Here is a 144,179-nt window from a genome sequence, read left to right as displayed (position 1 = left end):
AGGTTGAATACCAGGAGCCCTCCCCGTAACCGTTTGGGACTCGCCTTTAATCGAGAAACATGCTAACGGGCACGATTGGGTTACCCACGTCCGTATTGATGAGAATCCCGTAAATAAAGGGGACACGATCTCTGCTTTGACAAGACGTGCCAAGGAAACCGCCTCGCAAAACACGCTGAGGTGGAGAAGTGAAAACGATTCGAATAAAGGCTTGGCCGTAGTGTGATGTCACGCTGCGGAATACGTCAGCAGATTAGATTTGTGTTAATATTATTCTCTCTATGGCAATACGTGGAAGCTTATTTTGCAGAGTCGGACACTACTCTTGGTGTTTACAAACTTTTATGAAGAATTTGGAGGAAGAACCCGCCTTGCAATGCCGAAGACAATCTGCGCGTCGGACTCGTCGTCATTGAAGCCTGGTTCAGGGGCTACTGAGGGAGTCCTGGATTAGGGGGTGTTCGAGTAGCCTGACTATACCTTCAGCCGAACTCCAGGATTATGAAGATACAAGATTGAAGACTCCGTCACGTGTCCGGATGGGACTTTCCTTGGCGTGGAAGGCAAGCTTGGCGATGCGGATATTCAAGATCTCCTACCATTGTAACCGACTTTGTGTAACCCTAACCCTCTCTAGTGTCTATATAAACCAGAGGGTTTTAGTCCGTAGGACAACTTCATCATACAACAATCATACCTTAGGCTAGCTTTTAGGGTTTAGCCTCCTTGATCTCGTGGTAGATCTACTCTTGTACTACCCATATCATCAATATTAATCAACCAGGACGTAGGGTTTTACCTCCATCAAGAGGGGCCAAACCTGGGTAAATCATTGTGTCCCTTGTCTCCTGTTACCATCCGGCCTAGACGCACAGTTCGGGACCCCCTACCCGAGATCCGCTGGTTTTGACACCGACACTAGCATTATCCTCTGCGCAGCCCGTGACTCCAAGGTGCAGGACTCTCCTCCGGACCCCGAACCATCCGTGCCCCTGCCGATCGAATCTGACTGGGCGCCGATCATGGAATTCACCGCTGCGGATATCTTTCAGCACTCGCCCTTCGGCGACATTCTGAATTCACTAAGGTCTCTCTCTCTCTGTCATGAGAGCCCTGGCCGGATCATGGCCAACAGGACTGGGACGCGGACAACGAAGATATTCGACACCCAGCCACCACCCACTTTGTAGCCAATGTCGATGATTTAACCGACATGCTCGACTTCGACTCCGAAGACATCGATGGTATGGACGACGATGTAGGAGACGAACATGAACCAGCACCTATAGGGCACTGGAAAGCCACCTCGTCGTATGACATATACATGGTGGATACACCCAATGAAGGCAACGGTGACGAGATAGCGGAGGATGACCCCTCCAAGAAGCAACCCAAGCGCTGACGTCAGCGGCGCCGCTCTAAGTCCTGCCAAAGCAAAAGTGGTGATACCGGCACGGGAGATAATAACACTCCGGATAGTACCGAAGACAACGAAAAACCCCTCCAGCAAGAGTTAGATCAGGAGGATGAAGGAGCCAGCTCTCCTGAGAGAGCGGCTGGCGGAGAGGAGGAGGATGACAATTACATGCCCCCTCCGAAGACCAGGCAAGCCTCGGCGACGATGAATTCGCCGTACCAGAGGATCCCGTCGAGCAAGAGCGCTTCAAGCGCAGGCTTATGGCCACGGCAAATAGCCTGAAGAAAAAGCAGTAGCAGCTTCAAGCTGATCAAGATCTCCTAGCTGACAAATGGACTGAAGTCCTCGCAGCCGAGGAATATAAACTCGAGCGTCCCTCCAAGAGTTACCCAAGGCGTAGGTTACTACCCCGACTAGAGGAAGAAGCGTATGATACGGCTGACCGGCCACCTTGTGGCCGCGATAGAGAGGCATTCCTGCCGAAAGCTCGGCCTCCACCCCAACGCCATCCAAATAAAAAGGCATGAGGAGATACGCCAGACCTGCGAGACATATTGGAGGATAAAGCAAAGCACTCAAGATCGATCAACGGATCACGAGGGCGCACCACTCTATGAGACGGTAAATGTCGCGCCGGATACAGTAAAAGCAAATCCGGCTGGGCCGAACACAACGAGCAGGACCCATACGAGCTACGTCGCGATATAGCCCAATACAGAGGCGCCGCACACCCCTTATGCTTCAAACACGTAGTAATGGAACATCAATTCCCAGAAGGTTTCCAACCTGTAATCATTGAATCATACGACGGCACAACAGATCCCACTGTATGGATTGAGGACTTCCTCCTCCACATCCACATGGCCCACGGTGATGACTTACATGCCATCAAGTACCTCCCACTAAAACTCAAAGGACCAGCACAGCATTGGCTTAATTGCTTGCTAGCGGACTCCATTAGTTGTTGGGAAGATCTGGAAGCCGCATTCCTCGACAACTTTCAGGGCACTTATGTGCGACCACCAGACGCCGATGACATGAGCCACATAATTCAGCAGCCAGAAGAGTCGGCCAGGCAGTTTTGGACTCGGTTCCTTACAAAGAAAAACCAAATCGTCGACTGTCCAGATGCGGAGGCCTTAGCGGCTTTCAAGCACAACATCTGAGACGAGTGGCTAGCCCGGCACCTTGGTCAGGAAAAGCCGAAATCTATGGCAGCCCTCATGACGCTCATGACCCGCTTTTGTGCGGGAGAAGACAGCTGGTTGGCTCACAGTAACAACATATCAAAGAACCATGGTACCTCAGATACCAAGGACGGCAACAGCAGGTCATGTCACAACAAGCATAAGCGCCGCATTAACGGATAAAGTACTGAGGATACGGTAGTCAATGCCGGATTCAAAGGCTCTAAACCCGGTCAGCGGAAAAAGCCATTCAAACAAAGTACGTCGGGTCCGTCCAGCTTGGACCGTATACTCGATCGCTCATGTCAAATACACGGCACCCCAGACAAGCCAGCCAATCACACCAACAGGGATTATTGGGTGTTCAAGAAGGCCAGCAAGTTAATCGCCGAAAACAAGGACAAGGGGCCGCATAGCGATGACGAGGAAGAACCCCGACAGCTGCACACCAGAGGACAGAAGAGTTTCCCCCGCAAGTGCGGACGGTGAACATGATATACGCAACCCACATCCCCAAGAGGGAGCGGAAGCGTGCGCTCAGGGACGTATATGCGCTAGAGCCAGTCGCCCCGAAGTTCAACCCTTGGTCCTCCTGACCAATCACCTTCGATCGCAGGGACCACCCTACTAGTATGCGTCATGGCGGATTCGCCGCACTGGTCCTAGACCCAATCATCGACGGATTTCACCTCACTCGAGTCCTCATGGACGGCGGCAGCAGCCTGAACTTGCTTTATCAGGACACAGTGCGCAAAATGGGTATAGACCCCTCAAGGACCAAACCCACAAAGACGACCTTTAAAGGCGTCATTCCAGGTGTAGAGGCCCACTACACAGGCTCAATTACACTGGAAGTGGTCTTCGGATCCCCGGATAACTTCCGAAGCGAAGAGTTAATCTTTGATATAGTCCCGTTCCGCAGTGGTTATCACGCGCTGCTCGGACGAACCGCATTTGCTAGATTCAATGCGGTACCACATTATGCATACCTCAAGCTCAAGATGCCTGGACCTCGCGGAGTTATTACAGTCAATGGAAACACAGAGCGCTCTCTTCGAACAGAGGAGCATACCGCAGCCCTCTCAGCAAAAGCGCAAAGTAGCCTCTCAAGGTAATCTACCAGTTTGGCGTTTCAAAGCCCAAACACCTTCAAGCATGCTCGGGGCAATCAGCAAACAGACCGCCTGGCACGATCTGAGCTCGTGTAGCAATACGGCGGCCACCCCAATCCCACCCCAACGGCGTTGTTCGTGCCACGCGTACATAATTACGCATTAAAAATACCATGGGCACAGATGGCGAGGGGGAGGCACAACTACGGCACGCCCCAAAAGGCGACCTAAACCGCATCAGGGGCTTCCTGTTTGGTTATTTTTCTTTTTCTTGCAGGACTTCAATCTCTGGAAACACTGTCTGGCAGCTCTATTGCTGAACACATGATACAGCAACCAAGGAGGCCGACAACTATGGAATTCCCAGGTGGATTACAGATTTCATATAATTCCTCAGCTCGCCCTTGGAAGGGACATAGTCCTACTCTTTTGCTCATTACACTACCTGTATCACTCTGCTTCAATGCAATTTTTTAATATACAATTCATGGCATTACGACTACTATCGCATTTTTGTTATACATATCTATGTGTTCATTAATGACGCCTAGCGACCGTACACTCTGGTACGGCCAATGCACCAGGGGCTTACATACCCACAATATGGTGTGACAGTCCGAACACTTTCACAAGTGCGGCACCCCGAACTTATAGCATTATATGCATCAGCTCCGAATCATGTCTTTGGTCAAATATTGGGTCTGCCCGGCTCCTATGTTTTGGTACCTTACGTTCCACTCTATCGGCTAAGGTAGCGCTAGGAGAACTACTACGATTGTGCCCTGGTTCTACCGGGCAGGGCACCTCAGTAGAGAAAGCTAAAACTGACTGTCATGATAAGGCGAGAGACTGGTCGCTGTTCGGCGAGGTTTTTCGAGTCCCTAAAGACTTATGCCGCTTAGGGTGAAGGGCCGGCTCCGTCCGGCCTTCAGGCGTGTATCGTGCCCCGAATTCAGCCTTCCGATTACCAGGGGCTTCGCCTAAATTTAAAATTATAGAATTCTATGTCTAAGTGAGAGTGATAAAGCATTATTAGTCTGGTTGCCTTGTTCGTTGTGCTGAGCACCTCCCTCGAAGGACCCAAACATGGGAACAAGAGTGCTCAGGTTTATCCCGAACACCCCAGCACTCGTGGTATGGGGGCAGAAGCCGAGGACTAGCCATCTCTCAGATTGGATAAACAGCCAAACAGAAGGTAATATTTTAAATTCACACAAGCGTTGCATAGCGCATATGAAACAAGTTTTCATTACACAGGATAAAAAACGAGCAAGTCTCACTCAAATATTACATTTTGTGAAGACTCATCCGCGATAAGATGGGTGCCCGGCAAAACACCCTCGTAGTACATCTCGGGGTGGCGGTGCTCCTTGCCCTCCGGCAGCCCCTCCTTGATAAGCTTCACGGCGTCTAGCTTGACCCTCTGCGTTTTCACACGGGCGAAGGCCTGGCGTGCATCTTCAATGCAGACGGATCGCTTGATGACCTCCAACCGTGGGCAGGCATCCACAAGCCGCCTCACCAGGCCGAAGAAGCTGTTCGGAAGGGCATAGCCAGGCCACAACCAGACTATGAAGCCCTTCATGGCCTGATCGGCCGCCTTATGTAGATCGGCCATCTGCTTCAGCTGGTCGCTCATTGGCACCGGATGTTCGGCCTCAGCATACTGAGACCAGAAAAGCTTCTCCATCGAGCTTCCGTCCTCGGCCTAGTAGAATAGTGCGGCATCGGACACACTGCCGGGCAAATCTACGAATGCTCCTGAAGAGCTCCGGATTCGGGTAAGTAATCGGTAATTCATCATTGCATGCTTGCTTTGCATATAGAAAGCCTTACCGCCGCTATCTTCTTCCTCGCGTCGATCTCCTGAAGGGCCTTCTAGGCCTCGGCCTTGGCACTCTTCGCTCTCTCACGGGCCGCGGCAAGCTCAAACTCTCTCGTCTTCAAGTCACGAGAGCTTGGAGCTCTTGCTGCACCTCGCCCACCCGAGCCTCATGCCTCTCTCGCTCGGTGCGGTCCTGGCTGCCTTTTCTTTGGCCTGGGACAGTGCTTGCTTCAGGGTCGCCACCTCGGTCGTGGCCCCTAGCAAATATACAATGATCCTGTCATTTAGCAATCGCGTCCTTTCTCTCATCTATAGACGGGGTATCACTTACCCTTGTTCTCCTCGAGCTGCCTCTTAGCAAGGCCGAGCTCCTTCTGGGACCCCTCGAGGGCCTCCTTCAGTACGGCGACCTCCGCAGTTAGTGCGGCAGACGCCAGTAGCGAAGCCTGCAGATGCATATTGACATACTTATATTAGACTCCTGCGATATTATTTGATCTTTGATCCTCTATTCGGCTTTTCTTTGTGAACACCGAACAAAGCATCAGGGGCTACTGTCTATGCGGTAACACTTCTACTACATTTTAAAACACTTAGCTCGAAGCCTGTTACAAGGCTAGTACAGGCTTCAGTCAATCCGCTCTTGGCAGACTGAACCTTCTGGATCACCACACTCATGATAGTGCGGTGCTCCTCCTTGATGGAAGCACTGCGAAGCGCGTCCAACATAGTGTCCAGAGTCTCTGGGTGGACAGAGGTCACCGGCACAGGCGTCTCACCCACCTTAGAAAGGGACCGCCTGCCCGAGCTCGGATCCATTGGAGGGTCCGGCGCGGTGTTCGACTCAGGGCCGAACTCGGAGCTCTCGGGGACCCCGTCCCCTCGGCTCCCAGAGTCCGGAAGGTCGCCTTGAGGCGCCTCCGGGACTGTCCCCCCTTGATCCGGTGCCTCTTGAGACAGCACCTCGGCGTCATCGGCCGGATGAGGGGACGTGGTGGTCGGGACTGGATCGCTATCCATGTCTGACGAGCCTAGGGAGCCGTCCGAGGATACCCTCCAGGCATCTTCATGAGTCGTGTTGAAGAGCCTGTTTAGAGTTCGGTGTTGCGCCGGATTGAACTCCCACAAGGTAAACTCCTGTTGTTGGCACGGGAGTATCCGGCGAACGAGCATGAGCTGGACTATGTTGACAAGCTTGAGCATCTTATCCACCATGTTCTGAATACATGACTGGAGTCTGGTCAGCTCTTTTGAATTACCCCAGGACAGGCCCTTCCCTTTCCAGGAGGTGAGCCGCATGGGGATGCCAGATCGGAACTCGGGGGCCGCTACCCATGCGGGGTCTCGCGGCTCGATGATATAGAACCACCCCGATTGCCACCCCTTTATGGTGTCCACAAAGGTGCCCTCGAGCCATGTGATGTTGGGCATCTTGCCCACCATGGCGCCTCCGCACTCCGCCTGGCGGCCGCTCACTACCTTTGGCTTGACATTGAAGGTCTTCAGCCATAAGCTGAAGTGGGGCTAGATGTGGAGGAAGGCCTCGCACACGACGATGAACGCCGAGATGTTGAGGATGAAGTTCGGGGCCAGATCGTGGAAATTCAGGCCATAATAAAACATGAGTCCTCGGACGAAGGGATGGAGAGGGAATCCCAGTCCGCGGAGGAAATGGGTGAGGAATACCACCCTCTCATGGGGCTCTGGGGTGGGGATGAGTTGTCCCTCATCTGGGAGCCGGTGCGCGATATTGTCGTGCAGGTATCCGGCTCTCCTCAATTTCTTGACGTCTCCCTCCGTGATGGAGGAGACCATCCACTTGCCTCAAGCTCTTGACATGGTTGGAGAAGGTTGAGACAGAAGTGAGGACTTGGGCGCTAGAGCTCGAGTGTGCGGGAGCGGATGAGCAGAGGAGGAAGAAGGCGTGGATAGAAAGGGGAATCCTTATCCCTTTATATGGGCCGACAAAATTAAACGTTCCCACTTGCCTAGTAAAACTCGCTTATCCCCCAAGCGCCGCAATTGATGGCGCGGTTGGGTTACCCACGCCCGTATTGATGAGGATCCCATGATAAGGGGACACGATCTCTGCTTTGACAAGACGTCTCGAAAAACTGCCTCGCAATATGTGCGGGGCTCGTTAAAAGAAACGGTTCGAATAGTCACCGAGCCATGACATGACGTCATGCTGTCAAAACAAGCCAGCAAATTAGATCTGCGAAAAAACATTATTCTCTCTACGGTGAAATGTGGGACTTATTTTGCAGGGTCGGACACTATCCTCGTATTCAACTTCTTTTGTAATGTATTCGGAGAGGGAACCCTCCTTGCAATGCCGAAGACAACTGTGCGCCGGACTCGTCGTCATCAAAGCCTGGTTCAGGGGCTACTGAGGGAGACCTGGATTAGGGGGTCTCCGGACAGCCGGACTATCTCCATTAGCCGGACTGTTAGACTATGAAGATACAAGATTGAAGGCTTCGTCTCGTGTCCGGATGGGACTCTACTTGGCGTGGAAGGCAAGCTAGGCAATACGTATATGGATATCTCCTCCTTTGTAACCGACCTTGTGTAACCCTAACCTCTCCGGTTTCTATATAAACCGGAGGGCTTTAGTCCGTAGGACAACAATCACAACATACAATCATACCGTAGGCTAGCTTCTAGGGTTTAGCCTCTCTGATCTCATGGTAGATCTACTCTTGTAACACCCATATCATCAATATCAATCAAGCAGGATGTAGGGTTTTACCTCCATCAAGAGGGCCCGAACCTAGGTAAAACTTCGTGTCCCTTGCCTCCTGTTACCATCCGGCCTAGATGCACAGTTCGGGACCCCCTACCCGAGATCCGCCGGTTTTGACACCAACAAGGGGTGTGGCCATCAAACCTGTATTAATTACATATAGCTGCACCGGACTCGTCTAACCGCGTCCGTGGTCTTAACGACTTGTCAAATGCTTTAGTTGGTGAGGCCGTTTAGTGTGCGGCTGCCAAGGCAGCCGTGCTGTCTTCAGCGCGCAAGGAGAGCTCAATATTTCCATTTACTGTAATGATGCCGCGTGGACCGGGCATCTTAAGCATGAGGGAAGCGTAATGCGGTATTGTGTTAAAGCGAGCGAAAGCTTCGCGTTCGAGTAGTGCTTGATAGCCACTTTGGAACGGAGCGATGTGGAAGGTTAAATTTTCGCTACAGAAGTTATCGGGGAAGCCGAATATAACCTCTAGTAGCAGGGAGCCCTTGGAATGAGCCCCTGGGCCTGGCGTTACTACTTTAAAGGTAGTATTGCTGCGGCAAATTTTTGTTGGGTCTATCCCCATTTTGCGGACTGTGTCCTGATATATCAGGTTTAAACTGCTGCCGCCGTCCATCAGGACTCGTGTGAAGTGGTATCCGTCAATTATTGGATCTAATACCAAGGCAGCCCATCCTGCACGCCGGATAGTTGCCGAGTAATCCCGATGGTCGAAGGTGATCGGTTGAGACGACCAGTGGCAGAATTCCGCGGTGATAGGCCCTGGGGCATATTTCTCTAGGAGTGCCGCTTTGTTTCTCCCCTTTATCACGTGTAACATGTTTACTGTTTTGACTTCTGGTGGGAATTTCTTCTGTTCCCCAGTGCTTTGCTTGTGAGGTTCGTCCTCGTCTTTGCTTGGTGTATCCCGCCCCTTGTGTTCGGCGTTGAGCTTGCCGGACTGCTTGAAGACCCAACATTCTCTGTGGGTATGATTTGCAGGTTTACCGGTGGTGCTATGGATTTGACATATTTGGTCCAAAATTTTGTTTAGGCTGGACAGTTCGTCTCTGTTGCCTTTGGAGGGCGGCTTTTGCTGACCTAGTCGAGAGCTTCTAAATCCGGTGTTTACCGCCATGCTCTTCTGGCTGTCTTCTTTATTCCCGCGCTTATTTTTGCTACATCGTGATTTCCCATTTCCATCCCTGGCTTCGGATGTACTTGGGTCGCTGGTGCTGCATCAGGCTAACCAGCTGTCATCGCCCGCGCAAAAGCAGGTCATGAGGCTTGTTCATGCTGCCATTGTTCTTAGCTTTTCTTGGCCGAGGTGTCTGGAAAGCCACTTGTCTCGAACACTGTGCTTGAAAGCTGCTAAGGCTTCGGTGTCTGGACAGTCGACTATTTGGTTCTTTTTAGTAAGAAACCTGTTCCAAAGCTTTCGGGTGACTCTCCGGGCTGTTGAGTTATATGACTCAAATCTTCTGCATGCGGTGCTCGGACATAAGTCCCTTGAAATTTTGCCCAAAAGGCGCCTTCGAGCTCTTCCCATCTTCCGATGGACTTTTCGGGGAGGCTTTTAAGCCAGTCCCGAGCTGGCCCTTTGAGCTTGAGGGGTAAGTACTTGATGGTGTGGAGATCATCTCCTCGAGCCATATGGATATGGAGGATATAGTCCTCAATCCAGACCCCAGGGTCTGTTGTTCCGTCGTACGCCTCTATGTTTACGGGTTTGAATCCCCCTGGAAATTCATGGTCCAGCACCTCGTCGGTGAAACATAAGGGGGTGTGCGGCACCCCTGTATTTGGGTGTACCATGGTGTTCGGATGTTTCTTGTGTTGCATTGCATGCTGGAGCGCGCTTGCGTGGTCCGTAGATGGATCTAGCTGCGCCGTCCTTTTGATGCGAGCCCTCGCGTGGATCGCGTACTGGCTTATGTGTGGCGTCGGTTGCCGCTTTATGTTGGCCACGAGGTCGTCTATCCGACTGGATGGCTGTTTTATTTTTTAATTGCGGGGGATCTAAGGCCTCCTCATCGACTTCACCTAGCAACTTTCGCTTTGGGTAGCTCTTGGCGTGGCGATTACCGCCGTACTTCACTGCATTGTTGAGTACTTCACTCCATATGACTCTAAGTGTGTCTTCTGCAGCCTTGAGCCTTTGCTTCTGCTTTTTCAGGCTCCTTGTCGTGGCGACAAGCCTTTCATGGGCATTCTGTTGCTCCTGGCGCCTGTCCGGTGTGATCTCGTCCGGACTGTTATCTTCCACGGGGTTGGGTTGGTCGGTTTGATTCTCCATGCTGTCGTGGTTAGGCGATGGTTCATCCTGCTCTAAAGCTGGGTCTATGTGATCATTGTTTCTACCGAGGCGGGATTTGGAGCGGCGCTTACGCCGCCGCTTTGACTGCTTCTCGAGGGAACAACACTTTGTTGCGTCCTTCCGTTCCTCATCGTCATTTTCTTTGGGTGTGTCCACCATGTATACGTCACACTGCTTAAGAACTCGGCCGAGTTGCCATTTAAATGCCCATTTAATCGCTACTCAGTGCCTAACTGAGGCGAGTAGCACATACTCATTTTATTAAATGGTCAAGCCGATTAACTGGCATTTAATCGGTTGTCAGACGATTAACTGGTTGTCAAACCGATTAATCGGTGATGGGTCGGGTAACTGAAGCGGCATCCATAAAAAAGGGGGTAACCGAAGCGGCAATCCAGGCCATTATGAGTTGTGAGAACTATTTGAGTATTTGTGGTCAGTGAACCTTATTACCTATTATGCTATTTGTGTTGAACCTTGTAGTGAATTATTCCATGTTCACATGTGTGGCTGCTATTCATCTTGTTATGTGTGGCTGCATATTGCCAAGTTGTGTGGTTGTCATTTTAATTTATCTTGTCATGTCTCATGTGTGGCTTATTGTTGTCACATGTATCGCTATCTTTTAATCATTTATCTTGACAATAACAAGTTTAGAGCATATATAAATGCATATCTATCATCAATTTTGTAGGTTTGTTGCCTTCCAGTTTGGATGCATCATGATCAAACCATCCAAGTAACAATTCTACCTCTTGTCCATGCTTTTTATAGGCCTACGAGCTACGACATTATATTTTAGTATAAATGTATAATACGTAGCTATGAGCATTGGATTATGTGGTGTACAATACGTGAAAAACTTGTTACATGTTGCCAATATATTCCCATGTGCAGCCGATTAATGATCGACCGATTAATTCAGTTAAATGACCGATTAACCGATTAATCGCTAATCAGTAGTCGACCGAGCAGTTACCAGTTACCGAGTTCCTGAACAATGATACGTCATGTGATAAAGTGGGTGTCCAGTACCCTGTGGGTAGTGGTTCCTGTTCGTCTCCTGCATCGTCATCCATACCGTCGATGTCTTCGGAGTCGAAGTCGAGCATGTCGGTTAAACCGTCGACAGTGGCTACGAAGTGGGTGGTGGGTGGGCGGCGAATTTCTTTGTCATCTGCATCCCAATCCTGCCGGACATAGTTCGGCCAGGACTCTCCTGACAAGGAGAGATGCCTTAATGAGTTCGGTATGTCGCTGAAGGGCGAGTGCTGAAAGATATCTGCGGAGGTAAACTCCATGATCGGCGCCCCATCGGATTCGATAGGCACGGGCGCAGGCGGTTCGGAGTCCGTGGCCGGAGAAGGATCCGGCAGTTTGGCAACACGGCTCTCATGAAGGGTAAGGTTGATATTCGGCTCGATCGCCCCGCTGAAGATTGGCGGGGTCTATCCACCCGCCCATGGATGGCGCAACTGGTTCCGAATTGAGGGTCGGAGCGGTTGCCGGTGCGATCTCCAGAACACTGTCCGATGGTAGAGCTAAATCGTACTCATCCTGACCGTGTGGTGCACAAGGCAGGGGCTCGAATCCGTTGAAGATCAAGTCTTCGCGGATATCGGCCATGTAGTTTAAGCTTCCAAACCTGACCTGATGACCAAGGGCGTAACTCAGTGGTCAAGCGAGTTGGCCCGCAGTGCGAAGCCGCTGAATACAAAGATCTGTCTGGGGAGAAAGTCTCACCCTGGACTGCATCGCTACCGATGATCAAAGGAGCCATCAAGCCTAACGGCGACGACATAGAGGAACTCTCAATGAAAGCACCAATGTCGGTGTCAAAACCGGCGGATCTCGGGTAGGGGGTCCCGAACTGTGCGTCTAAGGCGGATGGTAATAGGAGGCAGGGGACACAATGTTTTACCCAGGTTCGGGCCCTCTTGATGGAGGTAAAACCCTACGTCCTGCTTGATTTATTCTTGATGATATGAGTAGTACAAGAGTTGATCTACCACGAGATCGAAGAGGCTAAACACTAAAAGCTAGCCTATGGTATGATTGTATGTTGTCCTACAGACTAAAACCCTCCGGTTTATATAGACACTGGAGAGGGCTAGGGTTGCACAAGGTCGGTTACAAAGGAGGAGATATACATATCCGTATTGCCTAGCTTGCCTTCCACGCCAAGTAGAGTCCCATCCGGACACGGGACGAAGTCTTCAATCTTGTATCTTCATAGTCCAACAGTTCGGCTAAAGTATATAGTCCGGCTGTCCAGAGACCCCCTAATCCAGGACTCCCTCAAAGGGGAACACGATCTCTATTTTGACAAGACGTGTCAAGAAACCGCCTCACGTTATTGTGGGGCTGGTTAAGGAAAAACGGTTCGAATAATTACCGAGCCATGGCGTGATGTCATGCTACCGAAACATGTCAGCAGATTAGATTTGTGGAAATATTATTCTCTCTACGGTGGTATGTGGAACTTATTTTTCAGGGTCAGACACTATCCTTATATTCAGACTCTTCTGTGGTGTATTCTGAGGAGGAACCCGCCTTGCAATGCCGAAGACAACACTGCGCGCCGGACCCATCGTCATTGAAGCCTGGTTCAGGGGCTACTAAGGGAGTCCTAGATTAGGGGTGTCTCCGGACAGCCGGACTATATCCTTTGGCCGGACTATTGGACTATGAAGATACAAGATTGAAGACTTTGTCCCGTGTCCGGATGGGACTCTACTTGGCGTGGAAGGCAAGCTAGGCAATACGAATATGTATATCTCCTTCTTTGTAACCGACCTTGTGTAACCCAAGCCCCCTCCGGTGTCCATATAAACCAGAGGGGTTTAGTACGTAGGACAACGCACAATCATACCATAGGCTAGATTCTAGGGTTTAGCCTCTCCGATCTCTTGGTAGATCAACTCTTGTACTACTCATATCATCAAGAATAGATCAAGCAGGACGTAGGGTTTTACCTCCATCAAGAGGGCCCAAATCGGGGTAAAACATCGTGTCCCCTGCCTCCTGTTACCATCCGCCTTAGACGCATAGTTCGGGACCCCGTACCCGAGATCCGCCGGTTTTGACACCGACAGGCCTCTTCTGTTCTCAAGCTCCAATAGCATGTAGAAGAGAAACCCTTATAAGGAGGTCCAACTCCTTTTCCACTTCTGGGGTGGGACTAAACTTCCCACTACACCTAGTGCCATATAACCCACATGGGCCCTTAGAGATTTTTCAGAAATTGCTATATGGGCCTAGAGCCCATCTCAAATTTCAGCAATCCCCCACCAGATCTCGAGGGCCCATTGTGTCCTCTATTCCAATTACTGTTTCGATGTACCCATGTTTCAGTGAAGACCTGTTAAGGTTGAGCTTCACCTAGAGCAAGCAGTTACACTCCTTCACAACTGAACAATGGACTATGCCTTGAATTGTCAGTTTGGCGTAAAGAAGTTTCACCACATGTCTTACTAGTACTAGGTTGCCGAAGGCTGGCCCCTCGGGTGGAGCATATAAGTCACACTCCTAGCCCATTCATGAGCTTACTAGAGATCACCCCAATCTCATAGACTGTGACCAGCAGTCGCGCTCATATAGGTGTGTTCCTCCAAAGATCACTCTGTAGGATAGCATCTTGCTTATAAAAGCTTCAAAACACATTAAGACAGTAGTCATCCTACCATACAGTGTCAAGAGTATTGCATCTCCAATGGAGTGGGTTAGTATAGTTACTCTCCTCAGTTCACCACTGGCTTGTTTTCCCAGGTCCTAATTCATGGGATCTCCGATCACATAGGTTGGGTTACTACCATGGCAACTCATGTGGGTCTCATACCCATCTCCCTCGATGCATTATCTATCTCACTACACGTGATAGCCCTTTCGTAAAGGGATCTGCCAGATTCTTAGCGTATGGACATACTCCAACGCTATCACTCCAGAGTTTCTTAATTTTCTGACAGCCTTTAATCTCATTCTTATGTGTTTGTTGGACTTCATGTTGTCCTTTGAACTTTTCACCTTGGTGATGACAGTCTGATTATCGCAGTTCATAAGGATAGCTGGAACCGGTTTATCAACCAATGGCAAGTCCATCAAAAGATCTCGAAGCCATCCTGCTTCGACACCAGATGTGTCTAATGCTGTTAATTCTGCTTCCATTGTCAATCTCGTTAAGATCGTTTGCTTGCAAGACTTCTAGGAAACAGCACCACCTCCAAGAGTAAATATATACCCAGTTGTGGCCTTCATCTCATCAACATCAGAGATCCAATTTGCATCACTATACCCTTCAAGTACCGACGGGTATCCGGTATAGTGAAGTCCATAGTTCATAGTACCTTTCAGATAGCGCATAACTCTTTAAATAGCATGCCAATGTACATCACTCGGTTTGGAAACAAACCGGCTCAGTTTGCTCACAGCAAACACGATGTCAGGCCTCGTTGCGCTCGCTAGGTACATCACTGAACCAATGATTTGAGAGTATCTCAATTGATCTATAGCCGTGCCTTTGGACTTTCGAATCAACACGCTAGGATAATATGGTGTTTGAGATGGTGTGCAGTCCGAATATCCAAAATAACTCAACACCTTCTCAACATAGTGGGATTCCAAAAGTGTAATCCCACCCTCATTATCTCTCAGTAGCTTGATGTTCAATATAACATCAGCCACACCAAGGTCTTTCATCTCAAAGTTCTGAGACAGAAATGACTTGACCTCCTTAATGACTTTGAGGTTGGTTCCGAATATCAGTATGTCATCAACATACAAGCACAGTATAACTCCTTCGCCCCCACCATGGCGATAGTATACACATTTTTCAGCCTCATTAACAATGAAACCAACAGATGTTAGAGTTGTATTAAACTTATCATGCCACTGCTTAGGTGCTTGCTTCAAGTCATATAAAGATTTCAGCAACCTACACAACTTTCTTTCCTGACCATCTATCACAAAGCCATCTGGTTGTTGCATATAGATTTCCTCATTTAGCTCTCCATTCACAAAAGCCGTCTTAACATCCATCTGGTGGACGAGAAGACCATGCGAGGCCGCCAACGAGAGTAATACTCTAATGCTGGTCAGTCTAGCCATAGGTGAATAAGTATCGAAGAAATCTTCCTCTTCTTTATGGTCATAACCCTTGGCCACAAGCCTAGCCTTGTACTTTTCAATCGTACCATCAGGCCTAAGGTTCTTTTTGAACACCCACTTACATCCCAATGGTTTGCAACAGTAGGGACGCTCAGTGATCTCCCATGTCCCGTTAGCCATGATGGAATCCATCTCGCTACGAACTGCATCCTTCCAGTAGTCAGCTTCTAGAGAGGCATACGCATCTGAAATAGAAGTAGGAGTATCATCCGCGAGGTACACGAAGAAATCAACACCAAAGGTCTTTGCAGTCCTTTTTCTCTTTCCACTACCAAGGGTTTCCTCGTCATCCTCCTCGGGATTTTCATCATGTGTTTGTTCATAATATTCCATAGGGATGGCAGGTTCAGGAGTCTCCTTGGATTTCTGTCTAGAAGTGATTTGCATATCTCTCATAGGAAAAATATCCTCGAAGAATGTAGCATCCTTAGACTCCATAATTGTACCAACCTTCTGATCAGGTACCTCAGATTTCACTACTAGAAATCTATAGCCAACGTTGTTCTTAGCGTAGCCCAAATTAACGCAGTCCACAGTCTTTGGTCCAAGCTTATGCTTTTTGGGGATCGGCACATTGACTTTCGCCAAACAGCCCCAAGTACGCAAGTACGAGAGTGTTGTCCTTCTCTTTGCCCATTTCTCATAGGGAGTGATCTCATTATCCTTTGTCGGAACTTTATTCAGGACATGACATGTCGTCAATATAGCCTCCCCCCACCATGCCTTGGATAAACCCGATGTATCTAACATGGCGTTAACCAAATCAGTTAGAGTACGGTTTTTCCGCTCGGCAACCCCGTTTGACTGGGGTGAATAGGGAGGCGTCCTCTCATGAATAATGCCATGTTCCGGACAGAAGGAATCAAACTCACTCGAGAAGTACTCTCCACCACGATCTGACCGGACTCGTTTAATTTTCTTTTCAAGTTGATTCTCAACTTCTGCCTTATATATTTTAAAGTAGTGTAGAGCCTCATCTTTAGTATTTAACAGATACACATAGCAATATCTAGTGGAATCATCTATCAATGTCATGAAGTATTTCTTTCCACCTTTAGTCAACACACCATTCATCTCACAAAGATCAGAATGTATGAGTTCTAATGGTGCCAAGTGTCTCCCCTCCGTGGCCTTGTGAGGCTTGCGAGGTTGCTTAGCTTGCACACATGAAATGCACTTAGAACCTTTGGCTAAGGTAAAACTCGGGATTAAATCCAACTTGGCTAGCCGCGTCATAACACAGAAACTAATGTGACAAAGACGTGAATGCCAAACTTCAGATTCATTAACATTCGAATGAACATGGTTCATGACTTTATTACAAAAATCTGCGAGGGAAAGGCGGAACATCCCTCCGCTCTCATAACCTTTTCCAACAAAGAGTCCATATTTCGTAACAACTAATTTATTAGACTCGAAAACCAACTTAAACCCTTCTCTACATAGAAGGGAGCCACAAACGAGGTTCTTCTTGATGGTGGGGACATGCTGCACTTTCATCAGCTGCACGATCCTTCCCGAAGTAAACTTTAGATCGACCATGCCAACACGATGAATAGAAGCACTCGCGCCATTCCCCATCAATACGGACCCGTGGCATGTGACCTGGTAAGAAGTGAACAAGGAAATGTCAGCACACACATGTACACCTGCACCTGTGTCCACCCACCAATCGGTGGGCTGAAACACTGAAAAAACAGTAAATAAATTACCATACCCAGGTGCACCATTCTCATTGTTGTCCACAATCATGTTGACGGACTTGGAGTCCTGTCCTGACTTCTTGTACTTGTTTGGGCACTTGTTGGCCCAATGTTCAACCGAACCACAAGTAAAGCAGCCCTCATCCTTCTTGTTCATCTTGAAGGTCTTCTTACCCTTCTTCTTAAAGTCGGTATTGTGTTGGACACCGTTGTTTCCCTTGGGCTTGTGGGATTCGAAGTTCTTATGGTTCACCATGTTGGTGACAGAAGTCCCTTCGGCCCCTTTTCCGTGCGAGTCCTTTGCCCTTGAATTCTGCTCAACACTTAGATGGCCAATGACATCCTCCACAGATAATTCACGCCTATGATGTTTCAGAGTGGTGGCAAAGTTCCTCCAGGAGTTAGGGAGCTTAGCGATTATGCACCCCGCGACAAACTTGCCCGGTAACTCACACTTAAGAAGTTCAAGCTCCTTAAAAATGCATATTATCTCATGAGCCTTGTCGGTGTCAAAACAGGCGGATCTCGGGTAGGGGATCCCGAACTGTGCGTCTAGGCCGGAAGGTAACAGGAGGCAAGGGACACGAAGTTTTACCCAGGTTCGGGCCCTCTCGATGGAGGTAAAACCCTATGTCCTGCTTGATTAATATTGATGATATGGGTAGTACAAGAGTAGATCTACCACGAGATCGGAGAGGCTAAACCCTAGAAGCTAGCCTATGGTATGATTGTTGTTGTCTATGTTGTCCTATGGACTAAAACCCTCCGGTTTATATAGACACCAGAGAGGGTTAGGGTTACACAAAGTCGGTTACAATGGTAGGAGATCTATAAATCCGTATCGCCAAGCTTGCCTTCCACGCCAAGGAAAGTCCTTTCCGGACATGGGACGAAGTCTTCAATCTTGTATGTTCATAGTCCAGGAGTCCGGCTGAAGGTATAGTCCGGCTATCCGGACACCCCCTAATCCAGGACTCCCTCAGTAGCCCCTGAACCAGGCTTCAATGACGACGAGTCCGGCGCGCAGTTTGTCTTCGGCATTGCAAGGCGGGTTCCTCCTCCAAGTACTTCATAGAAGATTTTGAACACAAAGATAGTGTCCAGCTCTGCAAAATAAGTTTCCACATATTGCCATTGAAAGAATAATATTTACAAAAATCTAATCTGCTGACGTATTCCGTAGTGCGACACACCACGGCCAAGCCTTTATCCGAGTCGTTTCATTATCCCACCTCAGCACGTCATGCAAGGCGGTTTCCTTGGCACGTCTTGTCAAAGCAGAGATCGTGTCCCCTTATTCCGGTATTCTCATCAATACGGGCGTGGGTAACCCAACTGCGCCATTGATTACGGCGCTTGGAGATAAGCGAGTTTTACCAGGCTGGTGGGGACATGTAGTTGCGTCCACCCATATAAGGGGATAAGGATCCACCTTTCCACCTACGCCTTCTTCCTCCTTTGCCTATCCATTCTTGCGCACTCGAGCTCCAGCGCCCAAATCCACACTCCCACCTCAACCTTCTCCAGCCATGTCCGGAGCAGGAGGCAAGTGGATGGGCTCCTCCGTCACGGAGGGACACATCAAAAAGCTGAGGAAGGCCGGATACCTGTGTAATGACATTGCGTATCGGCTTCCCGAAAAGGGGCAGCTCATCCCCACCCCTAGGCCCCATGAGAGGGTGGTGTTCCTCCCCCATTTCCTTCGCGGACTGGGCTTCCCTCTTCACCCATTTGTCCGGGGGCTCATGTTCTACTACGGCCTAGATTTCCATGATCTGGCCCCGAACTTCGTCCTCAACATCTCGGCGTTTATCGTCGTGTGCGAGGCTTTCCTCCGCATCCGCCCCCATTTCGGCCTATGGCTCAAGACTTTCAATGTCAAGCCGAAGGTAGTGCGCGGAAACAAGGCGGAGTGCGAAGGCGCCATGGTTGGCAAGATGGCCAACGTCTTATGGCTCGAGGGATCCTTTGTGGAGACCCTGAAGGGGTGGCAATCGGGGTGGTTTTACATCACCGAGCCGCGCGACCCTGAATGGGTCGCACCCCCGGAGTTTCGATACGGACCCCCTACGTGGCTCACCTCCTGGAATGAGACGGGCCTGTCGTGGGGTAAGAAAGGAGAGCTGACTGGACTCCAAACATGCATCCAAACCCTGGTGGACAAGAAGCTCAAACTTGTCAATGTAATCCAGGTTATGCTCACCCGCCTGATCCTCTCGTGTCAACAACGGGCTTTCACCCTGTGGGAGTTCGACCCGGCGCGGCACCAAACTCTGAGCAGGCTCTTCGACACGATGTACGAAGATGCCTGGAAGGTGCTTTTCAAGGGCGCCGAGGCCCCCGCATCCGCTACTGAGGATCGTGGATTCAGTACGCAGCGTCACGCTCATGCGGTAAGTTGTTTTTTCCTTTTACAGGGTATCAGTTTTTCATAGTTTGACTCCATGTGGGACCTAAGCTCCCTTACCTTTGACAGGATTGGCAGGTGACGTCCGGACAGATCAACTGTCCGACTCCTTTGCCCGAAGGCCCAGCGGACGCTCGCTTGGCGAAGCTGCTGGTTCCGGCACCCTATGTGGTGTCGAAGAAGAAGGCTGCGAAAAAGGCCACGGGGACTCGAAAGAGTGTCCGGCGCCAGGAGGTGTCGGATCCATCATCCGGCGGTTCGGAGGCGCATTCCTCTCGTGAAGACGAGGAGGAAGAAGAAGAGACCTCTTCCCCTCCAGCGGGAGGAGAGCAGAAAAGGAAGGCCGCCCTCTCTGGGGAGGCCGGAGGGTCCAAGAAGGGGAAACCCTTCCTCCGGACTACTCCACCAACGCCGACGGCGGCGGAGAGGAGTGGCAGCCCAGGGCCAAGCCCCTGGCAAAATCGTAAGTATCCGGATACCGGAGTAATTCATAGTATTCGTTTATTGCACATCTTTCCCTTACGCCGAATATGTTTATGCAGCCCACCCAAAGACCGGCTCGATGCGTCGTCGAGCGGCTCACTGGATTCATTGGATGTGAACTCGCTTCCGACGGCTTCCTCCCCCCGCCCTACGGACGACACCGAAGTGTTGTCCCAACAGGTCCCAAGCCGGGAGGAGGTGGTCCTGGAGGCGCCGCAAGGCGACCTCCCGGACTCCAGGAGTAAAGGGGATGAAACCCCCCAGGGCTCCAAGTCCGGCTCTAGGTCGGACACCGCTCTGGAACCTTCAAAGGTTCATGAGTCCAGCGGGGGACCTCCTTCCAAGAGGAGCAAGCCCACCGCGCCGGTGACCCCCGTCCAACCGGAGGCGCCGGACAATATGTTGGAGGCGCTCCAAGGCGCCTCCATCGACGAGGAGCACCGCACTATTATGAGTGCGGTGGTCCAGAAGGTTAAGTCCGCCAAGAGCGGACTGACTGAAGCTTGTACTAGCCTTTTAACAGGCTTTGAGGTAAGTAAAGAATGTGTAAATAATATTACCGCATAGACAGTAGCCCCTGATGCTCTGTTTGGCGTTCGGGAAGAAAAGCCGAATAGAGGATCAAATAAATTCGCAGGAGTCTAACAAAAAGGAGTCAATATGCGTATGCAGGCTTCTCTGCTTGCGTCCGCCGCACTAACTACGGAAGTGGACACGCTAAAGCAGAACCTCGAGCGGTCCGAGCAAGAGCTCGGGCGTGCCAAGAAGCAGCTCGAGGACAATGAATGTAAGAGATAGCTTGTTTAAATATATATAAAAAGGTGCAATTGCAAAAAATGACAGGACTATCGTGGCTATTGTAGGGGCCACGTTTGAGGTGGCGGCCCTTAAGCAGGCGCAGGCCGAAGCCGAGAAGAGGGTGGCCACGGAGCGCACCGAGCGGGAGAAGTATGAGGCCGAGGTTGGCAAGGTACAGCAAGATCTCCAGGCTCTCATGAAAAAGCATGAGAGTTTGGAGCTTGACTCAAAGACGCGAGCGTCCGAGCTCGCGGCGGCTATTGAAAATGCCAAGTCTGCCAAGGCCGAATCCCAAAAGACCCTCCAGGAGTTGGATGAGGTGAAGAAGATAGCAGCGGGTAAGGCTTTATTTATGCAAAGCAAACACATAAACATGAGTTACTTGTTACTTACCCAAATCCGGAGCTCTCCAGGAGCGTTCCCAGATCTTCCTCGGAGTGTATCCGATGCCGCTGCATTCTATCGATACGAGGAGTTCAGCTCGACGGAGAAGGTGTTTTGGTCTCAGTATGCTGAGGCCGGACACCCCGTACCATTGAGCGACCAGCTGAAGCAGCTGGTCGAGCTCCACAAGGCAGCCGAACAGGCCATGAAGGGCCTCTTAGTTTGGCTGTGGCCTGGAGAGGCTCCGCCTGGGAGCTATTTCGGGCTGGTGCGGCGGCTGGTGGAGGCCTGTCCAAGGCTCGAAGTCATCAAGCGCTCCGTCTGCATTGAAGGTGCCCATAGGGCTCTTGCCCGTGCTAAGGTGCACTGGGGCAAGCTGGATGCCGAGAAGCTTGTGAAGGACGGGCCACCGTCGGGGAAAGAGCATCGCAAGCCCGAGAATTACTATAAGGATGTTCTGAAGGGTGCCTGCCTTGTGGCGGATGAATGTTCTAGGGATGTAATTTTTGAGTAAAACTTGTTCATTTTGTCCTGTGCGCTGGAAACTTGTTCATATGCGCTAAGCAATGCTGTTTGTAATTTAAAATATTACCTTCTGTGCGGCTGTTTATCAATTCTGAGAGATGGCAAGTCGTCGGCTTCTGCCCCCGTGCCGCTAGTGCTGGGGTGTTCGGGGATAAACCTGAGCGCTCTTTTTCCCATGTTTGCGTCCTTCGAGGGAGGCGCTCAGCCCAACGAACAAGGCAATTGGACTATAATGCGTGAACACTCTCACTTAGCCATAGAATTCTATAATTTTAAATTTCGGCGAAGCCCCTGGTATTCGGAAGACCGAGTTTGGGGCGCTATCCACGCCTTGGCCGGACAGAGCCGGCTCCTCGCCCTAAGCGGCATAAGTCTTTAGGGACTCGAAAGACCTCTCGAACAGCGACCAGCTCTCACCTCATCATGACAGTCAGTTTTAGCTTTCTCCACTGAGGTGCTCAGCCCAGCTCAACTGGGGCACAATCGCAGTGGTTCTCCTAGTGCTACCTTAGCCGATATAGCGGAATGTAAGGCACCAAAACATAGGAGCCAGGCAAACCCAACTATTGACCCAAGACATGATTCGGAGCCGATGCATATAATGCTATAAGTTCGGGGTGCCGCACTTGTTAAAGTGTTCGGACTTCTCACACCATATTGAGGGGTACTAAAGCCCCTAGCGTATTTTGGCCGTACCAACGTGTACGGGTGCAACATGTCGTTAAGGAACATATATATATATATATAATAAAAAATACAGGTAATGCAAAAATAGACAAAAGCTATGCATTGTTTATTAAAAAGGGCTACGGTCAAAGCAGAACGATACAAATAATGCGATAAGTTGAAGGTTGGACTATTTAACATGTCCGTTCCAGGGGCAAGCTGTGGAATAGTATGCGGAACAGGTATACTGCTCGTGATAGAGACCACCTGGGAGTTCCATGATGCGGCGTGGCTTGTCTGCTTCCCTGGTTCTTGCATCGTTTGTGCGGCAATTGAACTGCCGAACAGGCCTTCCGAAGGATGGAGTCCTGAAAGTAAGAGAAAATTAAAAAATCGGCAGCCCCTGGTATGGTTTAAGCCGCGTTTCGGGCGTGCCGCGATGGTGCCCCTCCCCCTGTACACATGGTATCTCTAGAGCGTAGTTATGTACGCGAAGTACTGGCGTCGCCTTTTTGCAAGGGTTGGGTTTGGGGCCGCATTGCTACACCTGCTCGGATCATGCCAGGCGGTCTTGTTGTAGGTTACTCCGGGCACGCTTGACGCTGTCCGGTCGTTTAATGGCCGGACTGGAGAACTGCCTGGAGAGGCTGCTTTGTACTTCCGTTGTAAGGGCCGTCGTGTGCTCCTCCGTTCGGAGGGAGCATTCGGTGTTTCCATTGATCGTAATTACTCCTAGAGGGCCTGGCATCTTGAGCTTAAGGTATGCGTAGTGCGGTACCGCATTGAACTTGGTGAATGCGGTTCGCCCGAGCAGTGCGTGATAACCACTGTGGAATGGGACTATGTCGAAGATTAACTCCTCGCTTCGGAAATTATCTGGAGATCCGAAGACCACTTCAAGTGTGACTGAGCCTGTACAGTTGGCCTCTACACCTGGTATTACGCCTTTAAAGGTCGTTTTGGTGGGCTTAATCCTCGAGGGATCTATGCCCATTTCCCGCACTGTATCCTGGTAAAGCAGGTTCAGGCTGCTGCCGCCGTCCATAAGGACTCTAGTGAGATGAAATCCGTCAATAATTGGGTCTAGAACCAATGCGGCAAATCCGCCATGACGGATGCTAGTGGGATGGTCTCTTCGATCAAAGGTGATCGGGCAGGAGGACCATGGTTTGAACTTTGGGGCGACTGGCTCTACTGCGTATACGTCCCTTAGCGCACGCTTCCGTTCCCTTTTGGGGACATGGATTGCGTATATCATGTTCACCGTCCGCACTTGTGGGGGAAAACCCTTCTGTCCACTATTGTTCGGCGGCCGGGGCTCCTCGTCGTCATCGCTATGCGGCCCCTTGTCTTCATTTTCGGCATCTAACTTGCCTGCCTGCTTGAACACCCAACAATCCCTGTTGGTGTGATTGGCCGGTTTTTCGGGGGTGCCATGTACCTGGAACAAGCGGTCGAGTATTCGGTCAAAACTGGACGGGCCCCTAGGATTCCTTTTAAATGGATTTTTCCGTTGACCGGATTTAGAGCCTCTGAATCCAGCATTAACTGCCGTATCCTCAGCATTGTCGCCGTTAATGCGGTGCTTCTGCTTGTTGCGACGCGACCTGCCACTACTGTCCCTGGTGTCCGAATTACCAGGGTTCTTGGTCATGTTGTTGCTACGAGCAAGCCAGCTGTCTTCCTCCCGTGCAAAAGCGGGTCATGAGTGTCGTGAGTGCTGCCATAGATTTCGGCTTTTCCTGTCCAAGGTGCCGGGCCAGCCACTCATCACGGATATTGTGCTTGAAGGCTGCTAGGGCCTCCGCGTCCGGACAGTCGACTATTTGATTTTTCTTTGTTAGGAACCATGTCCAGAATTGCCTGGCCGATTCCTCTGGCTGCTGAATTACGTGACTTAGGTCATCGGCGTCTGGGGGTCGCACATAAGTGCCCTGGAAATTATCAAGGAATGCGGCTTCCAGGTCCTCCCAACAACTGATTGATCATGTTGGCAAGTTGTTAAGCCAATGCCGAGCTGGTCCTTTAAGCTTGAGTGGGAGGTATTTGATGGCGTGGAAATCATCGCCGCGGGCCATGTGGATATGAAGGAGATAATACTCGATCCATACCGCAGGATCTGTTGTGCCATCATATGATTCGATGTTTACGGGTTTGAAACCCTCAGGGATTTTATGATCCATTATTTCTTCTGTGAAGCATAGTGGGTGTGCGGCGCCTCTGTACTTGGCTATATCACGACGTAGCTCCAATGAGCTTTGTCTGCTGTGTTCGGCCCTGCCGAATTTGTGGCTGGCGTGACGGTTATCATCTCGAGCCATGGGGCGCCCACGCGATCCGTAGATCGATCTTGTTTGCCTTGCCTTGTCCTCCAACATATCTCGCAAGTCCGGCGCATATTCCCGTGCCTTGGTACGGGGTGCGGCTTGAGTGGAGGGCCGAGAGGCCTCTCACGGCCACGAGGTGGCCGGTCGGCCGCATCAAGTGCTTTCTCCTCTAATCGGGGTAGCAACCTGCGCTTTGGGTAGCTCTTGGAGGGGCGTTTGAGTTTATGCTCTTCAGCCGCAAGGACTTCAGTCCATCTGTCCACTAGCAAATCTTGATCAGCTCTAAGTTGTTGTTGTTTTTTCTTGAGGCTTCTTGCCGTGGCAATAAGCCTGCGTTGAAAACGCTCTTGCTCGATGGGATCCTCTGGCACGACGAATTCATCGTCGTCGAGGCTTGCCTCGTCTTCGGAGGGAGGCATATAATTATCATCCTCGACCTCTATGTCAGCCGCTTTCTCATGAGGGCTGGTTTCTCCATCCTCCTGTGCTAAATCTTGCTGGAGGGGGTTTTCTTTGGCGCTTTCCGGAGTATTATTATCTCCCGTGCTGGAATCGCCGCATTTGTTTTGGCGGGATTTTGAGCGGCGCCGCTGACGCCGGCGCTTAGGCTGTTTCTTGGAGGGGTCATCCTCCGTTGTTCCATCGCCATCTCCTTCTTCTGGGGTGTCCACCATATATATGTCATATGACGAGGCGGCTTTCTAGGGCCTAGTAGGCGCTGGTTCTTCATTATCTCCTTCATTGGCGTCCATACCGTCGATGTCTTCGGAGTCGAAGTTGAGCATGTCGGTTAAATCATCAACAGTGGCTACAAAGTGGGTGGCGGGAGGTCTTTGAATTTCTTCATCGTCCGTACCCCAACCTTGCTGACCGTAGTCTGGCCAGGGCTCTCCTAATAAAGAGAGAGACTCCAGTGTCTTCAAAATATCACCGAAAGGCAAGTGCTGAAAGATGTCCGCGGTAGTAAACTCCATGATCGGCGCCCAATCGGATTCGATCGGCAGGGGCGCGGAGGGTTCGGAGTCCAGAGAGGAGTCCGGCTCCTTGGAGTCATGAGTCTCGCGGAGTGCGGGGCTGGTGTTCGGCTCAATCACCGTTGGGATCGCAGCCCCCGAGGCGGTGTCCAACCGCCCATCCTCGATTGGCACAGTTGGCTCAGAATTAGGGGTCGAAGCCGATGCGGGTGCGGCCTCCAGGGTACTGTTCGGCGGCAGAGCTAGATCATGCTCGTCGGGTCAGCGCGGCGCGCTCGGCAGTGGCTCGAATCCGTCGAAGATCAAGTCCCCGCGAATGTCAGCCGTGTAGTTTAAACTTCCAAATCTGACCTGACGGCCAGGGGCGTAGCTTTCGATCTGCTCCAGATGGCCAAGTGAATTGGCCCGTAGTGCGAAGCCGTCGAGGACGAAGATCTGTCGAGGGAGAAAGGTCTCACCCTGGACTGCATCACTATTGACGATCGTAGGAGCCATCGAGCCTAACGGCGACGACACAGAGGAACTCTCGATGAAAGCACCAATGTCGGTGTCAAAACCGGCGGATCTCGGGTAGGGGGTCCCAAACTGTGCGTCTAGGCCGGATGGTAACAGGAGGCAAGGGACATGAAGTTTTACCCAGGTTCGGGCCCTCTCGATGGAGGTAAAACCCTACGTCCTGCTTGATTAATATTGATGATATGGGTAGTACAAGACTAGATCTACCACGAGATCGGAGAGGCTAAACCCTAGAAGCTAGCCTATGGTATGATTCTTGTTGTCTATGTTGTCGTACGGACTAAAACCCTCTGGTTTATATAGACACTGGAGAGGGTTAGGGTTACACAAAGTCGGTTACAATGGTAGGAGATCTGTATATCCGTATTGCCAAGCTTGCCTTCCACACCAAGGAAAGTCCTTTCCGGACACGGGACGAAGTCTTCAATCTTGTATCTTCATAGTCCAGGAGTCCGGCTGAAGGTATAGTCCGGCTATCCGGACACCCCCTAATCCAGGACTCCCTCAAGCCTGCTGTTGGAAATATGCCCTAGAGGCAATAATAAAATGGTTATTATTATATTTCGTTGTTCATGATAATTGTCTATTGTTCATGCTATAATTGTGTTATCCGGAAATCGTAATACATGTGTGAATATATAGACCACAACATGTCCCTAGTAAGCCTCTAGTTGACTAGCTCGTTGATCAACAGATAGTCATGGTTTCCTGACTATGGACATTAGATGTCATTGATAACGGGATCACATCATTATAAGAATGATGTGATGGACAAGACCCAATCTTAAGCATAGCACAAGATCGTGTAGTTCGTCTGCTAGAGCTTTTCAAATGTCAAGTATCTTTTCCTTAGACCATGAGATTGTGCAACTCCCGGATACTGTAGGAATACCTTGGGTGTGCCAAACGTCACAATGTAACTAGGTGACTATAAAGGTGCACTACGGGTATCTCCGAAAGTGTCTGTTGGGTTGACATGAATCGAGGCTAGGATTTGTCACTCCGCATGACGGAGAGGTATCTCTGGGCCTACTCGGTAAAACATCATCGTAATGAGCTCAATGTGACTAAGGGTTGGTCACGGGATGATGTGTTATGGAACGAGTAAAGTGACTTGCCGGTAACGAGATTGAACGAGGTATTGGAATACCGACGATCGAATCTCGGGCAAGTAACGTACCGATTGACAAAGGGATTTGAATACGGGATTGATTGAATCCTCGACATCGTGGTTCATCCGATGAGATCATCATGGAATATGTGGGAGCCAACATGGGTATCCAGATCCCACTGTTGGCAATTGGCCAGAGAGTTGTCTCGGTCATGTCTGCATGGTTCCCGAACCCGTAGGGTCTACACACTTAAGGTTCGGTGACGCTAGGGTTGTAGAGATATTAGTATGCGGTAACCCGAAAGTTATTCGGAGTCCCGGATGAGATCCTAGACGTCACGAGGAGTTCCGGAATGATCCGGGGGTAAAGATTTCTATATAGGAAGTCCAGTTTCGGCCACCGGGAAAGTTTTGGGGTCATCGGTATTGTATCGGGACCACCGGAAGGATCCCGGGGGTCCACCGGGTGGGGCCACGTATCCCGGAGGGCCCCATGGGCTTAAGTGGGAAGGGAACCAGCCCCTGGTGGGCTGGTGCGCCCCCCATGGGCCTCCCCTTGCGCCTAGGGTTAGAAACCCTAGGGGTGGGGGCGCCTCCACCTGGCTTAGGGGCCAAGCCACCCCCTTGGCCGCCCCCCCCCCATCTAGATGGGATCTAGAGGGGCCGGCGCCCCCCCCCCTGGCCCCTATATATAGTGGAGGGGAGGGAGGGCAGCCGCACCCAAGTCCCTGGCGCCTCCCTCTCCCCTCGTGACACCTCTCCCTCTCGTTGGTGCTTGGCGAAGCCCTGCCGAGATCCCGCTGCTTCCACCACCACGTCGTCGTGCTGCTGGATCTCCATCAACCTCTCATCTCCCCTTGCTGGATCAAGAAGGAGGGGACGTCTCTCCCAACCGTACGTGTGTTGAACGCGGAGGTGTCGTCCGTTCGGTGCTCGGTCATCGGTGATTTGGATCACGACGAGTATGACTCCATCAACCTCATTCTCTTGAACGCTTCCGCTCGCGATCTACAAGGGTATGTAGATGCAATCCCCTCTCCCTCGTTGCTAGATGACTCCATAGATTGATCTTGGTGATGCGTAGAAAATTTTAAAATTCTGCTACGTTCCCCAATAGTGGCATCATGAGCTAGGTCTATGCATAGTTTCTATGCACGAGTAGAACACAAGTTGTTGTGGGTGCTGATTTTGTCAATTTACTTGCCGTTACTAGTCTTATCTTGATTCGGCGGCATCGTGGGATGAAGCGGCCCAGACCGACCTTACACGTACGCTTACGTGAGACTGGTTCCATCGACTGACATGCACTAGATCCATAAGGTGGCTAGCGGTGTCTGTCTCTCCCACTTTAGTCGGATCGGATTCGATGAAAAGGGTCCTTATGAAGGGTAAATAGAAATTGTCATATCACGTTGTGGTTTTGGCGTAGGTAAGAAACGTTCTTGCTAGAAACCTATAGCAGCCACGTAAAAACTTGCAACAACAATTAGAGGACGTCTAACTTGTTTTTGCAGCATGTGCCATGTGATGTGATATGGCCAAAAGGATGTGATTAATGATATATGTGATGTATGAGATTGATCATGTTCTTGTAATAGGAATCACGACTTGCATGTCTATGAGTATGACAACCGGCATGAGCCATAGGAGTTGTCTTAATTTATTTATGACCTGCGTGTCAACATAAACGTCATGTAATTACTTTACTTTATCGCTAACCGTTAGCCATAGTAGTAGAAGTAATAGTTGACGAGACAACTTCATGAAGACACGATGATGGAGATCATGGTGTCATGCCGGTGACGACGATGATCATGGCGCCGCGAAGATGGAGATCAAAAGGAGCAAAATAATATTGGCCATATCATGTCACTATTTGATTGCATGTGATGTTTATCATGTTTTACATCTTATTTGCTTAGAACGATGGTAGCATAAATAAGATGATCCCTCGCAATAATTTCAAGAAAGTGTTCCCCCTAACTGTGCACCGTTGGTAAGGTCCGTTGTTTCGAAGCACCACGTGATGATCGGGTGTGATAGGTTCTAACATTCGCATACAACGGGTGTAAGCCAGATTTACACACGCAATACACTTAGGTTGACTTGACGAGCCTAGCATGTACAGACATGGCCTCGGAACACGAAAGACCGAAAGGTCAAACATGAGTCGTATACAAGATACGATCAACATGAAAATGTTCACCGATGATGACTAGTCCGTCTCACGTGATGATCGAACACGGCCTAGTTGACTCGGATCATGTATCACTTAGATGACTAGAGGGATGTCTATCTGAGTGGGAGTTCATTAATAATTTGATTAGATGAACATAATTATCATGAACATAGTCTAAAATCTTTGCAATATGTCTTGTAGATCAAATGGCCCACGCTGATGTTGCCCTCAACTTCATCGCGTTCCTAGAGAAAACCAAGCTGAAAGACGATGGCAGCAACTACACGGACTGGGTCTGTAACCTGAGGATTATCCTCATAGCTGCCAGGAAAGCATATGTCCTTGATGCACCGCTAGGTGAAGCACCTGTTTTCCCTGCAGAACAAGACGTTATGAACGCTTGGCAGACACGTAGTGATGATTACTCCCTGGTTCAGTGCGGCATGCTTTACAGCTTAGAACCGGGGCTCCGAAAGTGTTTTGAGCAACACGGAGCATATGAGATGTTCCAAGAGCTAAAAATGGTTTTCCAAGCTCACGCCCGGGTCGATAGATATGAAGTCTCCGACAAGTTCTACAGTTGTAAGATGGAGGAGAACAGTTCTGTCAGCGAGCACATACTCAAAATGTCTGGGCTGCATAACCGCTTGTCTCAGCTAGGAGTTAGTCTCCCGGATGATGCGGTCGTTGACAGAATCCTTCAGTCGCTCCCACCTAGCTACAAGAGCTTTGTGATGAACTTCAATATGCAGGGGATGGAAAAGACCATTCCCGAGGTATATTCAATGCTGAAATCAGCGAAGGTGGAAATCAAAAAGGAATGTCAAGTGTTGATGGTGAATAAAACCACTAAGTTCAAGAAAGGCAAGGGTAACCAGAACTTCAAGAAGGACGGCAATGGAGTTGCCGCGCCCAGTAAGTAAGCAACCGGTAAGAAGTCAAAGAATGGACCCAAGCCTGAGACTGAGTGCTTTTATTGCAAGGGAAACAGTCACTGGCAGCGGAACTACCCCAAGTACTTAGCGGAAAAGAAGGCCGGCAATACCAAAGGTATATGTGATATACATGTTATTGATGTGTACCTTACCAGCGCTCGTAGTAGCTCCTGGGTATTTGATACCGGTGCAGTTGCTCATATTTGTAACTCAAAACAGGAACTGCGGAATAAACGAAGATTGGCGAAGGACGAGGTGACGATGCGCGTCGGGAATGGTTCCAAGGTCGATGGATCGCGTCAGCACGCTACCTCTACATTTACCTATGGGATTAGTTTTAAACCTCAATAATTGTTATTTAGTACCAGCTTTGAGCATGAACATTGTATCTGGATCTCGTTTAATGCGAGATCGCTACTCATTTAAATCTGAGAATAATGGTTGTTCTATTTATATGAGAGACATGTTTTATGGTCATGCCCCGCTGGTCAATGGTTTATTCTTATTTAATCTCTAACGTGATGCTACACACATTCATAGTGTGAATGCCAAAAGATGTAAGGTTGATAATGATAGTCCCACATACTTGTGGCACTGCCGCCTTGGTCACATTGGTGTCAAACGCATGAAGAAACTCCATGCAGATGGACTTTTGGAGTCTCTTGATTATGAATCATTTGACACGTGCGAACCATTCCTCATGGGTAAAATGACCAAGACTCCGTTCTCCGGAACAATGGAGCGAGCAACCAACTTATTGGAAATCATACATACTGATGTGTGCGGTCCAATGAGCGTTGAGGCTCGCGGTGGCTATCGTTATGTCCTCACCCTCACTGATGACTTAAGTAGATATGGGTATGTCTACTTAATGAAACACAAGTCTGAGACCTTTGAAAAGTTCAAGGAATTTTAGAGTGAGGTTGAGAATCAACGTGACAGGAAAATCAAGTTCTTACGATCAGATCGTGGGGGAGAATATTTGAGTCATGAATTTGGCATGCACTTAAGGAAATGTGTAATAGTTTCACAACTCACGCCGCCTGGAACACCATAGTGTAATGGTGTATCCGAATGTCGTAATCGCACCCTATTGGATATGGTACGATCTATGATGTCTCTTACCGATCTACCACTATCATTTTGGGGTTATGCTATAGAGACTGCCGCATTCACTTTAAATAGGGCTCCGTCGAAATCCGTTGAAACGACACGGTATGAATTGTGGTTTGGCAAGAAACCTAAGTTGTCATTTCTAAAAGTTTGGGGATGCGATGCTTATGTCAAGAAACTTCAACCTAGAAAGCTCGAACCCAAATCGAAAAAATGCGTCTTCATAGGATACCCTAAAGAAACTATTGGGTATACCTTCTATCTTAGATCCGAAGGTAAGACCTTTGTTGCCAAGAATGGATCCTTTCTAGAGAAAGAGTTTCTCTCAAAAGAAGTAAGTGGGAGGAAAGTAGAACTTGATGAAGTATTGCCTCTTGAACCGGAGAGTGGCGCAGCTCAAGAAATTGTTCCTGAGGTGTCTACACCGACTAGGGAGGAAGTTAATGATGATGATCATGAAACTTCAGATCAAGTTGCTACTGAACTTCGAAGGTTCACAAGGACGCGTTCCGCACCAGAGTGGTATGGCAACCCTGTCCTGGAAATCATGTTGTTAGACAATGGTGAACCTTCGAACTATGAAGAAGCGATGGCGGGCCCAGATTCCGACAAATGGCTGGAAGCCATGAAATCCGAGATAGGATCCATGTATGAAAATGAAGTATGGACTTTGACTAACTTACCTGATAATCGGCGAGCCATAGAAAATAAATGGATCTTTAAGAAGAAGACAGGCGCGGATGGTAATGTGACCATCTATAAGGCTCGGCTTGTCGCTAAGGGTTATCGACAAGTTCAAGGGGTTGACTACGATGAGACTTTCTCACCCATAGTGAAGCTGAAGTCCGTCCGAATCATGTTAGCAGTTTCCGCATTCTATGTGAGATATGGCAAATGGACGTCAAAACGATATTCCTTAATGGTTTCCTTAAGGAAGAATTGTATATGATGCAGCCGGAAGGTTTTGTCGATCCTAAGAATGCTGACAAGGTGTGCAAGCTCCAATGCTCAATCTATGGGCTGGTGCAAGCATCTCGGAGTTGGAACATTCATTTTGATGAGATGATCAAAGCGTTTGGGTTTACGCAGACTTATGGAGAAGCCTGGGTTTACAAGAAAGTGAGTGGGAGCTCTATAGCATTTCTCATATTGTATGTGGATGACATACTATTGTTGGGAAATGATATAGAATTCTTGGAAAGCATAAAGGCCTACTTGAACAAGTGTTTTTCAATGAAGGACCTTGGAGAAGCTGCTTATATATTAGGCATCAAGATCTATAGAGATAGATCGAGACGCCTCATTGGTCTTTCACAAAGTACGTACCTTGACAAGATATTGAAGAAGTTCAATATGGATCAGTCCAAGAAGGGGTTCTTGCCTGTATTGCAAGGTATGAGATTGAGCACGGCTCAATGCCCGACCACGACAGAAGATAGAGAAAAGATGAGTGCCCTCCCCTATGCCTCGGCCATAGGGTCTATCATGTATGCCATGTTGTGTACCAGGCCTGATGTAAACCTTGCCGTAAGTTTGGTAGGAAGGTACCAAAGTAATCCTGGCATGGAACACTGGACAGCGGTCAAGAATATCCTGAGGTACCTGAAAAGGACTAAGGATATGTTTCTCGTCTATGGAGGTGACGAAGAGCTCGTCGTAAAGGGTTACGTCGATGCTAGCTTCGACACAGATCTGGATGACTCTAAGTCACAAACCGGATACGTGTATATTTTGAATGGTGGGGCAGTCAGCTGGTGCAGTTGAAGGAAATATGCCCTAGAGGCAATAATAAAGTTATTATTTTTCCTTATATCATGATCAATGTTTATTATTCATGCTAGAATTGTATTAACCGGAAACATAATACATGTGTGAATACATAGACAAACAGAGTGTCACTAGTATGCCTCTACTTGACTAGCTCGTTGATCAAAGATGGTTATGTTTCCTAACCATAGACATGAGTTGTCATTTGATTAACGGGATCACATCATTAGGATAATGATGTGAGTGACTTGACCCATTCCATTAGCTTAGCACCCGATCGTTTAGTATGTTGCTATTGCTTTCTTCATGACTTATACATGTTCCTATGACTATGAGATTATGCAACTCCCGTTTGCCGGAGGAACACTTTGTGTGCTGCCAAACGTCACAACGTAACTGGGTGATTATAAAGGAGCTCTACAGGTGTCTCCAAAGGTACATGTTGGGTTGGCGTATTTCGAGATTAGGATTTGTCACTCCGATTGTCTGAGAGGTATCTCTGGGCCCTCTCGGTAATGCACATCACATAAGCCTTGCAAGCATTGCAACTAATGAGTTAGTTGCGAGATGATGTATTATGAAAAGAGTAAAGAGACTTGCCGGTAACGAGATTGAACTAGGTATTGAGATACGCAAGACCGGTTCTCCCGACGTGCTTTGCACATAGGTGGCTTGCGGGTGACAGTTTCTCCAACTTTAGTTGAACCGAGTGTGGCTACGCCCGGTCCTTGCGAAGGTTAAAACAGCACCAACTTGAAAAACTATCGTTGTGGTTTTGATGTGTGGGTAAGAACGGTTCTTGCTAAGCCCAGTAGCAGCCATGTAAAACTTGCAACAACAAAGTAGAGGATGTCTAACTTGTTTTTGAAGGGCATGTTGTGATGTGATATGGTCAAGACGTGATGAGATATAAGTTTTTGTATGAGATGATCATGTTTTGTTGAAGTTATCGGAAACAGGAAAAAGCCTTATGGTTATCTCTCTATTGCATAAGATGCAAGCACCAAATAATTGCTTTACTTTATCGCTATGCGATAGCAATAGTTGCAAGAGCAATTGTTGGCGAGACAACCATGTGACGACACATTGATATAGATCAAGATGATGGAGATCATGGTGTCATGCCGGTGACGATGGAGATCATGACGATACTTTGGAGATGGAGATCAAAGGCACAAGATGATGATGGCCATATCATGTCACATATTTTGATTGCATATGATGTTTATCTTTTATACATCTTATTTTGCTTAGTTCGACGGTAGCTTTATAAGATGATCCCTCACTAAATTATCAAAGTATAAGTGTTCTCCCTGAGTATGCACCGTTGCGAAAGTTCTTCGTGCTGAGACACCATGTGATGATCGGGTGTGATAGGCTCTACGTTCAAATACAACGGGTGCAAAACAGTTGCACACGCGGAATACTCAGGTTTAACTTGATGAGCCTAGCATATAACAGATATGGCCTCGGAACACGGAGACCGAAAGGTCGAGCGTGAATCATATAGTAAATATGATCAACATATTGATGTTCACCATTGATACTACTCCATCTCACATGATGATCGGACATGGTTTAGTTGATTTGGATCACGTGATCACTTAGAGGATTAAAGGGATATCTTTCTAAGTGGGAGTTCTTAAGTAATATGATTAATTGAACTTTAATTTATCATGAACTTAGTCCCGGTAGTATTAGCATATCTATGTTGTAGATCAATAGCTCACGTTTAGCTCCCCTGTTTTATTTTTGATATGTTCCTAGAGAAAACTAAGTTGAAAGATGTTAGTAGCAATGATGCGGATTGGATCCATGATCTGAGGTTTATCCTCATTGCTGCATAGAAGAATTATGTATTTGATGCACCGCTAGGTGACAAACCTATTGCAGGAACAGATGCAGATGTTATGAACATTTGGCTAGCTCAATATGATGACTACTTGATAGTTTAGTGCACCATGCTTAAACGGCTTAGAATCGGGACTTCAAAGACGTTTTGAACATCATGGACCATATGAGATGTTCCAGGAGTTGAAGTTAATATTTCAAGAAAATACCCAAGTTAAGAGATATGAAGTCTCCAACAAGTTCTATAGCTAAAAGATGGAGGAGAATAGCTCAAGCAGTGAGCATGTGCTCAGATTGTCTGGGTACTACAATCGCTTGAATCAAGTGGGAGTTAATCTTCCAGATAAAATAGTGATTGACAGAATTCTCTAGTCACCATCACCAAGTTAGTAGAACTTCGTGATGAACTATGATATGCAAGGGATAACGGAAACAATTCCCAAGCTCTTCGTAATGCTGAAATCAATGAAGGTAGAAATCAAGAAAAATATCAAGTGTTGATGGTAGACAAGACCAGTAGTTTCAAGAAAAGGGAAAAGGGAAGAAGGGGAACTTCAAGAAGAACGGCAAGCAAGTTGCTGCTCAAGTGAAGAAGCCCAAGTCTGGTCCTAAGCCTGAGACTAAGTGCTTCTACTGCAAAGGGACTGGTCACTGGAAGCGGAACTGCCCCAAGTATTTGGCGGATAAGAAGGATGGCGAAGTGAACAAGTAGCAACCCCTCGGTATTTGATACTGGTTCAGTTGCTAAGAGTAGTAACTCGAAACGGGAGTTGCAGAATGAACATAGACTAGTTAAGGGTGAAGTGACGATGTGTGTTGGAAGTGGTTCCAAGATTGATATGATCATCATCGCACACTCCCTGTACTTTTGGGATTAGTGTTGAACCTAAATAAGTGTTATTTGGTGTTTGCGTTGAGCATGAATATGATTTGATCATGTTTATTGCAAAACGGTTATTCATTTAAGTAAGACAATAAATTGTTGTTCTGTTTACATGAATAAAAACCTTATATGGTTACACACCCAATGAAAATGGTTCATTGGATCTCGATCGTAGTGATACACATATTCATAATATTGAAACCAAAAGATGCAAAGTTAATAATGATGGTGCAATTTATTTGTGGCACTTCCATTTAGGTCATATTGGTGTAAAGCGCATGAAGAAAATCCATGCTGATGGACTTTTGGAATCACTTGATTATGAATCAGTTGATGCTTGCAAACCATGCCTCATGGGCAAGATGACTAAGACTCCGTTCTCCGGAACAATGGAGCGAGCAACAGATTTGTTGGAAATCATACATACTGATGTATGTGGTCCGATGAATATTGAGCCTCGTGGCAGGTATCATTATTTTCTGATCTTCACAGATGATTTGAGCAGATATGAGTATATCTACTTGATGAAACACAAGTCTGAAACATTTGAAAAGTTCAAAGAATTTTAGAGTGAAGTGGAGAATCATTGTAACAAAAATAATAGTTTCTACGATATGATCGCAGAAGTAAAATATTTGAGTTATGAGTTTGGCCTTCAGTTAAAACAATGTGAAATAGTTTCACTACTCACGCCACCTGGAACACCATAGTGTAATGGTGTGTCCGAACGTCGTAACCGTGCTTTATTAGATATGGTGCGATCTATGACGTCTCTTACTGATTTACCGCTATCGTTTTGGGGTTATGCATTAGAGACAGCTACATTCACGTTAAATAGGGCACCATCTAAATCTGTTGAGACGACACCGTATGAACTATGGTTTGGCAAGAAACCTAAGCTGTCGGTTCTTAAAGTTTGAGGTTGCAATGCTTATGTGAAAAAAATTTCAACCTGATAAGCTCAAACCCAAATCGGAGAAGTGCGTCTTCATAGGATACCCAAAAGAAAATGTGGGTACACCTTCTATCACAGATCCAAAGGCAAGATATTCATTGCTGAGAATGGATCCTTTCTAGAGAAGGAGTTTCTCTCAAAAGAAGTGAGTGGGAGGAAAGTAGAACTTGATGAGGTAACTGTACATGCTCCCTTATTGGAAAGTAGTTCATCATAGAAATCTGTTCCTATGACTACTACACCAATTAGTGAGGAATCTAATGATGATGATCATGTAACTTCAGATCAAGTTACTACCGAACCTCGTAGGTAAACCAGAGTGAGATCCGCACCAGAGTGGTACGGTAATCCTGTTCTGGAGGTCATGTTACTTGACCATGACGAGCCTATGAACTATGAGGAAGCGATGATGAGCCCAGATTCCGCGAAATGGCTTGAGGCCATGAAATCTGAGATGAGATCCATGTATCAGAACAAAGTATGGACTTTGATTGACTTGCCCAATGACCGGCGAGCCATTGAGAATAAATGGATCTTCAAGAGGAAGACGGACGCTGATAGTAGTGTTACTATCTACAAAGCTAGAATTGTCGCAAAAAGGTTTTCGACAAGTTCAAGGTGTTGACTATGATGAGAGTTTCTCACTCGTATCTATGCTTAAGTCTGTCCGAATCATGTTAGAAATTGCCGCATTTTATGAAATCTGGCAAATGGATAAACAAAATTGCATTCCTTAATGGATTTATTAAAGAAGAGTTGTATATGATGCAACCAGAAGGTTTTGTCAATCCTAAAGGTACTAACAAAATAGGCAAGCTCCAGCGATCCATCTATGGACTGGTGCAAGCATCTCGGAGTTGGAATATATGCTTTGATAAGTTGATCAAAGCATATGTTTTATACAGACTTGCGGTGAAGCCTGTATTTACAAGAAAGTGAGTGGGAGCACTACAGCATTTCTGATAAGTATATGTGAAAGACATATTGTTGATCGGAGATAATGTAGAATTATTCTACAAAGCATAAAGGAATGTTTGAAAGGAGTTTTTCAAAGAAAGACCTCGATGAAGCTGCTTACATATTGAGCATCAAGATCTATAGAGATAGATCAAGACGCTTGATAAGTTTTTCAATGAGTACATACCTTGACAAGATTTTGAAGTAGTTCAAAATGGAACAGTCAAAGAAGGAGTTCTTGCCTATGTTACAAAGGTGTGAAGTTGAGTAAGACTCAAAACCCGACCACGGCAGAAGATAGAGAGAGAATGAAAGTCATTCCCTATGCCTCAGCCATAGGTTCTATAAAGTATGCCATGCTATGTACCAGACCTATTATATACCCTGCCTTGAGTTTGGCAAGGGAGTACAATAGTGATCTAGGAGTAGATCACTGGACATTGGTCAAAATTATCCTTAATGGAATAAGGATATGTTTCTCGATTATGGAGGTGACAAAAGGTTCGTATTAAAGGGTTTTGACACTGATCCAGATGACTCTAAGTCTCAATCTAGATACATATAGAAAGTGGGAGCAATTATCTAGAGTAGCTCCATGCAGAGCATTGTTGACATAGAAATTTGCAAAATACTTACGGATCTGAATGTGGCAGACCCGTTGACTAAACTTCTCTCACAAGCAAAACATGATCACACCTCAGTACTCTTTGGGTGTTAATCACATAGCAATGTGAACTAGATTATTGACTCTAGTAAACCCTTTGGGTGTTGGTCACATGTCGATGTGAACTATGGGTGTTAATCACATGGTGATGTGAACTATTGATGTTAAATCACATGGCGATGTGAACTAGATTATTGACTCTAGTGCAAGTGGGAGACTGAAGGAAATATGCCCTAGAGGCAATAATAAAGTTATTAGTTATTTCCTTATATCATGATAAATGTTTATTATTCATGCTAGAATTGTATTAACCAGAAACATAATACATGTGTGAATACATAGACAAACAGAGTGTCACTAGTATGCCTCTACTTGACTAGCTCGTTGATCAAAGATGGTTATGTTTCCTAACCATAGACATGAGTTGTCATTTGATTAACGGGATCACATCATTAGGATAATGATGTGATTGACTTGACCCATTCCATTAGCTTAGCACCCGATCGTTTAGTATGTTGCTATTGCTTTCTTCATGACTTATACATGTTCCTATGACTATGAGATTATGCAACTCCCGTTTGCCGGAGGAACACTTTGTGTGCTACCAAACGTCACAACGTAACTGGGTGATTATAAAGGAGCTCTACAGGTGTCTCCAAAGGTACATGTTGGGTTGGCGTATTTCGAGATTAGGATTTGTCACTCCGATTGTCGGAGAGGTATCTCTTGGCCCTCTCGGTAATGCACATCACATAAGCCTCACAAGCATTGCAACTAATGAGTTAGTTGCGAGATGATGTATTATGAAACGAGTAAAGAGACTTCCCGGTAACAAGATTGAACTAGGTATTGAGATACCGATGATCGAATCTCGGGCAAGTAACATACCGATGACAAAGGGAACAACGTATGTTGTTATGCAGTCTGACCGATAAAGATCTTCGTAGAATATGTAGGAGCCAATATGAGCATCCAGGTTCCGCTATTGGTTATTGACTGGAGACGTGTCTCGGTCATGTCTACATTGTTCTCGAACCCATAGGGTCCGCACGCTTAACATTACGATGACAGTTTCATTATGAGTTTATATATTTTGATGTACCGAATATTGTTCGGAGTCCCGGATGTGATCACGGACATGACGAGGAGTCTCGAAATGGTCGATACATAAAGATTGATATATTGGACGGCTATATTTGGACACCGGAAGTGTTCCGGAGAAGTTTCGGATAAAGTGGAGAAGAGGAGGGGCGGCCAGGGCAGGCCGCGCGCCCCCTCCCCCTCTAGTGTGAATTGGACAAGGAGGGGGCGGCGCCCCCCCCCTTTCCTTCCTCTCCTCTCTCCCTTCCTTCCCCCTCTACTAGTTGGACAAGGAAAAAGGAGGGAGTCCTACTCCCGGTAGGAGTAGGACTCCTCCCTGGCGCGCCTCCTCCTGGCCGGCTGCCCCTCCCTCTTGCTCCTTTATATACGGGGGCAGGGGGGCACCTCTAGACACACAAGTTGATCTTCGTGATCATTCCCTTAGCCGTGTGCGGTGCCCCCCTCCACCATAATCCTCGATAATATTGTAGCGGTGCTTAGGCGAAGCCCTACGGCGGTAGAACATCAAGATCGTCACCACGCCGTCGTGCTGACGAAACTCTTCCCCGACACTTTGCTGGATCGGAGTCCGGGGATCGTCATCGAGCTGAACGTGTGCTAGAACTCGGAGGTGTCGTAGTTTCGGTGCTTGATCGGTCGGGCCATGAAGACGTACGACTACATCAACCACGTTGTGCTAACGCTTCCACTGTCGGTCTACGAGGGTACGTAGACAACACTCTCCCCTCTCGTTGCTATGCATCACCATGATCTTGCGTGTGCGTAGGAAAATTTTGAAATTACTAGGTTCCCCAACAGCAGTTGCAAGCAAAGCGTCGTGGCAGGATCTACATGTGAAGTGGAGTACATGGCAGCCTCGGAGGCTGCACAAGAAGCAATCTGGGTGAAGGAGTTCATTACCAACCTAGGAGTTATTCCCAATGCGTTGGGCCCGATGACTCTCTTCTGTGACAACACTGGAGCTATTGCCCTTGCCAAGGAGCCCAGGTTTCACAGGAAGACCATGCATATCAAGTGTCGCTTCAACTCCATTCGTGAAAATGTTCAAAATGGAGACATAGATATTTGCAAAGTGCATATGGACCTGAATGTCGCAGATCCATTGACTAAACCTCTTCCTCGAGCAAAACATGATCAACACCAGAACTCTATGGTTGTTCGATTCATCACAATGTAACTAGATTATTGACTCTAGTGCAAGTGGGATACTGTTGGAAATATGCCCTAGAGGCAATAATAAAATGGTTATTATTATATTTCCTTGTTCATGATAATTGTCTATTGTTCATGCTATAATTGTGTTATCCGGAAATCGTAATGCATGTGTGAATATATAGACCACAACATGTCCCTAGTAAGCCTCTAGTTGACTAGCTCGTTGATCAATAGATAGTCATGGTTTCCTGGCTATGGACATTAGATGTCATTGATAATGGGATCACATCATTAGAAGAATGATGTGATGGACAAGACCCAATCTTAAGCATAGCACAAGATCATGTAGTTCGTCTGCTAGAGCTTTTCGAATGTCAAGTATCTTTTCCTTAGACCATGAGATTGTGCACCTCCCAGATACTGTAGGAATACTTTGGGTGTGCCAAACGTGACAACGTAACTGGGTGACTATAAAGGTGCACTACGAGTATCTCTGAAAGTGTCTGTTGGGTTGACACAAATCGAGACTGGGATTTGTCACTCTGCATGACGGAGAGGTATCTCTGGGCCCACTCGGTAAAATATCATCGTAATGAGCTCAATGTGACTAAGGGTTGGTCACGGGATGATGTGTTACGGAACGAGTAAAGTGACTTGCCGGGAACGAGATTGAACGAGGTATTGGAATACCGACGATCGAATCTCGGGCAAGTAACGTACCGATTGACAAAGGGAATTGAAGACGGGATTGATTGAATCCTCGACATCATGGTTCATCCGATGAGATCATCGTAGAATACGTGGGAGCCAACATGGGTATCCAGATCCCGCTGTTGGCTATTGGCCGGAGAGTTGTCTCGGTCATGTCTGCATGGTTCCCGAACCCGTAGGGTCTACACACTTAAGGTTCGGTGACGCTAGGGTTGTAGAGATATTAGTATGCGGTAACCCGAAAGTTGTTCGGAGTCCCGGATGAGATCCTGGATGTCATGAGGAGTTCCGGAATGATTCGGGGGTAAAGATTTGTATATAGGAAGTCCAGTTTCGGCCAATGGGAAAGTTTCGGCGTCATCAGTATTGTACCGGGACCACCGAAAGGATCCCAGGGGTCCACCGGGTGGGGCCACCTATCTCGGAGGGCCCCATGGGCTGAAGTGGGTAGGGAACCAGCCCTTGGTGGGCTGGTGCACCCCCCATGGGCCTCCCCCTGCGCCTAGGGTTAGAAACCCTAGGGGTGGGGGCGCCTCCACCTGGCTTGGGGGCCAAGCCACCCCCTTGCCCCCCCCATCTAGATGGGATCTAGAGGGGCCGGCGCCTCCCCCCCTGGCCCCTATATATAGTGGAGGGGAGGGAGGGTAGCCGCACCCAAGTCCCTGGCGCCTCCTCTCCCCCCGTGACACCTCTCCCTCTCGTTGGTGCTTGGCGAAGCCCTGCCGAGATCCCGCTGCTTCCACCACTACGCCATCGTGCTGCTGGATCTCCATCAACCTCTCCTCTCCCCTTGCTGGATCAAGAAGGAGGAGATGTCTCTCCCAACCGTACGTGTGTTGAACGCGGAGGTGTCGTCCGTTCGGCGCTCGGTCATCGGTGATTTGATCACGACGAGTACGACTCCATCAACCTCGTTCTCTTGAATGCTTCCGCTCGTGATCTACAAGGGTATGTAGATGCACTCCCCTCTCCCTCGTTGCTAGATGACTCCATAGATTGATCTTGGTGATGCGTAGAAAATTTTAAAATTCTGCTACGTTCCCCAACACCTGCTCCAATACAGGATGGTTTTCAACCATCTTGTAATCGTGGAACTGCTCTATAATATACATCTCGCTCCCGGCATCGGCGGCCCCGAACTTAGATTCGAGTGCCTCCCACAAGTCCTTGGCGACATGCCCATGTAAATATGCGTCGACCAGTTTATCTCCGTTCACGCTAAGAACTGCTCCGAGGAACACAACAGTGGCCTCCTTGCACGCCTTCTCCTGTTCAGGAGCAATCGTTCCCGTGGAGACACCGGTGACCCAGAACACGTTCATAGCCGTGAGCCATAAAGTGGTCTTAGTCTGCCAACGCTTAAAATACGAACCGGTAAACTTATCCGGTTTTAGTGCAGCGGCAAAGCCACTTGCCGAAAAATTCCTACACATAATAGGTTTTTGGATTGTTGAGTAAATAGGCAATTTCTCAATTAAATTAATCCATGAGTAAATCACTAGCATGGCATTGACACAAATAAACACATACTGATATTCAGTCAAGCTAGAACATACTACGATAATTGCAGAAAGATCTACGTATAACGCTAGCATGGCTAAAACAGGAAACAGTAGGAGCGGGATAAACGAGTTATACCCTCTAGTAGGACATGCAGAGGCCGCGGCTTTGGTGGCAACAGTGGCGTCCTCGGCGGCCTTCTTGTCGGCTTCAGCTTTCTCGGCGGCGTCACGTTCTGCGTCGGTGAACATGGTGATGATGAAGGCGACGCGGACGTTGAGGAAGTAGACGATCGGAAGCGAGCAGTCGTGTGATCGCTGCCCAAAAACCTATTCGCCCCTCACCCCATACAGGAACCAGAAGGGCGTGGTTTCGGAGACCTGCTCTCCCGTCGACCGTGTACAAGGCGGACGGGATGGAGTGACCGGTGGCAGCAGCAAGGGAACGATAGTGGGTGTGCGCGTGGGAGCAGATGTGATCTGTTTGTGGCGGCTAGGGTTAGGAGACACCGCACAGGTCAGAGAACTCTCCGTTAGTGACTGGCAAAATTAAGCGCGCAGCTGTGAGCTCAGCTCGGCTCAATCCCGCAACATGCGACGCGCCGAGGCATGGCGAGGCGGGCGGCGGAGGAGGAGTGCGCGAGGGCCTCTTCTCTTCTCAAGCTCCAACAGCATTTAGAAGAGAAACCCTTATAAGGAGGTCCAACTCCTTTTCCACTTCCGGGGTGGGACTAAACTTCCCACTACACCTAGTGCCATATAACCCTCATGGGCCCTTAGAGATTTTTCAGAAATTGCTATATGGGCCTAGAGCCCATCTCAAATTTCAGCAGCTTGTCCTCCTGAAACTTGCTCAGCAGCGGTGCCAGGACACCTCCGGCATCTCGGAAATCCACCAGCACACTGCACAACTCCCGATCCGTGAGTTGTCGAAAGATGGACTCTAGGTTCATCTGGTCGAGGGCCAAGACACCAACTCCCGCTGTCTCCACGGCGATGGGACTATCGGCCAGGGCTATGGCGTTAGATGCAAACTCTTCCTGGAGAAACGGGATGTGGAATTTGGAACCTTCTCCCTGCGCTATGATGATGTAAAGAGGCTGCTTTACCCCTGGCTCCTTTGATATTGGTAAGGTGGTCGTCTTGGCCATGTCGCTTGAAATTATAACTCAGTCGTATTTTTTCGATCAGAGGGGCCACACAGCCCCCATTTTCATCACAAAAATGGAGTCATAGCATATGAATCAAGTTTCATACAAACTTTACTTTTTTCGATGCCTAACATATGCATCATGAAAAAAAACTACTCCTACATCTTGAGGCACTTCGACTGCACCTACAGGATGCTACAACAAAAGACCGCTCCAAAGCACCGTCGCTACATTTTTTTGGCTAACATTTTTGCATCAGGTGAAAAAACTCACTACAACCTGAGATACCAAACTCTGCACCTACAGGGTGCTATAGCAAAAGAACAAGAGAGATCATCGCAAATGCTACATCTATCACCACTTGATCAACAGAGCCTCCGTACAGCAGGCCCCCAGCTGTAAGCACGCTTGAAGACGTCCCTCGCTATCCGGGCCAACCTCTTGGTCACTTCCTTAAGAGTTTTTTGCACTCCTCTTTTCTATAGCACACCCCACGAATCCAACACAGAACATAAGGAGAAGATAATATCAATAGGATTTTTAGGTAAAGAACTTTGAAAGCAAGATTTATGTCTTGTTTTCCAGATCGACCATAATAAAGCAGTCGTACCAATAGCTATAACCACTCTATCTTTCCCAGTATACTTAGGAAGCCAATTCTGGCAAAAGTCAAAGAATGACATGGGTGTTTGGGGATTTCCCAAAGCACTCCCAACTACATTCCAAAGAAACTGAGAAAAAGAGCAAGTGAAAAGCAGATGGTCAATACATTCATTGGCATCACAAAATTCACATTTGTTGGTGCCTTTCCAGCCTTTTTTATTGGTCAGGATCCTCCCTTTGATAACTAACCAAATAAAAGCCTTAATTTTCAAAGGTACCTTCAGTTTCCACAGAAACTTAAAAGGGAACACTACTCTCCTAGCAATAATATATTGATAAAGAGATTTAATAGAGAACTGGCCAGAGGTGGTCAAAAGCCATTTGACATTGCCAGGTTCCTCACTCAAAACAACCTGACTGCACATATCTAGAAGTTTATTCCACATATCCAATGTCTCCCCATATAAACATCTCCTAAATCTAATGCAGTTAAAATCTTGTTCAAATGCTTTAGCAACCGTAATGTTTTGATGGAAAGTAAGTTTGTACAAGCGAGGAAAAAGTTGACAGAGAGGCTTGTTGTGGATCCAAGCATCTTCCCAAAATCTAGTTTTACACCCACGTCCAACAATTCTCTGATAACAGTTGTAAACGATATCTTTAACACTCATGATACCATTCCAGAAATGTGTGTTGGCAGGAGATGACTCACATTGAGACAAAGTTTTCCTCTTCAAATACTTTGCTCTAATCATCTCCTGCCAATCCCAATCTTCATTCTCAAGTCTCCAGAGCCATTTACACAAAAGATTAATATTCTTGATATCCAGATTAGTAACACCCAACCCCCCTTGGTCCCTAAGTTGACAAACATCAAGCCAGTTAACTAAATGAAACTTCCTAACCCCCTCTTTCTCTTGCCAAAGCACCTGGCTCGAAAGAAATCGATTATTTTGCCTACTCCCTTTGGTAGACGCAAAAAGTTAAGTAAATGACTAATTACATTACTCAAACAAGTTTTAGTACGGATAAGCCTACCACCCATAGATAAAAGACCGCCATGCCACGCTGCAGCTCCTTTCTCTACTCAGTCGTATTCTTTCGCCAACTCTGAGTAGTATCCTCCTGGTTGATCAGCTCCGCTCCCAATTTGATTTATGACAATTCCGTTCATCGAGATTGTAGTTCTGAGTTCAGTGTAATAGATAAAACATCAGCAGCAGCATCACACATTGTATTCAAAGAAAACATGATATGCAGCAGTATGAAATATAAACATCACTACACTAAATGGCTAAAGCAATGAGTGTTCTACAATTTCCTAACCATAGTTGTAGCACACAAAATTTGAACATATTGTGCAACTTATATTGAAAAATTAAGCTACACCTATAATTATAAAGTGGCAAAAATCTGGGTTCTGATATCACCACAATCTAGAATTCTAGCAAGATATTTGTAGTGGAATATCTACCTCAAAGTTGCAAAGGCCTTCCCAGTAAGCATGCGATGAAGGTAAGCCTCATTCAATCTGAGACATAACGCTTCCTCCACGCCAATCCTTACATCTATCCCGGCGTTTCTGAGCTTTTCTTCCCAGTAAGCATGCGATGAAGGCAGTATTGGAACAGTACCGAATAATGGCGCTGGTTTTACCAAGAGAAGTGAATTGTTAGTGAAATTAGGGATCATATGAAGATTGGGAACTAACATGAGGCCTAGTTACCAGTATGACCATGAAGATTAGGGGACTGACTGTTTTCTGAAAGATTAGGCAAAGTCATGCCATGCTTTGTTAACGACCATCCAAGGTTTGAAAGATGAGAGAGTCGTTGAATTACCATGCTTTGCAACAAACATAATCCTACAAATCATTCGTAATCTCATAGAGTGAACACCAAATTGAGAACAGGTGTGACCTCGGCATGGGGCTGGCCGGCTTTGGGGTGGAATCCCTCGCCGACGACTTGGCCCTCGCGGACGATGACGCGGCCTATTACGCTCCCACTAGATAATTTGGCACAATCAGAGTCAGAGTATAGAGGAATTGGAGAATTTCGATCTAGGGTTCATGAGATATAGAGAGAAGGGGATCGAGAGTGAGAACCATGCCTCCAGTGTATTGTTTCTGCCTGCCTTCTCCCCTGGTGCTCTCTCGCTTAAGTAGTTAGGTCGTCCATTTTGGGCCGCCGTAGCGCTTGTTGGGCTTGCGGGCTCGTTTATTCTTCTCTTGGGCTTGGTCACTGGTGTTGGCTGGTGCAGTAGGTTGGGCCGTAACATTCCCCCCTTCTTGAGAACCAGCTTGCCCCCTATTAAGCTGGAGCCTCTGGATAATGGTGTTGCAGCTCGCCGCGGTCCTCCTAGGTCGCCAGTGATGCCGGTTGCCCGGTCCAGCGGATGAGCACTTGCGGGATTTGGTTCTTGCCCCCGCGGTGGAGATCAGTACCCAGGATTTCCACCGGTTCGGGGCTGGATGCTGCCTCAGTTCGTAACTCCTCCAGCGCCTGTTCCGACAGCGGTAATGCTCGCACAGTTGGGATACGTGGAAAACTGGATGAATGATGTGTCGTGGTAACGATTCCGACAACAAGAGAGGGTAGGATAAAGGAGCATGATATATCAAGATGCATATGGGTGACACGGTGGTTTTAGCGAGTTCGGGTCTCTCACGGTGGAGATAACAACCCTACATCTCGTGCTCCGGAGAGGCTTTGTTTTATCTGAGTATGTATCCGGAGATTACAATGTGTGTTTGAGAGAGAGGGGAGAGCGGATCTCCATGCTTGAGCTATGTCCTTAGACTAATGGTTAGAAAGAGAGAGAGGTGGAAGAAAAGACCCCTTAGTCTAGTGGTGGGGGTGGCTTATATAGAGTGTGCCACCCCCTCACCCCTTATGTTACACGGTGGAGAATCAATGCCATAATGCCTGCCCACTACAAAACCGTCATGCTGACTATTGGTCTTTGCATATCCGAGTGAGTTACACGGTCGAGTGGAATGAGCTCGTCGAGTGAAGTGCCGTGCTCCGAGTGGTTATCACCGTCCGAGTGACTTTCAAGTTGCGGTACATCTGGACGGCGATCTGGCCCAGGGGTCCAGTACAAACTATACGGTGTCCATGGGTAGGGCCTTTAGGTCAGGCCTGTTACCCTACCCCCAATACATGTCCTCGTCATTAGCCCCCAATCGGTCGAGGTTGAGCGGGTCGAGTCGAGGTGAATTCCCAGATGAGTCGAGTGCTGCGGAGGCACTTATGAACTCCCTCTGGTCACCCGGCGATCTTATCTCCGCATGTTACCTTGACGGATTCCAGACTGTATGGTGTCCGAGTGAAATGAGCTCAAACGGGTCCGCGGAGGAGCGTTAAACTCACCTTAAAGCAATTTTTTTGGAGTGATTTGGAGCTGGTCCTGCATTGAGTAACTGATTACTCAGAATTTCTTCACGCCTGGAACGTGTCTTTTTTTGTTGTTTGGTTATCACTCGGACCGGGCGGACCATTCCGAGTTGATACCATTCTAGTGGGGGCACGCTGAGTGCACCCACTGGGTGTAGTCCCAGAGACTGCCGTCGACTACGGGCAGTCGGCGGGAGTCTTAGAGCATGTCTTTTTTGTTGTTGTTTGCCCATCACTCGGACCGGGCGGACCATTCCGAGTGGATAGCAACAGTCGGCGGGAGTCTTAGAGCCTGTCTTTTTTGTTGTTTTTCATCACTCGGACTGGTCAGGCCGTACCGAGTGGAGATTACTCCAGTGGGGGCACGCTGAGTGCACCCACTGGGTGTAGTCCCCGAGACCGCCATCGACTGCGGGCAGTCGGCGGGGGTCTGAGAGAACTAAAACTCTTCTTAGATGGTACTGATCGAACTTGTTCTTCTCTGACTCGGAGGTTGAGTAATTCTGGAGCTGGTTTTGCATCGAGCAAAATGTTCTTTCTGAGTTCTCTTCTAGTGGGGGCACGCTGAGTGCACCCGCTGGGTGTAGTCCCCGAGCCTCTGTCGGACTAGATGAGTCGGGCAGAGGGTTTAAGTCTCCTAGTAAACCTCCACGCAGTCAACACGGTAAATATCTTTTAGTCTGAAATTGAGTCAATCGGATGCATCTTCAGGTGCTTGACATGGTAAATAAGCTCAGCCTAGAGCTGAGTCAGTCGGAATGATCTCCATGCACTCGGCACGGTAAATAAATTCAGCCTGGAACTCGATTAAGCAGGTGAATCTTCATGCTCTCGGCATGGTGAATGAATTCGGCTTTGAAACTGTCGACTGTAGAAAAAAGCCGGACACTCCAGGGAGTAATCGTTCCAGTAGTACTTCTTATATTGACCGTTAGATTTTGTGTGAAAGGGGTATTCGCAAGAGTACATTGTATCCGTAGAGGAGCTTCGTTTTAACCCTTTTGCATGAGAGGGATATTTGTCCGAGCGGACATGCTTCCCGACTGATCGGGGTATGTTGACTGCAAGGAAAAACTTGGTGGCACTCGTATGTCTCCCGGAGGAGATAGACTAGTGGTCTGACATGGACGTGCTATGAAACCCGACTGGCGGGCTTAGTGTGTGGGCTGACTCTTCGGAGAGAGGTCACTCATTATCCTGGGGGAACACCAGCTCATGCTATCTCTGAGTCCAAGTTTGGGAAACTGACGCCTTGGAGCCTAGGATAAGGGTCAAGTGTATCCGTAGAGGAGCATTGTTTTCACCCTTTGCAGTCTTAAAGATGACTTCAGGTAATGATTTGGGTGATCGTCCGAGTGGACAGTACTACCCTTATAGATTTTCGGCAAACCGAGCATGTATGGTCAGAAGAATATTCCTAATGTGATCAATAGGTTGACCAAATGGGCGTAACCCATGAGGGCGACATGGCCCAGGGCTATGCGAAGCCCCCGAGTGATGCTCGAAAAAGGTAAGATTGCTACAGAGTGTGATATGAGGTTTGAACATATGAGTAACTTAGTTGTTCCAGTGTTGGGGGTGTAGAGGTGAGGACATGTCCAACTGATGGTGACGCGTAGGGCGGCCGAGGGGCGAGGACGTGTACAACCGAGTGGCGACGCGCGGGGCGGCCGAGTGGTGAAGACGTGCAGATCTGAGTGGCGACGCGTGGGGCGGCCGAGTGGTGAAGACGTGCACAACCAAGTGGCAACGTGCGGGGCGGCCGAGTGGTGAAGACGTGCACAACCGAGTGGCAACACGAGGGCGGCCGAGTGGTGAAGATGTGCAAATCCGAGTGGCGACGTGCGGGGCGGCCGAGTGATGCTAGGTGAGGTGGCCGAGTGAAGGACTAAGTGTCCAGCCAAGTGGCAAAAATGGTCCTTGAAGGAGTTAGCCAGATGCTTTCGAAGTTGATGTAGTGACGAGGTCGGTGTAGTGTGGCTGCGGCGCAACAAGACCGGTGCGACAACTGAGTCTGAGTAGGAACGAAGATGGCGTGCAGAGTGTCTGGGTGATTATGTAATTTGTCAAAGTGACGGATCGAATGTACTTGTTGAAGTGAAGGGTCTGACTGCTGATGAAGTACTCGACCACTTAGGAGAGTGTCATTCCGAATGAGCTGCAGCTCCCGAGTGCGGCGTAGCCCCCGAGCGTACTATAGGCTTCGACAACGGACGTGCCAGAATACAAGAAATATAGTTTTGAATGGATAATTTGTAATTCATCAAGTCAGACTCGGGTAAAGATGAGGAGAAGCTTCCGAGTGATGCTCGAAAGAGGCAAACTCGCAGGGAGTGAAGTGTGCAATTTAATTATAAAAGGGACTTATCAGTCTCATGCTTGACGAGGTCTATGTCATTGATATGATGAAGAGGATTCCTCTGAGGGGTTGGCCGAATGTGTTTGAAGCCAACAGGTGACAAGGTCGGTGTTGTGGTGCGCTAGGACCGGTACGGTGACCGAGTCCGAGCAGCGATGAAGTTGGCGCATAGGGCCGTCGAGTGATCGCATAACTTGTGTAAAAATGGCACAAGCCAACGAAATAATTTCTCGAGGAAATTTGATGTGTGCTGAAATGATTAGTGTGAATAACACCCATAGACACATGTTGGGAGTGCAAGGGGCTTGCTGGTTGACCAGCAAGAGTCTGAGAGAGCGAAGGATCCGTTCGAACTTGTCGAAGCGACGGATCCGACCGAACTCATTGGAATACTGGCTCAAATAAAATGGAAGTGTAGTGTTTCAACTGAGTTGCAGCCCCGGACGACCGATGCAAACTCGAAATGAAGAACGACACATGGTGTTCGTGAATGATGTACGCGAAAAATGGAAGCTGGACTCGTGAGTCACATAACTAGTACTAAGTAAGTATGTGAAAATAAGCAGCCGAGCATAGAGGTACTGTAACGCCCTTGATGCGGCTATATCTCCCACGTGTCGAAGCACGACTTAGAGGCATAACCGCATTGAAAGCAATGTCGCAAGTGAGGTAATCTTCACACAACCCATGTAATACATAAGGGAAAGATACATAGTTGGCTTACAATCGCCACTTCACACAATTACATGAATAAAACATTACATCATCCAAATACACTCATGGTCTGACTACGGAACCAAAATAAAAGAAGAACCCCAAAAGCGACAAAGGTCCCCGATCGACCCCAACTGGGCTGCACTACTGATCAACTAGAACGAAACAACACAAAGGACAAGATCTTCATCGAGCTCCTCCTTGAGCTTGGTTGCGTCACCTGCTCTGTAACATCGGCACCTGCAAACTGGTTTTGGAAGTATCTGTGAGCCACAGGGACTCAGCAAATCTCGCACCCTCGCGATCAAGACTATTTAAGCTTATGGTTAAGGTAAAAGGTATGAAGTGGAGCTGCAGCAAGCGACTAGCATATATGGTGGCTAACATACGCAAATGAGATAGAGAAGAGAAGGAAAAGCACGGTCGATAAAATTATGATCAAGAAGTGATCCTAAAACAACCTACATCAAGCATAACTCTAACACCGTGTTCACTTCCCGGACTCCACCGAGAAGAGACCATCACGGTTACACACGCAGTTGATGTATTTTAATTAAGTTAAGGTTCAAGTTATCTACAACTGGACATTAACAAATTCCCATCTGCCCATAACCGCGGGCACGTCTTTCGAAAGTTCAAATCCCTGCAGGGGAGTCCCAACTTAGCCCATCACAAGCTCTCACGGTCAACGAAGGAATAGACCTCCTCCCGAGACATTCCGATCAGACTCGGTATCCCGGTTCTACAAGACATTTCGACAGGGTAAAACTAAACCAGCAACACCGCCCGAATGTGCCGACAAATCCCGATAGGAGCTGCACATATCTCTTTCTCAGGGCACACCGGATCGTCCAAACTTCTGGTAGGCCAGCCCAGAGTTGCCCCTGGTGGCCACCGGCGGCTGACAAGTTGGACCAACACTCAGAGGAGCACTGGCCCGGGGGTAAAATAATGATGACCCTCAGGAGCGCGACTCCCAAGGGAAAAGAAAAGGATAGGTGGCAAATGGTAAAACCAATGTTGGGCATTGCTGGAGGAGCTTTACTTAAGGCGAACTGTCATGGGGTTCCCATTATTACCCAACCGCATAAGGAACGCAAAATCCGGAAACATAACACCGATATGACGGAAACTAGGGCGGCAAGAGTGGAACAAAACACCAGGCATAAGGCCGAGCCTTCCACCCTTTACCAAGTATATAGATGCATTAATTAAATAAGATATATTGTGATATCCCAACAAGTAAACATGTTCCAACAAGGAACAACATCTCCATGTTCCAACAAGGAACAAACTTCAATCTTCACCTGCAACTAACAACGCTATAAGAGGGGCTGATCAAAGCGGGAACATAGCCAAACAACGGTTTGCTAGGACAAGCTGGGTTAGAGGCTTGGTTCAACAATATGGGAGGCATGATAAGCAAGTGGTAGGTGTTTGAAATATGCACTAGAGGCAATAATAAATTGGTTATTATTATATTTCCTTGTTCATGATAATCCTTTATTATCCATGCTAGAATTGTATTGATAGGAAACTCAGATACATGTGTGGATACATAGACAACACCATGTCCCTAGTAAGCCTCTAGTTGACTAGCTCGTTGATCAATAGATGGTTACGGTTTCTTGACCATGGACATTGGATGTCATTAATAACGGGATCACATCATTAGAAGAATGATGTGATGGACAAGACCCAATCCTAAGCCTAGCACAAGATCATGTAGTTCGTATGCTAAAGCTTTTCTAATGTCAAGTATCATTTCCTTAGACCATGAGATCGTGTAACTCCCGGATACCATAGGAATACTTTGGGTGTGCCAAACGTCACAACGTAACTGGGTGACTATAAAGGTGCACTACGGGTATCTCTCAAAGTGTCTGTTGGGTTGGCATGAATCAAGACTGGGATTTGTCACTCCGTGTAAACGGAGAGGTATCTCTGGGCCCACTTGGTAGGACATCATCATAATGTGCACAATGTGACCAAGGAGTTGATCACGGGATGATGTGTTATGGAACGAGTAAAGAGACTTGCCGGTAACGAGATTGAACAAGGTATCGGGATACCGACGATCGAATCTCGGGCAAGTATCGTACCGATGCACAAAGGGAATTGCATACGGGATTGATTAAGTCCTTGACATCGTGGTTCATCCGATGAGATCATCGTGGAACATGTGGGAGCCAACATGGGTATCCAGATCCCGCTGTTGGTTATTGACCGGAGAGTCATCTCGGTCATGTCTGCATGTCTCCCGAACCCGTAGGGTCTACACACTTAAGGTTCGGTGACGCTAGGGTTATAGAGATATTAGTATGCGGTAACCCGAAAGTTGTTCGGAGTCCTGGATGAGATCCCGGATGTCACGAGGAGTTCCGGAATGGTCCGGAGGTAAAGATTTATATATGGGAAGTCTTGTTGTGGTCGCCGGAAAAGTTTCGCGCATTATCGGTATTGTACCGGGAGTGCCGAAAGGGGTCCAGGGGTCCACCAAGGGGGTCCACCTGCCCCAGGGGCCACATGGGCTGTAGGGGTGTGCGCCTTGGCCTATATGGGCCAAGGGCACCAGCCCCAAGAGGCACATGCGCCAAGAGATAAGGGAAAGGAAGAGTCCTAAAGGGGGAAGGCACCTCCTAGGTACCTTGGGGAAGATGGACTCCTCCCTGGCCGCACCCTTCCTTGGAGGAAGGGCCAAGGCTGCGCCCCCCCCCTCTCCCTTGGCCCTATATATGGTAGGGGAAGGGAGGGCAACGACACCTAAGCCCTGGCGCCTCCCTCTCCCTCCCATGACACATCTCCCTCCTCTCGCAGCGTTTGGCGAAGCCCTGTTGGAATCCCGCTACTTCCACCACCACGCCGTCGTGCTGCTAGATCTCCATCAACCTCTCCTCCCCCCCTTGCTGGATCAAGAAGGAGGAGACGTTGCTGCTCCGTACGTGTGTTGAACGCGGAGGTGTCGTCCGTTCGGCGCTAGGATCATCGGTGATTTGGATCACGACGAGTACGACTCCATCAACCCCGTTCTCATGAACGCTTCCGCGCGCGATCTACAAGGGTATGTAGATCCACTCCTCCCTCGTTGCTAGATGACTCCATAGATTGATCTTGGTGACACGTAGGAAAATTTTGAATTATTGCTACGTTCCCCAACAGTGGCATCATGAGCTAGGTCTATTGCGTAGATTCTATGCACGAGTAGGACACAAAGCAGTTGTGGGCGTTGATCTTGTTCAATATGCTTACTGTTACTAGTCCAATCTTGATTCGGCGGCATTGTGGGATGAAGCGGCCCAGACCAACCTTACACGTACACTTACGTGAGACCGGTTCCACCGACTGAGATGCACTAGTTGCGTAAGGTGGCTGGCGGGTGTCTGTCTCTCCCACTTTAGTCAGATCAGATTCGATGAAAAGGGTCCTTATGAAGGGTAAATAGCAATTAGCATATCACGTTGTGGTCTTTGCGTAGGTAAGAAACGCTCTTTCTAGAAACCCATAGCAGCCACGTAAAACATGCAAACAACAATTAGAGGACGTCTAACTTGTTTTTGCAGGGTATGCTATGTGATGTGATATGGCCAAAGGATGTGATGAATGATATATGTGATGTATGTGATGATCATGTTCTTGTAATAGGAATCACGACTTGCATGTCGATGAGTATGACAACCGGCAGGAGCCATAGGAGTTGTCTTAATTTATTTATGACCTGCGTGTCAACATAAACGTCATGTAATTACTTTACTTTATTGCTAACCGTTAGCTGTAGTAGTAGAAGTAATAGTTGGCGAGGCAACTTCATGGAGACACGATGATGGAGATCATGGTGTCATGCCGGTGACGATGATGATCATGGATCCCCGAAGATGAAGATCAAAAGGAGCAATATGATATTGGCCATATCATGTCACTATTATTTGATTGCATGTGATGTTTATCATGTTTTTGCATCTTGTTTACTTAGAACGATGGTAGTAAATAAGATGATCCCTCATTATAATTTCAAGAAGGTGTTCCCCCTAACTGTGCACCGTTGCGAAAGTTCGTCGTTTCGAAGCACCACGTGATGATCAGGTGTGATAGATTCTTACATTCGAATACAACGGGTGTTGACGAGCCTAGCATGTACAGACATGGCCTCGGAACACATGCGAAACACTTAGGTTAACTTGACGAGCCTAGCATGTACAGACATGGCCTCGGAACACAAGAGACCGAAAGGTCGAGCATGAGTCGTATGGTAGATACGATCAACATGAAGATGTTCACTGATGATGACTAGTCCGTCTCACGTGATGATCGGACACGGCCTAGTTGACTCGGATCATGTAATCACTTAGATGACTAGAGGGATGTCTATCTAAGTGGGAGTTCATAAGATGAACTTAATTATCCTGAACATGGTCAAAAGATCTTTGCGAATTATGTCGTAGCTCGCGCTTCAGTTCTACTGTTTAGTTATGTTCCTAGAGAAAATTTAGTTGAAATTTGATAGTAGCAATTACGCAGACAGTAAAAGGTTTATGTCCTTAATGCACCGCTCAGTGTGCTGAACCTCGAACGTCGTTTGTGGATGTTGCGAACATCTGACATACACATTTTGATAACTACGTGATAGTTCAGTTAAACGGTTTAGAGTTGAGGCACCGAAGATGTGTTAAAATGTCGCGAAACATATGAGATGTTTCGAGGGCTGAAATTGGGATTTCAGGCTCGTGCCCACGTCAAGAGGTATAAGACCTCCGACGATTTTCTTAGCCTGCAAACTAAGGGAGAAAAGCTCAATTGTTGAGCTTGTGCTCAGATTGTCTGAGTACAACAATCGCTTGAATCGAGTGGGAGTTGATCTTCCAGATGAAATAGTGATGGTTCTCCGAAGTCATTACCACCAAGCTGCTTGAGCTTCGTGATGAACTATAATATATCAGGGACATATATGATGATCCTTGAGATATTCGCGATGTTTGACACCACAAAAGTAGAGATCAAGAAGGAGCATCAATTGTTGATGGTTGGTGAAACCACTAGTTTCAAGAAGGGCAAGGGCAAAAAAAAGGGATGCTTCATGAAACGGCAAATCAGCTGCTGCTCTAGTGAAGAAACCCAAGGTTGAACCCAAACCCGAGACTAAGTGCTTCTGTAATAAGGGGAACAGCCACTGGAGCAAAATTACCCTAGATACTTGGTAGATGAGAAGGCTGGCAAGGTCGATAGAAGTATATTGGATATACATTGTGTTAATGTGTACTTTACTAGTACTCCTAGTAGCACCAGGGTATTAGATATTGGTTCGGTTGCTAAGTGTTAGTAACTCGAAATAAAAGCTACGGAATAAACGGAGACTGGCCAAAGGTGAGATGACGATATGTGTTGGAAGTATTTCCAAGGTTGATCAAATATCGTACGCTCCCTCTACCATCAAGATTGGTGTTTGCATTGAGCATAGACATGATTGGATTATGTCTATCGCAATACGGTTATTCATTTAAGGAGAGAGTAATGGTTACTCTGTTTATTTGAATAATACCTTCAATGGTCTTACACCTAAAATGAATGGTTTATTGAATCTCGATCGTAGTGATACACATGTTCATGCCAAAAGATAGTAATGATAGTACCACCTACTTGTGGCACTGCCATGTAAGTCATATCAGTATAAAACGCATGAAGAAGCTCCATGTTGATGGATCTTTGGGCTCACTCGTTTTTGAAAAGTTTGAGACATGCGAACCATGTCTATTGGTGTATATGCATGAAGAAACTCCATGCAAATGGACCGTTTGGACTCACTTGATTTTGAATCACTTGAGACATGCAAATCATACCACATGGGCAAGATGACTGAAAGCCTCATTTTCAGTAAAATGGAACCAGAAAGCAACTTGTTGGAAGTAATGCATTTTGATGTGTGCAGTCCAATGAGTGCTGAGGCGTGTAGTGGATATCATTATGTTCTTACTTCACAGATGATTTGAGTAGATGTTGAGTATATTTACTTGATGAATCACGAGTCTGAATTATTGAAAGGTTCAAGTAATTTCAGGGTGAAGTTGAAAGATCGTCGTGACAAGAGGATAAAAGATCTATGATATGATCATAGAGATGAATATCTGAATTACGAGTTTGGCACAGAATTAAGACATTGTGGAAATTGTTTCACAACTAATACAGCCTGGAACACCATAGTGTGAGGGTGTGTCCAAACATCATAACTGCACCCTATTGGATATGATGCATACCATGATGTCTCTTATTGAATTACCACGATAGTTCATGGGTTAGGCATTAGAGACAACCGCATTCACTTTAAATAGGGCACCACGTAATTTCGATGAGATGACACCGTATGAACTATGGTTTAGAGAAACCTAAGTTGTCATTTCTTAAAAGTTTGGGGCTGCGACTCTTATGCGAAAAAGTCTCAGGCTGATAAGCTCGAACCCAAAGCGGATAAATGCATCTTCATAGGACACCCAAAACAGTTGGGTATACCTCCAGTCTCAGAACCGAAAGCAATAAGGGATTGTTTCTAGAATCGGGTCCTTTCTCGAGGAAAAGTTCCTTTCGAAAGAATTGAGTGGGAGGATGGTGGAGACTTGATGAGGTTATTGAACCGTCTCTTCAACTAGTGTGTGGCAGGGCATAGGAAGTTGTTCCTGTGGCACCTACAACAATTGAAGTGGAAGCTTATGATAGTGATCATGAAACTTCAGATCAAGTCACTACCAAACCTCGTGGGATGACAAGGATGCGTACTACTTCAGAGTGGTACGTGATCCTGTCTTGGAAGTCATGTTGCTAGACAACAATGAACCTACGAGCCATGGAGAAGCGATGGTGGGCCCAGATTCCGATAAATGGCTCGAGGCCATAAAATCCGAGATAGGATCCATGTATGAAAACAAAGTGTAGACTTTGGAAGAACTACTTGATGGTCGTAAGGCTGTTAGGTACATATGGATTTTGAAAGGAAGACGGACAATGATGGTAAGTATCACCATTAAGAAAGCTCGACTTGTCGTTAAGATGTTTTCCGACAAGTTCAAGGAGTTGACTACGATGAGACTTTCTCACTCGTAGCGATGCTAAGAGTCTATTGGAATTATATTAGCGATTACTGCATTATTTATGAAATCTTGCAGATAGGATGTCAAAACATTGTTTCCTCGACGATTTTCTTGAGGAAAGGTTGTATGTGATACAACTGGAAGGTTTTGTCAATCCTGAAAGATGCTAATAAGTATGCAAAGCTCCAGCAATCCTTCTAAGGACTGGAGTAAGCATCTCGGAATTGGAATGTATGCTTTGATGAGATGATCAAAGATTTTGGGTTTATACAAAGTTTATGAGAAACTTGTATTTCCAAAGAAGTGAGTGGGAGCACTATAGAATTTCTGATGAGTATATGTTGTTGACATATTATGGATCAGAAATGATGTAGAATTTCTGGAAAGCATATAGGGTTATTTGGAAAGTTTTTTTCAATGGAAAACCTGGATTAAGCTACTTGAACATTGAGCATCAAGATCTATAAGGATAGATCAAAACGCTTAATGGTACATTCAAATGAGCACATACCTTGACATGATCTTGAAGGTGTTCAAGATGGATCAGTCAAAGAAGGAGTTCTTTCCTGAGTTGTAAGGTATGAAGTTAAGACTTAAAGCTCGACCACGGCAGAATAGAGAGAAAGGACGAAGGTCGTCCCCTATGCTTAAGACATAGGCTCTACAGTATGCTATGCTGTGTACCGCACCTGAAATGTGCCTTGCCATGAGTCAGTCAAGGGGTACAAGAGTGATCTAAGAATGGATCACAGGACAGCGGTCAAAGTTATCCTTAGTAACTAGTGGACTAAGGAATTTTCTCGATTATGGAGGTGGTAAAAGAGTTCGTCGTAAAGGGTTACGCCGATGCAAACTTTGACACTAATCCAGATTATTCTGAGTAGTAAACTAGATTCGTATAGTAGAACGGTTATTTGGAATAGCTCCAAATGTAGTGTAGTAGTTCCATCTACAAGATGACATAAGAAATTTGCAAAGTACATACGGATCTGAAAGATTCAGACCCGTTGACTATAACATCTCTCACAAGCATAAGATGATCAAACCCAGAACTCATCGAGTGTTAATCACATGGTAATGTGAACTAGATTATTGACTCTAGTAAACTCTTTGGGTGTTAGTCACATGGGGATGTGACCTTGAGTGTTAGTCACATAGCGATGTGAACTGGATTATTGACTCTAGTGCAAGTGGGAGACTGTTGGAAATATGCCCTAGAGGCAATAATAAATTGGTTATTATTATATTTCCTTGTTCATGATAATCGTTTATTATCCATGCTATAATTGTATTGATAGGAAACTCAGATACATGTGTGGATACATAGACAACACCATGTCCCTAGTAAGCCTCTAGTTGACTAGCTCATTGATCAATAGATGGTTACGGTTTCCTGACCATGGACATTGGGTGTCATTGATAACGGGATCACATCATTAGAAGAATGATGTGATGGACAAGACCCAATCCTAAGCCTAGCACAAGATCATGTAGTTCGTATGCTAAAGCTTTTCTAATGTCAAGTATCATTTCCTTAGACCATGAGATTGTGAAACTCCCGGATACCGTAGGAATACTTTGGGTGTGCCAAACGTCACAATGTAACTGGGTGACTATAAAGGTGCGCCACGGGTATCTCCGAAAGTGTCTGTTGGGTTGGCACGAATCAAGACTGGGATTTGTCACTCCATGTAAACGGCGAGGTATCTCTGGGCCCACTTGGTAGGACATCATCATAATGTGCACAATGTGACCAAGGAGTTGATCATGGGATGATGTGTTACAGAACGAGTAAAGAGACTTGCCGGTAACGAGATTGAACAAGGTATCAGGATACCGACGATCGAATCTCGGGCAAGTATGGTACCGATGGACAAAGGGAATTTCATACGAGATTGATTAAGTCCTTGACATCGTGGTTCATCCGATGAGATCATCGTGGAACATGTGGGAGCCAACATGGGTATCCAGATCCCGCTGTTGGTTATTGACCGGAGAGTCATCTCGGTCATGTCTGCATGTCTCCCGAACCCGTAGGGTCTACACACTTAAGGTTCGGTGACGCTAGGGTTATAGAGATATTAGTATGCGGTAACCCGAAAGTTGGTTATGAGATCCCGGACGTCACGAGGAGTTCCGGAATGGTCCGGAGGTAAAGATTTATATATGGGAAGTCTTGTTTTGGTCGCCGGAAAAGTTTCACGCATTATCGGTATTGTACCGGGAGTGCCGAAAGGGGTCCGGGGGTCCACCAAGGGGGTCCACCTGCCCCAGGGGCCACATGGGCTGTAGGGGTGTGTGCCTTGGCCTATATGGGCCAAGGGCACCAGCCCCAAGAGGCCCATGCGCCAAGAGATAAGGGAAAGGAAGAGTCCTAAAGGGGGAAGGCACCTCCTAGGTGCCTTGGGGAGGATGGACTCCTCCCTGGCCGCACCCTTCCTTGGAGGAAGGGCCAAGGCTGCGCCCCCCCCCCCCTCTCCCTTGGCCCTATATATAGTGGGGGGAAGGGAGGGCAGCGACACCTAAGCCCTGGCGCCTCCCTCTCCCTCCCATGACACATCTCCCTCCTCCCGTAGCGTTTGGCGAAGCCCTGTTGGAATCCCGCTACTTCCACCACCACGCCGTCGTGCTGCTGGATCTCCATCAACCTCTCCTCACCCCCTTGCTGGATCAAGAAGGAGGAGACGTCGCTGCTCCGTACGTGTGTTGAACGCGGAGGTGCCGTCCGTTCGGCGCTAGGATCATCGGTGATTTGGATCACGATGAGTACGACTCCATCAACCCCGTTCTCATGAACGCTTCCGCGCGCGATCTACAAGGGTATGTAGATCCACTCCTCCCTCGTTGCTAGATGACTCCATAGATTGATCTTGGTGACACGTAGGAAAATTTTGAATTATTGCTACGTTCCCCAACAGTAGGTATCGCAGCATAGGCATAGCAAAAGAGCGAGCATCTAGCAAAGCAAAGATAGTAGTGATATCGAGGATATGATCATCTTGCCTGAAATCCCACAAGGAAGAAGAACGAGTCCATGAAGAAGACAAACGGACGTAGTCGAACGGTTCCTCACAACGCGACGTTATCGGAACCAACCCGAAGAAACAACACCGGAAAGGAGCAAACAACATAGTAAACAACCAACACATGACCATGGCATGATGCACAACCAAGTATGATGCATGTCCAGTTTAATGAAGCATGGCATGGCAAAGTGCACAAGCAATCCTACAAATTAAGTGGAGCTCAATATGCAACGAGTTGCATATTGGCGAAACACCACATTCAAGTTATTTAGTTCGATCTCGTTTATGTACCCAACAAGATTAAATGTTGTTAGCATGGCAAGAGGGTGAAGCAAAGTAAAACTACCTATCTAGTCAAGTTTAAATGAGGTCGGAAGCAACGAACAACAATTCTGGTAAAACCCCATGAGCATATTATAGATTTGGTACTGTTCTTCCCTAAGCCATATTTTAAAGTTGTTAAACATGCAATATGATGCCACCATGTTAAACTAGGCAAAATTCTACCCCATTTACATATAAAGTTTATTAAATTTGGAGCTACGGTTAATTAGTTATGAATTAAAACATTTTAGCAAGTTATTTAAACAAATTTAAACAAACAGCATATTAAACATTTTAAACATGGATGAAAAAGACATATTATGAAACTAGATGAAAAACTAAGCAAGTTTCATATACAAAGTTTTTACATGTGATGCTTAGTTTGTGAGATATTAAATGCATGAAGGCTAGGGGGGTTTTCTGTAAATCTGCAATTCCCTGGAAATTAGCTAAATCCGCCCAGGAAAAAAAAGAACGGGCCGAAACTGGAGTCGGGCCAACAGGAACAGGCGGTGGGGGGTTCCTCACCATGGGCCTCGGCCCAACTGGTGGAGAGGCCAAAGCAGGCCGGCAGGACGCTGGGTCTTGGCGAGGCAAACAAGGCCGAATCGACTAGGCGGTCAACGAAGGCGCTCGTCCTCTGAAAGAACAGAGGCAGCAACAACTGCAGGGAGGTGGAGGTCGCCGGCGCGGGTGGATCCCGGTGAGGCGGGGCGGCGACCTGGAGGCGTGGTCAATGCGGGCGGGACGAGGCGCTCGTCTCACGCGAGCAGGAACAGGGGAGGCGGGCGCCTGACAAACGTGCCTCTACTCGTTGCAGAGGAAGCGGAGGCAGCGACATGGACTTGGTGGCAAGGACGTCGCGGGGACGACCCGATCCAAGGCGGGGGAGGCGCGTGGAGGTGGGGAACGATCGGCCCCTTCCGTCCCGTGGCGCAGCTGGTCCGGCGGCGCTTGCTCGGAGCTCGGGCGTCGAGCGCCAAGGCACTGCATCGGGAGACCGAGACAGAGAGAGATGTTACAGGAGGAGGGAGAGAAACCGAGGAAGAAAAAAGGAGGAGATGGGCACGGGGAACCTCGGGAGGTCGGCGCTTGATGGTGGAGCTCGACGATGGAGGGAGCTCCGGGGCTGCTGCTTGCGGTGATCGCGCGGGAAGCTACGGGCGCCCATGGCGTTCCTTTGCTGCTGGACCAAGAGAGGGAAAGAGAGGTCAGGAAGGAGAGAGCACAGGGAAGGAAAAGAAAGAGGGCAGGGGCCGCGATGGTCCTTCTAATGGTTGTTGCTGCTCCGGTCGGCAGTCTCCGATGGAAAAACACCGGCGAGGAGGAGGTCCTCGGGCGGCTGGGTTGGAGGAGATCGAGGAGAGGGGTGGCGGCTGGCTGGTGGATTGGGAGAAGGCTGCGGGATTGGCCAGATGAGAAATCAAGGGAGAGGAGGTGGGTGGATCGGGGAGGATCCCGATGAGAGAGTGGCGACGGTCAAAAGGGAAAGATGGGACAAGTGCCCTCGGTTTTAGGGATTGATCTAGGGTTGGACTATATATAGCATTAGGATTTTTTTGGGTAGGGGCTAATATGTCCCTCCGATCGTAATCGGACGGTCAGAAAAAAATAGGTTAGGGAGTCCAAATAAGAAAATGGAGACATTCTGTAGATGTTTGGGGATGATCCGGACACGACGGTGATGACTGTTCGGGTCGGGTCCGGGACAATTTTCGGACGCGCGCGCGAGGAGGACCGCATGGCACTCCGGTTAAATGGATAAGGGGGGAAAACATGATCTTGACAAAACAAAATGATGGGTTGAAAAGAGCAACATCGCAATGGCTCCAGAACAAAAGAATAGATGATAGATAATTGAAATAAAAGAATGGAGAAGAAAATGCCAACTTCTGCCACAAAAGAGTTTGAAAAGGCATCTTAAAGGGAAGGGTCAAACGGAGTTATTAGAAAGCCAACAACGAAAAGAATAAGCTTGATATGGTCTTAGGGAGTACAGCTCAAATTATGAGGTGACATCCTGACACTCACGAGAAAAGAATTGTATTGATATGAACAAGGAGGCGAGAAAGTATATCGCACCGAAAAGGATAAATGAAGAAACTGGATCATTTATGAGCACCATAAATAGCAACAATCCTTAGGGAAGGCTTTTGGTGAAATATAACCCAAGATAATTCCAATGAAGAGATTGATGGATTTAAAATATCCAATCTTGACAACATGTGAATCATGAAAACATGAACTCCAATTATCAAGAATGACATAATACCACCTTCAATGATATGGAAGAAAGAATTGCACTCCGGATTGCAAGATGAAGAAACTTAAGCTCCTTAGAAAAGAATCTTGATGAACTCTTCGAGAAGGAAATAAATCCTTGATGAACCATCATGTATAGCCTCCAAGAAGAAACTCCGGTAGAAAAAAGAATGATCAAACAAAATGGTGGATGAAAATAATAAGGTTGAAGCCTTGCAATGATTTAAATGAATCTCCGTGTAGATGTAATTGAAAAAGGTTGGAACTCCGGGAAAAGGAGAAGATGAAACAATTGAAATCAGGAATTTGATAAGCCTCCGGAATAGGAAATTAATCATTTGGATGAAACAAGAATAAGAATTACATTATGCTTATCCTTCACCAATTAAATTAATGACAATCAACGGATTTGACATATTACTTATTCTTGTAGAAAGGATTAAGATAGATATGGAGCAAACTTGGGAAGGTCTTCTATGAACCACCGGTAGGATTGAAATAACGAATAAATTGATATGATAACGAAGGAAGAGAAAACTCTTGAACGAACCACCGGTAAAATTGAAAACGAATGAAGTAAAAGGGGTGAATCACCGGTAAGAATTCGCAAATGAACGAAGATACATAAGAGAGTTTAGATCCATGAGAACGAAGGAATCACGACTGATTAGAGATCACTTGAACGATGCACCGATAAGATTTGGAGAACCATAGCTGAAAGCCGAGAATGAATACTTCTGAGATGATGGGCTCCGGATAAAACAAACTGAAATACTCTTGAAATGCTCCGGATAGGTGAAAGAATACTCACGGTCAAAACAATTACGAGAGGATGGCAACAAGCTAGAATCACGAATCTTTGAGAGAACGGATAAGATTGAAGAGAAACTCTTCTTCGGTCTTCAAGTGTTGAGAATGACAAAGAGAAACACCACCATGAATTGTTTAGACACTCTGGAAGAATCAAAACGAAGAGGTTGAGCCAACGATGAAAGAATCTAACTGATCTTGGAGAAAGGCATTTGACTGAGGATAAATCATTCTTACGTCAAACTTTAAAAGATTTGAGAATAGCTCCGATAAAATTAGAAGAGTCGGGTAAGATCCTGGAAAAAGACTTGTGGGTTAGGGCCCACTGAAAAGAAACACCGTTGAACAATTTAAGAGAGAAAGCACTGGTTGAATTAAATGGTTTGAATAAGATAACATTCTCGAAAGATCTTGAAAGAATGAGAATAAACACTAACATCCTCTGAGATATCTTGAGCACTCCGGAACAACTGAATAGTGAGAAGTGGAAGATTAAGAGGTGCACCGGCATGAGAAAGCATTGAAACAAGGAAAGGATGTGATCAACACCAAAGCTAGATTTGAATCCACCGGAGAAGAAAACGAGTGAAGAGTGCCAGACTTGAGGCTCCGTTAGAATCTTCATGAGAATCACCGGGTAAGAACATGAAGGAAAAGAATGGAGAGACTTCACAAGAATAAAATGGATACCTGATGAAGAAATCTGAGTCCTTGAAGAAACAAAGGGAGGGAGGGTGGGAAAACAAAGGCAACTTGGAGACGGATGAAACAAACACCGTTGAGAAGAACTAATAATTGATCTTGCGGAAGTTGAAATGATCGAATCCACTTGAAGAGAAGCACACCAGTTGAAAAGGATTGACATGACAGTCTCGATTATCATGAAGGTTTAGTATTCACATAGGAGTATGAGAACACCATTTGGGGAAGGTATGGAATCAACACTTGACATTGAAGCAACTCGAATACCACAACTCAAAATAAAACAAAGGATTGACTTGCAAAATAAGCCGGAACAAACATATGATAGAGATTTTGTCCGAAGTTTTTGTGGTGGGGCCTACACGGGCTCGATCGTACAGCACCATCATGTACAAGGTAGTGCACATGACATACGAAGCGTCCCCGAGTCGGCATAGCCAAGGACTCTTTAAGACACAACGAGACCACTGTAAAACTGGTCGTGAATAGGCGGACCACTAGACGTCGAACCCCAATTTCGTATCATACATCTATAGGAAAGATATCCTAAGAGCTACTTGAATTCCCACCAATGAAACTCCCAAAATTTTCCGGTTATGCAATCAGGTGTCGGGGATACGGGGGAAGCATAATATCTCACCCAAACTAGCAAATCCTACATCTAGCTGTATCCATCCTTCAACACATAACCAAGAAACCTTCGAAAATCGTCTACCTCAACCTTCGAAAAGCATCTGTTATACAACTTATGGCAATACTCCCGAACTCCCGCCCCAGTACTGGGTGGCGTCGAGGTTATCTCACCAACAAACTGCATAAAAGATATTTTCGATGTCGGCGTACTAAACTCAGGTATTCCAGAATTGCAACGATAAAATTATGACGACAACACCTCGGAGCTCAACTCCCCGGGACACTTCCACAAAACCCCTGACAGGAGGCACCAAGACAATGTTCTCATCATAAAACCATCGGAACGATTCCAAGATACCCGCGTGATCCTAAAAAAAATTAGTGAAATTTGAGAAGAGAAGAGTCAAAACTCTACGTTAGGATGCCTTACCAGAGCGATGAGGAGACTGGGAAGTAAAAGAATTCCTAAACTCTCCGATATATAATTCCTAAATGACTCAAAACATTTTTCTAGACACAACTCGGCCGCTAAAAACGATCAATCAGTGGGGCTCCTAAGGTCGGGGAAGGCTCTGATTACCAACTTGTAACGCCCTCGATGCGGCTATATCTCCCACGTGTCGAAGCACGACTTAGAGGCATAACCGCATTGAAAGCAATGTCGCAAGTGAGGTAATCTTCACACAACCCATGTAATACATAAGGGAAAGATACATAGTTGGCTTACAATCGCCACTTCACACAATTACATGAATAAAACATTACATCATCCAAATACACTCATGGTCCGACTACGGAACCAAAATAAAAGAAGAACCCCAAAAGCGACAAAGGTCCCCGATCGACCCCAACTGGGCTCCACTACTGATCAACTAGAACGAAACAACACAAAGGACAAGATCTTCATCGAGCTCCTCCTTGAGCTTGGTTGCGTCACCTGCTCTGTAACATCGGCACCTGCAAACTGGTTTTGGAAGTATCTGTGAGCCACAGGGACTCAGCAATCTCGCACCCTCGCGATCAAGACTATTTAAGCTTATGGGTAAGGTAAAAGGTATGAGGTGGAGCTGCAGCAAGCGACTAGCATATATGGTGGCTAACATACGCAAATGAGAGCGAGAAGAGAAGGCAAAGCACGGTCGATAAAATTATGATCAAGAAGTGATCCTAAACAACCTACGTCAAGCATAACTCCAACACCGTGTTCACTTCCCGGACTCCGCCGAGAAGAGACCATCACGGTTACACACGCGGTTGATGTATTTTAATTAAGTTAAGGTTCAAGTTATATACAACCGGACATTAACAAATTCCCATCTGCCCATAACCGCGGGCATGTCTTTCGAAAGTTCAAATCCCTGCAGGGGAGTCCCAACTTAGCCCATCACAAGCTCTCACGGTCAACGAAGGAATAGACCTCCTCCCGAGACATTCCGATCAGACTCGGTATCCCGGTTCTACAAGACACTTCGACGGGGTAAAACTAAACTAGCAACACCGCCCGAATGTGCCGACAAATCCCGATAGGAGCTGCACATATCTCTTTCTCAGGGCACACCGGATCGTCCAAACTTCCGGTAGGCCAGCCCAGAGTTGCTCCTGGTGGCCACCGGCGGCTGACAAGTTGGACCAACACTCAGAGGAGCACTGGCCCGGGGGTAAAATAATGATGACCCTCAGGAGCGCGACTCCCAAGGGAAAAGAAAAGGCTAGGTGGCAAATGGTAAAACCAATGTTGGGCATTGCTGGAGGAGCTTTACTTAAGGCGAACTGTCAAGGGGTTCCCATTATTACCCAACCGCGTAAGGAACGCAAAAATCCGGGAACATAACACCGATATGACGGAAACTAGGGCGGCAAGAGTGGAACAAAACACCAGGCATAAGGCCGAGCCTTCCACCCTTTACCAAGTATATAGATGCATTAATTAAATAAGATATATTGTGATATCCCAACAAGTAAACATGTTCCAACAAGGAACAACATCTCCATGTTCCAACAAGGAACAAACTTCAATCTTCACCTGCAACTAACAACGCTATAAGAGGGGCTGAGCAAAGCGGTAACATAGCCAAACAACGGTTTGCTAGGACAAGGTGGGTTAGAGGCTTGGTTCAACAATATGGGAGGCATGATAAGCAAGTGGTAGGTATCGCAGCATAGGCATAGCAAAAGAGCGAGCATCTAGCAAAGCAAAGATAGTAGTGATTTCGAGGGTATGATCATCTTGCCTGAGATCCCGCAAGGAAGAAGAACGAGTCCATGAAGAAGTCAAACGGTCGTAGTCGAACGGTTCCTCACAATGCGACGTTATCGGAACCAACCCGAAGAAACAACACCGGAAAGGAGAAAACAACATGGTAAACAACCAACACATGACCATGGCATGATGCACAACCAAGTATGATGCATGTCCAGTTTAATGAAGCATGGCATGGCAAAGTGCACAAGCAATCCTACAAATTAAGTGGAGCTCAATATGCAACGAGTTGCATATTGGCGAAACACCAAATTCAAGTTATTTAGTTCGATCTCGTTTATGTACCCAACAAGATTAAATGTTGTTAGCATGGCAAGAGGGTGAAGCAAAGTAAAACTACCTATCTAGTAAAGTTTAAATGAGGCCGGAAGCAACGAACAACAATTCTGGTAAAACCCCATGAGCATATTATAGATTTGGTATTGTTCTGCCCTAAGCCATATTTTAAAGTTGTTAAACATGCAAGATGATGCCACCATGTTAAACTAGGCAAAATTCTACCCCATTTACATATAAAGTTTATTAAATTTGGAGCTACGGTTAATTAGTTATGAATTAAAACATTTTAGCAAGTTATTTAAACAAATTTAAACAAACAGCATATTAAACATTTTAAACATGGATGAAAAAGACATATTATGAAACTAGATGAAAAACTAAGCAAGTTTCATATACAAAGTTTTTACATGTGATGCTTAGTTTGTGAGATATTAAATGCATGAAGGCTAGGGGCGTTTTCTGTAAATCTGCAATTCCCTGGAAATTAGCTAAATCCGCCCAGGAAAAAAACAAAGAACGTGCCGAAACTGGAGTCGGGCCAACAGGAACAGGCGGTGGGGGGTTCCTCGCCATGGGCCTCGGCCCAGCTGGTGGAGAGGCCAAAGCAGGCCGGCAGGACGCTGGGTCTTGGCGAGGCAAACAAGGCCGAATCGACGAGGCGGTCAACGAAGGTGCTCGTCCTCTGAAAGAACAGAGGCAGCAACAACTGCAGGGAGGTGGAGGTCGCCGGCGCGGGTGGATCCCAGTGAGGCGGGGCGGCGACCTGGAGGCGTGGTCAATGCGGGCGGGACGAGGCGCTCGTCTCACGCGAGCAGGAATAGGGGAGGCGGGCGCCTGACAAACGTGCCTCTGCTCGTTGCAGGGGAAGCGAAGGCAGCGACATGGACTTGGCGGCAAGGACGTCGCGGGGATGACCCGATCCAAGGAGGGGGAGGCGCGTGGAGGTGGGGAATGATCGGCCCTTCCGTCCCGTGGCGCAGCTGGTCCGGCGGCACTTGCTCGGAGCTCGGGCGTCGAGCGCCATGGCACTGCATCGGGAGACCGAGACAGAGAGAGATGTTACAGGAGGAGGGAGAGAAACCGAGGAAGAAAAAAGGAGGAGATGGGCACGGGGAACCTCGGGAGGTCGGCGCTTGATGGTGGAGCTCGACGATGGAGGGAGCTCCGGGGCTGCTGCTTGCGGTGATCGCGCGGGAAGCTACGGGCGCCCATGGCGTTTCTTCTGCTGCTGGACCAAGAGAGGGAAAGAGAGGTCAGGAAGGAGAGAGCACAGGGAAGGAAAAGAAAGAGGGCAGGGGCCGCGATAGTCCTTTTGATGGCTGTTGCTGCTCTGGCCGGCAGTCTCCGATGGAAAAACACCGGCGAGGAGGAGGTCCTCGGGCGGCTGGGTTGGAGGAGATCGAGGAGAGGCGTGGCGGCTGGCTGGTGGATCGGGAGGAGGCTGCGGGATTGGCCAGATGAGAAATCAAGGGAGAGGAGGTGGGTGGATCGGGGAGGATCCCGATGAGAGAGTGGCGGCGGTCGAAAGGGAAAGATGGGACAAGTGCCCTCGGTTTTAGGGATTGATCTAGGGTTGGACTATATATAGCATTAGGATTTTTTTGGGTAGGGGCTCATCTGTCCCTCCGATCGTAATCGGATGGTCAGAAAAAAATAGGTTAGGGAGTCCAAATAAGAAAACGGAGACGTTCTGTAGATGTTTGGGGATGATCCGGACACGACGGTGACGACTGTTCGGGTCCGGTCCGGGACAATTTTCGGACGCTCGCGTGAGGAGGGCTGCGGGCTGACGAGAGAGGATAGGTTGGGGGCTAGCGGTGAGTGAACTGTGTAGATGGTCTCGAGCTGAGAGAAGAGAAGAGAGAGAGGCCCAGCGACTGTTTCCGGAGACCAAAAACGTCTGACGTTAGACCGGCTATATTGCCACTATAGTTTAACGGTTGGTCTATCAAACGAGCTCCGAATGCGATGAAACTTGGCGGGCGACCTACTAAAAACATAACAACACCGCACGCCAACTTTCAACCCATTCCGATAACATTTTCCGGCCACTTATACAATAATATTTTGGACATGCCGCGGGCGCATGCAAGTGTGTCTAGGCTCAGAACGGACAACGGACGGAACTGGGAGAACCCGGGCTAATGCAAGTTTTGAAAACATGATGATGCAATGCACATGATGACATGGCAAGATGCAACACGCAAGAGAATGACACGGCAACGAAAACGAATAACTGGAAGACACCTGGCACATCGGTCTCGGGGCGTCACAACACTCCACAACTACGAGAGGATCTCGTCCCGAGATTTAGAATGGCACCGGAGGGAAAACGGAAGAGAAAGAGAAGAGGTAAAAACTAAGTTGCTCCTTGACAAACGAGTGAAACCAAAGAACCTCGAGAGGTTGAACAAATGAAAAGAAAGAAAGCAAAGGAGAAGAACAAGGTTGAAAAACACTCCGTTAAGAAGGAGGAATAAGAAAGAACCGATTCGGGCAGCACTCCGGTTGAAAAGTGATATGAAACTTGATAGCATGACAAGAACTTGAGCAGAGGGCACAACACTCTGGATAAACAAGATAGAGAAGGAATAAGACTGATATAATTTGGACAGCACTCCGACTGAAAATGGAAGGAATTAACAAGAACTTGACAAGATGAGAGGATACTTGATGAAATCAACAACACACTACCTCCGGAATTATTGAAAGAATGGCACAAGGGTAAGAACGATTTCAGACGGCACTCCGGTTGAGAAGGCAGCCAAAACTTGACAGAACGGGAAGAACTTGAAAAGAGGGCATGGCACTCCGGTTAAATGGATAAGGGGGGAAAACATGATCTTGACAAAACAAAATGATGGGTTGAAAAGAGCAACATCGCAATGGCTCCGGAACAAAAGAATAGATGATAGATAATTGAAATAAAAGAATGGAGAAGAAAATGCCAACTTCTGCCACAAAAGAGTTTGAAAAGGCATCTTAAAGGGAAGGGTCAAACGGAGTTATTAGAAAGCCAACAACGAAAAGAATAAGCTTGATATGGTCTTATGGAGTACAGCTCAAATTATGAGGTGACACCCTGCCACTCACGAGAAAAGAATTGTATTGATATGAACAAGGAGGCGAGAAAGTATATCGCACCGGAAAGGATAAATGAAGAAATTGGATCATTTATGAGCACCATAAATAGCAACAATCCTTAGGGAAGGCTTTTGGTGAAATATAACCCAAGATAATTCCAATGAAGAGATTGATGGATTTAAAATATCCCAATCTTGACAACATGTGAATCATGAAACATGAACTCCAATTATCAAGAATGACATAATACCACCTTCAATGATATGGAAGAAAGAATTGCACTCCGGATTGCAAGATGAAGAAACTTAAGCTCCTTAGAAAAGAATCTTGATGAACGCTTCGAGAAGGAAATAAATCCTTGATGAACCATCATGTATAGCCTCCAAGAAGAAACTCCGGTAGAAAAAAGAATGATCAAACGAAATGGTGGATGAAAAGAATAAGGTTGAAGCCTTGCAATGATTTAAATGAATCTCCGTGTAGATGTAATTGAAAAGGGTTGGAACTCCGGGAAAAGGAGAAGATGAAACAATTGAAATCAGGAATTTGATAAGCCTCCGGAATAGGAAATTAATCATTTGGATGAAACAAGAATAAGAATTACATTATGCTTATCCTTCACCAATTAAATTAATGACAATCAACGGATTTGACATATTACTTATTCTTGTAGAAAGGATTAAGATAGATATGGAGCAAACTTGGGAAGGTCTTCTATGAACCACCGGTAGGATTGAAATAACGAATAAATTGATATGATAACGAAGGAAGAGAAAACTCTTGAACGAACCACCGGTATAATTGAAAACAAACGAAGTAAAAGGGGTGAATCACCGGTAAGAATTAGCAAATGAACGAAGATACATGAGAGAGTTTAGATCCATGAGAATGAAGGAATCACGACTGATTAGAGATCACTTGAACGATGCACTGGTAAGATTTGGAGAACCATAGCTGAAAGCCGAGAATGAATACTTCTGAGATGATGGGCTCCGGATAAAACAAACTGAAATACTCTTGAAATGCTCCGGATAGGTGAAAGAATACTCACGATCAAAACAATTACGAGAGGATGGCAACAAGCTAGAATCATGAATCTTTGAGAGAACGGATAAGATTGAAGAGAAACTCTTCTTCAGTCTTCAAGTGTTGAGAATGACAAAGAGAAACACCACCATGAATTGTTTAGACACTCTGGAAGAATCAAAACGAAGAGGTTGAGCCAACGATGAAAGAATCTAACTGATCTTGGAGAAAGGCATTTGACTGAGGATAAATCATTCTTACGTCAAACTTTAAAAGATTTGAGAATAGCTCCGATAAAATTAGAAGAGTCGGGTAAGATCCTGGAAAAAGACTTGTGGGTTAGGGCCCACTGAAAAGAAACACCGTTGAACAATTTAAGAGAGAAAGCACTAGTTGAATTAAATGGTTTGAATAAGATAACATTCTCGAAAGATCTTGAAAGAATGAGAATAAACACTAACATCCTCTGAGATATCTTGAGCACTCCGGAACAACTGAATAGTGAGAAGTGGAAGATTAAGAGGTGCACCGGCATGAGAAAGCATTGAAACGAGGAAAGGATGTGATCAACACCAAAGCTAGATTTGAATCCACCGGAGAAGAAAACGAGTGAAGAGTGCCAGACTTGAGGCTCCGTTAGAATCTTCATGAGAATCACCGGGTAAGAACATCAAGGAAAAGAATGGAGAGACTTCACAAGAATAAAATGGATACCTGATGAAGAAATCTGAGTCCTTGAAGAAACAAAGGGAGGGAGGGTGGGAAAACAAAGGCAACTTGGAGACGGATGAAACAAACACCGTTGAGAAGAACTGATAATTGATCTTGCGGAAGTTGAAATGATCGAATCCACTTGAAGAGAAGCACACCAGTTGAAAAGGATTGACATGACAGTCTCGATTATCATGAAGGTTTAGTATTCACATAGGAGTATGAGAACACCATTTGGGGAAGGTATGGAATCAACAATTGACATTGAAGCAACTCGAATACCACAACTCAAAACAAAACAGAGGATTGGCTTGCAAAATAAGCCGGAACAAACATATGATAGAGATTTCGTCCGAAGTTTTCGTGGTGGGGCCTACACGGGCTCGATCGTACAGCACCATCATGTACAAGGCAGTGCACATGACATACGAAGCATCCCCGAGTCGGCATAGCCAAGGACTCTTTAAGACACAACGAGACCACTGTAAAACCGACCGTGAATAGGCGGACCACTAGACGTCGAACCCCAATTTCATATCATACATCTGTCGGAAAGATATCCTAAGAGCTACTTGAATTCCCACTTATAAACTCCCGAAATTTTCCGGTTATGCAATCAGGTGTTGGGGATACAGGGGAAGCATAATATCTCACCCAAACTAGCAAATCCTACATCCAGCTGTATCCATCCTTCAACACATAACCAAGAAACCTTCGGAAATCGTCTACCTCAACCTTCGAAAAGCATCTGTTATACAAGTTATGGCAATACTCCCGAACTCCCGCCCCAGTACTGGGTGGCGTCGAGGTTATCTCACCAACAACTGCATAAAAGAGATTTTCGATGTCGGCGTACTAAACTCAGGTATTCCAGAATTGCAACGATAAAATTATGACGACAACACCTCGGAGCTCAACTCCCCGGGACACTTCCACAAAACCCCTGACAGGAGGCACCAAGACAATGTTCTCATCATAAAACCATCGGAACGATTCCAAGATACCCGCGTGATCCTAAAAAAAATTAGTGAAATTTGAGAAGAGAAGAGTCAAAACTCTACGTCAGGATGCCTTACCAGAGCGATGAGGAGACTGGGAAGTAAAAGAATTCCTAAACTCTCCGATATATAATTCCTAAATGACTCAAAACATTTTTCTAGACACAACTCGGCTGCTAAAAACGATCAAGCAATGGGGGCTCCTAAGGTCGGGGAAGGCTCTGATTACCAACTTGTAACGCCCTCAATGCGGCTATATCTCCCACGTGTCGAAGCACGACTTAGAGGCATAACCGCATTGAAAGCAATGTCGCAAGTGAGGTAATCTTCACACAACCCATGTAATACATAAGGGAAAGATACATAGTTGGCTTACAATCGCCACTTCACACAATTACATGAATAAAACATTACATCATCCAAATACACTCATGGTCCGACTACGGAACCAAAATAAAAGAAGAACCCCAAAAGCGACAAAGGTCCCCGATCGACCCCAACTGGGCTCCACTACTGATCAACTAGAACGAAACAACACAAAGGACAAGATCTTCATCGAGCTCCTCCTTGAGCTTGGTTGCGTCACCTGCTCTATAACATCGGCACCTACAAACTGGTTTTGGAAGTATCTGTGAGCCACAGGGACTCAGCAAATCTCGCACCCTCGCGATCAAGACTATTTAAGCTTATGGGTAAGGTAAAAGGTATGAGGTGGAGCTGCAGCAAGCGACTAGCATATATGGTGGCTAACATACGCAAATGAGAGAGAGAAGAGAAGGAAAAGCACGGTCGATAAAATTATGATCAAGAAGTGATCCTAAAACAACCTACGTCAAGCATAACTCTAACACCGTGCTCACTTCCCGGACTCCGCCGAGAAGAGACCATCACGGTTACACACGCGGTTGATGTATTTTAATTAAGTTAAGGTTCAAGTTATATACAACCGGACATTAACAAATTCCCATCTGCCCATAACCGCGGGCACGTCTTTCAAAAGTTCAAATCCCTGCAGGGGAGTCCCAACTTAGCCCATCACAAGCTCTCACAGTCAACGAAGGAATAGACCTCCTCCCGAGACATTCCGATCAGACTCGGTATCCCGGTTTTACAAGACACTTCGACGGGGTAAAACTAAACCAGCAACACCGCCCGAATGTGCCGACAAATCCCGATAGGAGCTGCACATATCTCTTTCTCAGGGCACACCGGATCGTCCAAACTTCCGGTAGGCCAGCCCAGAGTTGCTCCTGGTGGCCACCGGCGGCTGACAAGTTGGACCAACACTCAGAGGAGCACTGGCCCGGGGGTAAAATAATGATGACCCTCAGGAGCGCGACTCCCAAGGGAAAAGAAAAGGCTAGGTGGCAAATGGTAAAACCAATGTTGGGCATTGCTGGAGGAGCTTTACTTAAGGCGAACTGTCAAGGGGTTCCCATTATTACCCAACCACGTAAGGAACGCAAAAACCGGAAACATAACACCGATATGACGGAAACTAGGGCGGCAAGAGTGGAACAAAACACCAGGCATAAGGCCGAGCCTTCCACCCTTTACCAAGTATATAGATGCATTAATTAAATAAGATATATTGTGATATCCCAACAAGTAAACATGTTCCAACAAGGAACAACATCTCCATGTTCCAACAAGGAACAAACTTCAATCTTCACCTGCAACTAACAACGCTATAAGAGGGGCTGATCAAAGCGGGAACATAGCCAAACAACAGTTTGCTAGGACAAGGTGGGTTAGAGGCTTGGTTCAACAATATGGGAGGCATGATAAGCAAGTGGTAGCTATCGCAGCATAGGCATAGCAAAAGAGCGAGCATCTAGCAAAGCAAAGATAGTAGTGATATCGAGGATATGATCATCTTGCCTGAAATCCCGCAAGGAAGAAGAACGAGTCCATGAAGAAGACAAACGGACGTAGTCGAACGGTTCCTCACAACGCGACGTTATCGGAACCAACCCGAAGAAACAACACCGGAAAGGAGCAAACAACATAGTAAACAACCAACACATGACCATGGCATGATGCACAACCAAGTATGATGCATGTCCGGTTTAATGAAGCATGGCATGGCAAAGTGCACAAGCAATCCTACAAATTAAGTGGAGCTCAATATGCAACGAGTTGCATATTGGCGAAACACCACATTCAAGTTATTTAGTTCGATCTCGTTTATGTACCCAATAAGGTTAAATGTTGTTAGCATGGCAAGAGGGTGAAGCAAAGTAAAACTACCTATCTAGTCAAGTTTAAATGAGGCCGGAAGCAACGAACAACAATTCTGGTAAAACCCCATGAGCATATTATAGATTTGGTACTGTTCTGCCCTAAGCCATATTTTAAAGTTGTTAAACATGCAAGATGATGCCACCATGTTAAACTAGGCAAAATTCTACCCCATTTACATATAAAGTTTATTAAATTTGGAGCTACAGTTAATTAGTTATGAATTAAAACATTTTAGCAAGTTATTTAAACAAATTTAAACAAACAGCATATTAAACATTTTAAACATGGATGAAAAAGACATATTATGGAACTAGATGAAAAACTAAGCAAGTTTCATATACAAAGTTTTTACATGTGATGCTTAGTTTGTGAGATATTAAATGCATGAAGGCTAGGGGGTTTTTCTGTAAATCTGTAATTCCCTGGAAATTTGCTAAATCCGCCCAGGAAAAAAAACAAAGAACGGGCCGAAACTGGAGTCGGGCCAACAGGAACAGGCGGTGGGGGGTTCCTCGCCATGGGCCTCGGCCCAGCTGGTGGAGAGGCCAAAGCATGCCGGCAGGACGCTGGGTCTTGGCGAGGCAAACAAGGCCGAATCGACGAGGCGGTCAACGAAGGCGCTCGTCCTCTGAAAGAACAGAGGCAGCAACAACTGCAGGGAGGTGGAGGTCGCCGGCGCGGGTTGATCCCGGTGAGGCGGGGCGGCGACCTGGAGGCGTGGTCAATGCGGGCGGGACGAGGCGCTCGTCTCACGCGAGCAGGAACAGGGGAGGCGGGCGCCTGACAAACGTGCCTCTGCTCGTTGCAGAGGAACCGGAGGCAGCGACATGGACTTGGCGGCAAGGACGTCGTGGGGACGACCCGATCCAAGGCGGGGGAGGCGCGTGGAGGTGGGGAACGATCGGCCCCTTCCGTCCCGTGGCGCAGCTGGTCCGGCGGCGCTTGCTCGGAGCTCGGGCGTCGAGCGCCATGGCACTGCATCTGGAGACCGAGACAGAGAGAGATGTTACAGGAGGAGGGAGAGAAACCGAGGAAGAAAAAAGGAGGAGATGGGCACGGGGAACCTCGGGAGGTCGGCGCTTGATGGTGGAGCTCGACGATGGAGGGAGCTCCGGGGCTGCTGCTTGCGGTGATCGCGCGGGAAGCTACGGGCGCCCATGGCGTTCCTTCTGCTGCTGGACCAAGAGAGGGAAAGAGAGGTCAGGAAGGAGAGAGCACAGGGAAGGAAAAGAAAGAGGGCAGGGGCCGCGATGGTCCTTCTGATGGCTGTTGCTGCTCCGGCCGGCAGTCTCCGATGGAAAAACACCAGCGAGGAGGAGGTCCTCGGGCGGCTGGGTTGGAGGAGATCGAGGAGAGGGGTGGCGGCTGGCTGGTGGATCGGGAGGAGGTTGCACGATTGGCCAGATGAGAAATCAAGGGAGAGGAGGTGGGTGGATCGGGGAGGATCCCGATAAGAGAGTGGCGGCGGTCGAAAGGGAAAGATGGGACAAGTGCCCTCGGTTTTAGGGATTGATCTAGGGTTGGACTATATATAGCATTAGGATTTTTTTGGGTAGGGGCTAATCTGTCCCTCCGATCGTAATCGGACGGTCCAAAAAAAAGGTTAGGTAGTCCAAATAAGAAAACGGAGACGTTCTGTAGATGTTTGGGGATGATCCGGACACGACGGTGACGACTGTTCGGGTCGGGTCCGGGACAATTTTCGGACGCGCGCGCGAGGAGGGCCGCGGGCTGACGAGAGAGGATAGGTTGGGGGCTAGCGGTGAGTGGACTGTGTAGACGGTCTCGAGCTGAGAGAAGAGAAGAGAGAGAGGCCCAGCGACTGTTTCCGGAGACCGAAAACGTCTGACGTTAGACCGGCTATATTGCCGCTATAGTTTAACGGTTGGGCTATCAAACGAGCACCGAATGCAATGAAACTTGGCGGGCGACCTACTAACAATATAACAACACCGCACGCCAACTTTCAACCCATTCCGAGAACATTTTCCGGCCACTTATACAATAATATTTTGGACATGCCACGGGCGCGTGTAAGTGTGTCTGGGCTCAGAACGGATAACGGACGGAACTGGGAGAACCCGGGCTAATGCAAGTTTTGAAAACATGATGATGCAATGCACATGATGACATGGCAAGATGCAACATGCAAGCGAATGACATGGCAACGACAACGAATAACTGGAAGACACCTGGCACATCGGTCTCGGGGCGTCACAGGTACACTCTGTGGCGTGGCCTCCGAGTGAACGTGATGTGTGAATTACGGGACAGTCGGGAAGACGGAAATAATAAGATGTAAAATGACTTAGTTGTCTGAAGGCGCGCGAGTGGTCGAGTGGTGACGAGGCGATGGTGAAAGTCGACCTTCGTCTTGGTGTCCTTGCGGATAGGGATGGAGCGCACATTATACTTGTGATGCAGCTCCTTGAGTTAGAGGTTTGCTCTTGTCTCAGTCGGATTTTGGCTACTTAGGCGAGTCCTTGGACTGCAGCTAAGCCTCCGAGTGGGAGGCTTGCTCTCCACTCGGTAGGATTTTTTTCAAACTTAGGCGAGTACTGGACTGCAGCTAAGCCCCCGAGTGGGAGGTTTGCTCTCCACTCGGTAGGATTTTTTCAAACTTAGTTGAGTACTGGACTGCGGCTAAGCCCCCGAGTGGGAGGTTTGCCCTCCACTCGGTAGGATTTTTTCAAACTTAGGCGAGTACTAGACTACAGCTAAGCCCCCGAGTGGAAGGTTTGCTCTCCACTCGGTAGGATTTTTTCAAACTTAGGCGAGTACTGGACTGCAGCTAAGCCCCCGAGTGGGAGGTTTGCTCTCCACTCGGTAGGATTTTTTCAAACTTAGGCGAGTACTAGACTGCAGCTAAGCCCCCGAGTGAGAGGCTGACTCATCACTCGGTAGGATTTTTCGAACTTAGGCGAAACAGATTCGCAGCTAAGCCCCCGAGTGAGAGGATGACTCATCACTCGATAGGATTTCTTGAACTTAGGCGTAACAGATTCGCAGCTAAGTCACCCACTGGGGGATTTTGGTTACAAGTATAAGCAACAACAATTATTTCAGAAAAAACTGTTAAAATCTGTGTGGTGATGAGGTGACCAACCGATGGCGACGCGCGGGGCGATCGAGTGGTGATGAGGTGAACAACCGACGGCGACGCGAGGGGGCGGCCGAGTGGTGATGAGGTGACCAACCGATGGCGACGCGCGGGGCGGCTGAGTGGTGATGAGGTGACCAACCGATGGCGATGCGCGGGGCGGCCGAGTGGTGATGAGGTGACCAACCGATGGCGACGCGCGGGGCGGCCGAGTGGTTATGAGGTGACCAACCGAGTGGCGACGCGAGGGGCGGTCGAGTGGTTATGAGGTGACCAACCGAGTGGCGATGCGCGGGGCGGTCGAGTGGTTATGGGGTGACCAACAGATTGCGACGCGCGGGGCGGCCGAGTGGTTATGAGGTGACCAACCGAGTGGCAACGCGCGGAGCGACCGAATGGTTATGAGGTGACCAACCGATGGCGAAGCGCGGGGCGTCCAGGCGATGTAGATGCATCCCGCGGAGTGACGATGCGTGGGCGTCCGAATGATGTAGACGCGTCCAGCCGAGTGGCGACCCGCTGGACGGAGGAATTGTGAGGACATTTCCCACCGAGTGGCCACTGGACTGAAACGTCTGTGTCCGACTGCCGCAGTGGTCTGTTAACCATTCGAGCAAATTCATCTGAACATGCGTTCCAGTGAGCTTAAGTCCCGTCCGCGTGAACCTGGGTTCGAACAGAAAAGAAACTGTTAAGCGACTGCCGAGTAATTTGTGAGCTAAATTGTAAAATGGTCCGAGAGGATAAAGTCCTTAATCCTCTATCGAGCATCTGGAGACTTGTTCTGCGGGGTTCATCATCGTCAAAGCGGGGTGCCGCCAGCCCCGGGAGGGAGGGGCCGTATGTGGGGGTTCACCGATGACATTGTAGATGTAACACCCCGGATATAACTTTCCCTATTTGTACTCCAACTCTTGCCATTTCCGGCGTTAAGTTATATTTATTTCCTCGGGTTCGGGTTTTTGTCTCCGTGTGTTGTTGTCATTGTCATGCATCTCATATCATGTCATCATGTGCATTGCATTTGCATACGTGTTCGTCTCATGCATTCGAGCATTTTCCCCGTTGTCCGTTTTGCATTCCGGTGCTTCGTTCTCCTCCGGTGGCCTTTTCTAGCTTTCTTTCATGTGTGGGGATTAAACATTTCCGGATTGGACCGAGACTTGCCAAGCGGCCTTGGTTTACTACCGGTAGACCGCCTGTCAAGTTTCGTATCATTTGGACTTCGTTTGATACTCCAACGGTTAACCGAGGGACCGAAAAGGCCTCGTGTGTGTTGCAGCCCAACACCCCTCCAATTTGGCCCAAAACCCACCTAACTCTGCTCTATCATCTAGAGCGTTCGATCACGATCGCGTGGCCGAAAACCGCACCTCATTTGGACTCTCCTAACTCCTCCTATGCCTATAAATAGGCCCCCCTCGAAATATCCTGGATCCCCTCCTCTTCAAACCCTAAAAAAATCCACCGCGCCGCGCCGGACACGTCCGGTCCGGGCGGACGAAGCTGCCGCCGCCGCCCCGCGCCAGTAGCGCGCCGCCACGTGGCACCCGGTGCCAGCCGCCACCACGGCCCGCACGGGCCCGAGGCCGGCCCTCTCCCGCGCCCGCCGCCGCCTTCTTCCCCGCGCCCGGCCGCCGCCTCGTCGCCCTCCGCCGCCAAGCCCCTCGCCGGCCGGACCCATCCACCGCACTCCTCCCCGCCGCCTCGCGCTCCGCCGGCCGGAGCCGAGCTCCGCCGCGGCCGGCCATCTCCTCCTCCTCCTCCGGCCTCGCCTCCCCGCATGGATCCGACCGCCCCGACCATCTTCTTCTTCTCCGGCTCAACTCCGGCGAGCTCCAGCTCGCGCCGGCGAACCTCGGGCCGCGTGCCCCCGAAACCCTAGATCCAGATCCGGAGGTTGAATTTTTTGCTAAGTCCTTAAAATTTTTAGTTCATATGCCCATGTTCGCGGCTCCGTAACTTTGCTTCCGTAGCTCTGATTCATGCATATAGCATATCAAAATGTTCATCTCAGAGAGTACATCATTTCATTCCATTGCATCATTTTCATTAGAGTTCATCTTGATGCCCTAAATGCTGTTAGAAGAGGGCTACTTGAGTTAATTGTCAGATCTGCTACTCCGTTTAGCACTTTTGTCATTTTTGCCATGATTATTGTGTGCATGATATGCCCGTGAGTTCTACATGTGTTTTGTTAAGGGTTTTGTCATCTTTCCAGAGGTGCAACCCATGTATTTTTAGGATGTGTGTGGTGACTTGTGCAAGCTTGCAAAGTGGTGCACTTGCTAAGTCTGTTTTCAGGGACTTGGTAATTTCACTAAGTCCTGAAGCTGTTTATCTCATGATGCCATATGTTCTTGTTGTTTCCTAGTGATCTGTGCCTCTTTTGAGGATGATCAGTTAGGGAGTTTTGTTAATCTTGTAGTGATCTATCCATCCATGTCTTTGTTTGCAATTATGGAGCACCCTAGCTTGAGTCAATCGAGCTCTACTTTTGCTACTTTGTGAATCTGGGCAGATTGTCAACTTGTTTGCAATTTTGCCGGTGATGTTGTAGTTGATCCGTGCATGCTATGCTATTGTTCTTGCCATTTCTAGCTTGCATTTTGTGCCTTCTTGATGGATGTATGCTTGTCTTGCCATGACTTGCTCTGTAGTGAGTGCATCGAGCTCGTAAACATGCCTACTTGAGTTATATTTCAGCATGTGTCCGTTTTTCACTAAGTCTGAAACTGATTATGTTTTTGCTATGTTCACATGCTTGCAACTGTATTTTCTGATCCCTTTTGGCTCAAGGTCACTAAGGGACTTTTGTTAAGCTCTTTGAGTAGCTCCATGCCATGCTTTACTTTGCCATGATCAGGTCCTGTAGCATGTAGTTTTGTTGCTCCGAAGAGGGCTACCTGATCTGAAATTCCAGACAAGTGTTGATTTCACTAAGTCTGAGATCTATTTGCCATTTGCATTTTTGCCATGCTTGTTTGAACCTGTTAATGGATGATTTGGCCGTAGCTCAGTGCTAGGATTTTGTTAAGAATCTTGTGTGCATCCCTGTCATGTATTTTGTTGTTATGTTTGGATGTTGTAGCATGTTCATTTCATTGCATTTAGATGCCTACTTGCTGTAAATCGCAGACCGGTGTCAGATTTGAATCGCTTGCCATTTCCAAACCATAATTCCGATTCCGGCGTTCTTTATATCGTTTTCAAGCGATTTCATCTCATCTTTCCAGTGGCACACTTGGTTTTCCAAGTTAAAGCCAGGTTCATGCATTTCCTGCCATATCTTGCATTTGGCATCCCGCATCGCATCCCGCATAGCATATCATCATTTCATCATATTGCTTGCTCTTGCACGTGGTTGATTGTATCCTTGTTGCTTGTTTGTCTTGTTTGGGTAGAGCCGGGAGACGAGTTCGCTAACGAGGAGCCCGTTGAGTTTGCTTTCGAGGATCCAGTCAACTCTGACAACTGTGCAGGCAAGATGATCATACCCTCGAAATCACTACTATCTTTGTTATGCTAGTTTTGCTCGCTCTTTTGCTATGCCAATGCTATGATGCCTACCACTTGCTTGCAAGCCTCCCAAATTGCCATGTCAAACCTCTAACCCACCTTGTCCTAGCAAACTGTTGATTGGCTATGTTACCGCTTCGCTCAGCCCCTCTTATAGCGTTGCTAGTTGCAGGTGAAGATTGGAGCCCGTTCCTTGTTGGAACATTTATTTACTTGTTGGGATATCATTATATTGCTATGTTATCTTAATGCATCTATACACTTGGTAAAGGGTGGAAGGCTCGGCCTCTCGCCTAGTGTTTTGTTCCACTCTTGCCGCCCTAGTTTCCGTCATATCGGTGTTATGTTCCCGGATTTTGCGTTCCTTACGCGGTTGGGTTATAATGGGAACCCCTTGATATTTCGCCTTGATTAAAGCTTTTCCAGCAATGCCCAACATTGGTTTTACCATTCGCCACCTAGCCTTTTCTTTCCCTTGGGTTCTGCAGACTCAAGGGTCATCTTATTTTAACCCCCCCCCCCCCCCCCGAGCCAGTGCTCCTCTGAGTGTTGGTCCCACCGAGCGATGTCCGGGGCTACCAGGGGCAACTCTGGGCTGGCCTACCCGACGTCTGGCTCATCTGAGTGTGCCCTGAGAAAGAGATATGTGCAGCTCCTATCGGTATTTATCGACACATTCGGGCGGTGTTGCTGGTCTTGTTTTAACCTGTCGAAGTGTCTTGAATTACCGAGATACCGAGTCTAATCGGAACGTCTTGGGAGGAGGTCTATTCCTTCGTTGACCGTGAGAGCTTGTCATGGGCTAAGTTGGGACTCCCCTGCAGGGATTGAACTTTCGAAAGCCGTGCCCGCGGTTATGGGCAGATGGGAATTTGTTAATGTCCGGTTGTAGATAACTTGAACCTTAATTAATTAAAATGAATCAACCGAGTGTGTTACCGTGATGGCCTCTTCTCGGCGGAGTCCGGGAAGTGGACACGGTGTTGGAGTAATGTTTGCGCAGGTTGCTCTCTAGTTTCTCGCTCGCGCTTTGCCTCCTCTTCTCGCTCTCCTTTGCGAATAAGTTAGCCACCATACTTGCTAGTCGCTTGCCGCAGCTCCACTCATATTTTACCTTGCCTTACCTATAAGCTTAAATAGTCTTAATCGCGAGGGTGCGAGATTGCTGAGTCCCTATGTCTCATAGATTACTATTACACCAGATGCAGGGCCTGATGATTCCGCTCCAGGTGACACGTATGAGCTCAAGTGGGAGTTCGACGAAGACTCTCAACGTTACTATGTTTCCTTTCCCGATGATCAGTAGTGGTGCCCAGTTGGGGGTGATTGGGACCGTGTCGCATGTTGGGTTCTCTTTTATTTTGGCGCCGTAGTCAGGCCATAAGTGTTTGGATGATGTAATGTTATTTATGTACTTGTTTGACGTGGCGAGTGTAAGCCAACTATGTTATCTCCCCTTTGTTGTTCATATTACATGGGATGTTGTGAAGATTGTCTAACTTGCGACATATGCCTTCAATGCGATTATGTCTCTAAGTCGTGCCTCGACACGTGGGAGCTATAGTCGCATCGAGGGTGTTACAGTAGATGAGGCTGGAGACTACGAAAAGCCAGACGGCCCCGGTGGCCGCGCTGAAGGTTCGACGACGGCCTCACAGATGAAGCCGGAGACAACAACGAAGCGGATGGCGCTGGTGGCTGCATGCTGAAGCCAACCAACCGAGTAGCCTGCACTTTAATAGTCTAGAGTGCAAAAATTATCGCTGGGCTAACCAGCCGAGTGAACCTGTTCGTCAGCCAGCGAGTGAAAAGGTGAATCGGCCAAGTGAACCACAACTGGGTTGTGATCTAGTTGCAACGCCATCCGCCGAGTGGAATAAACGTTGAGTCGGTCAGGCGACTTTGTTCGTCTCAGCAAGCCTTGCAAGTTAGCAAGTATAGGTACATCCATGAATATTTTTTGTTGGACTAAAGTGTCCACGGATGGATGCTATTTTGCAGGGAGTGAAGATCACAGATGGCCGTGCATGCATGCACAGATTAAGCTGCGCATTAGTCATCAATCGAGGACAGAGAAAACTGGCGCATTTAAGGTCCTCTGCATGCCCCCTTGCTCCTCTGCATGCCCATCGGATCATTAAATGATTGGGAAACGGCCCAAGGATTTAAGGTCCTGGGCGAGAAGTTTTTGCATGGGCTAGCTTAACTATGGTAATAAGTAATCTGGTAATTAACTGCTATAATTGACTTGCGTACCTGGTAGGGGATGGACTTACGGGAACGGGGCCGTCGGCGGTGCTGGGGAGAAGTTCAGCATGTGTACCTCGTGGGCATGGAGCAGCATGTCAACCGACCCAGCGGCACTGGCGATGACGGCAAATCTGACCATAGCATCTCAGGTCGCGCTGTGACCGCCGAAGTGATCGGCGATGACACGCTGCGGCAAGCGCAGATCACCGGACAGCGGGACGATGGCTTGGCCGCCGGAGCGGTGGGCGGTGACGCGCTGCGGTGAGCGCGGGTCACCGGACAGTGAGACGACGGCGCAGCTGCCGGAGCGGTCAGCAGTGACGCGTTGTGGCAAGCGCGGGTCACTGGACAGCGAGACGATGGCGTAGACTTCCATGGCTTGCGAGGTCGGGCGAGGAACCCATTCGTGTGACGAAATTTCGTCCGAGTGAAACTCGCCCAAGGCAGGCGCGGTGTAGAGGAGACCTGCTTGCCGTCACCGTCTGAGCCGAGGAGGATCTTGAGGAGGGCAACGGTGGCGTGCTGCAGCGCGGCGCCGACGGGGAGTCACTGGGGCTGAGCGTCTGCAAGGACCTCCATTGTCGTGGCTCTCTCCTCTTCCGTCATTCACAAGTGCGACATGCAAAAGAAACAAAAAGCAATTAGCAGATCATCGATTGGTTGTAAAGAGGACCGGATGAGATGAGCAACTCCCTGATCCTTTTGTATGATGGAGTATTTTGTGTGATGGTCGGGACTCCAATAGTCAAAGTTGGAAGGCGATTGTTTGATCTCGGGAGATCATTCCAAGAAAGCTTGGGTTGCCTCCAGAAATTAGTCTGTTGCTGGCGATTGAAGAAAGAACCATATGCATCATGGCCCGATAGACGCCATGCCCCACGGTGGGCGCCAACTATCGTGGTAACGATTTCGACAATAAGAGAGGGGTAGGATAAAGGAGCATATGGGTGACACGGTGGTTTTAGCGAGTTCGGGCCTCTCACGGTGGAGATAACAACCTTACGTCTCGTGCTCCGGAGAGGCTTTGTTTTATCTGAGTATGTATCCGGAGATTACAATGTGTGTTTGAGAGAGAGGGGAGAGCGGATCTCCATGCCTGAGCTATGTCCTTAGACTAATGGTTAGAAAGAGAGAGAGGTGGAAGAAAAGACCCCTTAGTCTAGTGGTGGGGGTGGCTTATATAGAGTGCGCCACCCCCTCACCCCTTATGTTACACGGTGGAGCATCAATGCCATAATGCCTGCCCACTACAAAACCGTCATGCTGACTATTGGTCTTTGCATATCTGAGTGAGTTACACGGTCGAGTGGAATGAGCTCGTCGAGTGAAGTGCCGTGCTCCGAGTGGTTATCGCCGTCCGAGTGACTTTCAAGTTGCGGTACATCTGGACGGCGATCTGGCCCAGGGGTCCAGTACACAGTATACAGTGTCCATGGGTAGGGCCTTTAGGTCAGGCCTGTTACCCTACCCCCAATACATGTCCTCGTCATGCTGCACGAGGCGGGAAGTTGGAGCTTGTAGGCGACCTGGCCGACCCGTTGCACCGCCTGAAACGGACCAAAATACTTGAAGGAAAGCTTTTGGTTAGCTCGCGTGGCCAGCGATCACTGGATGTAAGGTTGAATCTTTAGAAACACCCGGTCATCCACCGCGAAAATGCGCACTGATCTTTTCTTGTCTGCTGAGTCTTTCATCTGTTGGCGTGCTCGAAGAAGGTGCTGACGAAGCAATGCCTCCATCTGTGCTTGGTCTTGCAACCAATCTTCCAGATCCGGTGTAGCACATGACAGGGGGTCGTTGATACCAAAGTGCCTTGGCGCATGCCCGTACAGAGCCTCGAAAGGAGACGTCCCCAAAGCAGAGTGAGTGAGGTGTTGTACCAAAATTCAGCTAGAGCCAGCCATTGGGACCACTTGATTGGACATGCATGGACGAAACACCTCAAGTAAGTCTCCAGGCACTGGTTGACTCATTCTGACTGCCCATTCGTCTGTGGGTGGCGACCCGTGCTCATGTGAAGTTTAGTGTGCGTCAGCCTGAACAGCTCCTTCCACATGATGCTTGTGAAGATGGGGTCTCAGTCAGAAACAATAGCTGTTGGCAATCCGTGGAGCTTGTAGATGTTGTTGACGAAAGCCCGAGCCACTTGGAATGTCGTGAACGGATGCGACAACGGGATGAAATGGGTGAGTCCTGATAACTTGCCGACCACCACCAAGATGCTATTGTACCTGGCTGACTGCGGCAAGCCTTCAACAAAATCCATAGTGATGACTTCTCAGGCTTGTGTTGGCACGAGGAAGGGTTCTAGCAGCCCAGGGTACCGGACACGTTCGGGCTTGGCTTGCTTGCAGGTTTGGCAGTCTTCCATGAACAGCTTGACATGTTGTTTCATCCCTGGCCAAGTGAACAGCTGTCGCACTCGCTGGTAGGTGACGTTGAAACCAGAGTGCCCTCCAATGGCATCCGCATGCAGTGCTGACAAAACTTGCTTCTAGAGAGCCACATTGTTACCCAACCAGACCCGTCCATGCTGCTTGATGATGCCCGAGTCCAGAGTGAAACCGTCCTTGTTGGTTGCGCCTGTAGCTAGGCGAGTTAGCCACCTTTGCGCCATAGGATCTCCACTCTAACCTTGTTGTACTGAGTCCAACCAAGCTGGCACCGCTACTGTGATGGACGCGAGATCTCCTTGTGGGGGTCCTGGGCGTCTATATAAGGCACATGCCACTCGATTGTCCACACCATGTTTGTAGACAATGCGATAGCGCAGGCCGAGTAACTTGGACATAATCTTCTGCTACCACGGCGTCGCCAACCGTTGATCCTCTAGGTGAACTAAACTCCGCTGGTCAGTATGAATCAGGAACTCGTCGTTCTGCAAGTACTGCCGCCAATGTTCGACTGCCAAGAGGATCGCTAATCCTTCCTTCTCATATGTGGACAAGGCGCTATTACGGGGACCCAAGGCCTTGCTCAAGAAGGCCACCAGGTGTTTGCCTTGCTTCAGGACTGTGCCAATGCCTTTGTCCGATGCATCCATTTCCAGCTCGAATTAAACTTTGAAATCCGGCAACGCTAGCACTGCCGCAGTGATCAACGCTCTTTTAAGTTCCTGGAAAGTTGTTTCCTCTAACTCTGTCTAGCGAAACACTGTGTTCTTCTTAAGCAAATCTGTTAGCGGTCGGCTAGTGATGCCAAAGTTCCTCACGAACTTTCGATAGTACCCCGCGAGACCGTGAAAACCACGCACCTCCTTGATAGTGGATGGTGTGGGCCATTTGGCCACCGCAGCGATGTTTCGATTGTCGGTGCGGACTCCGTCCCCACTGATCTCATGCCCCAAATATAGTAGACTCGGCCTGGCAAAGGTGCACTTGCTCAGCTTGATCTTCAGTTGATGCTGGTCGAGGAGTTGGAAAACTTGTCTCAGTCGCTCACAGTGCTGCTTCAATGTGGCGCTATGCACTAGGATGTCATCAATGAAGACAAGCACCCCTTGCGGTTCACTTGGGCCAACACTATGTTCATTCCTTCCTGGAAAGTTGTCGGTCCCCCCGTGAGACCATAGGCCAACACTTTGAACTCAAAGTGGTTGTGGTGTGTCTTGAAAGTGATCTTGTGTTCATCCTCGGGCTTCATTCTATCTGATGATATCCGGCCCGGAGGTCCAGACTAGTGAACAACGTGGAACTAGCCACCTTGTCCAGGAGCTCATCGATGACGGGCAGAGGATAGCGGTTTTTGACTGTCACCACGTTGAGTTGTCGGTAGTCCACACAGAAACGCCAAGACAAATCTTTCTTCTGAACTAGCAGTACTGGTGAAGCAAAGGGGCTAGATCTGGGCACAATGATACCTTGGGTAAGCATGTCTGCGACTTGTTTTTCGATCTCGTCCTTCTAGGTCGGGCTGTAGCGGTACAGACGCACATTGACAGGTTTCGCCCTGGGCAAGAGAGGAATTGTGTGATCAAAAGAGCATTGTGCGGTAGTCCCTTAGGTTCCTCAAATAGGTGCCCAAACTCGCTGATCAAGGCATCAACTTCAATAGGCACATGCACCTCGGTGACAATTGGCTCCCCTTGATCTATAGCGTACAACCGAACCATGCGCGCGACACCAGAGCGCTGTATTAGCTCAGTAAGTTCGTCGCTAGAGAGCTGATGGCACTGACTGACATCTGCTCGTGCACCCTAGAGGTGGACTGTGACGCCCTTGTAGTTAAAGGCCATAGTCTTCTTGAGCCAATGCACCTTCATGGGGCTATGTTGCGCAAGACAGTCGATGCCAAGGATGACGTCGTAGCAACCCAACGGAAGCACCTTAAGGTTGGTGTCGTAGGTGACCCCATGGGTTTGCCATTGTCACGCCGGCAGCTCTTGGTCGCAGCGTATGACACCGCCGTTGGCCACGCGCACTGCCAGAGGGTGCCTGGCCTTAACCACGCCTTGTAGCTGCATGGTGAGCAACTCGCAGATGAAACTGTGAGACGAGCCGGAGTCGACGAGCATCAGGACCTCTCGCCCCTGCACCCAGCCGTGGAAGTGCATGCGGGTGGGGGGATCCCCTCCGTCGAGGGCCTCCTTGGAGAGGACGCAGCAGTCCACGCTCTGCTCGCTGGCTGCTTCATCGCGTGGGCTTGGTTCACTGATGTCCACCGGTTCGCTGTGCATCATGGTGAGCAGCTCCTCAACCACATGCAGCTGGGTGGTCGGCCCATAGCGGTTATCGCGCCCCTAGCGCTTGCCACAGGTGAAACAGAGCCCGCAGGCGCGTCGGTACGCACAGAGGTCTGCAATCTTGTCTTATGTTGGTTGAGGATGCGCCGCTTCGAGTGCGCGGTGATCTGCGCTGCACCCCTCCATGGGTAGTGCTGGCTTGGCCGGCGCAGCTGATGGTGGCGGTGGCAGAGGAAGGGCGGTACGTGGCACCCCTCGGGACGTAACTAGTGCAGAGTATCGATGATCGTCCTTCCTGTCCTCTCTGCGCATGGCTTCCAGCACCTCCTCCTGTAAACAAGCAAGATCGACAGCAATATCTAGAGTCTTGGGTCGATGTAAAACAACAACAACTCATATATCTTTCTGCAGCCCATCAATAAAATGTGTAATGAAATAAGATGACTCCCACGATTCGTGATGGGCCACTAGATTGTGCATAAACTGAGTGAATTTCTCTGCGTATTCGATCACCGAACCACACTGCTACAACCGATTAAATTGTCGCAACAAAGACTGAAATTCCTCTCTCCCGAATTGTGTAAATGCATCTAGTGCCACCCCTAGTTGGTTTTGGAGTATTGACGACAAACCTAGTTGAGGGACTAATGTGTTTGTGAGAATTGCAGGATAACACAGGTAGAAGTCCCTCATTGATTCGGTTTTCTTACCAGAGATGACCCCTAAAAATGTATCAAGACATTGATGTCAAAGGTGGTATATGAAGATATTCACATTGAAGACTATGACAAGAGAAGACATCGCATGAAGCCTGTGGAGCTCGAAGACTTAGATCTTTCGTAGCTCTTTTTCCTCTTCCTTGTTGAGTCATAGGAACCACCGTACTGTTAAGTGGGGTCCAAGAGAACCATTCAGAATGACTGAAGTGATGCTTAAACAAAACCTATGTCTTCGAGTGAAGACTATGAAAGCGAATCTTGTCCAGAGTCGGACAAGTCAGCTTTGCTTGTAGCCCAAGTAAAGTTGTCGTGTGAGTTTGAAATCTGACCGTTGGAACACGTGTCAGTTCCTTAGTGACCCAGGGTCATTTCGGACAAATCAGGTCGGGTTGCCTAGTGCCTATAAATAGCCCACCCCCTACAACCATAAACGGTTGGCTGCTCAGAGTTAGTGTACGGCTTTTGTTGTTTGAGAGCAACCCACCTCGAAGCATTTGAGAGAGAATTCCTAGCGAGGATAAAGCCCTAACCACCCAGAGCCAAAGAGAATTAGGCATCACTTAAGTGTTCTTGTCTGTGTGATCTGAAGACTTATTACACTTGAAGATTGTGAATCCACGGTTAGGCGTCGCGTTCTGAGCATCCAAGAGACATTGTGGATTGCCGGTGAACGAAGTCTGTGAAGGTTTGGGAGTCTACCTTGAAGACTTACCAGAGTGATTGGGCAAGGTCTATGTGACCTTAGCTCAAGGGGAATACGGTGGTGTCCTGAGCTGCGTGTTCAGGACTGGGTGTCCGGGACTGTGTGTCCTCAGGTTTAAATACCTAGCCGCCCTAACCAGACGTACAGTTGTCACAGCAACTGGAACTGGTCCAACACATCATTGTCTTCAACGAGTCACTGGTTTCATCTTTCCTTTCTCTTTACGTACTGTTACTCCTTGTGAAGTCATTGTATGATTGCACTATCTTTTATCTTCACTGAGTGAATGTGTGTTCGGTTTGGCTTCATAATATCTTCCTACCTGATCCTTACTACATTACTCCTATTAGTCATTGTGCTGTCACTCTATTGAATACTTGACTATGGCTTGCCTAGTGTAGTCTACCTTCCGCTGCAGAGGGTAATAGGTTTATTTCTATCGTTTGTCTTCATAACTTCCACGTTTTGAAGACTTTCATAAAAATCGCCTATTCACCCCCCCCCCTCTAGTCGATATAACGCACTTTCAAATTGCACACAAACTGCCTCTGCAAACGCACCCCAATCTGTATAAAGTAGGTGCGCTTTGGTGGACTACAACCACGGCAGTGCCCAGTCGATGAAATACATCACGGCGCAACTCACCCAAATGTCTGGACTGAGTATACAAACTCTGAAATACGCATCACATTTCTGACGCCAAGCTCGTGGACTATTGCCATTGAACATAGGGAAATCAAAACGTGGTGGAGGAGGAAATCGACTGAAGCCGAACTGACGCTCTCCCATAAAAGAACTATCTGCCACGAAAGGATGGGAATCGGCCATACCCATGACCGAGGGTGCCCGCGGGGTCCGTTCCCCCGGCAACATCCCTTGGTAATCTTCAGTCCTGCCGTGGCCAGCGGGCCCGTGGCCGTTGCCACCGCGAGGCAAGAGGCACTCGCTGGGTTGAGGAAGATGCGCATCCGCGGTCAAAGAAAGCTTGAGTGGCGGTGCTACTGTCGACGAAAGGAGTGGAGGAAGATCCGCGAGGCGAATCGGATGCGCCGGCTCCGTGGCCGCCGCTGGTGCCGGATCAATCACCGGCACAGCTTCTGGCCGCACCTCCTTGAGCAGCTGCCGCAGCTCGCCCACCTCCAAATGCAGGTCCTCCACCGAGCGCTTGACGATCGGTCGCCACCCCTGGAGCTCGAGGACGATGGGGTGGATCTCGCCGATCTGGGACGACATGGCGCTGATCGCCGCCGTCAGATCGGCCAGGGCTTGTTGGTCTCCTACATGGTTGTGGTCTTGCTGCGTCGGGTCTGTATGATCGAGGGAAATCGACCGGCCAGGGTTGAGGTGGTGGGTGGAAAGGCTGCTGATACCAAATGTTACGCTCCCACTAGATAATTTGGCACAATCAGAGTCGGAGTACAGAGGAATTGGAGAATTTCGATCTAGGGTTCATGAGATACAGAGAGAAGGGGATCGAGAGTGAGAGTTGTGCTGCCAGCGTCTTGTCTCTGCCTACCTTCTCCCCTGGTGCTCGCTCGCTTAAGTAGTTAGGTCATCCATTCTGGGCCGCCGTAGCGCTTGTTGGGCTTGCGGGCTCGTTCATTCTTCTCCTGGGCTTGGTCACTGGTGTTGGCTGGTGCAGTAGGTTGGGTCGTAACACAGCCCACCATGGGGTTGGGCTGGTGTGCCCGGCGGCCGTCCGCGCCAGCTCGACGCACTGCCGCATGTAGTGCGCATCCATGTCCCCCGCCTGCGCCTGGCACCGCATGCCGGCCGCGAGCCCGCGGGCGCGGCAGGGGGGGGGGGGGGGGGGGGGGGCGGCAGATGCGGGGAGAGGGGCGAGGCGGGGGCGCGGGAGGAGCGAGGAGGAGATCATGTCAGTCAGGAGAGGGTTGGCCAATCCAGCCAGATGTGGGCGTGGATCTGGGATTTGTCTGTGTGCGGTGCCCCTATAACTGTAAGCTGCCTGGAGTGTCTGTGTGTCGCTGACGCAGTTGCGCGGCAGACTTGCAAGGTCTCGCCGCGGCGCGGAGCTGCTCGGGCCCCGGTGGCCGGAGACAGGGAGACAGCGCCGCGCGGTCCGGCAGGTGGTGAGGAGGCGGCCCGTCCTAGGAGAATGAGGAATCCCGACGCGGCTGCGATGTCTATGTGGAAGGGCACGGCGCAGCTTGGCGGAAGGAGTCGCGCGGCGCGGCACGCAGAGGAAGGAGGTTCTATTCCTCAACCGAGCACCATGGATGGATTGATTCCATCGTTCGACCGGTCAAACCGCAGCCTAGGAGGAAAAATGACTTGGGTATTTTGGTCCACAAAATTATGACAGGTGGGCCCAAAATACATTACACGTGAAAAAATAGAGAAAATAGGGTATTTCTGCTAACTCGCAATAAAAAGTGTGTTATGTTCACGAAGAAACAATATTACTTTTTTCGGAAAATCTTTCAATCTATTCATCTTCGATCATGACAGTACAATAAACACCAGAAATAATAAAAATTACATTTAGATCCGTACACCACCTAGCGACGACTACAACCACTGAAGCAAGCCAAAGGGGCGTCGCCGTCATCGCCCCTCCATCGTCGGAGTCGGGCACAACTTGTTGTAGCAGACAGTCGGGAAGTCGTCGTGCTAAGCCCGCATAGGACCAACGCACCAGGACAGCAACTGCCACGGATGAAGAATAATGTAGATCGGAAAGATCCAATCCGAAAACACACGAACGTAGACGAACACCAACGAGATCCGAGCAAATCCACCTAAGATAGATTCGTCGGAGACACACCTCCACACGCCCACCAGCGATGCTAGACGCACCGCGGGAACGGGGCTAGGCGCGGAGACCTTTATTCCATCTTCAAGGAGCCGCCACCATTTCGCCTTCCTGAGCAGAACACAAACCCTAACAAAACTGAAAGAAACGGCTAAAGACGAAGCCCTCCTGCCGGCCCTTGGCAGGATCCACCAAGCCTCCATGGCCCTCGGGCCACCGGAGATGAGGCGGACCTGCGTCGGCGCCAGCAAGAGGCAGAAACCCTAACTGTTTTTTTGGAGGAGGAGCTGCGTCCCGCATGGTCCAAATTGACTTGATGTGTAAGAAACAATATTACTTGGCAAAGGTAAATAAAACAAGTGAAGAAGAGGGAGGGGCGGCCGCCAGTTCGCCCTGGAAGAACTGCCCGACCGGGGCTGGGACTGCGAGTGGGCTGGGTTAGGCCCCCGCGGCCCGCGCGCGTTACTTAATCCAGTTCAGAAACGCCAAGGACCTTGGCGTTTCACGCGTGCCACGTCAGCAAAAACAGCGGGTTCGGACTGACTGTGGGCCAGGGCAGAAATGCTAGCTGCCTCGGCGTTTCCGTGTTGGCAGGGAACGCTAGCTTGCTCGGCGTTTCTATGTTGGGTGGAAACGCCGCGGGCTCTAGCATTTCTAAAAGGGTCAAATCGCGAAATACTTTCACGTCAAGTTCAGTTTGTGACTATAAACGTTGACAAGGTCAGAACAGTGATTTCATCCGTGTTTTTTGGTGTCAAATTTTAAGCTTTGTGTGCTTCCTTTTTTTGCGAGAAAGTTGTATGTGCTTCCACCATTTGCAAGATTTTTGCTACTCTGAGTAGATATTTTACATTCACCATTTGCAAGATTTGAGATTCAAATTCTATACTATATAACAGTCATCTCCTCTCTAAACCCTCTAGAGAGGATTTTTCAAGCACACCATGCCGCCACCCTGCCTCCTCCGGCCGGGGCGAAGCTAGCATAGGGTTACACCTAGGGCTAAGCTAGCTTCACTGATGCACTATGATGATTTTCTATACATTATAAGAATTAATTGAAAGGGTTGTTGTTACTAGGTCTAGAGGTATAACCCTAGCTGCTCTAGGCTTGTCTCCGTCATTATACGCTGGTAGTTTGTTGTCCCCTTACTCCTCCACCGAAAGGTGCGGAGGCCGCGCTATACTGGATGGAGCTCTAGTTTTTCTTTTCCGTTTTGGATCTTTTAGGAGGGTTACACGCCGCCGCTAATCTAGCAACTAAAGTTTCCGTAAGCCTCCCTATCTCCCATGTGTTGGATGTGGTGGCGCTGATGGCTTGTTGGTGTAGATTCATGTCGGCGTATTTGGTAGGTGAGGTTAGGGTTTGTCTGGTGGCACTCATATTTTCCTTTGCAGTTTGGTCATGGGCCTCCTCTCCGTCACATACTCACATTGGTACGGTTTCTGGTGCCACGTTAGGCCTTTGAATTTGGAGGTTGGGATAGAAAAGAACATCTTTGGCTCGAAAGATCGCTTTGCTTATCGCTACTAGCTTCCACGTTGGATCCGTGGATCTTTTAGCGGCGATGGCTTAAAAAAATTTCTCTAGGGTCTATTTAGGGCTTATCTAGATATGATCTAGTTATTGTATATCTAAGTGACTTAATCAAACATAAAAAAAACATACACCCATCCGAATCTTGGCGTAAAATCCATAACATAGAACTTAGATGTGCAATACTTAGGGTATATTTAGATGTGATTTAGTAAAACAAACATTCGCATAAAATCAATGACATAGGACTTAGATGTGCAATACTTAAGGGCACATCTAGATGTGATTATCAAAACTGTTTTATTTATTTTTCTGTCATACATAAAATGTTTTTATTTTTTCATTTGCAATGGGATATTTGGAAAGGGTGTGATTAGGTCTCAATCGACTGAGACTTAACCAAGTATCAAGTAGTATATGAGAAGAAAAATGAAAAGAAAATGAAAAGAAAAAAAGTATACAAATCTCCGTGCAAGATCAAAAGAATATTGCATCGAGATTGAGACATAACGATGTTAAAATGTTAGCAAAACTGATCTGGAATGTTAAAATGTTCTTTCATGGACAAATTGTTCTTGTAAGGTAGATCCAGCCTTCCTTGGTTGTCATTTTTTTAAAAGGGAAATATATTAATATCAAGTATTCCTTCTGTCCTAAACTTCTTATCTTAGATTTGTCTAGATACAGATGTACCTAGTACTAAAACGTGACTTGATACATCTGTATTTAGGCAAATCTAAGACAATAATTTTGGAACGGAAGGGGTAGATATCAATTACACCCAGCCTCTGCACTAACAAGATGCTTAAGAATATCCAGGATGCACACAACCAAAAAAGAAAATATAATTAGAAAAAAGGAAAAAAATATTGCCATGTGTAATCAAGATAATATTTCTTACATGGTCTTCATGTTGCTCCTGCAGCAAAGGGTTCTCATGTTGTTTGTTCTCACTCAGCAAGTTGGCTCATTATTGTACGTACATGAATCTTCATGTTATACTCCTGCAGCTGCAGAGCTGGAGAGCATGTTGCCGGAGCGGCGGCTGTCGCCTATCCGGCACAACAAAACCCCACCACCTCGATACCATTCCTCCACGCTCATCCGGGAGATTATACTTGTGGCGGGTCATGAGTTCTGCCCGTCATAGTTAGTCTGTTAGCTGTGGCGGGCAGATTTTGCTACCCGTCACTGCTTGTTTTAAAAAGTAGATGTAGCGGATACCCCGCCAGGCCCGTCACTCATTTGGGTTGACGTATAAACCCTTTCCTAATAGTGCAGGGTTATGTGGCGGCGTTCATCTAGCAACTAAAGTCTTTGTAAGCCTCCTTATCTCCAATATGTTGAATGTGCCCATAACTTTCGTTTGTAGTTTGGTCGTTGTCCTCGTCGTGGTCACATTCTCACATTTGTGCGGCTTCTGATGCTGCATAAGGCCTTTGAATTTGAAGGTTGGTGTAGACACCTCTATGGCTTGGAAGATCGCTTCGCTTCTTGCTCTTCCACATTGGATCTGTGGATCTTTCAGCGGTGACGCTTCAATAACTTTTTCTCGAAGGTCTATCTAGAGCGCATCTAGATGTGCTCTAGTTATTGCATATCCACTGACTTAATCAAATATAAAAAGAAAAAAAAACATTCGAATCTTCGCGTAAAATCAATGACAGAATTTAGATGTGCAATACTTAGGACACATCTAGATGTGATTTAGTAAAACTATTTTATTTATTTTTTCCATCTGGTATGGGATATCTCAAAAGGATGTGAGTAGTTCTCAGTCGACTAAGACTTGACTAATTTTCAGTCAAGTGATATAGTATATGAGAAGAAAAAAGGGAAAACTAAAAAGAAAAAAAATCTTATGAATCTCCGTGCAAATCAAAGGAATATAGCATCAACTGAGACATAACGACCGAGACTTAGCAAATCTCATCTAGAAATGTTAAGATGTTCTTTCATGGACAAATTGTTCTTGTAAGGTACATCCAGCCTTTCTTAGTTGTCATGTGTAATCAAATAATATTTCTTACATGGTGTTCATGTTACTCTTGCAACAAATGGATCTCATGTTGTTTGTTCTTACTTAATAATAGCACGTTGGCTCATTATTGTACTTGGTTCTTCATGTTACTCCAATACTCCTGCAGCTGCAGAGCTCGAGAGCATGCATGTGGGTGGTGGACTGGTGGCGTACGTTCCCGGCGCGGCGGCTGTCGTCTGTCCGGCACAATAAAACGCCACCACCTCGCTCCCAATCCTCTGCGCTCTCCCGTCCACCACCATGGCGTCGGACTCCGAGTCCAGCGACGTCACGCCGGACGACCAGCACGAGCACCTGCGCCCCGAGGGCACGGAGCCGCTGGCGCGCATCGCGGTGGACTACACCCCGGACGCCTGCCGCCATGCGCCGGAGTCCGGCGAGATCCACGTCACGTACGACCACCGCGGCGGGGCACGCTGGCGGTCCCGCAGCCGCTTCCTCCCGGGCGGCGCCGTGGCCGCCGCGGTCCGCGCCCCCGCCGGCGACACCGCGGGGCTCAACTACAACCTCTACCTCTCCTCCCTGGAGGGCTCCGGCGACATGGACGAGATCGACTTCGAGTTCCTCGGCAACGAGAAGCGCGCCGTACAGACCAACTTCTTCGTCGCCGGCCGCGGGGGCAGGGAGGCGGTCCACGAGCTCCCCTTCGACTCCTCCGACGGGTTCCACCACTACGCGGTCGCCTGGGGCGCCGAGGCCATCGAGTGGCGCGTCGACGGGGAGGTGATCCGGAGGGAGGAGCGGCGCGACGGGGAGCCCTGGCCGGAGAAGCCCATGTTCCTGTACGCCTCCTTCTGGGACGCGAGCGGCGTCGATGAGGGGAGGTGGACCGGCACGTACCACGGCCGCGACGCGCCCTACGTCTGCAGCTACAGAGATGTCAGGGTGCCCGTTGCGCTCTCAGCGAAGGAGGAGGAAGAGGAAGAAGAATGACAGGATGAATGGCTGATGCGAACGCTGGAGATGAGGCTGGTGCTGCCGCCGATGAGGAGGTAGTGGATGCCGGAGCTGGTGAACATTAGATCGCGGCGTTGTTCCGTCTCTGATCGTCCCACGAGCCATGTGGAATTACCTATCTTGGTCACGAGTGTGTTTGCTTCAAGTGTTGTAATAAAAAGATGTACGTATGAATGATTTGCCGTGAAGGAGAAACAATAACAATACACACAGTTCATTTGAATAACTATACCTTAATGTTGGATATGTATACATAATATAAACAGAGTGAAGCCTTAACATTATTAGAGAATACATGGACCCATACATCTGGTTCACATGATATTCTTCATCAACATAGCTAATCGTATTGACCTCTCGCACACAACAAGCGTCAGCTATCCTATTCATGGTACCTTCATTCACCCCCACTTGAATGGGATCCGCTTGTGTTGATCTTGACACCTTTCGCCGCACTGAAAGTAGATATTCATCTTGTGCATAGTCCAAAACCGCCTTGTCGGCCTTGTCAGCAGTATTGCACAATCAAGCAAATACTTTATAAATTTCTTCATACATGCATCATCCCAAAGCGTTTTTTTGGGCTTGCCGGCCATACTTCACAATTGAGCAAAATGCAATTACTTCATTTATCATAACAACATCCACGTACAATATATGAGCACTCTCATTATGTACACAAGTGTTGCATAACAACGCTATATAACATTTATAGTGCACTAGTACTACATGCGACCAAGAAGTTGTTTTTCTTCAAAAAGGCCTAAGGCCATACATTAAGTGTCACAGGACATTACGAACACACCCTTACAAACAAAATAGAAAAACAATCAAAATCTTTGGGGTGTTGAAGTCTTCTAGCTCCTGCATGCAGTGGTAGTGAGCTGTGAGCATAGCTCGATGCCGCCTCTGGGCCTTCATTCACGGAGAAAACTTTTTTTAATCGAGGAGCTAGTAAAAAAAACGGCCAGGAAGTCGTTGATGCAGATCAGGAGACGCCTGCAGCTTGTAGAAACTCCCAAGGCCACGCAGATCACAAAAGCCGGTTGACTCTAGAAGGATCCACTAGAAAACCTAGACCGATCGGATCCCAGAAGGCTTGCTGGAGACACAGCTCCACATGCCCTCCGCCAGCAAAAAAAAATACACAACGATACGGGGTTAGGGTGGGGAGAACATTATTCCTACCCTGGGGCAATGCTACCGTCTCACCGCAACAAACGAAAGACGAAGACTCTTTAAAGAAAACATGGAGAAAACACCGATATCGATGTACGACATGTCTGGGTCTGATGCAAGCTCGCTCGTCTGACAAAGGCCTCCGATTGAGCACACATCTCCTTCGTCGTCCCACAACAACCCTCCACGCCTCCACAACACCCCCGATCTTGACCTTGAGCTTAGAGAAGGGAAAATAATGATGCAAATTAACATTTTCTTCGTTCCGGATAAATGGCACATCAAGAGCTCCTCCGCATCACTTATAATGCAAGTTAGGTTGCTGGCACTCACACACGCTATATGGGCCGCAGCCCACTTGACCGTTGACCATTGAACATTGACCTTTGGAAAAAATGCTCATGAAGTTGAATAAAAATCGTGGATTTGAAAAAATCTTTGTGAATTTAAAAATGTTCACAAATTTCAAAAAGATACCATGGATTTGAAAATTATTCAAGATTTTGAAAAAATCTTGAATTTGAAAATGTTCATGAAATTGGCAAAAAATCACGAATTTGAAAAAAGTTTGTGATTTTCAAAACAATCACGAAATGCTAAGTAAAAAGTTTAAAAAAGAAGCGGAAAAAGGAAAAACAAACAGAAAGAAGAAAAAAAGATGACCACGGTAAACCCAGCCCAGTAAACCGTATGGCTAGAAGGTTCCGAAACCGATGGGGGGGAGATAATGGGCTGGCAGCCCACTTAGACCAGCGAACGGGAGGGACAAACCCATCCGCATGTCAAGACCAGGCCCGTCAGACCTGGGCGGCACCCGTTTCGTCACTCCTAGTCCTGGCCAGTGGCCACTAGCAACGGCGGGCGTCAGCCAATAGGATTTCGTCGGGCGTCCGTCCGTGCTCGGAGAAGAAGGCGGGTGCTTGCAATGGCAGATAACATGGCGCTGCTCTCCGCCTCCTCCATCCTCAGTCGCCGCCCCCGGCCTCGTCGCTCCGCCTGCCCCCGCAGAGCAGCCTCGAGGCTATCCGTCGGTAACAAGTCCTCCTCCACTTCTCTCAAAACTCAATCCTGCAACCTTTTTTCACCTCGCTGTCGTACGAACAATGCCGAAGCTCAGTTTTGCCACCCTCCGGGCTGCGTCGATGGTCTTCAACAGAACGCCGAGGGCAAGCCATAGCCAGGCCCGATGTAAAATGTTGACTGTAGAAATTTTGATAGGATTTAAGGTGTTGTGGCAGCCATGGCCTGAAATAGTTGTGATTATGTGGGTATCAGCTTCAGTTTCCATGCCCAATTCATGGCATTGCTGTGGGTGTGGATGCATCCGATCTGTTTTATGTGTGATTCTGAGCTTCTGACCCTGTCCCGTGTAATTGGACAGTGGCTGCCATAAGCGATGACCCGATCAAGGAGTGGATCCTCACCGAGGGGAAGGTCACACAGATCACAGGGACCAGCTCCATTGGGGGGGTACTGTGAACTGAACTTACTGAACTTTCTTTATTTTCACTACCTGGCACCTTCCCTACAGCCGCCTTTTCTTCTTCACTGCATTTTCTTACTTCATGCCCCTTTTTTTACAGGTTGGTTCGTTACCAACTGGCGGTTATTTTATCATCATGGAGTTTATTCAATTTGGTCGTTCTAGGGGTGACCAGGTAAGAGGTAACCTTGTCCTTTTTTCAAAAAGGAGGATAACCCCCAGCCTCTATATGTGACAGAGATCCAGTGACATGCCTTCAGCATGTCACTCCGTAACATGACCCTTGGATCTGGAATGGACAGCCCAGATTAATCATTGTAGCAACAAAACACTGTGGACATGGTCCTGTAGACGAATCACTGTAGATATTGTAATGTGGATGTACTGTAGACTGGGAACTGTTCATGTCACCCCTGGCCGCTGGATCATGATCTGGCGGAGGGGAGAGGGGGGCAAGGCACCATACTGTTCATGGATGACATGCCCATGGCATATCACTGGATCTCAATCCTCTGTATGCACATAGCCATATTATTAAAGATCCAGGTTCGAAACAAGGACTCAAAAGGTCCTACAAATCTGACATAAAAATATGAAAAGCCACAACCGGCTAAAATAGGCTAAGATGAGTAAACACCTATCCTATTATTGAACCGTCATTCAAACCGGTTGTATATGTATCCCATGCAACCATCTCCCATCGGTTGCACCTAGTATCCATAAGCTCCCTGTGTTCCACATGGCTGAGTAATGACCACGTATGGATTCAAGCTGATGCCTTGAAGATAACCTGTAGAAAAACTGTGACAGTTTGTCTGTTAAAAGTAACATCATTTCGACAATTCCAAATGGCCCAAAGTAATGCGCATACTCCTACACGAATATATGCCGCAGTTTTAGGGTCAATCCCAGTTAACCAAGTCCCAAATAGATGTGTAACCGAAATGGGCGGAGCTACGTTAAATGCTACATGAATAGTACACCACAGTAACTTACGAGAGGACAGAGTAGAAACAGATGTTCTATTGTCTCTTCCTGATCGCAAAAACAACACCGTTTACCACCTTCCCAGTTACGCTTTGCCAAGATATCCTTTGTCAAAATGACTCCCTTGTGTACAAACCACATAAACATTTTGATTTTCAGCGACACTTTAATTTTCCAAATGTAGATCAACCTCGGTGACGTCCCAGTGTTCTCAAATCTGTGTACATAGACTTAACCGAGAAGACACCTGACATGGACAATTTCTAATACAGGGAGTCTGATGCATTAGAGAGGTTGAACTCCATCAACCTACGCTCTAGATGTAGCCATATATCCCAGCGTTCTCCTATTAGCGATCGTCTGAACTGAATGTTAAGGGCCATAGACCCCAAGACCATGGAAAAGGAAACCTCTTTCTGTTGTATGTTATAGAGGGAAGGGTACTGTATGGTTAGTGGGGTCTCACCTAACCAGGTATCTTCCCAAAACCTGATACCCTGACCGTTCCCTACAATGAATTTGCTCATGTTGAAGAAGGCATTCTTAATCCTCATAAGCCCTTCCAAAATGGAGAGTCATACGGTTGTGCCGACACTTGCGCCAACGTTTTAGTATGTAAATATTTATTATGTAAGATATATATCCACACCCCTTCCGTCTCCACCGATAGCCTATAAAGCTACTTACTAAGCAGACACTTATTTTTAACTTCAAGATTTTCAATGCCTAACCCCCTTGGTCCTTCGGCCTACAAATAATATCCAATTCAACCAATCTATGTTTGGTGTTGTTCTCGTCAATCTGTCAGAAAAACCGAGATCGATAAAAATCTAATCTTTTTCGTACCCCTATAGGTACCTCAAAGAAGGAAAGGAGGAACATCGGCATGCTCGTGAGTACCAAGTTGATAAGGACCAACCGCCCTCGTAAGATAAGAGCTTGCCCTTCCAGCATCTCAACTTCATTTCAAATTGATCTTCAATACATTTCCACTCTTTATTAGTGAGTTTATGATTGTGTATTGGGATGCCCAAATAGTTAAATGGTAAAGAACCTAGCTCGCAACCAAACAACTGTTTATAACTATCATGTTCATCTTTGGTGCGCCCAAAACGGAATAATTCACTTTTGTTGAAATTAATTTTGAGCCTGGACATTTGTTCAAAAAGACACAAATTTAACTTCATATTCCTTGCCTTAGCTAGATCATGTTCCATGAAGATAATGGTGTCATCTGCATATTGTAGAATGGATACCCCACCCTCCACCATATGTGGGATAAGACCCCCTACATGGCTGTTTTCTTTCACTCTATTGATAAGAACGGTCAACATATCAGCGACAACATTAAAAAAGATAGGAGACATCGGATCTCCTTGTCTCAATCCTTTCTGTGTTTGGAAGTAATGGCCTATATCATCATTTACCTCAATTCCAATGTTGCCTTCTTGTATAAAGGATTCGACCTGCTTCCGCCAGGTAACCTTGTCCTGAAACCCCTTTCATTCAAAGAAAAAGGTAACTTGTACCTTTTGTTGCAAGCTTTTATTTAAACCATTCATCATTAACAAACAGCTTATTGTCAGTCAGCTCTAGGAAGGAAGCTCGCTGAAATGCATAAACCCGCAGAATCTGTCAAGGGATATGGTTTCTATGTGGAAAATACTATTGGAAGGTAAAATTAAGCGCTTGGTATTCTAAAGCTGAACTTATTCCTTTTATCAAGAGTAGATGAATGACTCTTAGTGACATTTGACTTTGAAATCTACCTCCAGTAGTGTGGCTTGCAATTCATGTTTTCTTTGAAATACTGTTCTTTTTAATCCAGCAATGTTCCTGATCTAGCACTCCACAAATTAACACTTGGACTGCTGACTGGATATATTGAGTTTTATTCAAAGCATAGACTGGGATACCAATTGAAGTTGATTTCACAGCGGTCCGGAGATTCAGCCATATATACGAAAAAGGTACATAGGACAAAGGAGGAGAATATGGAACTTGACCTATACAGGTAGCTAGATCAACAAAAGCACGCAGTTAGTAGTCGTTGTCCATGGGGAACGCGTACGACGGGTCCTCGCCGCTGCCGTCCGCCACGAAGCCGCCTCCAGTGTAGAAGCCAGTGAAGTCGATGCCGGTTTCCGGCACAAAGACTTCGTCCTGGGTGGTGTCGTAGAGCGGCCCGTCGACGGACATGCTGTTGGTGCTGCCCACCTGGCCTTCCCTGTCCAGAAGCTGCAGTCGCAGCCTCTTGACCTCCGCGCCTTTCTCCTCGCTCTCGTTGTTGCCTAGGAGAGGGCGCAGCACCTCGGGGTCTCGAACGACCTTCAGGAGGACGTCGAGCATCTGCTTCCGCCGGCGCTCCGTCTCCCGCACCTGGCGCGACATCGCCGCCAAGCGGTCCTTGATGGCCTTCTGCTCCTGCTTTAGCAGGATCACCTCAGTGGCCACCATCGTGTTGTTGTGGTCGTCGTCGTCCTTGGGCTTGCGCTTGCTGTTGTTGTTGGTGAGCCGGACAATCTGGTGCAGGAGGTGCGCATGCCCCCGAAGGAACAACACATGGGCGTACTCCCATCTATTCGGATCCACCTTCTGGAATCCCTGGAGAGTGGTACAGATTAACTACAGCAGAGTGGTAGTGCCACAGTTAGACAAGTGGTAGCAGTTGCAGTATTACGTGCACATACGTAGGTATTGAGCTGCCGAACGAAGTTAGAGAATTTGCAGTGCTTGAAGTGCGCGGGAAGCAGCGTGCCCGAGAAGACCAAGAGGTCGGCCACGATGAAGCTGTTGCCGCCTCTTCCCCATGCGATCACGTCGTCAGTCGCCGGGTCCTCCACCATGCTGTACGTCTTGGCCACGAACGGCATCAGCCCCACCAGACCACCACTCTCCGAGTACTCCTTGGCCATGCCACCACCGCCGCTCATCACCACGAGCACACGACAACAATATATAAGATACTTTAGCCTTTTCCTCTCTCTTTGCTAGTGAAGGATGTGAGGAATGTGTGGGAGCTCAAGATATGGAATGATGAATGGGAGAACGAAGGAGTCTCGTGCCTATCAAGCCTATAAATATTATAGAGGTGCCAGACGTCGCCACATGAGACGCGACGTACCAAGTAAAAGTAATTGCATGCAGCTACAAGACCTTCAAAAACAAGACCAATCATAGATACACCTTGAAGCTATTTTTCAAGACCCCGATACCAATCTAATGTCAGATTTTTAAACATGGCAAATCAAACATTTTTTATGGCAAATTACGTGTCCTGAGCCCCGCAATTTCCTTCAGGAAGCATACCAAATTACTTTTTTTTCAAGATTTGCAATGCTTGCTGAAGGAAACTGCCATGTTCGCACACGTAATTTGCCATAAAAAAAACTTTCGATTTGCAATGTTAAAAATCTAACATAAGATTTTTAGTATTTCAGAATTTGTAATATAAAATTGTTGAAACATGTACAACATGCATGTTTTCCTGAATTCGATTGAAATATAACTGAAATGGTTAAAAGTTGTGTGGATATTATTTGGCAACGTTATTTGGCTAGCTAATTAATCATAGAACATTAGAATAAGTAGTGCAACTGCTCCCTGCTAGCTTCTCTCTCTAAATGGCGGTCATGCATTTCTTTTCGTGGAATGGAAGGTTGGAGAATTTGATTGTTGGGTGATAATGACATGCGGCAGGTGCAACGTTGAACTATCAACTTTCCATTTCTTTAGCAATGGAAGAAAACATATCAACGTGCGGACAGGGGGCGCGAATAGTCAGTGCTAAATACGGCTAAATCCCTACGCGGGTCTACTCCTCAAGGGGCGGTTATGTCTGCTAGCTCGCTTCTGAAGAGAACGCAAAGATATTTCAGATGAGAATGGCGGGGGTCGAGGCGGTTAGCTTACCGGGTGCGTCTCCCCGGTTAGTTCAGATTCCTGATTTAGCGTTCTCGCGTGCAGGTTGAGAGTGAGACCGGCGTGCGAGTGCGTGCCACCCCATCAACATCGAGCCATCCATCATCGTGGGTACGTGGTGGCGACATTCTGCGCCCGGTGGTTAACAGATCAAGGTTAATAATCTCAGGCATACCATCAACGTTTCAATTAAATACGAGATAAGACATCTAAGAGAATGCAAGACTCTTTTTTTTCCTTCTTTCTCTTCCATCTCAGCAAATACATGACAACACATTCAAAAATTATCCAACATAACAACACTAAGATAGCAGTATGGTGGAAACAGTAAACAGAGTTGATGCGGAATTCAAAGAGAAGGAAAAATAGCGACGGAAAGCATTTTTACTATTTGTGTTTAAGTTCCTTACATTTTGATTATAACAACAAAGTTGGTTTATTCTTGATAACACTTTAATATGCATCGCTACGGCGATGAAAGAAGAGGAGAGGGATGCCAGAACAGGTAAAGAATAGATCTCGGCGTGGGTGATCCGCGCAACAAGCCATGTGGAAAGAGGAGATCTTTCTCACCAGGTTTGGTTCAAGTGCTGCAATAGTAATAAAGGAAAGATTCATAAATTATTTGCAGTGAACAAAGGCGGAAGTCCAATTTGGCACTTAGGAGCACGTGCTACTACGCGCGGAAAATGATTTTTGAAATCTCAAAAAAAGAATCTTGACAAATCTTTTACGTATTCATAGTCACATCCAAATGCTTCTTGCAAAGATTTAGACAAAAAGGTTAAAAATTTTGGCCTCTGCAAAAACTAAATAAATTGAACACCAAATATTACTCCAAAATGCCATTCCAATTTTTTTCACCAATGAAACACTACTGCTCCGTTCTGCATGAAAATTGTCAGGCATGCTTGCGACACTAACACGGGCATCCACAAAAATCAGATTTTTTTTTAACATTTTACGACTTTTTTAGGTACTGTTCATCCAGAGCATATGCTTCTGGGAGCCAAAACGCCATCCCCGAACAAAGATCCCTTCTTTCTTGTTGGCTACTAGGAATGTATCCAGTGAAGTTTCAGCATTCTTCGGCGACATGAAATTTGAAGGGGATGAAGAATGATGAGTATGGCTATTGAACGATCCAATTAATCAGCATGGCCTAAAAATTCCAATGTGTCATTTGGTTGCAGTAATAAACAATAAACAGTATTTTTAGCAACAGCAGTTAAAAGTTCTTTTTCTAGTGTACAACATTAAATAGTTTCTTTTTTGAGGGGGGCAACAGCAAACAGTTAAACACAACAGAGTGACACATAGCTCGAGGAAGAAAGCGCTCGCATCGCTCTCCAGGGAGCGGCTCGGGCGAAACCTACCGCGGTGCCGCCGCCACCCCCGTTCACCCCCCCTTGCCATCGTCTGGTGACGTCGCCGGCAAAGTCTGTGCGGCAGCCGGCGGCGGCGGGCCTCACTCACTCCGCCGCACGCGGCAGCTGACCCTGGACGGCGTGGTGTGCGACGCGAGGCTGGGTGCCGGGGAGGTGGTCCCCAGGCTCTCACTCTGGCAGTGGTATATAGGCTGTAGTGGGGCGCCGATGATCGGCCGGCGCGGGATGGTGGGCGCGCGGGTGCGGTGGTGCCCAAGCGGCATGGATCTGGCGCTTCTACCTCGGAGGTGATGGGCGCTTGGGCAACTGCGGCGCGCGTCCTCGGCTGTGGGAGACTCGGCCCTTCTACCTGCGTTGCACGAGTCTGGCGGCGACCTCCCGATGACCTCGTCCTGGCGGCCCGTGCGGTGCCTCTCCCGTCCGGCCACGCGGCACCGGCGGCCAATGTCGGGGATGGAGCGGGATTCAGATCTGGCGCCCCGATCCAGCGAGATGGAGTCATGGAGTGGGGTGGCGGTCCCTCCTCCCTACGCGGGCTGGTTGCAGATCAGCGGTGCGGCGGGTGCTGCCTCCTTCGTGTGGTGCTTGTGGATGGGCACCAATTCTGGCTCATCGGCATGTCGCGATGAGGTGGATGGCTCCGACGTGGTGGTGGCGCTGCCACGACACCGGCGGCGTGCGGGCGAGCAGAGGTGCTTTGCATGAGGGTGTGGTGTTGGGCGACGCTCAGGGCGAAAGCTTGTCGGGTTTTTGTCAGCCAACGGCGTCGGCATTCATGAACATCGTTTCACCTCCTTGGAGGCACCGCCATGAAGTCCATCCCTTTTACACCCTTGTATCCGGTTCTTCAAGTGAAAGCCTAAGGCCCGGTCAGGTTGGGCGATGGCGTCGGCATTGTCGCTTCCCTTTTTGGGACGTCATCTTGAAGAGCTTTGGATCCCGTTCGCGCGCTCCATGGGCTGAATGCTCGTGGCATTGCGGTCGGCAGGTGTCCGTCCAGCGATGTGGTAGTTCTGTGCGGCTTCTTGTGTGGCAATGGTGGCGGCTTTGGGTGGAGTTGGTTTGCAAATGGGTCTTGGTAGTCGATCTCTTCTGGCGTGTTCAAGGGGTCGTCGTGCCTCACTTTGTCTTTCTAAAGTCGGAGCTGCTGAGAAGGGGCCCTTGTGGTGACGATGACACGAGACGAGTGGTTGGTTCCGGCGCTGGCTTGGCGCAAGCCCAACACTTTTCTTCTGCAATGCTCGTCGACAAAGTCAGAGCTGCCTGGTCGCCGACGCGTGTGGTTGAGTGTTTGGCATCGACCGACGCAGGCCTCTGCACTTGTTTGTGGTGAGAGCAACATCGGTGGACGTTGATGGTGGAGTCAGAGTCGCCCTCGTGGAGGAGTGATGACGATAACACTGGACTGCAACCTCGCCGCCCCCCGCCTCGTAGCTCCGCCTTCCCCCGTCGAGCAGCCTCCATGCTATCCGTCGGTAACAAGTTCTTCACCACACACTCTCAAAACACAATCCAACATTTTTTCACCTCGCCGCCGTACGATTTGCGCAGAAGCTTAGTTTTGCCGTGCTCCTGGTTGTGCCTATGGTCTTCGGCAGCTCGGCGAGGGCAGGCATTGGCGCTCGGCGTGGGCGATCGGTGCAACAAGCCATGTAGAAAGAGGTGATCTTTCTCACGAGGTTTGGTTCAAGTGTTGCATTAGTAAAAGATTCATGAATTATTTGAAGTGAACAAAGACGGAAATCCAATTTGGCTCCTGGGAGCACGTGCTCCTACGCATGGAAAATGATTTTTGAAATGTCAAAAAATCCCTAACAAATGGTGGATGTATTCATAGTCACATCCAAATTCTCCCTGCAAAGTTTTAGGCAAAAAGGTTAAACATTTTGGTCTGTGCAGAAAATAAATATATTGAACACCAAATGTTACTCCAAAATGTCATTCCAAAATTGTTTTTTTCACCGACGAAATAGTGCTCCATTTTGCATGGAAACTGTCAAGCATGCTTGCGTCACAAACACAAACATCCAAAAAAATAAGAATGTTTTGAAGACATTTTACGACTTTTTTTGAGGTACTATTCATCCGGGAAAATAGCACATCAGGCCTCGAATCTGAGAAAAGCCCATATAGTTGTCGGGGAAATGTGACCAATCCGCTTGTCGACACCAGGCCCATCAGGCACTGGGCAGCACGCGTTTCGTCACTCCTAGTCAGTCCTAGCCTTCCCTCAAAAAAAAAGTCAGTCCTAGCCAGTAGCCACGGTGTCTCAAAAAAAAAAAAGCCAGTAGACACGGCGATGGCGACGGCGGGCGGCAGCCAATAGGATTTCGCCGGGCGTCCGTCCGTGCTCGGAGAAGAAGGCGAGCGCCTGCGATGGCAGCAAACGTGGCGCTGCTCTCCGCCTCTTCGCCCTCCACCTCCGCCTCCTCCATCCTCCGTCGCCGCCCCCCGCCCCGTTGCTCCGCCTGCCCCCGTCGAGCAGCCTCCAGGCTATCCGTCGGCAAGTCCTCCTCCACTCCTCTCAGAACTCAATCCTAAATTCTTCTTCTTCCACTCCGCTGTACGACCTGTGCTGAAGCTTAATTTCGCCGTGCTCCTGGCTGTGTTGATGGTCTCCGGTAGCATGGCGAGGGCAAACCCGATATGAAATGTTGTCCGTAGAATTTGGATAGGGTTTGAGGTGATGTGGCGGCCATGGCCTGCAATAGTTGTGATTATGGCCTTATGGGGGCACAAGCTTCAATTTCCACGCCCAATTCATGGCATTGCCATGGCTGAGGCTGTGGATGCTACTATATGTTTTATGTGTCATTCTGAATCTCTGATCCTGTCTCGTGCAATTGGGCAGTGGCTGCGATGAGCGACGACCCAATCAAGGAGTGGATCCTCACCGAGGGGAAGGCCACCCAGATTACAGGGACCAGCTCCATTGGGGGTGGGTGCATCAACGCCGCCCAGCGCTATGATACCGATGCTGGCTCCTTTTTTGTGAAGACCAACAGGTGTGCTAACACAAATTTATGTTTAGAACTAACTCACCAGTCAACATGTCATGGAGTAGTTCAAGTAGTCATGTTGGTGGCAACAATGGAATGGAAACATATTCTTGTATGCCAGGCGCATCGGTCCAGCTATGTTTGAAGGGGAGGCTCTGGGCTTGAAGGCAATGTATGACACCAAGTCAATCCGTGTTCCTTTGCCGTACAAGGTCAGTGAAGAACCAGATGCAAGAGCATCTATAAGTTGTGCGATGCATAAAACAGTGCTACAAGATAACCATACCTGACGTTCATGACTGAAACTGCACTACACCATACATTGCAGAACTAGATACTTTGTTCTGATATTTGATCGGTATACGTATTCCTATTCCAGTTATATTCATCTGAAGGTCGTTGGTTGCTTCTCATCTAGCAACTAACAGTTAGCATCTTAGCACAGAGATTGTGTGTACTATCTTTATTTGTCACTACCTGGCACCTGCCTACAGCTGCCATTCTTCTTCACTGTATTTCTTACTCTGTGCCCCTTTTATGACAGGTTGGTTCGTTACCAACTGGTGGTTCTTTTATCATTATGGAGTATATTCAATTTGGTCGTTCTAGGGGTGACCAGGTAACCTTGTCCCGAAACCCCTTTCATTCAAAGAAAAAGGTAACTTGTACCTTTTGTTGCAAGCTTTTATTTAAATCATTCACCGTTAACAAACAGCTTATTGTCAGTCAGCTCTAGGGAGAAAGCTCGCTGAAATGCATAAAGCTGCAAAATCTGACAAGGGCTATGGTTTCTACGTTGAAAATACTATTGGAAGGTAAAATTAAGCGCTCGCTATTCTAAAACTGAACTTGTCCCTTTTATCAAGACGAGATGAATGTCTCAGTGACATTTAACTTTGAAGTCCACCTCCAGTAGTGTGGCTTGCAACTCATGTTTGCTACCAATTTTCCTGATGTAGCACTCCACAAATCAACACTTGGACTGCTGACTGGATTGAGTTTTACTCGAAGCATAGACTGGGATACCAGTTGAAGTTGATATCACAGCGGTTCGGAGATTCAGCTATATATGAAAAAGGTACATACGAGAAAGGAGGAACATATGGAACTTGACTTATATGTTCCCATTTCTTCTGATGGACACATCATTAACTGGGTGTTAACATGTGGAGTAGTTCATAACTTCTTCATATAAGTTCCTCTTGTGCAGGTCAGCGATTGATTGACAATATGCATCCACTGTTTGATGGTGCTGTTATTGAGCCATGCCTTCTTCATGGAGATTTATGGAGTGGAAATATAAGCGCTGATACTAATGGAGATCCTGTAATACTGGATCCGGCATGCTACTGTATGTAAAAATCGCTATTTCTTGCCCTAATTTCCAGAATCACAATCAATGTATATGCAATGTGTTGATTCATTTTTATAAGGAAAGTGTCGATCAAGGCAAACACTAAGTGGTTATTAATTTGTTTGGAATCACTGAATTTCTTGCACAGTTTTGTTAGAACTCATAGATAATCGCTGAAGAAATGTCACTGATTGTTCTTTAACTGCAGATGGACACAATGAAGCAGAGTTTGGGATGTCATGGTGTGCTGGATTCGGAGGGGATTTCTACAGCTCCTATTTCGAGGTATCCGATGCTCATTTTGTTCCACTACATGTTTCGTAATAAAAACGAGATAGTACAATTTGTGTATCACTCCCATAAAACGAAGAGTCCCTTGCCCCCAGCTGTACTTGTTGAGTTCATCTGCATATTTTCCAACACATCCCGCTGAGTGCTTGACCGCTTGTCTTTCTCTCTTACTATTTAACTCATGTCTTGTGCTGGGTGGGCCTCTCAATTTACTGTCCTGATGGAAAAGTTACATGTAACATACTGAACTGTTATTCAGGTGATGCCGAAGCAGCCAGGCTTTGAGAAGAGGAGGGACCTGTATCTCCTATACCACTACCTGAATCACTACAACCTTTTTGGCTCTGGGTACCGCTCCTCAGCTATGTCCATAATCGAAGACTACCTGCGGATGCTGAAGGCGTAGCCTCGTCTTCTCTGAGAACAAGGATTTTCCAACCTCTGCTTCTCAGTGAATTCTGTTAACGAAGCAATGCATGTATAAATGGCATGTTTTTGATATGTTGTGGATTCGCAGTGAAATCCTTACATTCTGTTGTAAAATCATTATCAACTAAAACTTCCTTATATGGTTACATCTGTAAATACATATCAGTAATGATCCATCTCACTGTGTTTCTGGCGCACAAATGGGTATGACACAAAAATACTGTATCCCTCCCTCCCCTTTCATCTTTCCTGTGGTGGACTACAGACGCGGCCATTCCATAAATTCAGCTCCACGGATTCCATAGATTTCAGCTCCGCGGAGGTAGTGTTCGGGGCAGCTCCACACGCTCCGACCGTGGAGTTGGTAGCTGGAGCCTTCCCCAACAGGCCCTCAGACAGTGTAAATGAGGACAGAAGTGAAATATGCATACTCTTGTGAAGGAATCTTTTGTCACAGCAGCAAACAATGAAGAGAATCGTGTTTTTTGTGAAAAAAACTCATCTACATCAGAGCTTCTTTTCTGTTGAACCCTAGAATCAAGTAAAGAGAAGGGGTATATGATGAGAGGAAGAGTTGAAGACTTACGTCAGGTGAACAGTTTGCGCCTGTGGGATCATAATCTTAGCCAGCATCTTGGTCAATTAGTCCGCAGTGACGTATAAATCATGTGAACAAGTAAGTACTGCATGGCCAGCTGAGACACTTTTCTTGAAGTACATGATCATGCCATCTACATTTCATTCGTGAAAAAAGACTTAATTCAACCAAGGGATCTTATGATCGTGCATAGGACAAAGGTTACTTCTATGTTTATATAGTTCCATCCACTGGTTGTATGAAAGTAGTGATTCCTAATACAAAAGGGCAATGAATTGATTGCATATTTCCTAGAGAACCTTACCATTCAGATTTTGTCCTACCAATAGTCCAAGCAGGAACAGGAGCCGTTCTTGAAGTGGTGGAATCGGTTTCGATCCCTGACAACTATGACCCGATCGTAGACCGCTGAGACTATCTTCATGACAGAGTGACAATCCTCGCAGATTCTCAGGTTCTTCACTATGCGGATGACAGCCCCTCTTGTCGTGCTTATGAGTCCCAAGGCAAGCGCGAGTTTCTCGCTGTGCTGCGAGATGCAAACTTCTTTGTCCTCCTCATCAACGTCAAAGGTGACTTCTTTAGTTAAAGGCTTGTAGCCCTTGAGGCTTAAAGTCTTGCAAATCTCATCAAGCATTGCATATATTCGATCACACTGAGGATGTGAACGGTCCCCGGACAAGAACTCGTAAACCACACCATTTAGCTCAACAATGCTGGATCCTGGAGGCTTGTATATCTTATGTTCTTTCATTGAGCTCCTTACCCCTTGTACAAGGTCCCATTTCCCAGCATCAGCATAGACATTAGATAAGAACACGCATGCCCCAGCATGCTGAGGATCCAACTTGAGTATCTCCATGGCAGCCATCTCGCCCATGTCGACATTCTTGTGAACCCTACAGGCAACCAAGAGAGCACCCCATAGGACAACATCAGCCTGGAACGGGACAGCCTTAATGAGAGCCAATGCCTCCTCCAGCTGCCCTGCTCGACCAAGCAGATCGACGACGCAGCCATAATGCTCTATGGTGGGCTGCACACGATATTCGACAGGCATACAGTCCAGGAACTTCTTGCCCTCATCCACCATGCCAGCATGGGCGCACGCGCTCAGCACGGCGGTCATGGTGATGGAATCTGGGTCCACGCCTGTGTTCTTCATCTCAGCGAACAAGGCCAGCGCGTCCCTGGGGAGCCCGTTGATGGCCAGCCCGGCGATCATGACACTCCACGTCCGGACATCCTTGTCGAGCGTCTCCCGGAACACGGACCACGCGCTCTCGACATCTCCGCACCTCATGTACATGTTGAGCAGGGCGGTGCCCAGATTCCTGGTGGTACTCCGGCGGGTCCTTGCATAGGAAGCATGCGCCCAGCGGCCAGTGTCGAGCGCGCCAAGGTGCGCGCAGGCGGAGACGAGGGCGAGCAGCGTGACCTCGTCGGCGGCGGGCATCTGGCGCGAGAGGCGCAGCACGTGGGTGTAGAAGCCCTGGGAGAGGTGGGCGTGGAGGAGCGAGTTCCAGAGAGGCAGGTCCCTTTGGCCGGGGGGACTTGCGTCGAACACCTGGCGTGCGGCGGGCAGGTCCCCGGCGGCCGCGTAGAAGGAGAGGAGTGACGCGCCGATGAAGCGGTCGCGGGAGTCGAGGCCGCGGCGGAAGAGGGAGGCGTGGACGGCGGTGCCCGGTGCGGCTGCTGCGGTGGGTGAGCTCGCGGGGAGGAGGCGGGCGCAGGCGGCGAGGAGGGGCGGGTAGGTGTAGTTGTTGGGGTTGGAGAGGGGGCCGAGAAGCATGGAGCGGTAGAGAGCGACGGCGAGGTGGGGGCGGGGGCCGTGCGCGAGGGAGCGGATGGTGGTGTTGTAGGAGAAGGTGGAGGGGTGGGCTCGGAGGAGGGAGAGCGCGTAGGGGAGGGAAGAGTTAGCGGCCGACGCGGCGAGCGGGGCGGCGGCTGAGGGGTCGGCGTCGAGGGCGCCGGAGCGGAGGAGGCGGGCGTGGAGAGCCCTGTTCGAGAGTGTGCCCGCGGTGGTCGGCGGCGGCATCGGCGGCGGAGGTGGACCTCCGGCGGCGGTGGATGCAAATGATGTGGGTACCGCTTCATCAGCTGCTTGCGGATGCTGCATGCGTAGCCATGTCTACTGTCAGAACACAGTCTGAATTCCCATTTTTTAACACGGCCTGAATTCAGAAAACGAAGCAATGCACGTATGTTTTATGTGATTACATTTGTTGTAAATAATAGTCTTTGCAACTTTCTTTTACAACACTGTATATCAATTGAAAGGTCGAGCTGCCCCGTGTCGTCCTTGGTGACTCGGGTAGCGTGCAGTGACCAGAATGACCACCACCTCCCTCCGCCCCTTCTCTCGGCGCCATCATATGGCACCACCGCAAAGCCGCCCAACAACGGCGGGGCAATGCTTGTTTCAGGCGAGGCGTGATGCTCGGTCCAGGCAAGAGGATGAGTCGTGTCGTTCCTATCTCCGGCAAGGTCTTGGCAAGCCCTCCCTGATGACGGAGATGGCGCTTCCCTCAAGCTCGGGCATTGTCTAATCTCCGAGAGGTCAAAAATCCCCCTCCCCCCCCCCCACCTCGTGGGATTCCATTACATTCTATGGTCCTGCTTCACCGTTGCCACGGAGTGGTTGTCTTCACATTTAAGGTCCTCAGACCGGAACCAAGCATTAAGTTTGATGGGTCACCGTTATCTCTTATTGTATTTGGTCCTCATAGATGTCTCCACCTATCACGTCAGAGGTTGGAGATTTTCTAAACAATATGTGTTACATGTCTAGTTCTGAAGATCATGTTGCATGCGCCGTTAAATTGGACAACTCACATAGAGTTCACCACAGTATAATAACTTACTAGACAGATCATAAGACTACAAACACAAATGACGACATATAGATCTGGCACAAATGAATCTCTCGCGACAGGGGCGAAACTCAAGGCGACGCCACGACGTCCCCAGCTCAAGCTACAAACACAAATGACGTTGAGACCCTTGGCGTGCACAAAACTTCTCCCGGAGACCCCATTGACAATCACTTTGGTGCTTGCGGTCCTAAGCAAAATGGAGATCTAACCACACCACTTCTGGCTGAAACCCTTGCTCCTCATTGCATCGAAAAGGAAGGGCCAAGCGAGGGAATCAAACACCCGAGAAATGTCAAGTTTCGGAAAGGCGCTAGCCTCCTTCCTAGCGTGTATCTTCCTTGCAACTTGCCTGACCAGCAGAAAGTTGTCATGCAAGTGCCTCCCGCAAAATGAAAGATGACTGATTGGCCGTGACAATTTCCTTCATTCTTCTGTGTGCTCTATTGGCTAGCATTTTGGCGAAAATCTTAGCCACGCTATGAGGGAGACTGGTCGGGCAAAAGTCCCCCACCTCCTCTGCGTCTGGTTTCTTCGGGATGAGCACGATATGTGCACGGTTCAGCTTCCCAAAACCACGCCCATCACCTACATAGAGCTTGAGGATAACAGTCATGATCTCATTCTTAATGATAGGCCAGGCCTTTTGGTAGAAAGCCACGGAAAATCCGTCCAGCCCCAGTGCCCGCTGTGGGTGCATCTCCTTAATCGTGTTCGAGACTTCATCCTCCATGAGAATGGCATCCAACTCTGAGAGATCATGCACTTCCATGTCTAGAAAGCAAGCTCAGGTCCACGTCAACCTCCTACTTTATAATCTCAAACTCTGACAATTAGACAACCATCAACCCTCCTCTCCTATGTGTTGTTTGACCGGTTTTCCCTTGTTGGCCGCCTCTCAGCAGTCAACTCAGCCGTCACGCCACTAAAAAAACTCAACCGTCATGTCACACGTACCTGTAAACCATGTAATTCTAAATTGTTAAGAGAAAAATGATTAAACTCCCCTAGATCGACATGCTAGTGTTAATTTATTTTAGAGATTTTCAAACAAATGGGACTTTTATGTTTTTTTAATTGGTCCTGATTAAGTTTTTTTTTCCTTGTAATTTTTAAGACATTTGGAAAAAATATTGAAAATTTCTCGGAATGATCAACATAGTAGTGTTTACTTTTGAGAAAAATTTCAAATGTTTCTAAGCACTTTCATTTTTGGTTCAAATTTTGACCAAATTTTGTCCTGAATATGCATTTTCCTTGTAATATTTAAAATTGTGGCAAAATCAATTGAAACTATAATAGAATGATCAGCATGGTATTGTTCATTTTTTTGAATTGTTCAACTTTTTCTTGGCACTTTTGTATTTTGGTCAAATTTTGATCAAAATTTATCCCGAATATTTATTATCCTTGCAACTTTTAATCTGTTTGGCAGAAAATATTGGACCTTTGCAAGAATGATCATGATAGTATTGTTCGTTTTCGCGAAAAAAATTAAATGTTTCTAGGCACTTTCATTTTGGGGTGAAATTTTGACCATAATTTGTCATGAATATGCATTTTCCTTGTAATTTTAAGTTGTCTGGAAAAAATGGTTGAAACTTTACCAAAATGATCAACATAGTACTATTCATTTTGGGGATTTTTTTTGAAATTCTGTGTACTTTCATTTTTTGGTCAATTTTTTATATGAATATGTTTGGCAAAAAGTATTGAAACTTTGCCAGAGTGATCAGCATAGTAGTGTAATTTTTTTCTATTTTTTCTTGGGTCTTTCATTTTTTATCAAACTTTGACCAAAAAGGAGCTGAGGTGACAGCTGACTAGATGGTCAGCTGGTCAGAACAGCCCAGAAAACTGGTTAGAGGAGAGATGAGTTGGTAGTTGTCCGGTTTTTTAGAGTTTGGGGTTGTAAACTAAATGATATGATGTTTGGTGTTGTTTCTTACACTTCCATGATAATTCAGAGTTGTAATATATATTTCTTTCAATATTCTTTTCAACTTTCTTACAACACTGTATATCAGTTGTAAGGTCAAGCTGCCCCGTGTCGTCCTTGGCAACTCGGGTGGCGCTTCATGACCAGAACGGGCACCACCTCCCCCCTCCCCCCCCCCCCTTGGCGCCACCAGAGGGCATCACCGGTAAAGCCGCCCGCACAACGGTGGGGTAGTGCTTGTTCCAGGTGACTTGGGACGCTTGATCTAGGCAAGGAGGCGAGCCGTGCCATCCCCGCATCTAGCATGCCCCCCTCGGTGACATGGAGGACGCTCGCTGGTGACTCCGTGGACATCGCCGACTCAAGCTCAGGTGTTGTCTAATCTCTGGGAGTTATAACCCCCATCCTCATCCGCACCAGGCCACCAGCAAACCCTTTTCCACACCTCTGGCGGCCATGCCATGGTGGGGTGTAATGGCCTCGACTCGAGCTCACGGATGTGCTGCTTCGTGGGTGGAATTGAATAGATTTTTCAGTTGCCTAAGCAATATGCAGCAATTGAGCATAAAAACAGGATATGTCTCGATAATTCAATTCAGAGCACATGCACATCTACACCCGTTGAACAGTAAAATCAAAATAAATAGTAAAAAATTCAAAAAAAATCTAGAACTTTTTTCATGCATGATGCTTGAGTGTGCCAGGTGAGCGCTACAATTCATGGGCAAACAACATTCAAGGAGCTCGTGCCAGAAAAGACAAAATCAGCTATGAACATTAGTTTTTCAAACTTTCTCACATTTTTTTAAAAGGGGGGGACTCTCCGGACTCTGCATCAGAACGATGCATGCGGCCAAAATTAATAAATAAGCAAACAAGGTTCAACAAGGTCTTAAAGTCTCAAAAGAAAAAAAAAAGAGAAATGCTCACAAAGAGCCAAATAGCTGTTGGGGATCGTAGCAGAAATTTAAAATTTTCTACGCATCACCAAGATCAATCTATGGAGTAATCTAGCAACGAGGGGAAGGAGAGTGCATCTACATACCCTTGTAGATTGCTAAGCGGAAGCGTTCAAGTGAACGGGGTTGATGGAGTCGTACTCGTCGTGATCCAAATCACCGATGATCCTAGCGCCAAACGGACGGCACCTCCGCGTTCAACACACGTACGGTTGGGAGACGTCTCCTCCTTCTTAATCCAGCAAGGTGAGAGGAGAAGTTGAGGGAAAACTCCGACAGCACGACGGCGTGGTGGTGATGGAGCTCGTGGTTCTCCGGCAGGGCTTCGCCAAGCACTACGGAGGAGGATGAGGTGTTGGAGGAGGAAGAGGGCTGCGCCAGGGGAAGGGTTCGGCTTCCCTCTCTCTCCCTCACTATACATAGGGGGAAGGGAGGAGGGGGAGGTGCCCTAGGGTTCCCTAGGGGAGGGGCGGCGGCCACAAGGGAAACCCTAGATGGGTTTGGGCGCCCCCACCCCCTAGGAAACTTGTGTTGGGGAACGTTGCAGAAAACAAAAATTTTCCTACGGTTTCACCAAGATCCATCTATGAGTTCATCTAGCAACGAGTGATTGGTTTGCATCTACATACCTTTGTAGATCACGCGCGGAAGCGTTCAAAGAACGGGGATGAGGAAGTCGTACTCGACGTGATCCAAATCACCGGAGATCCTAGCACCGAATGGACGGCACCTCCGCGTTCAACACACGTACGGTCAGCATAACGTCTCCTCCTTCTTGATCCAGCAAGGGGGAAGGAAAGGTTGAGGAAGATGGCTCCAGCAGCAGCACGACGGCGTGGTGGTGATGGAGCTGCAGTACTCCGGCAGGGCTTCGCCAAGCACTATGGAGGAGGAGGATGTGTTGGAGAGGGAGAGGGAGGCACCAAAGGCATGGGTTGAGAGGCCCTCCTTTCCCCACTATATATAGGGAGTCCAAGGGGGGAGGCGCCGGCCCTAGGAGATCCAATCTCCTAGGGGGGCGGTGGCCAAGGGAGGAATCCCTCCCCCCCAAGGCACCTAGGGACTCTTCCCTTCTTGAACCCTAGGCGCATGGGCCTCTTGGGGCTGGTGCCCTTGGCCCATGTAGGCCAAGGCGCACCCCCTACAGCCCATGTGGCCCCCCGGGGCAGGTGGCCCCACCCGGTGGACCCCCGGGACCCTTCCGGTGGTCCCGGTACAATACCGGTGACCCCAAAACTTGTCCCGATGGCCGAAATAGCACTTCCTATATATAATTCTTTACCTCCAGACCATTCCGGAACTCCTCGTGACGTCCGGGATCTCATTCGGGACTCCGAACAACATTCGGGTTACTGCATATACATATCCCTACAACCCTAGCGTCACCGAACCTTAAGTGTGTAGACCCTACGGGTTCGGGAGACATGTAGACATGACCGTGATCGCTCTCCGGTCAATAACCAACAGCGGGATCTGGATACCCATGTTGGCTCCCACATGCTCCTCGATGATCTCATCGGATGAACCACGATGTCGAGGATTCAAGCAACCCCGTATACAATTCCCTTTGTCAATCGGTATGTTACTTAAGATCCGATCGTCGGTATCCCAATACCTCGTTCAATCTCGTTACCGGCAAGTCACTTTACTCGTACCATAATGCATGATCCCGTGACCAGACACTTGGTCACTTTGAGCTCATTATGATGATGCATTACTGAGTGGGCCCAGTGATACCTCTCCGTCATACGGAGTGACAAATCCCAGTCTTGATCTGTGTCAACCCAACAGACACTTTTGGAGATACCCGTAGTATACCTTTATAGTCACCCAGTTACGTTGTGACGTTTGGTACACCCAAAGCACTCCTACGGTATCCGGGAGTTACACGATCTCATGGTCTAAGGAAAGGATACTTGACATTGGAAAACTCTAGCAAACGAACTATACGATCTTGTGCTATGTTTAGGATTGGGTCTTGTCCATCACATCATTCTCCTAATGATGTGATCTCATTTATCAATGACATCCAATGCCCATAGTCAGGAAACCATGACTATCTATTGATCAACGAGCTAGCCAACTAGAGGCTTACTAGGGACATGTTGGTGTCTATTATTCACACATGTATTACGATTTCCGGATAACACAATTATAGCATGAATAAAGACAATTATCATGAACAAGGAAATATAATAATAATCCTTTTATTATTGCCTCTAGGGCATATTTCCAACAGTCTCTCACTTGCACTAGAGTCAATAATCTAGTTACATTGTGATGAATCGAACACCCATGGAATTCTGGTGTTGATCATGTTTTGCTCTAGGGAGAGGTTTAGTTAACGGATCTGCTACATTCAGGTCCGTATGTACTTTACAAATATCTATGTCTCCGTCTTGAACATTTTCACGAATGGAGTTGAAGCGACGCTTGATGTGCCTGGTCTTCTTGTGAAACCTGGGCTCCTTGGCAAGTGCAATAGCTCCAGTGTTGTCACAGAAGAGTTTGATTGGCCCCGACGCATTGGGTATGACTCCTAGGTCAGTGATGAACTCCTTCACCCAAATTGCTTCATGCGCTGCCTCCGAGGCTGCCATGTATTCCGCTTCACATGTAGATCCTGCCACGACACTCTGCTTGCAACTGCACCAGCTTACTGCCCCACCATTCAAAATATACACGTATCCGGTTTGTGACTTTGAGTCATCCAGATATGTGTCGAAGCTAGCGTCGACGTAACCTTTTACGACGAGCTCTTCGTCACCTCCATAAACGAGAAACATTTCCTTAGTCCTTTTCAGCTACTTCAGGATATTCTTGACCGCTGTCCAGTGTTCCTTGCCGGGATTACTTTGGTACCTTCCTACCAAACTCACGGCTAGGTTTACATCAGGTCTGGTACACAGCATGGCATACATAATAGAACCTATGGCTGAGGCATAGGGGATGACACTCATCTCTTCTATATCTTCTGCCGTGGTCGAACATTGAGCTGAGCTCAATTTCACACCTTGCAACACAGGCAAGAACCCCTTCTTAGACTGATCTATATTGAACTTCTTCAATGTCTTATCAAGGTATGTGCTTTGTGAAAGACCTATGAGGCGTCTTGATCTGTCTCTATAGATCTTGATGCCTAATATATAAGCAGCTTCTCCAAGGTCCTTCATTGAAAAACTCTTATTCAAGTAGGCCTTAATGCTGTCCAAGAGTTCTATATCATTTCCCATCAAAAGTATGTCATCTACATATAATATGAGAAATGCTACAGAGCTCCCACTCACTTTCTTGTAAACGCAGGCTTCTCCATAAGTCTGCGTAAACCCAAACGCTTTGATCATCTCATCAAAGCGAATGTTCCAACTCCGAGATGCTTGCACCAGCCCATAAATCGAGCGTTGGAGCTTGCACACCTTGTTAGCATTCTTAGGATCGACAAAACTTTCTGGCTACATCATATACAATTCTTCCTTAAGGAAACCATTAAGGAATGCCGTTTTGACGTCCATTTGCCATATCTCATAATCATAGAATGCGGCAATTGCTAACATGATTCGGACGGACTTCAGCTTCGCTACCGGTGAGAAAGTCTCATCGTAGTCAACACCTTGAACTTGTCGATAACCCTTAGCGACAAGCCGAGCTTTATAGATGGTCACATTACCATCCGCGTCTGTCTTTTTCTTAAAGATCCATTTATTTTCTATGGCTCGCCGCTCAACGGGCAAGTCAGTCAAAGTCCATACTTCGTTTTCATACATGGATCCTATCTCGGATTTCATGGCTTCTAGCCATTTGTCGGAATCCGGGCCCGCCATCGCTTCCTCATAGTTCGAAGGTTCACTGTTGTCTAACAACATGATTTTCAAGACAGGGTTGCCGTACCACTCTGGTGCGGAGCGTGTCCTTGTGGACCTTTGAATTTTAGTAGCAACTTGATCTGAAGTTTCATGTTCATCATCATTAACTTCCTCTCTAGTCGGTGCAGGCACCTCAGGAACATTTTCTTGAGCTGCGCTACTTACCGGTTCAAGAGGTAATACTTCATCAAGTTCCACTTTCCTCCCACTTATTTCTTTCGAGAGAAACTCTTTCTCTAGAAAGGATCCATTCTTGGCAACAAAGATCTTGCCTTCGGATCTGAGGTAGAAGGTATACCCAATAGTTTCTTTAGGGTATCCTATGAAGACGCATTTTTCCGACTTGGGTTCGAGCTTTTCATGTTGAAGTTTCTTGACATAAGCATCGCATCCCCAAACTTTTAGAAACGACAGCTTAGGCTTCTTCCCAAACAATAATTCATACGGTGTCGTCTCAACGGATTTCGACGGAGCCCTATTTAAAGTGAATGCGCAGTCTCTAAAGCATAGCCCCAAAATGACAGCGGTAAATCGGTAAGAGACATCATAGATCGCATCATATCCAATAGAGTGCGATTACGACGTTCGAACACACCATTACGCTGAGGTGTTCCAGGCGGCGTGAGTTGTGAAACTATTCCACATTTTCTTAAGTGTGTGCCAAATTCGTGACTCAAGTATTCTCCTCCACGATCTGATTGCAAAAACTTGATTTTTCTGTCATGTTGATTCTCAACCTCACTCTGAAATTCCTTGAACTTTTCAAAGGTTTCAGACTTGTGTTTCATTAAGTAGACATACCCATATCTACTCAAGTCATCAGTGAGGGTGAGAACATAACGATAACCACCGCGAGCCTCAACACTCATTGGACCGCACACATCAGTATGTATGATTTCCAACAAGTTGGTTGCTCGCTCCATTGTTCCTGAGAACGGAGTCTTGGTCATTTTACCCATGAGGCATGGTTCGCACGTGTCAAATGATTCGTAATCAATAGACTCTAAAAGTCCATCAGCATGGAGCTTCTTCATGCGTTTGACACCTATGTGATCAAGGCGGCAGTGCCACAAGTATGTGGGACTATCATTATCAATCTTACATCTTTTGGTATTCACACTATGAATATGTGTAGCATTACGCTCGAGATTCATTAAGAATAAACCATTCACCATCGGAGCATGACCATAAAACATATCTCTCATATAAATAGAACAACCATTATTCTCGGATTTAAATGAGTAGCCATCTCGAATTAAACGAGATCCTGATACAATGTTCATGCTCAAAGCTGGCACTAAATAACAATTATTAAGGTTTAAAACTAATCCCGAAGGTAAATGTAGAGGTAGCATGCCGACGGCGATCACATTGACCTTGGAACCATTCTCGACGCGCATCATCACCTCGTCCTTTGCCAGTCTTCGCTTATTCCGCAGCTCCTGTTTTGAGTTATAAATGTGAGCAACCGCACCGGTATCAAATACCCATGAGCTACTACGAGTACTGGTAAGGTACACATCAATTACATGTATATCACATATACCTTTCGTTTTGCCGGCCTTCTTGTCTGCTAAGTATTTGGGGCAGTTCCGCTTCTAGTGACCACTCTCCTTGCAATAAAAGCACTCAGTCTTGGGCTTGGGTCCATTCTTTGGCTTCTTCCCGGCAGCTTGCTTGCCGGGCGTGGCAACTCCCTTGCCGTCCTTCTTGAAGTTCTTCTTACCCTTGCCTTTCTTGAACTTAGTGGTTTTATTCACCATCAACACTTGATGTTCCTTTTTGACTTCTACCTCTGCTGATTTCAGCATTGCAAATACTTCAGGAATGGTCTTTTCCATCCCCTGCATATTGAAGTTCATCACAAAGCTCTTATAGTTCGGTGGAAGCGACTGAAGGATTCTGTCAATGACCGCGTCATCCGAAAGATTAACTCCCAGCTGAGTCAAGCGGTTATGTAAACCAGACATAGTGAGTATGTGCTCACTGACAGAACTGTTTTCCTCCATCTTACAGCTGAAGAACTTGTCGGAGACTTGATATCTCTCGACCCGGGCATGAGCTTGGAAAACCATTTTCAGCTCTTCGAACATCTCATATGCTCCATGTCTCTCAAAACGCTTTTGGAGCCCCGGCTCTAAGCTGTAAAGCATGCCGCACTGAACGAGGGAGTAGTCATCGGTACGTGCCTGCCAAGCGTTCATAACGTCTTGTTCTGCAGGGAGAATAGGTGAGTCACCTAGCGGTGCTTGTAGGACATAATCTTTCTTGGCAGCTATGAGGATGATCCTCAGGTTCCGAACCCAGTCCGTGTAGTTGCTGCCATCGTCTTTCAGCTTGGTTTTCTCTAGAAACGCGTTGAAGTTGAGGACTACGTTGGCCATTTGATCTACAAGACATATTGTAAAATATTTAGACTAAGTTCATGATAATTAAGTTCATCTAATCAAATTATTCAATGAACTCCCACTTAGATAGACATCCCTCATGTAATCTAAGTATAACATGATCCGTGTTAACTAGGTCGTGTCCGATCATCACGTGAGACGGACTAGTCAACATCGGTGAACATCTTCATGTTGATCGTATCTTCTATATGACTCATGCTCGACCTTTCGGTCTTCTGTGTTCCGAGGCCATGTCTGTACATGCTAGGCTCGTCAAGTCAACCTATGTATTTCGCAAAACTTTATGTCATATCGTAGATGCTGCTACCACGTTCCACTTGGAGCTATTCCAAATTGTTGCTCCATTATACGTATCTGGTATATCTACTCAGAGCTATTCGGATAGGTGTTAAGCTTGCATCGACGTAACTCTTTACATCGAACTCTTTATCACCTCCATAACCGAGAAACATTTCCTTATTCCTTTAAGGATAATTTTGACCGCTATCTGGTGATCCAGTCCTAGATCACCTTTGTACCCTCTTGCCAGACATGTGGCAAGGCACACATTAGGTGCGGTACTCAGCATGGCATACCGTATAGGGCCTATGACAAGAGCATAGGGGACGACCTTCGTCCTTCCTCTTTCTTCTGCCGTGGTCAATCTTTGAGTCTTACTCAACTTCACACCTTACAACTCAGGTAAGAACCCCTTCTTTGGCTGATCTATTTTGAACTCCTTCAAAAACATGTCAAGGTGTGCGTTCTTTCAAAGTATCATCAGGCGTCTTGATCTATCTCTATAGATCTTGATGCCCAATATGTAAGCAGCTTTATCCAGGTCTTCCTTTGAAAAACACTCTTCAAACAACCGTTTATGCTTTCCAGAAATTCTACATTATTTCGGATCTACAATATGTCATCCACATATACTTATCAGAAATGTTGTAGTGCTCCCACTCACTTTCTTGTAAATACAAGTTTCTAGCAAACATTGTATAAAACCTAAAAGCTTTGATCACTCCATCAAAACATATATTCCGATTCCGAGATGCTTGCTCTAGTCCATAGAAGGATTGCTGGAGCCAGCATACCTTTTAGCATCCTTAGGATCGACAAAACCTTTTATCGTATCACATACAACTTTTCTTATGAAAACTTGGTAAGAAAACTTGTTTTGACATCCATGTGTAAGATTTCATAATCTAAAAATACAGCTAGTGCTAACATGATTCCGACGGACTTAAGCATCGCTACGGGTGAGAAATTCTCATCGTAGTCAACTCCTTGAACTTGTGAAAAGACTCTTTCCCACAAGTCGAGCTTCATAGACGGTAACATTACCGCCCACATCCGTCTTCTTCTTAAAGATCCATTTATCTCAATGGCTTGCCGATCATTAGGCAAGTCCACCAAAGTCCATACTTTGTTCTGATATATGGATCCTATCTCGGATTTCATGGCTTCTAACCATTTGTCGGAATACGGGCCCACCATCGCTTCTCCATAGCTTGTAGGTTCATTGTTGTCTAACAACATGATATCTAAGACAGGATTACCGTACCACTCAGGAGTAGTACATATCCTTGTCGACCTACGAGGTTCGATAGCAACTTGATCCGAAGCTTCATGATCACTATCATTAACTTCTTATTCAACAGACGTAGGCGCCACAAAAAACATCTTTCTATGTTGCATCACTCTCTAGTTGAAGTAAAGGTTCGACAACCTCATCAAGTTCTATCTTCCTCCAACTCAATTCTTTCGAGAGAAACTCCTTCTCGAGAAAGGACCCGTTCTTAGCGACAAACAATTTGCCCTCGGATCAGAGATAGAAGGTGTACCCAACTGTCACCTTCGGGTATCCTATGAAGATGTGTTTGTCCGCTTTTGGGTTCGAGCTTCTCCGGCTGAAGCCTTAAGCATCGCATCCCCAAACATCAAGAAACGACAACTTTGGTTTCTTGCCAAACCAATGTTCATATGACGTCGTCTTAACGGACTTAGATGGTGTCCTATCTAAAGTGAATGCAGCTGTCTCTAACGCATAACCTCAAAATGAAAATGGTAGATTGATAAGAGACATCACAGACCGCACCATATCTCATAGTGTTCGATTACGATGTCCAGACACACCATTACCTTGTGGTGTTCCAGGTGGCTTCAATTGTGAAACAATTCCACAATGTCTTAAGTGATTGCCAAACTCATAACTCAGAAATTCTCATCGATCAGATCATAGAATTTGATCTTCTTGTTATGATGGTTCTTAACTTCACTCTGAAATTGCTTGAACCTTTCAAACGTTTCAGACTTGTGCTTCAATAAGTAAATATACCTATATCTACTCAAATCGTCAGTGAAGATGAGAAAATAGCGATATCCACCGCACGCTTCAATTCTCATTGGATCACACGCATCAACATGCATGATTTCCAACAAGTCACTTGCCCGTTTCATTGTACCTGAAAACGGGGTGTTAGTCATCCTGCCCATGAGGCATGGCTCGCATGTGTCAAGCGATTCAAAATCAAGTGACTCCAAACATCCATCGACATGGAGTTTCTTCATGCATCTTACGCCAATATGACCTAAGCGGCAGTGCCACCAGAAAGTGGTACTATCGTTATTAACTCTACATCTTTTAGCGTGAACATGTGTATTACCACGACCGAGATTCAATGAACCATTCACATAGGGTGCGTGACCATGAAAGGTATCATTCATGTAAACAGAATAACCATTATTCTCTAATTTAAATGAATAACCGTATTGCAATCAACATGATCTAATCATATTCATGCTCAACGTAGACACCTGATAACATTTATTTAGGTTCAATACTAATCCCGAAGGCAGATGGAGCATGCGATGGTGATCTCATCAACTTTGGAAACACTTACAACACAATCGTCACCTCGCCCTTAGCCAGTCTCCGTTTAGTCCATAGCTTTTGCTTCAAGTCACCAATAATAGTAACTGAACCGGTATCCAATACCCAGGTGCTACCAGGAGTACTAGTGAGGTACACATTAATAACACATATATACTTTGTTGAAGTTTCCAGCCTTCTTATCTACCATGCATTTGGGGTAATTCCGCTACCAGTGACCGTTCCCTTTACAATAGAAGCACTTAGTCTCGGGTTTAGGTTCAACCTTGGGTTCCTTCACTGGAGCGGCAACTGGTTTGCCATCCATGAAGTTTCCCTTCTAGCCCTTGCCCTTCTTGAAACCAGTGGTCTTGTTAAACCATCAACACTTGATGCTCCTTCTTGATTTCTACCTTTTGCGGTCTTAAGCACAGCGAACAGCTCCGGGATCAACTCCATCCCTTGCATGTCATAGTTCATCACGAAGATCTAGTAGCTTAGTGATAGTGGCTAGAGAACTCTATCAATCACTATCTTATCTGGAAGTTTAACTCCCACTTGATTTAAGTGATCGCAGCACCCAGACATTCTGAGCACATGCTCACTAGCTGAGCTATTCTCCTCCATCTTGTTGGCAAAAGAACTTGTCAGAGGTCTCACACCTCTCAACACGGGCATGAGCCTGAAATCCCAATTTCAGCTCTTGGAACATCTCATATGTTCTATGGCGTTCAAAACGTCATTGGAATCCCGATTCTAAGCCGTAAAGTATGGTGCACTAAACTATCAAGTAGTCGTCAGGATGTGTCTGTCAGGTGTTCACAACATCCACAGACGACGTTGTAGGGGTTTGCACATCGAGCGGTGTATCAAAGACGTAAGCCTTCTATGTAGCAGTGAGGACACTCCTCGGACTACGGACCTAGTCCGCATCATTGCTTACAATATCTTTCAACTTAATCTTTCTCTAGGAACGTATTGAAACAGGGAGCTACAACGTGAGCTATTTATCTGCAACATATTTGCAAAGACAATTTAGACTATGTTCATGATAATTGAGTTCATCTAATCAAATTATTTAATGAACTCCCACTCAGACAGACATCCCTCTAGTCATCTAAGTGAAACATGATCCGAATCGACTAGGCTGTGTCCGATCATCACGTGAGACGGACTAGTCATCAACGGTGAACATCTCATGTTGATCGTATCTTCTATACAACTCATGTTCGACCTTTCGGTCTTCCGTGTTCCGAGGCCATGTCTGTACATGCTAGGCTCGTCAAGTCAACCTAAGTGTTTCGCATGTGTCCCGAGGCCATGTCTGTACATGCTAGGCTTGTCAACACCCGTTGTATTCCAACGTTAGAATCTATCACACCCGATCATCACGTGGTGCTTCGAAACGACAAACCTTCGCAACGGTGCACAGTTAGGGGGAACACTTTTCTTGAAATTTTAGTGAGGGATCATCTTATTTAAGCTACCATCGTTCTAAGAAAATAAGATGTAAAACATGATAAACATCACATGCAATCAAATAGTGACATGATATGGCCAATATCATTTTGCTCCTTTTGATCTCCATCTTCGGGGCTCTATGATCATTGTTGTCACCGGCATGACACCATGATCTCCATCATCATGATCTCCATCCTCGTGTCTTCTTGAAGTTGTCTCGTCATCCATTACTTCTACTACTATGGCTAACACTTTAGCAATAAAGTAAAGTAATTACATGATGTTTATGTTGACACGCAGGTCATAAATAAATTAAGACAACTCCTATGGCTCCTGCCGGTTGTCATACTCATCGACATGCAAGTCGTGATTCCTATTACAAGAACATGATCAATCTCATACATCACATATATCATTTATCATATCCTTTTGGACATATCACATCACACAGCACATGCTGCAAAAACAAGTTAGACGTCCTCTAATTCTTGTTGCAAGTTTTTACGTGGCTGCTATAGGTTTCTAGCAAGAACGTTTCTTACCTACGCCAAAGCCACAACGTGATATGCCAATTTCTATTTACCCTTCATAAGGACCCTTTTCATCGAATCCGATCCGACTAAAGTGGGAGAGACAGACACCCGCTAGCCACCTTATGCAACTAATGCATGTCAGTCGGTGGAACCAGTCTCACGTAAGAGTACGTGTAAGGTCGGTCCGGGCTGCTTCATCCCACGATGCCGCCGAATCAAGATAAGACTAGTAACAACAAGTGAATTGACAAAATCGACGCCCACAACTGCTTTGTGTTCTACTCGTGCATAGAAACTACGCATAGACCTAGCTCATGATGCCACTGTTGGGGATCGTAGCAGAAATTTAAAATTTTCTACGCATCACCAAGATCAATCTATGGAGTAATCTAACAACGAGGGGAAGGGGAGTGCATCTAAATACCCTTGTAGATCGCTAAGCGGAAGCGTTCAAGTGAACGGGGTTGATGGAGTCGTACTCGTCGTGATCCAAATTACCGATGATCCTAGCGCCGAACGGACGGCACCTCCGCGTTCAACACACGTACGGTTGGGAGACGTCTCCTCCTTCTTAATCCAGCAAGGTGAGAGGAGAAGTTGAGGGAAAACTCCGACAGCACGACGGCGTGGTGGTGATGGAGCTCGTGGTTCTCCGACAGGGCTTCGCCAAGCACTACGGAGGAGGATGAGGTGTTGGAGGAGGAAGAGGGCTGCGCCAGGGGAAGGGCTCGGCTGCCCTCTCTCTCTCTCACTATATATAGGGGGAAGGGAGGAGGGGGAGGCGCCCTAGGGTTCCCTAGGGGAGGGGCGGCGGCCACAAGGGAAACCCTAGATGGGTTTGGGCGTCCCCACCCCCTAGGAAACTTGCCCCCCAAGCCGGGAGGGACGGCTGCCCTAGGGGTGGCGCCCCCACCTCTCCTGGTTACGTGAGATGGGGTAGGAGGGGCGCTCAGCCCCTTAGTGGGCTGATGTGCCCTCTCCCCTTGGCCCATAAGGCCCCCCAACGCTTGTCGGGGCCTCCGAAACCCCTTTCGGACACGCTGGTCATCACCTGGTACCCCCGGAACAATTCTGGACTCCAATACCCTTCGTCCAATATACCAATCTTCACCTCCGGACCATTCCTGAGCTCCTCGTCATGTCCGGGATCTCATCCGGGACTCTGAACGACCTTCGGTAACCACATACTATTTCCCATAACAACTCTAGCGTCACCGAACCTTAAGTGTGTAGACCCTACGGGTTCGGGAACCATGCAGACATGACCGAGACAATTCTCCGATCAATAACCAACAGCGGGATCTGGATACCCATGATGGCTCCCACATGTTCCACGATGATCTCATCGGATGAACCACGATGTTGAGGATTCAATCAATCCCGTATACAATTCCCTTTGTCCAGCGGTATTGTACTTGCCCGAGATTCGATCGTCGGTATCCGATACCTTGTTCAATCTCGTTACCGGCAAGTCCCTTTACTCGTTCCGTAACACATCATCCCGTGATCAACTCCTTGGTCACATTGTGCGCATTATGATGATGTCCTACCGAGTGGGCCCAGAGATACCTCTCCGTTTACACGGAGTGACAAATCCCAGTCTCGATTCGTGCCAACCCAACAGACACTTTCGGAGATACCTGTAGTGTACCTTTATAGCCACCCAGTTACGTTGTGACGTTTGGCACACCCAAAGCACTCCTACGGTATCTGGGAGTTGCACAATCTCATGGTCTAAGGAAATGATACTTGACATTAGAAAAGCTTTAGCATACGAACTACACGATCTTTGTGCTAGGCTTAGGATTGGGTCTTGTCCATCACATCATTCTCCTAATGATGTGATCCCGTTATCAACGACATCCAATGTCCATGGTCAGGAAACCGTAACCATCTGTTGATCAACGAGCTAGTCAACTAGAGGCTTACTAGGGACATGGTGTTGTCTATGTATCCACACATGTATCTGAGTTTCCTATCAATACAATTCTAGTATGGATAATAAACAATTATCATGAACAATGAAATATAATACAATAATAACTAATTTATTATTGCCTCTAGGGCATATTTCCAAGAATAGCTAGAGACAAACTAGCCACAAAAAGCCACAAGCGGCTGGCATAAGAGAGATAGGTAAACTAATTGCCTATCCTATTACATGACCGTCATCTAAACCGGTTGAATATATCCCATGCTACCATCTCCCAGCGGATAGATCCAGTAACCAAACGCTCCCTGGCCTCCGTTGGAGTGAGTAGCGAACACATACGGATCAACATAGTGGCTCGGAAGATAACCTGCAAAAAATGAATATTTGTTGTTCTGTTAAAAACCAAATCATTTCTGCAGTTCCAGACTGCCCACAATAAAGCACATACTCCTACTCAAATATGTCTCGCTAGTTCAGACTCTATCCCATTAAGCCACATTCCAAATAACGTGCCGACAGAACTCGGAGGAGTAATATTAAACGCAATGTGGACGTACGCCATAAAACTTTGGCCAACGGGAAATCAAGAAAAAAGTGTTTGATAGTTTCTTCCCGATCACAGAAACTACACCTAGTAGGTCCTATCCAATTACGCTTTGCCGAGTTATCTTTGGTTAATATTACTTGTTTATGTACAAACCACATAAACACTTTAATTTTCAAAGGCACTTTGACATTCCAAACATGTTTGTATCTAGGAATAGAGCTTGAGTTGATAACATCAATATACATTGATTTAACTGTAAACTCTCCAGACCTAGTAAGCTTCCAGCGTAATTTATCGGGCTGTTGAGACAGCTGAACCTCCATCAGTCTGCTCACTAGATGAAGCCACTGTTCCCAACGATTGCCAGCTAGCATTCTTCTAAACTGAATATTAAGGGGAATAGATTGTAGTACCATTGCAACGAAGACATCACGTCGTTGAACAATACCATAAAGAGACGGATATTGAATCGCAAAGGGGGTCTCTCCTAGCCAAGTATCCTCCCAGAATCGTGTGGTAGTTCCGTTACCGATAACAAACTTTGTCCTATTAAAGAAGGCTACTTTGAATCTCATAAGACCTTTCCAAAAAGGTGAGTCAGTCGGCCTCGCAATCACCTGGGACAAAGTTTTGGAATGAAGATACTTGCTACGGAGAATCTGCGCCCAAGTGGCATCGGTCTCGATGGATAACTTCGACAGCCACTTGCTGAGAAGACATCTGTTCTTGACCTCAAGGTTCTCAATGCCAAGACCCCCTTGGTCTTTCGGTCGACATATAATATCCCACTTGGCGAGTCTGTATTTTCTTTTGAGTTCATCGCTCTGCCAAAAGAAGCGAGATCGATAAAAGTCCAGTCTTTTCCTTACTCCAACTGGGACTTCGAAGAACGACAAGAGAAACATAGGCATACTCGTGAGGACCGAATTTATCAGAATTGACCGACCTCCATATGACATGAGCTTACCCTTCCAGCAACTCAGTTTCTTTTCAAAGCGGTCCTCGATACACTTCCATTCTCTGTTTGTCAGCTTACGATGGTGGATTGGTATTCCTAGGTACGTAAAAGGTAGTCCCCAAATCACACCCAAACAATTGCCTATAAGCCTCTTGTTCGTCATTGGCTCTACCAAAACAGAACAATTCACTTTTGTGAAAATTAGTCTTTAACCTGGTCAATTGTTCAAATAAGCATAACACCGGCTTCATATTTCTCGCTTTTTCCAAGTCATGCTCCATAAAGATGATCGTATAATCAGCGTATTGTAAGATAGACACACCACCATCAACAAGACGAGGTACCAGTCCACCCACCTGTCCAGCCTCCTTAGCCCTTCCTATCAAAGTTGCCAACATATCAACTATAATGTTGAACATAATAGGGGACATCGGATCTCCTTGTCTCAGGCCCTTATGTGTATGGAAATAATGACCTATGTCGTCATTTACCTTAGTTCCAACCCTCCCTTTTTACGTAAATGACTCGACCTGATGTCGTCAGGTTTCATCAAAACCTTTCATACGCAATGCCTGTTGAAGGAAAGGCCATTTGACTTTATCGTACGCTTTTTCGAAATCCACCTTAAAAACGACTCCATCTAGTTTTTTTGAGTGAATTTCGTGGAGCGTTTCATGAAGGACCACAACCCCTTCTAGGATGTTTCTGTCCGGCATGAAAGCAGTTTGGGAATGCTGCACCACAGAATGCGCAATCTGCGTGAGCCTATTAGTCCCAACCTTGGTGAAAATTTTAAAACTAACATTGAGGAGGCAGATCGGCCTGAACTGCTCAATCCTCATAGCCTCCGTTTTCTTAGAAAGCAGGGTTATTGTTCCAAAATTCAGGTGAAATAGCTGAAGTTGTCCCGAGAATAAATCATGGAACATTGGTAACAAACCCCCCTTAATAATGTGCCAGCATTTTTTATAAAACTCCGCCGGAAAACCATCCGGCCCAGGAGCTTTATTATTTTTCATCTGGGAAATAGCATCAAACACCTCCTTCTCTGTAAATGGGGCGGTGAAAATGTCATTCTCATCAGCAGCAAGTTGAGACACATCCTCAATCCTAGAATCATCCAGGGATACACAACTATCCTCCGGAGGTCCGAACAACTGCTTATAGTATTCGGTAATGTAGAGTTTTAGGTTTTCTTGTCCTAGAATCGTCCCTTCATCTTGTTCAAGCTGGAAGATTCTCTTCTTTCTATGATTGCCATTAGTGATCATGTGAAAGAATTGAGTATTTGCGTCCCCCTGAACGACTTTGCGAACCTTAGCCCGCAAAGCCCACTTCAATTCCTCTTCACGGAGAAGCTCTTTCAATATCATCTCCGCCTCAAGCTTTGCATGAAGCTCCGTGGCAGGAAGAATCGTGGACTCGGCTTTGAGGTCCAGGGATTGAATAAGTGTAAGGAGCCTCTTCTTTTCAACCTTATACATCCCACTAAGATTCTTAGCCCACCCACGCAAAAAACTTCTCAAGTGTCTCAACTTATTCTGCCAACGCTCGACCGCAGTCCTACCTCCTGCACCCTTAGCCCATTCCCTGGCTACCAGATCCAAGAAGCCTAAACTTTCTCACATGCCTAAACTTTGTCTTTTTTTGTCACGAGCTTCTTGAATGTCCGAACTTCATCAAATTTTGCAAGGACATCACGCACATGACCATTTTGCACCACAAGAAAATTAGATTTTTTTTGAATTTTTTGCTATTTTAATAACCTCTGCCCCTTCATCCCTTCCATCTTCCCTGTGGTGGATTATGATCATGCATGGTACTGTCGTCGGTCGGGGCTCCGGTAGAACGAGTCAACCTGACAGTGATCCTCTGACCCACTAAACTATCCCCAGTCAACCGGAGTGACACTGACAGATCAACACGTGTGCTCACCGGATATTCTTAACAGACCTGTAAAGGCGACGCACTAATGACATTCTTAACAACCTAGGACGGTCCCGACGTGGCGGCTCGCCATTCGACCACCCGCCAAGAAAGATCATCTGAACTTTATGCTCTCTTGTGCTCCCCAGCTAATCCCTAGCAAAGGAAGCAACCAGGAGAGACGCGTCCCTGAAATTCTTTCCTGTTTCTCACCGCCATTGGCACCACCGGCCACTCTGTTTTTAAACCCTCGCCGTGATCCGGGTATCATCACACAATCACGGCCTGCAACTGCCATTGTCGTGTGCGGATGGCGGAGGAGCGGGAGGAGGCGGGCGTGGCGCTGACGGGGAGGCGGGCGCGGGCGGACACGAGGCACCCGGTGTACCGGGGCATCCGGTTCAGGGGCGGCAAGTGGGTGTCGGAGATCCGGGAGCCGGGCAAGGCCAGCAGGATCTGGCTGGGCACGTACCGGACGCCCGAGATGGCCGCCGCCGCGTACGACGTCGCCGCATTGGCGCTGCGGGGCGCCCAGGCCGCCGGCCCCGCGCTCAACTTCCCCGGCGAGGCGCTGACGCGGCCCGCGCCGGTCTCGGGCGCGCCGGACGACATACGGGCGGCCGCGGCCGCGGCTGCGGCAATGGTTGTCGACGCCGGCGGCAGCTCCGGGAGCTGCGGTGCGGGTGAACAGGGCCGCGTCGTGGACGAGGATGACGTCTTCGAGATGCCGCGGCTGCTGGCGAGCATGGCGGAGGGGCTGATGATGAGCCCGCCGAGGCTGGGCGCGGCGACGGCGGTGGACGACGACCAGGATGGCAGCATGAGCTTGTGGGAGCACTCCTGAGATTCTCTTCTCCTGTGTAGCCGGTGTGTTGCACATGCACTAGTACGAAACTTGAACGGGAAGACATAGCACACAAGTACAGAGAGCTGTGCGAATTTTGCGGTTCCCCTTATCGATACGTGGCATGATGATCTCGTCGCATTGGTCATCCGTCCAGTCCAGGATATGCCATCGGTTACAAATACACAAACTAAGGGAAGCGACCCGCAAATTTCTTCCATGTCCGTTCACGGGGACACGGATGAAGAAGACCGCCATCCAACGTTAACATGTATATGTTCATCAGTAAAGTACAATTTTAAATTCAAATTAGTCCAATCCACACGGCACATTGGATCACATCAGTGCCAGATCACATGCCGGATCACAACCAAAAAAGGGCAAGTATGGCGATGTCCGCCACGACCACCGCGGCCACCACCCAACCGCCTCTTGAGTTTCTCCTATTTTGCGGCCTTTGCTTTGACGCAGCGAGTTTACGCGCGTAGCCGAGCTGATTTTCTGGGCGAGCCTGATGTTTGGATCCTCCGGCACCTTCATCGTCTTCATCTTCGATGGTTCTATGCGTCAGCGGCGGAAGAAAGGAGAGGTTGGGAGAAAAGAGCGAGAATTGGATGGAGAGCGGCAGGGGATGGACAAAAAAAGTGAGGGATTTTGACGCGAATATGCAGGTTGCTACAAAAGTGTGGACTCTACCTTCTTTTTAGTTGGACCGGGGGGGGGGGGGGTCAGAGAGCGATATTTCGCGTGTCCGGACTCCCGCGACACCTCCCCCCTGTTGGGTTCTACGCTAGGTGCATTGACTACAAAATAAATTTTTTTACGCGTAAAACAATTGGGAACATACTACAGGAATGGATCATAAATCATTACCACTAGATGCACAGTGTCGTGCAGCAGAAGTAGAGTTGAGGCAGCGTGTCCGCGTGGATCGTCTCCTCCTTCTCCCTTGAACATTCGGTTGTGAGATCCCACATACTGGTTCGTCGGAGCAGCGCAAGTGAACCGCCCCTAAAGGTATCTGCGCGTGCAAGAGGAACATCGTGCAGCGGACTGCTAGGTCCAGTCACATAGTCCGCGGCGAATGGAGGTGCCTATTCGCAACACATGCAAAACCTAGTGACGACGTCGAAGCGATCAACCAAATGAGTGTGTCGCACCTTCACTTTATATAAGTATCTGTCGCCGGCTCAACACTTGAGCCTCACACGGATCCTAAAGCCCAAAGTCTGTTCGCTCTGGATCCGAGTCCGAGTAAGGATCACATTTGACTCATGGAGTCGAATTCGGCCTCACATGTCCCTTTCCTTAAGTGCCCGACCCCTTAGGTTCTCGTTCACTTGGTCGCGAGTCAGATCACATCCGGCTCAGCTAGCCGGTAGCGGTCTCTAGCAAAGCATGCCGACTCCAAGTGTCTGATGAAGTTGGTTAGGCGAACATGTACATCACACTTATGTTCCCTTTACCACATGATATATGTTCTCAGGATGAAGGGGACATTGTCATTCTTGTTGCATCCTGGCCTCTTTCTCGTTCCAGTGATGCCGATCACAAACCGAATTATCTCATAATCCTTGTCGCATGGTCATGCTTCTCGTGGTCGGATCACACGAGGGGCCCAGAGTATATCTCACCTGGTCAGAGGGGCATATCCCATCTTGTTCAACCATGTCTCGCAACATGGGTTTGGACAAGCACGAAACCTACCTTTGTAACTACCAAGTCATGAAGTAGTGTTTGGTTGGCCCAAAGCAGGTCTTTCACCATCCCGAGTACATGCGCCAACTCAGGTCTTAGGACATACTCCCTCCGTTCCAAATTACTCGTCGCGGAAATGGATGTATCTAGAACTAAAATACATCTAGATACACCCATCTTTGCGACAAGTAATTCGGAGCGGAGGGAGTAGAACGTATGTTGTACTAGAGACTCACAGATGACCTATTCGCCGCGTCTCATAGTCGGGTCTGTCCGACTCGGATCTGACTACATCGAATCCGATCAGATCCTTCCGAGTCCATATTATCCAGTTAGCATGCAATGCTCCATGAACAATGAGACAGAGCCATCCAACGTGTCATATGCTAGTCTAGTCGTCTGCGCGTTCGCACATCCCTTTCGACTAGGGAGCTTTTATGACAGTCATCATACAATGCATAGTCCCACAAACAAGTCCTGTACTGTTGATACACATCATTGATAACGTCCAAGGACTATCATTATTCAGAAACACATAGAAAATATCATCATACATGATTGCCTATAGGGCATATCTCCCCCCCCCCCCCCCCCCCCCCCCCCCCCAAGTTTAGTTTCAGTTTGCGAGAGAAAATACGTCTGGACCTCTCGGCGGACCGATATATGCCCATGTTGAATGACTTGCGTGGCCGGACGGATGCAGACGGTTTGAGAGTCGGTGTAGAAGATGCCCTAACAATGGAAAGCACACACTAGCGATCCGTTTGGTTTGTTACATTACGTGTTAGATTTCTAGAAAAAAGAACTTGCTCCCCCTTTATTCTCCGCTCATCCGATCCTTTTCTCAACCACAAACCTCGAGGGGGAGAACCCACAATGTCCTTTCGTCGCTGTGGCGCCAACAATCTGTCTTTTCCGCCACAAGCAGTCGCTGATCTTTTTTTTCTTCGTTGCAAGCCATTCCCAAGGGCATTTCCTATTTGGCGCCACAGGCGCCAGTTAACGTGCATTTTGTTAACTGGCGCCTGTGGCGTCCGTAAATGGGCCGGCCCATCTAAGCGCCGTGGATGATTTTTCTTTTGAAAATTTTGTGAACTTTTTTGAGATTGATGAACTTTTTTGAGTATTGATGAACTTTTTCGAAATTTAATAAACATTTTTCTTGAAAATGGATGAATTGTTTTTTCAGTTCCATGAACTTTTTTCAAATTTAATGAACTTTTGCTAAATTGGATGAACTTTTTTTCTTTAAATATGTAAACCTTACTTCATATTTTTATTTTTGTAAAAAAAAATAAAAAAAAACTTGAGGCAGCACGCTAGTGGGCCGGCCCATGCTAGCAGCGCTGCAGGCCCCGGATCGTTAACGGGCGCCTGCAGCGCTCTACAAAATGAGACATTAAAATATTGCCTAAATAAATTGAGAGGATAACTCAACAATCAAATGGGAAGTAGGTTACTATCCCTGTGTACTCTACAAAATGTTTTATCACTAGAACAAAATCAAAGTGATTAATATAACAATAAACTATAAAAAACAAATTGAAACAATTAAGAAACACCCCATGAATTGTTTATAGAAAAATATAAATAGGAAAGTGAGCATCAATACAATGAGATATAAAAAGGTATGAATAAATAAATAAATTGAAAATAGTCTAGAGCAAAAAGGGAAAAGGAAAAACTACATGAAAAAAACCAATTTTCTCATTAGGTATTACCAACTGATAGAATGACCACTGGTTAGTGCGCGAGCCAAAAGGGCGTGAAGTGGAATGCTAGTCCAACCTTCAGTACAAAAAACACCTCCCTTGATAGTTTTTTTTTGCGGGAAAAACTTTGAATCTATTCATCTTCAATCATGGTAGTACAACGAACACTAAAAATAATAAAAATTACATCTATCTGTAGACAACCTAACGTCGACTACATGCACTGAAATGAGCCGAAGGCGTGCCGCTGTCATCACCCCTCCCTCGTCGGAGCCGGACAAACCTTGTTGTAGTAGACAGTCGAGAAGTCACCGTGCTAAGGTCCCATAGAACCAACGCACCAGAACAACAACCGCCGCAGATGAAGAGTGTAGATCAAAATGTTCCAACCTGAAGATACACGAACAAAGATGAACGACGAACAGATCCGAGTAAATTAACCAAAGACAAATCCGCCATACTAATTTCGCACCCAACGAAATGGCAACGATGGCAACAGACAACAACAAAGTAATCAAAAATTGTGAAGCTACGCACGTGCACGTCTGAAGACCATTGGCTGGCTGAGGTGAACCATTTAGAATTAAGGATTGGGGGAGAAAGGCCCGCACCCCCTGAAAATGGAGGGGAGGCGGGGGGGGGGGGGGGGGGGGGGGGGGGGGGCTGAGAAATTAGTTAGAAGGGAGCTTCGTAAATTGCCTGTAATTATTCATGAGTCTAGCATTATTGTTTGTAAAAATGGAAATGTAGAAAATCCTTTGCACACATTTAGAAAAATGTTTGTAACATATAAAAAAATTATAGGTGTCATTTAGAAAAAAAATATTACTTATCAAATATTTGCATATTTTTAAATTTATTTTAAATGCGTGTTTCAAAATGTTCATTGTGTATTAGAAAATGTTAAATGTGCATTTTGCAAGTGTTCAACATGTATTCAGATAAACGCTTGTTTAAAAATGTACAGCATGTATCTAATTAATGTTCAGCTTAAAATGCTCAACATGTATTTTCAAAAAAAGCCACGTGTATTTGAAAAGGGACAAAAAAACTAGAAGTGAAAAAACAAAAAAGAAGGAAACAAAAACACACGTAGAATGTTCTAAAACCAATCTATACCTTGCTTGAGGCGACGCTTTCTTTCATCTCACGGTAAGCGAGACGTAGCGCACACGAGCTATGGCTAGCTCTGACCATCTCAACGAACCTGATTCTTCGACATGTCCATGATCACAAGTTTTTGATAGGCACACGGAGCAAATGAAACATAACAGTTGGTTAGCGAGGTAAACAATGAAAAGTGCAAGCAACGACCGAGCTCTATGGAGCTCTTTAATTGTTTTTCAGCAAAAAAAAAATCCGCACCTCAAAAAATCTGAAAACAGTATACACATAGACATGTATTTGATATTTGTAATATTGAAGTACAAAATTTCATATGTGATGTACACAAAAAAAAAACAAATATATAGAATATAATGGGCTTTTTCTTTGTTGTTTTTGAGCCAGATATTTTGTTGTTGTTGTGTAGCTTGCAAATAATTGAATTACTTAACGAAACTTTATACATAGTTGAAGAACATGCATATGTATCTATTAAAAAAACTAGACATTTTTCGCAACTTCTAAATATATCTCGATTTCTTTTTGAATAACGTGTTCCATGGAGCCCGTCCTTTGCGACGCCGCTCCAGTGATCACACTGGCATTCAAAAACCAGCAGACGCGTTGGACCCTCGGCGGAGCAGCTGGCACTGGGCGAGAGTGAGATCACGTAGTACGACGGAGCAGCTGGCATCGGCACGCGACGGGCGCGTGATGCGCGCGCGCACGATCACGTACGAGCAAGCGAACGTGCCGCGCTCCCAGATCCGGCGCGGTAGGTTACAGCCCGGCTGGCCGTGGCATCAAGACGAAGGCGGCGCGGTTAACCAGGCAGCCTCCCCTCCCGCGGCCTGCCGGCGGGCACCCGGCGCCGGGTCCGGCAGAACCTGATGCAGCAGTATGCACCTGCTGTTTCTGCCTCGCCGGCCGCCGCGTGTAGATCCAGCCAGGGCGCCACGCCCATGTGTGCCGGTACGCTACGTACGCAGGCAAGGCACGCATAATCAACCGATGAACGAGTTGACCTGGGAGCTACAGTAAGCTTGATTACTCAATTCATTCCCACATCTGACAGGGATGATCAAACAGGCAAGCGGCATCTCACTCGACGATTAAATGGCACAGCTGGAGCCAGCTTCATCAAACTTCCACTGTGCTGCTCTACTGCACGCACCACTACTGCAATTCATCAGTAGTACTTCGTATATTAGTAGTATTTGTGTCAACACAAGTACTACTATTTGCAGTATGTATTCATTACTCCATGATCATGAGACTACCTGTGTAATCCCCTGCCATACAGGTGTGCCATCCGTACGTGCACTCGTATACATACTTAATTTTTTACACGTCTCGAAACCCTGGAAGAAATCGAATCTCACGGCGGCGGATCTAGCTCGACGGCGGAAACATCGCCGAAGCTAATCTCCAGGTCAATTGCTCGTCTCGTGCAGGACAAGTAGAATTCACTACTCGCTCTACTTACTACGGTGGCCACGCCTCCGTCCGGTCGATTTTACTCACGGAAGGAGACAAGCTGGCGTGCTTGCTAGCAGCGACCGTGCTTTCACTGCCTCACACGTAGTACGTACCACCAAAGTTAAAAGCCAGAGAAACTATACCGCGTACGTACGTACGTACGTACACAAACGAGTAAAGTGAATGAGTTGTCAAATTTCCGAGGTGCACATTGCAACGTGGTGTGCTTGACTATTGTGGCAAGCATGGGAGGCGAGTGATAAGTATATTTCGTGGGTCGTCGTCGATGAAGGTGACCACGTACGTAGTACTACGTACTACAGCTCCAAGGGAAAAAAACAGCAAACACGCATGATTGCCAAATACTAAATGTACGTACTATAGCATAGCTAGATTCATCATTCGTGAAGCGGCATGGCCGCCTAGCCATGGGATCTCTACAGTGGCATGTGCTCGTCATCGTCAGCGAATTAGTTAAGCCCACATTTATACATGGAATATTAAAGATAATGATGGGAGTGAGAGTGATTCAATCCGTGGATGGGGACTCAGACTTTGTAGGCATGCATAGGTAGGAGTATATAGGACTAGTACGATGGAAAAACATCATTGATCGTTGATGCACACAATCATACTCCCCTTTTCAAAAAAGCAATTTGCTGGGGAGGTATAATAAACAGTGTGATGCAGAGGCCGTGGTACTCCCTTTTTCTAAAAAGACAAAACATGTATAGCGTGGTGCCGTGGTCTAGGCTTAATTATGACTTGTTAAGCAGATGACGATATATGAAGAATTGCAACAAAGTTGCATGCGTTGGTGAATGAACAATTTTTTGCATTGCATCGGAGCATTCTAGTAATGGGGACCCACCCTGTTGCTGTTCACCTAAACACGATTTACTAGATAAATATGTCAGCAAACGTTTTGGTGCAGAGTGAGGTTGCGAACTGCTGCAATGTCTGAATTTGTGGACTACATTAGTCTAACACATCTTGGTCTTGGTTTAGAAAAGATTTCCTGTATTGCTCTCTCGGCCCCCCAGCTGTCTCCCCGAGCGAGGCGACCGGGGGCTCCTCTCCCCTCCCTCCAGCACCCATCCTCCTAA

General features: G+C 47.5%; 5 protein-coding genes and 1 pseudogene across 6 annotated transcripts; 3 read left to right on the top strand and 3 right to left on the bottom strand.

Moving 5' to 3' along the window:
- Positions 1–43,461: 43,461 nt before the first annotated feature.
- Positions 43,462–98,641, bottom strand: LOC123101806 (riboflavin biosynthesis protein PYRD, chloroplastic-like; annotated as a pseudogene).
- On the top strand, positions 98,518–99,569 carry LOC123108420 (xyloglucan endotransglucosylase/hydrolase protein 31-like). Its single transcript, XM_044530211.1, has one exon. It carries the CDS (start codon positions 98,640–98,642, stop codon positions 99,330–99,332), a length of 693 nt encoding a protein of 230 aa, XP_044386146.1. The 5' UTR covers positions 98,518–98,639; the 3' UTR covers positions 99,333–99,569.
- Positions 99,570–104,953: 5,384 nt separating this feature from the next.
- Positions 104,954–105,941, bottom strand: LOC123108419 (heat stress transcription factor C-2a). The gene is made up of 2 exons (XM_044530210.1): positions 105,696–105,941; positions 104,954–105,609 (listed from the first exon to the last, which is right to left on the bottom strand). Exons 1-2 carry the CDS (start codon positions 105,936–105,938, stop codon positions 105,046–105,048), a joined length of 807 nt encoding a protein of 268 aa, XP_044386145.1. The 5' UTR covers positions 105,939–105,941; the 3' UTR covers positions 104,954–105,045.
- A 4,607-nt stretch (positions 105,942–110,548) lies between these two features.
- On the top strand, positions 110,549–113,563 carry LOC123105995 (protein-ribulosamine 3-kinase, chloroplastic). 2 transcript variants are annotated; one of them, XM_044528191.1, is made up of 9 exons: positions 110,549–110,817; positions 111,166–111,319; positions 111,435–111,525; positions 111,858–111,932; positions 112,040–112,128; positions 112,273–112,391; positions 112,524–112,664; positions 112,876–112,952; positions 113,218–113,563. In XM_044528191.1, the coding sequence occupies exons 1-9, from the start codon at positions 110,691–110,693 to the stop codon at positions 113,362–113,364; spliced, it is 1,020 nt and encodes a 339-aa protein (XP_044384126.1). In that variant the 5' UTR covers positions 110,549–110,690; the 3' UTR covers positions 113,365–113,563. The 2 variants fall into 2 exon arrangements, with proteins under 2 accessions (XP_044384126.1, XP_044384125.1); XM_044528190.1 differs by having other exon boundaries at positions 111,858–111,971.
- On the bottom strand, positions 113,503–116,096 carry LOC123105994 (pentatricopeptide repeat-containing protein At5g66520). The gene is made up of 2 exons (XM_044528189.1): positions 114,290–116,096; positions 113,503–114,118 (listed from the first exon to the last, which is right to left on the bottom strand). Exon 1 carries the CDS (start codon positions 116,021–116,023, stop codon positions 114,305–114,307), a length of 1,719 nt encoding a protein of 572 aa, XP_044384124.1. The 5' UTR covers positions 116,024–116,096; the 3' UTR covers positions 113,503–114,118; positions 114,290–114,304.
- Positions 116,097–136,523: 20,427 nt separating this feature from the next.
- On the top strand, positions 136,524–137,365 carry LOC123108418 (ethylene-responsive transcription factor ERF025-like). The gene has a single exon (XM_044530209.1). It carries the CDS (start codon positions 136,547–136,549, stop codon positions 137,078–137,080), a length of 534 nt encoding a protein of 177 aa, XP_044386144.1. The 5' UTR covers positions 136,524–136,546; the 3' UTR covers positions 137,081–137,365.
- Positions 137,366–144,179: the final 6,814 nt, after the last annotated feature.

Source organism: Triticum aestivum, chromosome 5A (genome assembly GCF_018294505.1).
Source record: "Triticum aestivum cultivar Chinese Spring chromosome 5A, IWGSC CS RefSeq v2.1, whole genome shotgun sequence".
NCBI lineage: Eukaryota > Viridiplantae > Streptophyta > Magnoliopsida > Poales > Poaceae > Triticum > Triticum aestivum.
Note: the sequence above shows the minus strand (reverse complement) of the source record. Positions and strands in the feature narration are given on the sequence as shown.

What these genes read in the sequence shown, in the direction of transcription:
- LOC123108420 (XM_044530211.1), top strand. Translation starts at nt 98,640, where the DNA reads ATGGCGTCGGACTCCGAGTCCAGCGACGTCACGCCGGACGACCAGCAC.
- LOC123108419 (XM_044530210.1), bottom strand. Translation starts at nt 105,938, where the DNA reads ATGAGCGGCGGTGGTGGCATGGCCAAGGAGTACTCGGAGAGTGGTGGT. An exon ending in TTCGGCAGCTCAATACCTAC is followed by an intron (nt 105,610 to 105,695) that starts GTATGTGCACGT and finishes ACCACTCTCCAG; the next exon opens with GGATTCCAGAAGGTGGATCC.
- LOC123105995 (XM_044528190.1), top strand. Translation starts at nt 110,691, where the DNA reads ATGGCAGCAAACGTGGCGCTGCTCTCCGCCTCTTCGCCCTCCACCTCC. An exon ending in TTTTTTGTGAAGACCAACAG is followed by an intron (nt 111,320 to 111,434) that starts GTGTGCTAACAC and finishes CTTGTATGCCAG; the next exon opens with GCGCATCGGTCCAGCTATGT. An exon ending in ACTGGATCCGGCATGCTACT is followed by an intron (nt 112,665 to 112,875) that starts GTATGTAAAAAT and finishes CTTTAACTGCAG; the next exon opens with ATGGACACAATGAAGCAGAG.
- LOC123105994 (XM_044528189.1), bottom strand. Translation starts at nt 116,023, where the DNA reads ATGCCGCCGCCGACCACCGCGGGCACACTCTCGAACAGGGCTCTCCAC.
- LOC123108418 (XM_044530209.1), top strand. Translation starts at nt 136,547, where the DNA reads ATGGCGGAGGAGCGGGAGGAGGCGGGCGTGGCGCTGACGGGGAGGCGG.